Source organism: Petromyzon marinus, chromosome 25 (assembly GCF_048934315.1).
Source record: "Petromyzon marinus isolate PM22_M1 ecotype Great Lakes invasive population chromosome 25, UKy_Petmar_22M1.pri1.0, whole genome shotgun sequence".
Taxonomy (NCBI): domain Eukaryota; kingdom Metazoa; phylum Chordata; class Hyperoartia; order Petromyzontiformes; family Petromyzontidae; genus Petromyzon; species Petromyzon marinus.
The window spans coordinates 19,036,643-19,180,821 of record NC_133691.1 but is presented as its reverse complement, the minus strand read 5'-3'; the positions used below and the strand labels follow the sequence as shown (position 1 = coordinate 19,180,821).

At 45.0% G+C, this 144,179-nt stretch overlaps 1 protein-coding gene across 1 annotated transcript; it reads right to left on the bottom strand.

Moving 5' to 3' along the window:
- Positions 1–32,378: 32,378 nt before the first annotated feature.
- On the bottom strand, positions 32,379–133,983 carry LOC142929096 (uncharacterized). Its single transcript, XM_076069548.1, has 3 exons — positions 133,900–133,983; positions 44,427–44,577; positions 32,379–34,042 (listed from the first exon to the last, which is right to left on the bottom strand). The coding sequence occupies exons 1-3, from the start codon at positions 133,981–133,983 to the stop codon at positions 32,454–32,456; spliced, it is 1,824 nt and encodes a 607-aa protein (XP_075925663.1). The 3' UTR covers positions 32,379–32,453.
- Positions 133,984–144,179: the final 10,196 nt, after the last annotated feature.

Sequence of the window (144,179 nt, the reverse complement as noted above, 5' to 3'; positions counted from 1 at the left end):
AACACTATAGTACTATAGTAAACAGTATACACGTGGTCACAACACTATAGTACTGTAGTAAACAGTATACACGTGGTCCCAACACTATAGTACTATAGTAAACAGTATACACGTGGTCCCAACACTATAGTACTATAGTAAACAGTATACACGTGGTCACAACACTACAGTACTATAGTAAACAGTATACACTTGGTCACAACACTATAGTACTGTAGTAAACAGTATACACGTGGTCACAACACTATAGTACCATAGTAAACAGTATACACATGGTCACAACACTATAGTACTATAGGAAACAGTATACACGTGGTCACAACACTATAGTACTGTAGTAAACAGTATACACGTGGTCCCAACACTATAGTACTATAGTAAACAGTATACACGTGGTCACAACACTATAGTACTATAGTAAACAGTATACACGTGGTCACAACACTATAATACTATAGTAAACAGTATACACGTGGTCACAACAATATAGTACTGTAGTAAACAGTATACACGTGGTCCCAACACTATAGTACTATAGTAAACAGTATACACGTGGTCACAAGACTATAGTACTGTAGTATACAGTATACACGTGGTCACAACACTACAGTACTATAGTAAACAGTATGCACGTGGTCACAACACTATAGTACTGTAGTAAACAGTATAGACGTGGTCACAACACTATAGTACTATAGTAAACAGTATACACATGGTCACAACACTATAGTACTATAGGAAACAGTATACACGTGGTCACAACACTATAGTACTGTAGTAAACAGTATACACGTGGTCCCAACACTATAGTACTATAGTAAACAGTATACACGTGGTCACAACACTATAGTACTGTAGTATACAGTATACACGTGGTCACAACACTACAGTACTATAGTAAACAGTATGCACGTGGTCACAACACTATAGTACTGTAGTAAACAGTATAGACGTGGTCACAACACTATAGTACTATAGTAAACAGTATACACATGGTCACAACACTATAGTACTATAGTAAACAGTATACACGTGGTCACAACACTATAGTACTGTAGTAAACAGTATACACGTGGTCCCAACACTATAGTACTATAGTAAACAGTATACACGTGGTCACAACACTATAGTACTGTAGTATACAGTATACACGTGGTCATAACACTACAGTACTATAGTAAACAGTATGCACGTGGTCACAACACTATAGTACTGTAGTAAACAGTATAGACGTGGTCACAACACTATAGTACTATAGTAAACAGTATACACATGGTCACAACACTATAGTACTATAGTAAACAGTATACACGTGGTCACAACACTATAGTACTGTAGTAAACAATATACACGTGGTCACAACACTATAGTACTATAGTAAACAGTATACACGTGGTCACAACACTATAGTACTGTAGTAAACAGTATAGACGTGGTCACAACACTATAGTACTGTAGTAAACAGTATACACGTGGTCACAACACTATAGTACTGTAGTAAACAGTATACACGTGGTCACAACACTATAGTACTGTAGTAAACAGTATAGACGTGGTCACAACACTATAGTACTGTAGTAAACAGTATACACGTGGTCACAACACTATAGTACTGTAGTAAACAGTATACACGTGGTCACACTATAGTACTATAGTAAACAGTATACACGTGGTCACAACACTATAGTACTGTAGTAAACAGTATACACGTGGTCACAACACTATAGTACTGTAGTAAACATTACACACGTGATCACAACACTATAGTACTGTGGTAAACATTACACACGTGGTCACAACACTATAGTACTGTAGCAAACAGTGTACACGTGGTCACAACACTATAGTACTATAGTAAACAGTACACACGTGGTCACACCACTATAGAACTGTAGTAAACAGTATACACGTGGTCACAACATTATAGTACTATAGTAAACAGTATACACGTGGTCACAACACTATAGTACTATAGTAAACAGTATAGACGTGGTCAACAAAACTATAGTACTATAGTAAACAGTATACACGTGGTCACAACACTATAGTACTGTAGTAAACAGTATACACGTGGTCCCAACACTATAGTACTATAGTAAACAGTATACACGTGGTCACAACACTATAGTACTGTAGTAAACAGTATACACGTGGTCCCAACACTATAGTACTATAGTAAACAGTATACACGTGGTCACAACTCTACAGTACTATAGTAAACAGTATACACTTGGTCTCAACACTATAGTACTGTAGTAAACAGTATGCACGTGGTCACAACACTATAGTACTGTAGTAAACAGTATACACGTGGTCCCAACACTATAGTACTATAGTAAACAGTATACACGTGGTCACAACACTATAGTACTGTAGTATACAGTATACACGTGGTCACAACACTACAGTACTATAGTAAACAGTATGCACGTGGTCACAACACTATAGTACTGTAGTAAACAGTATAGACGTGGTCACAACACTATAGTACTATAGTAAACAGTATACACATGGTCACAACACTATAGTACTATAGGAAACAGTATACACGTGGTCACAACACTATAGTACTGTAGTAAACAGTATAGACGTGGTCACAACACTATAGTACTATAGTAAACAGTATACACGTGGTCACAACACTATAGTACTGTAGTATACAGTATACACGTGGTCACAACACTACAGTACTATAGTAAATAGTATGCACGTGGTCACAACACTATAGTACAGTAGTAAACAGTATACACGTGGTCACAACACTATAGTACTATAGTAAACAGTATACACATGGTCACAACACTATAGTACTATAGTAAACAGTATACACGTGGTCACAACACTATAATACTGTAGTAAACAGTATACACGTGGTCCCAACACTATAGTACTATAGTAAACAGTATACACGTGGTCACAACACTATAGTACTGTAGTATACAGTATACACGTGGTCACACCACTACAGTACTATAGTAAACAGTATGCACGTGGTCACAACACTATAGTACTGTAGTAAACAGTATAGACGTGGTCACAACACTATAGTACTGTAGTAAACAGTTTACACGTGGTCCCAACACTATAGTACTATAGTAAACAGTATACACGTGGTCACAACACTATAGTACTGTAGTAAACAGTATACACGTGGTCCCAACACTATAGTACTATAGTAAACAGTATACACGTGGTCAAAACACTATAGTACTATAGTAAACAGTATACACGTGGTCACAACACTATAGTACTATATTAAACAGTATACACGTGGTCACAACACCATAGTACTGTAGTAAACAGTATACACGTGGTCACAACACAAGCAATCGTCTTCAGGTGAAATAATACAGCAGGCGGACTGCTGAGACAGGAAGAAATGTAGCGAGAGAGCTACTGCAACCAAAGGTTACACTATATACGTTTGTGGTGGGATTTGCAAGTAAATGTAAGATCGCAGAGCAAGCATACCCCGGCTAATCCCTCGGCTACTCCGAGGGGGAGTGGGAGCGGAGGGGCTGCCGTAACGGGCGAGATAGTGGGGGTGAAATTTACAGAGGGTACAAGCTGATAGAAAGAGGATCAAACTCAGCAAACTTAGAAATGTAATGCAACTCATTGAGTCGGCCAACACAACAAATAATACTTTGCCTGGTTGATCACCGTCCTTCTCTGCTTGTGTGTCTCCCTGTGTGTGGGGAGCGGTGGTGCAGCTGTTAGCGCTACGCTGCGCTATGAACCTGGCGACCCGGGTTCGATTCCCGCTCACGGCCAACACCAGTGACGATTATCTGAACCGGTCCCGGGCCTCCCCTAGGTCGACTCAGCCTCAAATGAGTACCTGGTGCGGTGTGTAAACATCGCCACTAGGGAGACAAAGGCGGTCGGGCGTGGTGCTGGCCACCCACCCCCTCGTGTACTGTTCCGGCCTTCACAGGTGCTCGCTAACAGCACTTGCCCCTACAGTCTGTTCAGGCTATACGGGGGATCTTTGTGTCTCCCTGTCTGTGTTTGGTCTCTCTCTCTCGAAATTTAGTTTCACCTGATGACGACTGCTTGAGTTGCAATCGAAACGTCGTATTCTATTATTTTGTTTATTTTTTCTACGTGACTTTACCGAAAGACCATTGAGTAACAACAGTGTTTTTACGAATCACAGCTAAGAGACAAACAACATTATATTTTCTATTAAACATAACATTTTAATAACATGTTAAAAAATACTTTACATCTCATCACTGCTCCTCATACTCAATCCGTGATCAGTGCCGGATTATCCTCGGAACAAAATAATCATTAGCTGTGGGCCCCGCACTTTCAAGCGCCCCGCGCTAAATGATCTCACCCTATAAATCCCCGTTCAGTGATTCTGTACTTGCTCTATTACTATAGTAAAATTACAATTACTTTACTATGCAAGTTAAAAACTTCGTGCTTTATAATTGTGTTTTTTATTTATTCTGGGCACCTTTATAATATAAGCTACAGGACCCGCACGAGCTTAATCCGGCACTGTCCGGGATACTGTTCCAGTGCCCAACCAGGCTGTTGAAGACACCGTGAGTGGAGTTGAGGGGGATCGGTGGAGGTGTGAAGGGGGCGAGTGATGCCGACGGGCTGCGAGGGGGTCATCCGAGAGGGTGCCCAGTGGGGAGATGAAGCAATGAAATCGCTCCACGTGCAGGTGCTGGGTGGATTACTGCACAGCGGCATCGTGGGAGGTGGCGACGGGTCGTGGACGTCTCTACCCACTAGTGGATTGACCATGGCTGATGGTGGTGATGATGATGGATGTTGCTCACTCACTTGGCGACGTATGAAACGCCAGAGATGCACGGCGATGTGCAGGGTGTTCAGCAGCACGGTGGAGCTGATGGCCTCCTTGCAGCCGCTGTACAGCTGACCTACAGCGTGGAGCAGAGCAGGGAGCGCGCTGTCCACTATGGCCTGGCAGCTGCTGCTCAGCTCACCCATAGCCTGCAGGAGGGCAGGGAGCACGCTTTCCACAATGTCCTCACTGTGGCTACTGAACATCGGTCCCCAGGTGGCGACCCCTGCTGATGCAGAGACGTTCTTCACGAGTCCCGAGTAGTTGATCGTGGTGGTGGTGGTGTTGGAGGCGTTAATGTCCGAACCCCCACGCCGAGATCCTCCGAGGAGCTCCACCATCGGCTGCGTGAGCAGCAGAACCACAGTGAGGACAGCCGTGAAGATCGCCATGGTGGTGGTGGTGGTGGCGAAGGTCTCTGAAGAACTCGAAGTGGAGGAGCAGCGTGGGGTGAGGTGGTTTCCTCTCCAGGAGCCGACTCCACTCTGACCTCTGCCGTGACGTCACCGGGCCATGACGTCACCGTGACGTCAGAGGTTTCCACGGCTCTTACGTCATTATAGCATTTGGAACGTGGCTGTGCAATGGAACATCAACACGTGATGCACTACAACACTGTATTGTTTATAGAATTGTAATACAATACTAATTATTCACATCTGAGACAGAACATCGGCAGAGGAGGGAGCCTCACTCCTCACTTCTCCCAACCAGCTTAAAAGTCGCTACGAATCTTAACAGCGTTCATTGAAGCTTTGTGGATGTGTAGGCCTTACTTTAACATATATTTCTGTGACCAGTCACAAGCTAATCCCTTAGCTATTTCAATGCTAAATTCGCCTAGTTATTTCAATGCTAAATTCTCCTGTTTTGATTTGTACTAAGTGCCTCGGTGAATGTGTATGCTCTGACTTCAACGTAACTATTTCTGTAGCAGTTACAAGCGAGTCACTCAGCCATTTCAATGCTAAATTCTATGCTAATCCCATTGTCAAGGGGTGCCTCTGCGGATGTGTATGCCTTAACTTAGCTATTTCAATGCTAAATTCTATGCTAATTCCTTTTAACAATTGGGGCCTCTGCGGATGTGTATGCTTTAACTTTTAACATAGCTATTTCTGTGACCAGTCACAAGCTAATCATTCAGCCATTTCAATGCTAAATTTTATGCTAATTCCTTCGTCAAGGCTCTTTGTTCCTCTCACACAGCTTAAAAGCCGTGATCTGAACGTGGCTCTTTCACTCCAGCGCTGTCCTACCAGACAGTCTCGCCCCCTTCACCTGATGAAGGCCGCTTGTGTTGTGGCCGAAACGTCGTGAGAATATTATTGTGTTATTTTATTTTATAAATTTATTATTTTATTCTCATTCTACGTGACTTTACCGAAAGAACCAAAGAAGATGTAGGTTTTTACTTTAACATAGCCATTTCCGTGACCAGTCACAAGCTAATCCCTCAGCTATTTGCACAAGCTAATCCCTTAGCTATTTCAATGCTAAATTACTAGTTGCCTCTGTGGATGTGTAGGTTTTGACTTTAACATAGCCATTCCTGTGACCAGTCACAAGCTAATCCCTTAGCTATTTCAATGCTAAATTACTAGTTGCCTCTGTGGATGTGTCGGTTTTGACTTTAACATAGCCAATTCCGTGACCAGTCACAAGCTAATCCCTCAGCTATTGATATGTAAACCCCTTTGTCAAGGTGCCTTACTTCTCCCAACCAGCTTAAAAGTCGCTACGAATCTTAACATCGTTAATTGAAGCTCTGTCGTCCCGACAGTACTGTACCTTTCACCTAAAGACGGCCGCTTGCGTTGTGGCCAAAACGTCGTGAGAATTTTATTGTGTTTTTTATTATTTTATTCTCATTCTACGTGACTTTACCGAAAGAACCAAAGAAAATAAAATAATAAAGATATAAAACAATAAAATTCCCCAAATCAAAATTCATATACTGTTGATTTATTCACTCCATCTCCGCAGTGGACACTGCCGGTTGTGTTCCTTCCTTAGCTCCCATTCCCACGTTAGTCTCGACCACCGGCCGTCATCACTTCAAGTTGTGTGTCCTGCCTCACCCACCTTTCTAAACTCAAATTACGTCCTTAATTATATGAAGTCATATGAAGTCCAATTGACGTGTCCGTCTTCCAGTATCAGTGTAATTCTTAGGATGTGCATCATCTCTACGCTTCCTTGTGCATTTCTAAACATTGGTTCTATTTTCCGTTTGTGATGCATCTGTTTGAAAAAAACGTTCTGCTTAAGGCATATGGCTCAGTTACGTTTCATTATTAAGTTAAGATAACAATAAGCACTTTGTTCTGCCCTGATACACCTCTCTTAATCATTTTCATCCGTCTTCCCCTTCAACAACCGCCCTACGTGTAGATGCACTTCTGTGTTTTCAAGGCTGTGTCCCTGTTCTTTTTGCGTTCAGTTTGTTATTCCCCCGCACCTCCAGTAAAGCATGGTTGGCTGCGTACGGTGCGAAAGAAGTTCACCATGCAAACATACGCTGCGTTGAAAAATGATTCTACTGACTGCAGACCAATCCTGGACAGATTTCTCAATACGAGTGCAATATCGAGGGTACAGATCAATACCAACTGAACACAGATGCTAATTCATGGACGTGTGGCAACTCTAGCCATGCCCATGCAAACATACACAACATCTTGACCATGAATCGCCTATGCGGCAGATTAAATGTCAAGCATTATACATTGAATTTCGATCTACTTTTGTTCGTTTTGATTTATTTTGGCGCAGTTTCAAGTAAGTATTTTTAATAGAATTATTATATTGCCATTTACTGTATAATTGTGATAATAGACCAAGCACTGAGACATTGCCCAGGGTTGGTCTACAATCGAAAAGGTGGCAACCCCATAGCACACCCTCATGTGTTCCAGTGTTAACACATCGTATGTTTGTATCTTGAAATTCTTTCGCACCGTACGTAGCCCACCGCTCCCCCCACCACACACGTGCACAGCAGCTCCAGAGAGCGACTTTTGGGTCAGAGGTAGCCGCATTGTACTGGGGCCGTTCATAAATGAGGGGGGGGGGGGGTGAGAAATGTGACGTCATATCAAAATGCGCAACTTTAAATAAATATAGACAACTCGTTCTACGTAATTAAATAGACTTTTTAATAAATATTTTCTCCTACAACATCAGAGTGCAGCGCCACATTAAATAAGCACCACGATGACAATAGTTTAAAGCGATATGAAGCATGTTTTATTTTGGGGGGGGGGGCACAGCTTTGTACCGTCATATTTGAGGGGGGGCTCTGACTCTTTGTGACGCCGCGTGACGATGGGAGGGGGGGTCAAAAATCGTCTAAAATCGCGTGACGTCATTTATGGACGGCCCCCACAGCGTGAAATAGCGCAACAAACCGAACCCGCGTACAGCGAGGGAAGCCCTGGCTGGTTTATCATTCATTAATCTCCAGTTCAGTCACAAACGAATCTCTTAGAGCCGAAGGCGCGATTCAGTATCACGTTGGCATGCCGTGTCAACCCGTACCGGGTTACCCCGTATTGGTGTACAGGGAGATTGAGTTCTCAGGTCCATACGGCTTACTAGAGCCGTTTCAAAACGGGCAAAACAATGTTTTGTGTTTCTCCCCTTGTGATGGGATTTTGTAGGATGAACGTTGAGATTTGTAAGGGGCACGGGGTGACCAATAAGGTCTGAATTGGTCTGTAATAAGAGAGGCAATGGTTAGGGGTTGACAGGTGTGCGTTGGCACTGCGTGCCACGTCGCATTGTCATACAGCTGACACTCCGATGAGCAATGATTCGGCGACGCACGGTGCCAAAGGGGCCGTCCATAAATGACGTCACGCAACTTCTGACGATTTTTGACCCCACCCCCCCATTGTCACACGGCGTCACAAAAAGTCAGACCCCCCCCTCAAATATGACGTCACAAAGCTCTGGCCCCCCTCCCACCAAATAAAACATGCTTCAAATCGCTTTAAACTATTGTCATTGTTGTGCGTATTTAATGTGGCGCTGCACTCTGATGTTGTAGGAGAAAATATTTATTAAAAAGTATATTTAATTAAGTAGAACGTGTCGTCTATATTTACTTAAAGTTGCGCATTTTGATGTGACGTCACATTTCTCACCCCCCCCCCTCGTCACACATCGTCACAAATGTCTGATCGCCCCCCCCCCCAGGTGCGTGACGTCATTTATGGACGGCCCCAAAGACGTTCAACATTCGTGCGTATCCGCCGTGATGTGGGGCGAAGTAATATTCTAATCTTATTATCCGCGATGCCTGCAGGATTAGCTTTTTTCTTCTTCGTCTTCCAAAGCAGATTATTAATGAGAATATTGATGGAATTTCCCCCAGTGCATGTTGGCTGGGGAAGGGCTGTTTAAGACCCGCGGTGAACCCGCTCATCTCCACGTATCGGCATGAAATGATAAAATCGCAGATTTTCGGAAGCGCGTTCGTTTCAAGTGGATGCTTGTTGTCAACACCGCCATATTGACAGCACTCGCAATCATCCCATACTCAATTGAAACTCTTCTTAAGTAATTGCTTATTGTGTTTAGTTCCTTGTCCTTATCTCATACCTCCGATTAGCACGGTGGGCTACGTACGGTGCGAAAGAATTTCAAGATACAAACATACGATGTGTTAACACTGGAACACATGAGGGTGTGCTATGGGGTTGCCACCTTTTCGATTGTAGACCAACCCTGGGCAATGTCTCAGTGCTTGGTCTATTATCATAATTATACAGTAAATGACAATACAATAATTGTATAAAAAATACTTACTTGAAACTGCTCCAAAATCAATCAAAACGAACAAAAGTAGATCGGAATTCAATGTAAAATGCTTGACATTTAATCTGCCGCATAGGCGATTCATGGTCAAGATGTTGTGTATGTTTGTATGGGCATGGCTAGAGTTGCCAACCGTCCGAGAAATAGCATCTGTGTTCAGGTCGTATTGATCTGTACCCTCGATATTGCACTCGTATTGAGAAATCTGTCCAGGTTTGGTCTGCTATCAATAGAATCATTTTTCAACGCAGCGTATGTTTGCATGGTGAACTTCTTTCGCACCGTACGCTGCCAACCATGCTTTAATGGAGGTGCGGGGGAATGACAAACTGAACGCAAAAAGAACAGGGACACAGCCTTGAAAACACAGAAGTGCATTTGCACGTAGGGCGGTTGTTGAAGGGGAAGAGGGATGAAAATGATTAAGAGAGGCGTATCAGGGCAGAGCAAAGTGCTTATTATTATCTTAACTTAATAATGAAACGTAACTGAGCCATATGCCTTAAGCAGAACGTTTTTTTCAAACAGATGCATCACAAACAGAAAATATAACCAATGTTTAGAAATGCACAAGGAAGCGTAGAGATGATGCGCATCCTAAGAACACCACTGATACTGGAAGACGGACACGTCAATTGGACTTCATATGCAAATTAAGGACGTAATTTTAGTTTAGAAAGGTGGGGTGAGGCAGGACACACAACTTGAAGTGATGACGGCCGGTGGTCGAGACTAACGTGGGAATGGGAGCTAAGGAAGGAACACAACCGGCAGTGTCCACTGCGGATATGGAGTGAATAAATCAACAGTATATGAATTTTGATTTGGATAATTTTATTGTTTTATATCTTTATTATTTTATTTTCTTTGGTTCTTTCGGTAAAGTCACGTAGAATGAGAATAAAATAATAAAATGACACGATAAAATTCTCACGACGTTTTGGCCACAACGCAAGCGGCCGTCTTTAGGTGAAAGGTAACTGTCGGGACGACAGAGCTTCAATTAACGATGTTAAGATTCGTAGAGACTTTTAAGCTGGTTGGGATAAGTGAAGCACCTTGACAAAGGGGTTTACATATCAATAGCTGAGGGATTAGCTTGTGACTGGTCACGGAATTGGCTATGTTAAAGTCAAAACCTACACATCCACAGAGGCAACTAGTAATTTAGCATTGAAATAGCTAAGGGATTAGCTTGTGACTGGTCACAGGAATGGCTATGTTAAAGTCAAAACCTACACATCCACAGAGGCAACTAGTAATTTAGCATTGAAATAGCTAAGGGATTGGTTTGTGCAAATAGCTGAGGGATTATCTTTATTATTTTATTGTTTCCCTTCTACGTGACTTTACCGAAAGAACCAAGAATATAGTATATGAATTAGATCATTTATTTATTTTGCTAACTTTACAATTAATCGTACATTTTAATTGTACTAGTTTAATGTCTTCAGGTTTAGTTTCTAATTCTCTAGGATAAAACAAGTTATTTTGTCAAAAAGAATGACGTTAATTGGCGCATACATTGAAAGTGCAATTTTAAATGAACCGTGTCAGTCTTCAAATACTGTTCTGGTTATTCCCACCTTGTTGGTGTCCCTATTGTCTCCTGCACCCACTAACAACGGAGCTATTGTTGGGATGGAGAGAAGCACAGCCAGCAGCCAGCCAGGAAACTCGAGACATAGAATATATTAATAGCAGCATGACTTACACTGCTACAGCAGCGAGGTGGTCATGTAACTATTTACATTCTCTGTGTCGCAAACATTAAATGGCAACTAATCTTTCCGTGGTACGCTTGTCCCCACGATTTGAGGACCAATTCCTTAGCGAAGGATTTACTACCAATTGAAGGATGATACAAGTGAAATGTGAAGTGGTAAGATTGATCTTAGATCATTGCAAGCCAATCCCAGATTCTGAGTGCGGAGTGACTCGGCAGGGCCGACGGCGTGAGCCTGGCACCTTGGGAGTTGTCATGGTCAGGGAGCAATGAGGCCGCGTTACCGGTTTTCTTAGTTTTGGGGAATTCTGTCTCCAGAACTCTGATCCACAGTAACGATGAAACAAACACAATGTAGAAAAAAGAACAGTTGCAAATGTTGCAGGAAATTGAAAGGCATTTTATTACAAAAATCATTACCATTCACACAAACAGTATAGTATTATAGTAGTTCGAAAATTAGACTGTAGAAAATAGTCATGTGTAATGATGAAAAATACTTGAATATAACATTTATCATTATCTTATTAGAATATATGAACGTGTAATGGCAAAATAAAACGATGCGATACGATTTGACAATCCTTTACAGCGATACACTTAATCCAGTGAAGTTGAATGTGAACGCTGAAACACGTAAATATTACTGAACATATCGTGAATAGAAAAAACTGATTTAACAAAATATCCATGCAATTAAAACATCAATGAAGCAGGTTGCTGGAATGGATGCTCCAGGCGCCACTCTACGCGTGAGTGGTGCCAGTGGACTGAGAGGCCGTGCCAGGAGTCGCTGTTGCTGGCTGCTCAATGACCACCACCCTCTCGGCCGCTGCAGGGAGGGCGCGGCGCTGAGCCTTGAACTTCAGCTTCCCGTCTTCAGTCAAGCAGCAGCTCACGCTCTGCGGGTCCACGTCCCTGGGCAGCTGCGTCTCCCTGTGGAACTCCTGGCAGCTGTGACTGTAGTTGCCGATGCTGACTTCTCCGCTCTTCACCTCGCGCCGTCCGGCCACCGCCAGCTTGTCTCCAGACACCTTCACGGCCAGGTCCTGTGGGGAGAAGTCCTGCACGTCCAGGGACACGACAAACCCGCCTCCCTGCTCCTGTGGATCTTAATCTGGAACCCACTGCTCACGGCCGGCTGCTGCAGCAGTGCATCTCCGAGGCTGCCCGGAGCCCGCGTGTGGCTGCTGAGCTGATCGACTCCACGGAAGATTCTCTCCATCCTCTCGATCTCGCTCCTCATGTCTCGCTGCAGCTGCTGGAAAATACTTTGACCGCGGGGGTTCCAGACCGGCCAGCCTGGCCAGACGCTCCTCTCCATCACGTGCATCGCAGGGAAGTAAACACTGAGGGCCATGCTTGTTGATGTGCTTCACAGTGAGGCTCGCTTCAGTTGTGAGCGCTGCTCCCTCCTCCGCCGATGTTCTGCCAGTGCAGCTACAGGAGCTGCTTTTATAGCCCTGGCAGTAGCTATGAGCAGATTCCAGGGGGAGCCAGAAGCGTCCAGAATGACGCAGCTGCTCCCAGGGCTTCCCTCATCCACAGCAAATAGCAGTGACTCATACCTGGGGTTCAGCTGTGTGACGCCTCTAAACTAAAAATGATATTTCCATTGGAAACAAGCAGGCAAGACACAACTTTAATACACTATAGTACACCAGGACAGTGATATTTTGAAATGTACATATTGTCAATGAGAAAACGTGGTGTGCATTTGTGTCATTCCTTCACGTAAAGTCCTGGTCACAAAAGCAAAGTTTATGGGGAATAATAATACCCATTTTATATAGTTTTGAGGCATAAGCAATTAGAAAATAACACTTACTACCCAGGAACAAAAATCGTGTTACATAGTGAATTATCAGTGCAGAGCGAATTCCATGGCAGTAAACTGCTCACAGACTGCAGCCCGAGACACGAGTCACGCTCTTGGGAGCAGCTGCGTCATTCTGGATTCTTCTGGCTGCCCCTGGCATCTGCTCGTAGCTACTGCCAGGGCTATAAAAGCAGCTCCTGTAGCTGCACTGGCAGAACATCAGAAGAGCAGGGAGCAGCGCTAACAGCTGAAGCGAGCCTCACTGTGAAGCACATCAACATGGAAGCATGAGATGTCCTTAATTAACGCTAAGACACATTAATCAAAAACGCTAAAACACCTATTAGCAACATCAGTAAGGATGAGCGCTTTGAGCTTCCTCAATTAAAAAAAAGAGAGGACATCGTCATCCTCTCAGCCGACAAGGGCAATGTCACTGTCATCATGGAAAAAAAAACACATACAATAACAAAATTCAGGACCTACTGAATGATTGTAGCTATACCAAAGTCAATAGAGATCCCACCAACCGCCTTGTTACAAAAACCAACAATATCATCACTGATTCAACATCTTTAATCGAACCAACCAAGCGGCTTTCCTTAAAACCCTCTGCTGCTAGACCACACAGATTTTATGGCTTACCAAAAATCCATAAAGAAGATACACCACTTCGTTCTATCATCTTCATCATTAACTCACCCACCCACAAACTGGCCCGATTTCTGTCTGAGACCTTACAACCATTCACTGGTAAGACCACCTCAGCTGTACTTAAATCAGCTCACTTGGTATCGTTAATTAAGGACATCTCACTATCTCCAGGTGATTTGCTTGTCACTTTCGATCTAGTATCGTTGTTTACCAAAGTTCCTGTGCCTGACACCATTACAATCATTGAAGATGTGGTCCAACAAGGATTGAATGCTGATGTACCGGCCCTGGTTAGACACTGCCTCACCAACACTTACTTCACCTGGAATGGAACATTGTACAAACAAGTTGAAGCTACCCCGATGGATTCGCCCTTATCTCCAGTTGTAGCCACTGTTTTCATGGAAAAATGTTTTGAGACGGATGCCATCCAGGCATCCACCCTACGGCTTTGTCTAAGAGGTACATAGATGACACGTTCGTCATCTGGCCACATGGCCTACCAGCTCTGGGCCAATTCTTCAACCACATCAATTCCATACACCCAGCCATCAGATTTACCATGGAGGTGGAAAAAGATGGAAAGCTACCCTTTTTGGATATCTTAATTAAAAGGAGACCTGGCGGTTCAATGAGCCACTCTGTCTACAGGAAAGCTACCCATACAGATGCTTACTTGAAACCGGATTCCCACCACCATCCATCCCAGAAGAACTCCCTCATCAAGACTCTATACCATGGAGCCCAATGCATTCCGACCAGGAACACATTACCAGTGAACTCAAACACGTACACCAGGCTCTCAGGGCTAATGGTTACTCCGACTACACAATCCGCAAAGCCATCACTCCAGTTATGAAGAAGGATCCTCTTGTGGAGCCACTCAAAACCATCACCTTACCCTACATTGCAGGGGTCACTAAAACGATCTACAAAATCCTGAATAAACACAAGATCCAGGTCCGATTCAACACAGTACATAAAATCCGTGATCTGGTTCCATCTGTAAAAGATGCTGTTCCAGACATACAGTACCCGGGTGTTTACAAACTAAAGTGCCTCTGTGGTAGTAGCTACATTGGAGAAACCAAACGACATATCTCGGACCGCATCCGCGAACATAAAGCAGACTTGAAACACATTAGAACGAACTCCTCCGCCGTGGCAGATCACTGTTATAATTCAGTGGGCTCACATGACATTGACTTCTCAAAGACGGAGGTTCTGTGCAAGCCAACCGGCTACCATGAGAGATTCGTTCATGAGGCTATCCACATATACAAGCACAGAGACAATTTCAACCGAGAAGATGGATTCTGGCTTAGTAACCATTGGAAAGATGTTTTAAACCATTGCGGTTCTTAATTAATAATTTTATGGTGATCTTCAGACGGCAGCTCTTTCACTGGCATTGACTCTTAATACTTCTCACACCACGGTTAATGGTATGGTTTATAACATGATTATAACAGCGCCTCGCAGCTGTTTCTCTCCTCCCTCTGTTCCGACCATGGATGGACACATCAGTCTGAACGGGGCTGGTAGCTGTCCGTGGTGCTGATGTGGAGGGTAAGAATCCACCCATTTTTTCGCCATATAGCATCGTGATATATAACGACTTATTGTTGGTAGCTCAGCTGATTGGAGAATATATAGAGTTTATTGTTAACATTGAGGTAGTTTATATTTTAGTTTTTTTCATCTGTTTACTATATGGTATTCATTATATAGTGTAGTGCATACCCAGTTGCTGTTATGAGCTCTGCTTATTGAAGAATATATTGAGTACATTTATTATATTGATGTAATTTGGACTCAGGTTTTTTCACATCGGTTTACTGTATGATATTTGAGTTGTTGCATCCCCCTTTTTGCATCCTTGTACGAGGTGCCTCGGTGGATGTGTAGGCTTTGACTTTAACATAGCTATTTCGTTGACCAGTCACAAGCTAATCCCTCAGCTATTCAATGCTAAAATCTCTTGTTTGATTTGTACTAGGTGCCTCTGTTGATGTGTAGGCTTTGAATTTAACATATCTATTTTTGTGACCAGTCACAAGCTAAATCCGTCAGCTATTTCAATGATAAATTCTCCTGTTTGATATGTTAACCCCTTTGTCAAGGTGCCTCTCTTCTCTCAACCAACTTAAAAGACGCTACGAATCTTAGCAGCGTTCATTGGAGCTCTGTCGTCCCGACAGTCACAAGCTAATCCCTCAGCTATTCAATGCTAAATTCTCCCGTTTGATTTGTACTAGGTGCCTCTGTGGATGTGTAGGCTTTGACTTTAACATAGCTATTTCTGTGACCAGTCACAAGCTAAATCCATCAGCTATTTCAATGATAAATTCTCCTGTTTGATATGTTCACCCCTTTGTCAAGGTGCCTCTCTTCTCTCAACCAGCTTAAAAGACGCTACGAATCTTAGCAGCGTTCATTGGAGCTCTGTCGTCCCGACAGTTTTTTGTTCCTTCACCTGAAGAAGGCCAATTGTGTAGTGGCCAAAACGTCGTGAGAATTTAATTGTTATATTTTATTATTTTATTCTCATTCTACGTGATTTTACTGAAAGAACCAAATAAGATGAATCCTTGCAGTCACGAAAGCTTCAAATCGAAAAATGTCCTTAATTAACGCTAAGACACATATTAATCAAAAACGCTAAGACACCTATTAGCAACATCAGTAAGTATGTGCGCTTTGAGCTTTCTCAATTAAAAAAGAGAGAGGGCATCGTCATCTTCTTAGCCGACAAGGGCAATGTCACTGTCATCATGGAAAAAAACCATACAATAACAAAATTCAGGATCTACTGAATGATGGTAGCTGTACCAAAATCAATAGAGATCCAACCAACTGCCTTGTTACAAAAACCAACAATATCATCACTGATTCAACATCTTTAATCGAACCAACCAAGCAGCTTTCCTTAAAACCCTCTGCTGTTAGACCACCCAGATTTTATGGCTTACCAAAAATCCATAAAGAAGATACACCTCTTCATCCTATCGTCTTCATCATTAACTCACCCACCTGCAAACTGGCCCCATTTCTGTATCAGACCTTACAACCATTCACTGGTAAGACCACCTCAGCTGTACTTAAATCAGCTCACTTGGTATCGTTATTTAAGGACATCTCACCATTTCCAGGTGATTTGCTTGTCAGTTTCGATCTAGTATCGTTGTTTACCAAAGTTCCTGTGCCTGACACCATTGCAATCATTGAAGATTTGCTCCAAACTGGAATTGAATGCTGATGTACCGGCCCTGGTTAGACACTGCCTCACCAACACTTACTTCACCTGGAATGGAACATTCTATAAACAAGGTGAAGTTACCCCAATTGGTTCTCCCTTATCTCCAGTTATAGCCAATGTTTTCATGGAAAAATGTTTTGAGACAGATGCCATCCAGGCATCCACCCTACGGCTTTGTCTAAGAGGTACATAGATGACACGTTCGTCATCTGGCCACATGGCCTACCAGATCTGGGCCAATTTTTCAACCACATCAATTCCATACACCCAGCGATCAGATTCACGATGGAGATGGAAAAGGATGGCAAATTAACATTCTTGGATGTTTTAATCGTACAGAGACCAGATGGCTCAATGGTACACTATGTCTACAGGAAAGCCACCCATATGAATGCCTAACAAAACCTGACTCCCACCACCATCCATCCCAGAAGAATTCTCTCAACATAACTCTACACCATAGAGCTCGATGTATTTCCGACCATCACCGCCTAGCCAGTGAACTGGAACACGTACACCAAGGCCTCAAGATGAATGGATATTTAGACTACACAATCCGAAAAGCTATCACCCCAACCATTGGGAAGGAACCATCTGAGGACCCAATAAAAACCATCACCTTGCCATACATAGCAGGGGTCACCAAAAATATTTCCAAAATCATGAGCAAACACAAGATCCAGGTTCGATTCAACACAGTACATAACATTTGTGATCTGATCCCATCTGTGAAGGATGTGATCCCTGACATGCAATACCCCGACGTCTAAAAACTAAGCTGCGTCTGCGGCAGTAGTTACATTGGGGAAACTAAGTGACATGTCTCGGACCGTGTTCGTGAACATAAGGCAGATCTGAAACACGGTAGGACCAATACCTCAGCCATGGCTGATCATTGTTTTAATGCTGTGGGCATACACGAAATTGATTTTTCCAAGACGAAGTTACTCTGCAAACCCACTGCTTATCAGCAAAGATTCGTTAATGAAGCCGTCCAGATGGGTTAACACAGACACAATTTCAACAGACTTGGGTACAAACTGAGCAATCATTGGAAGGACGTTATTAACCAGTTTAAGTCATGACGGGCCATGATGTTCCCAGCCTACCACCTTCTGATATTAGTTGTTTTTTTCGGCTCTCTGATTTTTTACATTAACAGATGTCATTTCTCACTAACACAGCTACCTCGTGTGCCATCCTCGAGGCTGCTGCTTCAGGATCTCCCATTAACATGCTAATCTCTCACATTAACATAGCCACCTTGGCGCACTCGCCGTGAAGGAGTCTCGGCGATCTTGCATTGACATGCTAATTTCTGCCTGGCAGCCCTGTGATTGGTGGAAAGCCCACCACCGCCGCGGTCGCTACCCACCACTTGCATTGGCATTGGCTGCTGACATTTGGGCCACGCCCTTTTCAAACCTTTATACCTTTATAAGCAGTTGTTTTTAGCAGCTAACCCCACTTTTCCTGATGACGACCGCTCGTGTTGCGATTGAAACGTCGTGATATTTTTATTATGTTTTCTTATTTTTTCTCTCTACGTGACTTTACCTAAAGACCCAAACAATATGAATTCCTGCAGTCATGAAAGCTTTGAATCAAGGTTGATTAAATGTCAAGTATTGGAGATTTAATTCTGATACAATTATGTTAGTTTTTTATTGATTTTGGCGCAGTTTCAAATAATTATTTTTATATCAGTATTTACGTAACTACACTCGTTTACATTCGGCTGTACTCAGCTCACCATTCCTTTGAACTAATAAAAAACTTCTGCTTAACAATTATTAAACATCCTCAGTTGTGTGTCATTAGGTTCAGTATACAAACTGGACTAACAACATTTGGTTTTATGCAACAAAAACTTTATTTCAAAATGTATTTTTTAAAAAGTGTACTGACGAAAGCAACAAATTAAACGTTCTAAATTATATTGTACGTGTACTGCATACAATGTTAACAGTAAGAGCTCAAAGCAGGAACGTACATGTACACCAGATAACTATATTCGTGTGTAAACAATAAATTGCTTACAATATTGTACTTAATGTTGCCCGGTGAAATGAAACATTCTAAATCTAATGAGTCGCATTGAAAATAACATCCTACAGGCTGTTAATATTACTGTTTAGATACGACACATTACATGTCTTTAACATTCTCATGAAGACAAATTACAAAATGCATGACATTGTATCACACTGAATTCCAGCACGAATACTGTTAAATAGTTAGACTACTGGAATGGATGCTCCAGGCACCACTCTACGCGTGAGTGGTGCCAGTGGACTGAGAGGCCGTGCCAGGAGTCGCTGTCGCTGGCTGCTCAATGACCACCACCCTCTCGGCCGCTGCAGGGAGGGCGCGGCGCTGAGCCTTGAACTTCAGCTTCCCGTCTTCAGTCAAGCAGCAGCTCACGCTCTGCGGGTCCACGTCCCTGGGCAGCTGCGTCTCCCTGTGGAACTCCTGGCAGCTGTGGCTGTAGCTGCCGCTGCTGACTTCTCCGCTCTTCACCTCGCGCCGTCCGGCCACCACCAGCTTGTCTCCAGACACCTTCACGGCCAGGTCCTGTGGGGAGAAGTCCTGCACGTCCAGGGACGCGACAAACCCGCCTCCCTGCTCCTGTGGATCTTCAATCTGGAACCCACTGCTCACGGCCGGCTGCTGCAGCAGTGCGTCTCCGTGGCTGCCCGGGGCCCGCGTGTGGCTGCTGAGCTGATCGACTCCACGGAAGATTCTCTCCATCCTCTCGATCTCGCTCCTCATGTCTCGCTGCAGCTGCTGGAAGAGACTTTCACCGCGGGGGTTCCAGACCGGCCAGCCTGGACGTGCAGGACTTCTCCCCACAGGACCTGGCCGTGAAGGTGTCTGGAGACAAGCTGGTGGTGGCCGGACGGCGCGAGGTGATGAGCGGAGAAGTCAGCAGCGGCAGCTACAGCCACAGCTGCCAGGAGTTCCACAGGGAGACGCAGCTGCCCAGGGACGTGGACCCGCAGAGCGTGAGCTGCTGCTTGACTGAAGACGGGAAGCTGAAGTTCAAGGCTCAGCGCCGCGCCCTCCCTGCAGCGGCCGAGAGGGTGGTGGTCATTGAGCAGCCAGCGACAGCGACTCCTGGCACGGCCTCTCAGTCCACTGGCACCACTCACGCGTAGAGTGGTGCCTGGAGCATCCATTCCAGTAGTCTAACTATTTAACAGTATTCGTGCTGGAATTCAGTGTGATACAATGTCATGCATTTTGTAATTTGTCTTCATGAGAATGTTAAAGACATGTAATGTGTCGTATCTAAACAGTAATATTAACAGCCTGTAGGATGTTATTTTCAATGCGACTCATTAGATTTAGAATTCATTTCACCGGGCAACATTAAGTACAATATTGTAAGCAATTTATTGTTTACACACGAATATAGTTATTTGGTGAACATGTACGTTCCTGCTTTGAGCTCTTACTGTTAACATTGTATGCAGTACACGTACAATATAATTTAGAACGTCAAATTTGTTGCTTTCGTCAGTACACTTTTTTTTAAATACATTTTGAAATAAAGTTTTTGTTGCATAAAACCAAATGTTGTTAGTCCAGTTTGTATACTGAACCTAATGACACACAACTGAGGATGTTTAATAATTGTTAAGCAGAAGTTTTTTATTAGTTCAAAGGAATGGTGAGCTGAGTACAGCCGAATGGAAATGAGTGTAGTTACGTAAATACTGATATAAAAATAATTATTATAAACTGCACCAAAATCAATAAAAACGAACATAATTGTATCAGAATTAAATCTCCAATACTTGCCATTTAATCAACCTTGACTTAAAGCGTTCATGTCTGCAGGAATTCATATTGTTTGGGTCTTTCGGTAAAGTCACGTAGAGAGAAAAAATAACCAAAAAAATAATAAAAATTTCACGACGTTTCAATCGCAACATGAGCGGTCGTCATCAGGAAAAGTGGGGTTAGCTGCTAAAGACAACTGCTTATAAAGCTTTGAAAAGGGCATAGCCCAAATGTCAGCAGCCAATGCCATTGCAAGTGGTGGGTAGCGACCGCGGCGGTGGTGGGCTTTCCACCAATCACAGGGCTGCCAGGCAGAAATTAGCATGTCAATGCAAGATCGCCGAGACTCCTTCACGGCGAGTGCGCCAAGGTGGCTATGTTAATGTGAGAGATTAGTATGTTAATGGGAGATCCTGAAGCAGCAGCCTCGAGGATGGCACACGAGGTAGCTGTGTTAGTGAGAAATGACATCTGTTAATGTAAAAAACTCAGAGAGCCGAAAAAAACAACTAATATTGGAAGGTGGTAGGCTGGGAACATAATGGCCCGTTATGACTTAAACTGGTTAACAATGTCCTTCCAATGATTGCTCAGTTTGTACCCATCTTCTCGGTTGAAATTGTGTCTGTGTTTACACATCTGCATTGCTTCATGAACGAATCTTTGCTGATAGGCAGTGGGTTTGCAGAGTACCTTCGTCTTGGAAAAATCAATTTCGTGTATGCCCACAGCATTAAAACAATGATCAGCCACGGCTGAGGTATTGGTCCTACCGTGTTTCAGATCTGGCTTATGTTCACGAACATAGTCCGAAACATGTCACTTAATTTCCCCAATGTAACTACTGCCGCAGACACAGCTTAGTTTTTAGACGCCGGGGTATTGCATGTCAGGGATCACATCCTTCACAGATGGGATCAGATCACAAATTGTATGTACTGTGTTGAATCGAACCTGGATCTTGTGTTTCCTCATGAGTTTAGAAATATTTTGGTGACCCCTGCTATATATGGCAAGGTGATGGTTTTGATTGGTTACTGAGATGGTTCTTTCCCAACAGTTGGGGTGATAGCTTTTCGGATTGTGTATTCTGAATATCCATTCATTTTGAGGGCTTGGTGTACGTGTTCCAGTTCACTGGCTAGGTGGTGATGGTCGGAAATACATCGAGCTCTATGGTGTAGAGTTTTGATGAGAGAATTCTTCTGGGATGGATGGTGGTGGGAGTCAGGTTTTGTTAGGCATTCGTATGGGTGGCTTTCCTGTAGACAGATTGTCCCATTGAGCCATCTGGTCTCTGTACGATGAAAACATCCAAGAATGGTAATTTGCCATCCTTTTCCACCTCCATGGTGAATTTGATCGCTGGGTGTATGGAATTGATGTGGTTGAAGAATTGGCCCAAAGCTGGTAGGCCATGTGGCCAGATGAGGAACGTGTCATCTATGTACCTCTTAGACAAGGACGTAGGGTGGATGCCTGGATGGCATCTGTCTCAAAATATGTTTCCATTAAAAATTGGCTTCAACTGGAGATAAGGGCGAACCCATTGGGGTAGCTTCAACTTCTTTGTATAGTGTTCCATTCCAGGTGAAGTAAGTGTTGGTGAGGCAGTGTCCAACCAGGGCCGGTACATCAGCATTCAATCCTTGTTGGACCAAATCGTCAATGATTGCAACGGTGTAAGGCACAGGAACTTTAGTAAACAACGATACTAGATCGAAACTGACAAGCAAATCACCTGGAAATAGTGAGATGTCATTAATTAACGATACCAAGTGAGCTGATTTAAGTACAGCTGAGGTGGTCTTACCAGTGAATGGTTGTAAGGTCTGAGACAGAAATGGGGCCCGTTTGTAGGTGAGTGAGTCAATAATGAAGACGATAGGATGAAGGGGTGTATTTTCTTTATGATTTTTGGTAAGCCATAAAGTCTGGGTGGTCTAGCAGCAGAGGGTTTTAAGGAAAGCCGCTTGGTTGGTTCGATTAAAGATGTTGAATCAGTGATGATATTGTTGGTTTTTGTAACAAGGCGGTTGGTGGGATCTCTATTGATTTTGGTAAATCTACCATCATTCAGTAGGTCCTGAATTTTGTTATTGTATTTTTTTTTTCCATGAGGACAGTGAAATTGCCCTTGTCGGCTGAGATGATGACGATGTCCTCTCTCTTTTTTAATTGAGAAAGCAAAAAACGCTCATCCTTACTTATGTTGCTAATAGGTGTCTTAGCGTTTTTGATTAATATGTGTCTTAGCGTTAATTAAGGACATCTTATGCTTGCTTGTTGATGTGCTTCACAGTGACGCTCGCTTCACCTGTTAGCGCTATGAGCGCTGCTACTTCCTCTGCCGATGTTCTGCCAGTGCAGCTACAGGAGCTGCTTTTATCGCCCTGGCAGTAGCTACGAGCAGATTCCAGGGGAGCCAGAAGCGTCCAGAATGACGCAGCTGCTCCCAGGGCTTCCCTCATCCACAGCAAATAGCAGTGACTCAAACCTGGGGTTCAGCTGTGTGACGTCTTCTCTAAACTAGCACATCAACAAGCATGGCCCTGAGTGTTTACTTTCCTGCGATGCACGTGAAGGAGAGGAACGTCTGGCCAGGCTGGCCGGTCTGGAACCCCCGCGGTGAAAGTCTCTTCCAGCAGCTGCAGCGAGACATGAGGAGCGAGATTGAGAGGATGGACAGAATCTTCCGTGGAGTCGATCAGCTCAGCAGCCACACGCGGGCTCCGGGCAGCCTCGGAGATGCACTGCTGCAGCAGCCGGCCGTGAGCAGTGGGTTCCAGATTGAAGATCCACAGGAGCAGGGAGGCGGGTTTGTCGCGTCCCTGGACGTGCAGGACTTCTCCCCACAGGACCTGGCCGTGAAGGTGTCTGGAGACAAGCTGGTGGTGGCCGGACGGCGCGAGGTGAAGAGCGGAGAAGTCAGCAGCGGCAGCTACAGCCACAGCTGCCAGGAGTTCCACAGGGAGACGCAGCTGCCCAGGGACGTGGACCCGCAGAGCGTGAGCTGCTGCTTGACTGAAGACGGGAAGCTGAAGTTCAAGGCTCAGCGCCGCGCCCTCCCTGCAGCGGCCGAGAGGGTGGTGGTCATTGAGCAGCCAGCGACAGCGACTCCTGGCACGGCCTCTCAGTCCACTGGCACCACTCACGCGTAGAGTGGCGCCTGGAGCATCCATTCCAGCAACCTGCTTCATTGATGTTTTAATTGTATGGATATTTTGTTTAATCAGTTTCTTCTATCCACGATATGTTCACTAATATGTACGTGTTTCAGCGTTTGCAATTAACTTAATTTGATTACGTGTATCGCTGTACAGGATTGCTAAATTGTTTCGCGTCGTTTTAATTTGCCATTACACTTTAATATATTGCAATAAGATAATGCTAAATGTGTTATTCAAGTATTTTTCATCAACGCTGCTATAGCAATGTAAGTCATACTACTATTACAATAATCTATGCCTCGAGTTTCCTTACTGGCTGGGTTTCTCTCCACCACAACATTAACTCTGTTAGTGGGTTCCAGCTGTTTCCACCGAAACTAGCTGGGTTACTGGCTACACGGATTTTTCCGTTTACAGTAACAAATAAACATTACACATACATGCAGGCATCGACTTACGAACACTCGACTTACGAATTTCCGCACTTAGGAACCAGCTACCATGAAACATGTTTTAACATTGAGAATTACAACGCGAACTCGCACTTGCAAACTGAACCGAGGATCTATTCTTTTTTCAGCGGAGCGATCCTCCACGAGTTGTGTCATCCTCGCGCTTCCAGTGTTTGTGCTCGTGTGTGCGTGCGCGCACGTGTGTACATTATTGTGTTCCCACTTACAAACCGTTTGACTCACGAACGGGTCCCAGGAACTAATTGAGTTCATAAGTCGAGGACTGTCGGGATCGTTGTGTGAAACATAAAATACATACAAATTTATAAAAACATTTTATGTTCAAATACCTTGCATCCTGATGCTGGCTTGTCGTAAGGGGCGAAATGAGTCACCACAATTGCACACACACACACGGACAACAAACGCCACTAAGTGGCGGTGACGTTGCCACGGCACTTGTGCCAGGCTAAGTGCACTTTATGGCCACGTGATCACGGGTCAGATCCAGCTGCCATGGTTTGACTGAGATGAGTGGCAGATGTGTAAGCTGTGCCTCCCCTACTGTGCCAACTTGATGTGTTTTATCCGCCTGAGGCTCTGCTCGTTGTTGTGAGCGTCTCTCTGCTGCCCTCTGTTGTTGCTGGAGGGCGACTACCTCCAACTGCCCAGTATCGTCCATCATGAGTCTCCTCCACATAGGCCGCTCTTTACACTGCTGGTACCAGTCATTCGCAAGTCAATTCAGTTCCACATCCTCTTGTACCACATCATTTAATCTCTTCTCTAGCCCGTGCCGCGCCTGTTTAGACCCCTTTAATGCAGTGGTTAGGGAGGCGTGGTACATGACCCAGCCAATGTAGCATTACCTGCTGGAGGCGCTTACCGATGGGACTTTGTCCAGATCTGTAAAGGATTGTGAGCTCACACAATCCAGCCTGGTTAAACCCAGGATGGATCGTAGGAAGGCCATCCTGAATGTTTATTACCGGCGAAGATGTTCCATTAGGGGGGTCCACGTTTGGCAAGCATCGAGAAGGAAGGGCATGACCGTGGCCGAGAAGATCCGAAGACTGCTGTGGAGCGACAGATATCAGGTAGCTTCCACACAGCGTCATGCAACCGATGAAAAGATAATGCCGCTCGACTGATTCGGAGTGAGACCTCTTCTGTCAAACCGGAGTTGGTCATAAGCACACTATCCAGATGTGGAAAACCATCCAATTTACAACTGCCCCATTACCAATGGGGAGTTAAGGGGTGGAGGATTTAATGCAGACATGGGCTGGGCTTTTTAATCCGGCCCCCCGAACTTGTCCAAATATTATTAAATTAAATTTTACCTTTCACCTGTAATGCCCTCATTTCCCCATTAGATGGAGCACTTTGTCCGGGAATGTGGTAATTGGTTTGGGCGCAGGCCTCAGATGTTTTCATGATGTTTGATCAGTCACGTTACGACATGTTTTTGTATTGTTCATGTTCGTGCAATTTGTTAAATTGCCTTGCAAATAAATGCTTTGCTACCTGTTAAAGGCCAAATCCTTTCATGTAATGATTTTTACATGTCATTTATATTAGTTCACACAAACACTCCATCCATCTGTTCCTTGCCCGGCCCCTCTGTCAAATTTTAGAACCCATTGTGGCCCGCGAGTAAAAAAAATTGCCCACCCCTTGTTTAATGGCACAACATAGCGAGGCAGGTGCTTAGTTTTGGTGGGGCTGATGGTTAAGACCCCACCTCTTAGTGCAGGGGTGGGGAACCTTTTTTGTGCCAAGGGCCATTTGGATATTTATAACATCATTCGCGGGCCATACAAAATCATCAACTTAAAAATGAGCCTATTATATTTGGTCAAACATTTAGTTAACTCACCCCTAATGCGATGGCTGGAACTGCTTCTCTTTGGTGAGGCGTGTGGAGATATTAGCTGGCATTGATGATGTTAGCTGGTATTGATGATGTTGCTACTCGCAACTGCTTTTCCAGGTTTGCTCCAAGATTGATTGAATTTCGAGTCCCGCCTGCGGTTGCCTTGGCAGGGCCAGACCAAATGATTTCGCAGGCCTCATGGCCGGCCGGCCGGACGTTCCCCACCCCTGTCTAGTGGCACACTCCAGGTCTAGATCATTCGCATACGTAACATGGATGACAAATCGGGAGCAAGCTCTCAAGCGCACCCGGGCATCAATCCGCCTCCCATTGTATCTATATCAGATATAGATTGCTCCGGTACGGACATGGAAGGTTTCTCGAACGACGTGGACCAAAAATATTTTAAACAGTGTACGGAGCCAGAGGACATTACTGTCGAACCCCAAGGTTAACGGGGAATAGCTTTGTCTTCCGGCCAAGTAGCTTTACTCGGCCCTGCTCAATATCATGGAAGTCCTTAATTATTGTGAGCAGAGAGTCAGAGACTCCGAAAGCATGAAGAACAACCCAGAGTCCAGACCTATTGATGGTATCATAGGCATTGACCAGGTCAATAAAGCAGAGATGTAAGTCCTGTCGGAATTCAACACTCCTCTGCTGTAGCAAACGGAAGGAAGATGTGGCATCTGTGGCTGCCCTGGCCTGAAACCACAATGGGGCTCCCCAATCCTCTTCTCAGCATGCCTGGCAAGGTGATGTTGAATAATCCTTGCCAGGACTTTTTCTGGCACTCTAACACAGGCACAGACTCTAACCAAAACTATCGAATAATTACACGGTTTATTTAAAATTGCACTTTCAATTAATGTGCCTATTAATGTCATTATTTCGGCAAAAAATGTTTTTATCTTAAACTAGTGCAATGAAAAAACATACTCTTTATTGTAAAATTTGCAAAATAAAGACGATATAATTCCTGTACTGTTTTAGTTTATCTTTCTGAATACACATTTAATGAAAATGTGTTTTAGTGAATGGTTGTTTTTGAAGGTGATATCGTGTAAATGTTTTCCAAAGCTGCTTATGCAGCCGTCACCATCTCCAGCCGTGATTTCTCCACTTCTGTCCGAAGCCATCACCATCTCTTGCGGATTTGCAATGCAAAAATCTGTCTGGCTACTGCCCACCGGTTGATTTATTCGATCCATCTTCGCAGTGGACGCTCTATTGGTTGTGTTCCCTCCTTTAGCTCCCATTCCCACGTTAGTCACGACCACCGGCCGTCATCTCTTCAAGTTGTGTGTCCTGCCTCACCCCACCTTTCTAAACTAAAATTATATGATGTCCAATTGACGTGTCCGTCTTCCATTCTCAGTTTAATTCCTAGCATGTGCATCTCTATGCTTCCTTGTGCACTTCTCAACATTGGTTCCATTGTCTTCGTCAATGGCCATGTTTGTGATGCATCTGTTGTTGCAGGTCATATCCACTGATTAAAAAACGTTCTGCTTTAGGAAAATGGCTTTGTTACGTTTCATGATTTAAGTTCAGATTCCAATCAGCACTGTGCTCTGCCCTGATACGCCTCTCTTAATAATTTTCATCCCTCTCCCCCTTCAACAACCGCCCCACGTATAAATGCACTTCTATGTTTTCAAGTTGTGTCCCTGTTCTTTTTGTTCAATTTGTTATTCCCCCGCACCTCCAATAAGCATGGTTGCCTGCGTACGGTGCGAAAGAAGTTCAGCATGCAAACATACGCTGCGTTGAAAACTTACTCTACAGCATATTCACACTGGAGACGCAGGAGGGTGCTGCTATGAGATTGCCACATTTTTGACTGTAGACCAAGCCTGGACAGATTTCTCAGTCAGCACTCAGTCTAGAATTATCAGAACTACACAGTAAACGACACAATGCGGGTGCTATATCTCGTAAGAATGAATACCCACCACCTAAACACAAATGGTAATTCCTGGACAGGTGACAACTCTAGCCATGCCCATGAAAAAATATATAGTGACTAACTTGGAGACGTAACTTCTTCGAGGCAATTCTTTAATTACACACCGAGCATACTGTTACACACTCTCTGCTGTAATACAACGCTCTGTCCCTCGCTTAAACGCAACTCTCACTCGTGGCTAGCCTACAACACAACGCTCGCCATCTGACACTGACGGCGCTGAACTAAGACAGGCAACTACTGCTAGCAGCACAATTATCAAGTGGATGACGACAGCGGCGAAGGCGACGATCTTCAACAGCAACGACGACGACGACGACGGCGATCCCACTCCAAACGATGGCCCTCATCCCCTGCTCGGGGTCCCCTTTAATCCTCTTAGCGCGGCCTCGCTCCCCTCCGGCCACGCTCCCCTTCTAGAATCTACTAGCAGGATCTCGACGTGTCCTACCCGAGATCCTTCTCAGGTCTATCACGTGGTCTGCTGTCAATCAGGGCTGCTTCACTCTGCAGATCCCCTTCCCTGCCAGCAGCCAGCGCTATGCTATGTAGTGACCAATTCTATGTGACTACACATACACAACATCCTGACCATCACTCGCCTATGCGGATGATAAAATATCAAGCATTGTAGATTTAATTCTGATCTACTGTTGTTCGTTTTGATTGATTTTGGCACAGTTTAAAATATATATTTTAATATCAGTACCAGCGGGAAGTACCCAGCGTTTCCCGGGGCAAAAATATATTTACAAACTTGTCTTCTCTTAAAAACATAACATATACATACACAAACACTAAGCTATTGTGCCCTTTGTCCATTTGTCCGTCAACAAAATTATAGGAGGAGCGACACTAGAAAAACGGCGTATTCTATTATTTAATTTTTTTTCTGTCAACGTGACTTAACCGAAAAAACCAAAGAGTAATTCCTGCAGTCACGAAAACTTTGAATCTAGTTTTAGCGTGTTAATGTTAAATAAACGTGTTGTCTCCTATAGAAGCCTGAGTCTCCATTTGAGCCCACTACAACTGGTGTTGGAAGTGGCCAAACGTTAGTTAATTAACTATAGATTATGGAGACTAGGCGAACAATACGTACCAGGTCTCCAGATGAAGAGGACGACGACCCACCGGCCCCGGGGATGTCGGCGCAATCCCCCAGCCCCCACTGGGGGCCTGGGGTGTCCACCTCCGGTTCCAAACCGCCCTCCAAATTGCCTTACCTACGAGTCCTACTTGGTACAGGCCGGACCCGCTATTGCCGCCTGTTGGGCCCTGACTGCAGCTACATATTTTCCAGTAGTGGTGGCGGCGTATTACGCCTGACAATTACCCACCACATTAAGAAGCACGATGGTAGCTTGCAGTTGTGTGTCGACTTTAGGAAGCTTCATAAGATATCGGTGGCTGACGCGTATCCTCTCCCTCGGATGGACGATTCCCTGGACGCTCTGGCGGGAGCACAGAACTTCTCCACCCTTGATCTCCTGTCCGGATTTTGGCATTTGCCACTAAATGAGGCCTCTAAACCCAAACGGCTTTTCGAACACCTCAAGGCCTGTTTGAATTAAATCAGCTTCCCATGGGACTCCACGCAGCACCGGCTACGTTCCAATGACTGATGGAGCTGGTGCTGGCTGGACTTCAATGGGACTCATGCTTACAATACCTCGACGATGTCATCGTCTTCAGCCGTACGTTCAAAGAACATCTTGATTGGTTACGCGCTGTCTTTCTTAAAATGTGAGCGGCCCATCTCAAATTCAAGCCGCAGAAGTGTTACCCCCTTCAGAAATCCGTGCGGTATCTCGGTCATATTGTCAGTAAATCGGGCATTGCGATAGATCCCGACAAAACCACGTGTGTTCGGACGTGGCCGACCCCCACGTTGATGATGCAGGTGCAGAGTTTTATTGGTTTTGCGTCTTATTATCGCCGGTTTGTCACTGGGTTCGCTACCTTCGCAAAACCTCTCCACGCCTTGACGGTTATGGGTCAGAGGTTTCATTGGGGGGAGGAGGAAGCCGCATTTGTTGCGCTTCGCAATTCCCCTCCGCTACTCTGACTTTGCCATGCCGTGCGTCCTTGATACTGACGCAACCAACACCAGCATTGGCGCGGTTCTGTCCCAGGTTGTCAACGGGGTGGAGTGTGTTGTTGCATACGGCAGCAGAGTGCTGTCGCCAGCCGAACAGCGTTACTGTGTCACGCGCCGGGAACTATTCAGGTCTCCCGCATTAACGAGTTGATTGCTCTGGACATCCCTGGTTCGGTTCCCGTCACCCCTCGTGGGAATAAATATTTGTTGGTTGGCGTCGAATATTTATCGCGCTGGCCGATGGCCTGGCAGCTATGGATGGGAGCCATCCGGTAGTGCCACCTAGGCACATGCCATGGTACAATGGTGAGCACACAGGACTTGTAATCAATACAGAGGTACTATGTACAGGGGCGGCAAGCAGCTAAAAAATGGTGCACGTTTATTATAAATACGACATTCTCAAATGGTTTCGAAATTAAGTGTCTTATCAGCAGAATCGTGCAGAGTTTCTGCCGAACATACACAGCATTAGTTCCTAACACACTTTGGCAGAGTTGGTGTCACTGCCCGGGAAAGGAACATTAATGGTGATTTTGTGGAAAGTCAGGTGAAATGGGTGGTTGGTCAGACTGACCAGCACCCTGTGCTGTGTGGATCGCTCGTGGTTCTGGCCACCAATCGCCAAGCAAATTGGTTGCAGAGACTTCCACGTGTAGAGTGACTTCAGTTGTGTGCAACCGAGTTGCGCAACTGCTTGCACCGGCTGTGGCCGTGTGCGGAAAGCTAACTCGGGTCAAACCTGGGTTTCGAAGCGCGGTGTAGCGTTAACCATGACACTACCGCTCCACACAATCACACACACGCGAAGATCGACACCAAATACGTGCTCTGTTGCACCGCACAGCAACTCACACGCACACTGCAGTGTCCAATAACAACACAAATGTATTAATCATGACAACCACCTGCTCTGCCACTCAAAGCAATGTCCATCACATGGCCATCAACGCGACACATATAGTTCATCACGGTCACCCGACCAGCAGGAGTCACGTGTGTGAGCAGTCCGTGAATGTCGCCGGGCTATGGTGATGCAGTGGTGTGGGTTGGACAAGGGGCGGATGATGATGTCTGTCGTGGAAATCTGTGGAGCGGCATGGAACAAAAGTGGGACGGGTGGCCCAGTGTGGAGCAGGAGCCGCTCGGCTGGGACGAAGGTGGGGAGGAATCCACTGATCCGGTGGAGGCGTGGGGAGGAGGGCGGGACGCCGCGTGAAGCGCGACTCGTGGGAGTGGTGCCAGGCAGAAGGGGCACCTGGGACTCCGTACGCGGGACCCCGGCCGTTGCACCTGGGCTGGGGGGGGATCCGCTGCCCTGCAGGTGGAGCGAGGCCGGGGGGAAGGTGCTCTCGGTCCGGGTGGATGGGACGAATCAATGCGGATGGAGTTGAGGATTCGAGAGGAGGTTTGCGGAGGCGGGGAGGAAGGCGGCTGTTGCGGGACTTGCGGTAACGCTGCCGTGAAGAATAGGGAGCAAAAGACTCGTGTGCCGGGCCCGGTCTGGTATCAAGGTGGCGTGGAGGAACCCAGGGCTCTGGTGGAGGTGGAGGCAGGTGGAAAGCAGGGAGCTCCCAATCCTGGGGGTTAGCTTGATTACTCATGGGTGGAGGTGATGGTGCGAGTGGCGGTGGTGGCGATAGTGGCAGTGGAAGCGATGGCAGAAGTGGAGGTTGAGGCAATGGCAGGAGTGAAGGTGGAGTCGATGTCAGCAGTGGGGGTAGAGTTGATATCAGTGGTGGAGACAATGGCCTGAGTAGAGATGGAGGCGATGGCAGCAGTGGAGTTGAGGATTCGAGAGGAGGTTTGCGGAGGCGGGGAGGAAGGCGGCTGTTGCGGGACTTGCGGTAACGCTGCCGTGAAGAACAGGGAGCAAAAGACTCGTGTGCCGGGCCCGGTCTGGTATCACGGTGGGGTGGAGGAGCCCAGGGCTCTGGTGGAGGTGGAGGCAGGTGGAAAGCAGGGAGCTCCCAATCCTGGGGGTTAGCTTGATTACTCATGGGTGGAGGTGATGGTGCGAGTGGCGGTGGTGGCGATAGTGGCAGTGGAGGCGATGGCAGAAGTGAAGGTTGAGGCAATGGCAGGAGTGAAGGTGGAGTCGATGTCAGCAGTGGGGGTAGAGTTGATATCAGTGGTGGAGGCAATGGCCTGAGTAGAGATGGAGGCGATGGCAGCAGTGGAGCCGATGGCCCGATTGGAGGTGTAGGCGATGGCAGCAGTGGGGGCGATGTCCTGAGTAGAGATGGAGGCGATGGCCTGAGTAGAGGTAGAGGCGATGGCCTGAGTAGAGGTGGAGGCGATGGCCTGAGTTGAGGTGGAGACGATGGCCTGAGTAGAGGTGGAGGCGATGGCCCGAGTAGAGGTGGAGGCGATGGCCCGAGTGGAGGTGGAGGCGATTGCCTGAGTGGAGATGGAGGCGATGGCCTGAGTAGAGGTGGAGGCGATGGCCTGAGTAGAGGTAGAGGCGATGGCCTGAGTTGAGGTGGAGACGATGGCATGAGTAGAGGTGGAGGCGATGGCCTGAGTAGAGATGGAGGCGATGGCCTGAGTAGAGGTGGAGGCGATGGCCTGAGTAGAGGTGGAGGCGATGGCCCGAGTGGAGGTAGAGGCGATTGCCTGAGTGGAGGTGGAGGCGATGGCCTGAGTAGAGGTGGAGGCGATGGCCTGAGTGGAGGTGGAGGCGATGGCCTGAGTAGAGGTGGAGGCGATGGCCTGAGTGGAGGTGGAGAAGATGGCCCGAGTGGAGGTGGAGGCGATGGCCTGAGTGGAGGTGGAGGCGATGGAAGCAGTGGAGGTGGAGTTGATATCAGTGGGGGAGGCGATGGCCTGAGTAGAGATGGAGACGATGGCCTGCGTGGAGGTGGAGGCGATGGCCTGAGTAGAGGTGGAGGCGATGGCCTGAGTAGAGGTGGAGGCGATGGCCCGAGTGGAGGTGGAGGCGATGGCCCGAGTGGAGGTGGAGGCGATGGCCCGAGTGGAGGTGGAGGCGATGGCCCGAGTGGAGGTGGAGGCGATGGAAGCATTGGAGGTGGAGTTGATATCAGTGGGGGAGGCGATGGCCTGAGTAGAGATGGAGGCGATGGCCTGAGTAGAGGTGGAGGCGATGGCCCGAGTGGAGGTGGAGGCGATGGCCCGAGTGGAGGTGGAGGCGATGGCCCGAGTGGAGGTGGAGGCGATGGAAGCATTGGAGGTGGAGTTGATATCAGTGGGGGAGGCGATGGCCTGAGTAGAGATGGAGGCGATGGCCTGAGTGGAGGTGGAGGCGATGGCAGCGGGGGAGGCGATGGCAGCGGTGGAGGCGATGGCCCGAGTAGAGATGGAGGCAATGGCCCGAGTGGAGGTGGAGGCGATGGCCCCAGTGGGAGCGATGGCCTGAGTGGAGCTGGATTCTTCAGGTGAGGAGCACAGCTCTGCTTGGTGCCGGGGCTGTTTCCCCTCCCCTGCGCCCGCCGCTTTCGTCTCCGCGCCGCGGCCATACGAGCCCAGGGACTCGGTGCTCGGCCGAGACCTCCACTTTTCTTTCTCTGCAGCGCCCGGGAAATCTTCCTCCTTCCGGTCCTCATCCTCATTCTCATCGCTCTCTGCAAAAGTTACGAAAAACATCAACGGCGTCATTAGCTGAATCTCCCTGCTCCGTGTCTGTGAGTGCGTTGTGACCCTGGGGACAGACTTGCGAGTTTGTTTTTTACGTTTTTGAGCCAGGAGGCCAGGATTGGGAAAAACTTGGGCCACTTTTCATCCAGGCAACTGAAGAGCAGCACAGACTAAGTCTTACTTACCAAACATTTAAACTAACAACAGCATACTCTTTGGTTTCTTTCGGTAAAATCACGTAGATAGAAAAATAACTAATAAAGTGAAACCTTGGATTGCGAGCATAATTCCTTCTGGAAACGTGCTCTTAATCCAAAGCACTCGTATATCAAAGCGAATTTCCCCCATAAGAAATAATGGAAACTCAGATGATTCGTTCCACAAACCAAAAATACCGTATTCATATAAAAAATATTAATACAAAATACCTTTTTATATTTTTATTATTTAATATAAAGTAATCAAATTTATTCATTACATTTAATCGTGGCTGGTGTGAGGGAGAGGAGATAGAGGATGGTTATTGTGTAGGACGACTTTCACTTGCAGTACAGTTACTAAAGAACAGTCACTACACATGGACACAAAATAAAAAAATGCTTTACGCACACACACGTATTCACAACACTACAGTACTGTAGTAAACAGTATACACGTAGTCACAACACTATAGTACTGTAGTAAACAGTATACACGTGGTCACAACACTATAGTACTATAGTAAACAAGATAGGTTCGCACGGATGTTGACTATACGAGTGAGGCACACCGACTGAGACCGAGCATGGGAGAAGATTACCCACAATCCCGCAGTATACACGTGGTCACAACACTATAGTACTATAGTAAACAGTATACACGTGGTCACAACACTATAGTACTGTAGTAAACAGTACACACGTGGTCACAACACTATAGTACTGTAGTAAACAGTATACACGTGGTCACAACCCTATAGTACTATAGCAAATACAGTATACACGTGGTCACAACACTACAGTACTATAGTAAACAGTATACACGTGGTCACAACACTATAGTACTGTAGTAAACAGTACACACTTGGTCACAACACTATAGTACTGTAGTAAAGAGTATACACGTGGTCACAACACTATAGTACTGTAGTAAACAGTATACACGTGGTCACACTATAGTACTATAGTAAACAGTACACACGTGGTCACAACACTATAGTACTGTAGTAAACAGTATACACGTGGTCACAACACTATAGTACTGTAGTAAACATTACACACGTGATCACAACACTATAGTACTGTAGTAAACATTACACACGTGGTCACAACACTATAGTACTGTAGCAAACAGTGTACACGTGGTCACAACACTATAGTACTATAGTAAACAGTACACACGTGGTAACACCACTATAGTACTGTAGTAAACAGTATACACGTGGTCACAACACTATAGTACTATAGTAAACAGTATAGACGTGGTAACACCACTATAGTACTATAGTAAACAGTATACACGTGGTCACAACACTATAGTACTGTAGTAAACAGTATACACGTGGTCCCAACACTATAGTACTATAGTAAACAGTATACACGTGGTCCCAACACTATAGTACTATAGTAAACAGTATACACGTGGTCACAACACTACAGTACTATAGTAAACAGTATACACTTGGTCACAACACTATAGTACTGTAGTAAACAGTATACACGTGGTCACAACACTATAGTACCATAGTAAACAGTATACACATGGTCACAACACTATAGTACTATAGGAAACAGTATACACGTGGTCACAACACTATAGTACTGTAGTAAACAGTATACACGTGGTCCCAACACTATAGTACTATAGTAAACAGTATACACGTGGTCACAACACTATAGTACTGTAGTAAACAGTATACACGTGGTCCCAACACTATAGTACTATAGTAAACAGTATACACGTGGTCACAAGACTATAGTACTGTAGTATACAGTATACACGTGGTCACAACACTACAGTACTATAGTAAACAGTATGCACGTGGTCACAACACTATAGTACTGTAGTAAACAGTATAGACGTGGTCACAACACTATAGTACTATAGTAAACAGTATACACATGGTCACAACACTATAGTACTATAGGAAACAGTATAGAACGTGGTCACAACACTATAGTACTGTAGTAAACAGTATACACGTGGTCCCAACACTATAGTACTATAGGAAACAGTATACACGTGGTCACAACACTATAGTACTGTAGTAAACAGTATACACGTGGTCCCAACACTATAGTACTATAGTAAACAGTATACACGTGGCCACAACACTATAGTACTGTAGTAAACAGTATACACGTGGTCCCAACACTATAGTACTATAGTAAACAGTATACACGTGGTCACAAGACTATAGTACTGTAGTATACAGTATACACGTGGTCACAACACTACAGTACTATAGTAAACAGTATGCACGTGGTCACAACACTATAGTACTGTAGTAAACAGTATAGACGTGGTCACAACACTATAGTACTATAGTAAACAGTATACACATGGTCACAACACTATAGTACTATAGGAAACAGTATAGAACGTGGTCACAACACTATAGTACTGTAGTAAACAGTATACACGTGGTCCCAACACTATAGTACTATAGTAAACAGTATACACGTGGTCACAACACTATAGTACTATAGTAAACAGTATACACGTGGTCACAACACTATAGTACTATAGTAAACAGTATACACGTGGCCACAACACTATAGTACTGTAGTAAACAGTATACACGTGGTCCCAACACTATAGTACTATAGTAAACAGTATACACGTGGTCACAAGACTATAGTACTGTAGTATACAGTATACACGTGGTCACAACACTACAGTACTATAGTAAACAGTATGCACGTGGTCACAACACTATAGTACTGTAGTAAACAGTATAGACGTGGTCACAACACTATAGTACTATAGTAAACAGTATACACATGGTCACAACACTATAGAACTATAGGAAACAGTATAGAACGTGGTCACAACACTATAGTACTGTAGTAAACAGTATACACGTGGTCCCAACACTATAGTACTATAGTAAACAGTATACACGTGGTCACAACACTATAGTACTGTAGTATACAGTATACACGTGGTCACAACACTACAGTACTATAGTAAACAGTATGCACGTGGTCACAACACTATAGTACTGTAGTAAACAGTATAGACGTGGTCACAACACTATAGTACTATAGTAAACAGTATACACATGGTCACAACACTATAGTACTATAGTAAACAGTATACACGTGGTCACAACACTATAGTACTGTAGTAAACAGTATACACGTGGTCCCAACACTATAGTACTATAGTAAACAGAATACACGTGGTCACAACACTATAGTACTGTAGTATACAGTATACACGTGGTCACAACACTACAGTACTATAGTAAACAGTATGCACGTGGTCACAATACTATAGTACTGTAGTAAACAGTATAGAAGTGGTCCCAACACTATAGTACTATAGTAAACAGTATACACATGGTCACAACACTATAGTACTATAGTAAACAGTATACACGTGGTCACAACACTATAGTACTGTAGTAAACAGTATACACGTGGTCACAACACTATAGTAAACAGTATACACATGGTCACAACACTATAGTACTATAGGAAACAGTAAACACGTGGTCACAACACTATAGTACTGTAGTAACCAGTATACACGTGGTCCCAACACTATAGTAATGTAGTAAACATTACACACGTGGTCACAACACTATAGTACTGTAGTAAACAGTGTACACGTGGTCACAACACTATAGTACTATAGTAAACAGTAAACACGTGGTCACAACACTATAGTACTGTAGTAAACAGTGTACACGTGGTCACAACACTATAGTACTGTAGTAAACAGTACACACGTGGTCACAACACTATAGTACTGTAGTAAACAGTATACACGTGGTCACAACACTATAGTACTATAGCAAATACAGTATACACGTGGTCACAACACTACAGTACTATAGTAAACAGTATACACGTGGTCACAACACTATAGTACTGTAGTAAACAGTACACACTTGGTCACAACACTATAGTACTGTAGTAAAGAGTATACACGTGGTCACAACACTATAGTACTGTAGTAAACAGTATACACGTGGTCACACTATAGTACTATAGTAAACAGTACACACGTGGTCACAACACTATAGTACTGTAGTAAACAGTATACACGTGGTCACAACACTATAGTACTGTAGTAAACATTACACACGTGACCACAACACTATAGTACTGTAGTAAACATTACACACGTGGTCACAACACTATAGTACTGTAGCAAACAGTGTACACGTGGTCACAACACAATAGTACTATAGTAAACAGTACACACGTGGTAACACCACTATAGTACTGTAGTAAACAGTATACACGTGGTCACAACATTATAGTACTATAGTAAACAGTATACACGTGGTCACAACACTATAGTACTATAGTAAACAGTATAGACGTGGTCACAACACTATAGTACTATAGTAAACAGTATACACGTGGTCACAACACTATAGTACTGTAGTAAACAGTATACACGTGGTCCCAACACTATAGTACTATAGTAAACAGTATAAACGTGGTCCCAACACTATAGTACTATAGTAAACAGTATACACGTGGTCACAACACTACAGTACTATAGTAAACAGTATACACTTGGTCACAACACTATAGTACTGTAGTAAACAGTATACACGTGGTCACAACACTATAGTACCATAGTAAACAGTATACACATGGTCACAACACTATAGTACTATAGGAAACAGTATACACGTGGTCACAACACTATAGTACTGTAGTAAACAGTATACACGTGGTCCCAACACTATAGTACTATAGTAAACAGTACACGTGGTCACAACACTATAGTACTATAGTAAACAGTATACACGTGGTCACAACACTATAGTACTATAGTAAACAGTATACACGTGGTCACAACACTATAGTACTGTAGTAAACAGTATACACGTGGTCCCAACACTATAGTACTATAGTAAACAGTATACACGTGGTCACAAGACTATAGTACTGTAGTATACAGTATACACGTGGTCACAACACTACAGTACTATAGTAAACAGTATGCACGTGGTCACAACACTATAGTACTGTAGTAAACAGTATAGACGTGGTCACAACACTATAGTACTATAGTAAACAGTATACACATGGTCACAACACTATAGTACTATAGGAAACAGTATACACGTGGTCACAACACTATAGTACGGTAGTAAACAGTATACACGTGGTCCCAACACTATAGTACTATAGTAAACAGTATACACGTGGTCACAACACTATAGTACTGTAGTATACAGTATACACGTGGTCACAACACTACAGTACTATAGTAAACAGTATGCACGTGGTCACAACACTATAGTACTGTAGTAAACAGTATAGACGTGGTCACAACACTATAGTACTATAGTAAACAGTATACACATGGTCACAACACTATAGTACTATAGTAAACAGTATACACGTGGTCACAACACTATAGTACTGTAGTAAACAGTATACACGTGGTCACAACACTATAGTAATGTAGTATACAGTATACACGTGGTCACAACACTACAGTACTATAGTAAACAGTATGCACGTGGTCACAACACTATAGTACTATAGTAAACAGTATACACATGGTCACAACACTATAGTACTATAGTAAACAGTATACACGTGGTCACAACACTATAGTACTATAGTAAACAGTATACACATGGTCACAACACTATAGTACTATAGGAAACAGTATACACGTGGTCACAACACTATAGTACTGTAGTAAACAGTATACACGTGGTCCCAACACTATAGTAATGTAGTAAACATTACACACGTGGTCACAACACTATAGTACTGTAGTAAACAGTGTACACGTGGTCACAACACTATAGTACTATAGTAAACAGTAAACACGTGGTCACAACACTATAGTACTATAGTAAACAGTATACACGTGGTCACAACACTATAGTACTGTAGTAAACAATATACACGTGGTCACAACACTATAGTACTATAGTAAACAGTAAACACGTGGTCACAACACTATAGTACTATAGTAAACAGTATACACGTGGTCACAACACTATAGTACTGTAGTAAACAGTATACACGTGGTCACAACACTATAGTACTGTAGTAAACAGTATACACGTGGTCACAACACTATAGTACTGTAGTAAACAGTATACACGTGGTCACACTATAGTACTATAGTAAACAGTATACACGTGGTCACAACACTATAGTACTGTAGTAAACAGTATACACGTGGTCACAACACTATAGTAATGTAGTATACAGTATACACGTGGTCACAACACTACAGTACTATAGTAAACAGTATGCACGTGGTCACAACACTATAGTACTGTAGTAAACAGTATAGACGTGGTCACAACACTATAGTACTATAGTAAACAGTATACACATGGTCACAACACTATAGTACTATAGTAAACAGTATACACGTGGTCACAACACTATAGTACTATAGTAAACAGTATACACATGGTCACAACACTATAGTACTATAGGAAACAGTATACACGTGGTCACAACACTATAGTACTGTAGTAAACAGTATACACGTGGTCCCAACACTATAGTAATGTAGTAAACATTACACACGTGGTCACAACACTATAGTACTGTAGTAAACAGTGTACACGTGGTCACAACACTATAGTACTATAGTAAACAGTAAACACGTGGTCACAACACTATAGTACTATAGTAAACAGTATACACGTGGTCACAACACTATAGTACTGTAGTAAACAGTATACACGTGGTCACAACACTATAGTACTGTAGTAAACAGTATACACGTGGTCACAACACTATAGTACTGTAGTAAACAGTATACACGTGGTCACACTATAGTACTATAGTAAACAGTATACACGTGGTCACAACACTATAGTACTGTAGTAAACAATATACACGTGGTCACAACACTATAGTACTATAGTAAACAGTAAACACGTGGTCACAACACTATAGTACTATAGTAAACAGTATACACGTGGTCACAACACTATAGTACTGTAGTAAACAGTATACACGTGGTCACAACACTATAGTACTGTAGTAAACAGTATACACGTGGTCACAACACTATAGTACTGTAGTAAACAGTATACACGTGGTCACACTATAGTACTATAGTAAACAGTATACACGTGGTCACAACACTATAGTACTGTAGTAAACAGTATACACGTGGTCACAACACTATAGTACTGTAGTAAACATTACACACGTGATCACAACACTATAGGACTGTAGTAAACATTACACACGTGGTCACAACACTATAGTACTGTAGCAAACAGTGTACACGTGGTCACAACACTATAGTACTATAGTAAACAGTACACACGTGGTCACACCACTATAGAACTGTAGTAAACAGTATACACGTGGTCACAACATTATAGTACTATAGTAAACAGTATACACGTGGTCACAACACTATAGTACTATAGTAAACAGTATAGACGTGGTCACAAAACTATAGTACTATAGTAAACAGTATACACGTGGTCACAACACGATAGTACTGTAGTAAACAGTATACACGTGGTCCCAACACTATAGTACTATAGTAAACAGTATACACGTGGTCACAACACTATAGTACTGTAGTAAACAGTATACACGTGGTCCCAACACTATAGTACTATAGTAAACAGTATACACGTGGTCACAACTCTACAGTACTATAGTAAACAGTATACACTTGGTCTCAACACTATAGTACTGTAGTAAACAGTATACACGTGGTCACAACACTATAGTACCACAGTAAACAGTATACACATGGTCACAACACTATAGTACTATAGGAAACAGTATACACGTGGTCACAACACTATAGTACTGTAGTAAACAGTATACACGTGGTCCCAACACTATAGTACTATAGTAAACAGTATACACGTGGTCACAACACTATAGTACTATAGTAAACAGTATACACGTGGTCACAACACTATAGTACTGTAGTAAACAGTATACACGTGGTCACAACACTATAGTACCATAGTAAACAGTATACACATGGTCACAACACTATAGTACTATAGGAAACAGTATACACGTGGTCACAACACTATAGTACTGTAGTAAACAGTATACACGTGGTCACAACACTACAGTACTATAGTAAACAGTATGCACGTGGTCACAACACTATAGTACTGTAGTAAACAGTATACACGTGGTCACAACACTATAGTACTGTAGTAAACAGTATACACGTGGTCCCAACACTATAGTACTATAGTAAACAGTATACACGTGGTCACAACACTATAGTACTGTAGTATACAGTATACACGTGGTCACAACACTACAGTACTATAGTAAACAGTATGCACGTGGTCACAACACTATAGTACTGTAGTAAACAGTATAGACGTGGTCACAACACTATAGTACTATAGTAAACAGTATACACATGGTCACAACACTATAGTACTATAGGAAACAGTATACACGTGGTCACAACACTATAGTACTGTAGTAAACAGTATACACGTGGTCCCAACACTATAGTAAACAGTATACACGTGGTCACAACACTATAGTACTGTAGTATACAGTATACACGTGGTCCCAACACTATAGTACTATAGTAAACAGTATACACGTGGTCAAAACACTATAGTACTATAGTAAACAGTATACACGTGGTCACAACACTATAGTACTATATTAAACAGTATACACGTGGTCACAACACCATAGTACTGTAGTAAACAGTATACACGTGGTCACAACACAAGCAATCGTCTTCAGGTGAAATAATACAGCAGGCGGACTGCTGAGACAGGAAGAAATGTAGCGAGAGAGCTACTGCAACCAAAGGTTACACTATATACGTTTGTGGTGGGATTTGCAAGTAAATGTAAGATCGCAGAGCAAGCATACCCCGGCTAATCCCTCGGCTACTCCGAGGGGGAGTGGGAGCGGAGGGGCTGCCGTAACGGGCGAGATAGTGGGGGTGAAATTTACAGAGGGTACAAGCTGATAGAAAGAGGATCAAACTCAGCAAACTTAGAAATGTAATGCAACTCATTGAGTCGGCCAACACAACAAATAATACTTTGCCTGGTTGATCACCGTCCTTCTCTGCTTGTGTGTCTCCCTGTGTGTGGGGAGCGGTGGTGCAGCTGTTAGCGCTACGCTGCGCTATGAACCTGGCGACCCGGGTTCGATTCCCGCTCACGGCCAACACCAGTGACGATTATCTGAACCGGTCCCGGGCCTCCCCTAGGTCGACTCAGCCTCAAATGAGTACCTGGTGCGGTGTGTAAACATCGCCACTAGGGAGACAAAGGCGGTCGGGCGTGGTGCTGGCCACCCACCCCCTCGTGTACTGTTCCGGCCTTCACAGGTGCTCGCTAACAGCACTTGCCCCTACAGTCTGTTCAGGCTATACGGGGGATCTTTGTGTCTCCCTGTCTGTGTTTGGTCTCTCTCTCTCAAATTTAGTTTCACCTGATGACGACTGCTTGAGTTGCAATCGAAACGTCGTATTCTATTATTTTGTTTATTTTTTCTACGTGACTTTACCGAAAGACCATTGAGTAACAACAGTGTTTTTACGAATCACAGCTAAGAGACAAACAACATTATATTTTCTATTAAACATAACATTTTAATAACATGTTAAAAAATACTTTAAATCTCATCACTGCTCCTCATACTCAATCCGTGATCAGTGCCGGATTATCCTCGGAACAAAATAATCATTAGCTGTGGGCCCCGCACTTTCAAGCGCCCCGCGCTAAATGATCTCACCCTATAAATCCCCGTTCAGTGATTCTGTACTTGCTCTATTACTATAGTAAAATTACAATTACTTTACTATGCAAGTTAAAAACTTCGTGCTTTATAATTGTGTTTTTTTCATTTATTCTGGGCACCTTTATAATATAAGCTACAGGACCCGCACGAGCTTAATCCGGCACTGTCCGGGATACTGTTCCAGTGCCCAACCAGGCTGTTGAAGACACCGTGAGTGGAGTTGAGGGGGATCGGTGGAGGTGTGAAGGGGGCGAGTGATGCCGACGGGCTGCGAGGGGGTCATCCGAGAGGGTGCCCAGTGGGGAGATGAAGCAATGAAATCGCTCCACGTGCAGGTGCTGGGTGGATTACTGCACAGCGGCATCGTGGGAGGTGGCGACGGCTCGTGGAGGTCTCTACCCACTAGTGGATTGACCATGGCTGATGGTGGTGATGATGATGGATGTTGCTCACTCACTTGGCGACGTATGAAACGCCAGAGATGCACGGCGATGTGCAGGGTGTTCAGCAGCATGGTGGAGCTGATGGCCTCCTTGCAGCCGCTGTACAGCTGACCTACAGCGTGGAGCAGAGCAGGGAGCGCGCTGTCCACTATGGCCTGGCAGCTGCTGCTCAGCTCACCCATAGCCTGCAGGAGGGCAGGGAGCACGCTGTCCACAATGTCCTCACTGTGGCTACTGAACATCGGTCCCCAGGTGGCGACCCCTGCTGATGCAGAGACGTTCTTCACGAGTCCCGAGTAGTTGATCGTGGTGGTGTTGGAGCCGTTAATGTCCGAACCCCCACGCCGAGATCCTCCGAGGAGCTCCACCATCGGCTGCGTGAGCAGCAGAACCACAGTGAGGACAGCCGTGAAGATCGCCATGGTGGTGGTGGTGGTGGCGAAGGTCTCTGAAGAACTCGAAGTGGAGGAGCAGCGTGGGGCGAGGTGGTTTCCTCTCCAGGAGCCGACTCCACTCTGACCTCTGCCGTGACGTCACCGGGCCATGACGTCACCGTGACGTCAGAGGTTTCCACGGCTCTTACGTCATTATAGCATTTGGAACGTGGCTGTGCAATGGAACATCAACACGTGATGCACTACAACACTGTATTGTTTATAGAATTGTAATACAATACTAATTATTCACATCTGAGACAGAACATCGGCAGAGGAGGGAGCCTCACTCCTCACTTCTCCCAACCAGCTTAAAAGTCGCTACGAATCTTAACAGCGTTCATTGAAGCTCTGTGGATGTGTAGGCCTTACTTTAACATATATTTCTGTGACCAGTCACAAGCTAATCCCTTAGCTATTTCAATGCTAAATTACTAGTTGCCTCCGTGGATGTGTAGGTTTTTACTTTAACATAGCCATTTCCGTGACCAGTCACAAGCTAATCCCTCAGCTATTTGCACAAGCTAATCCCTTAGCTATTTCAATGCTAAATTACTAGTTGCCTCTGTGGATGTGTAGGTTTTGACTTTAACATAGCCATTCCTGTGACCAGTCACAAGCTAATCCCTTAGCTATTTCAATGCTAAATTACTAGTTGCCTCTGTGGATGTGTCGGTTTTGACTTTAACATAGCCAATTCCGTGACCAGTCACAAGCTAATCCCTCAGCTATTGATATGTAAACCCCTTTGTCAAGGTGCCTTACTTCTCCCAACCAGCTTAAAAGTCGCTACGAATCTTAACATCGTTAATTGAAGCTCTGTCGTCCCGACAGTACTGTACCTTTCACCTAAAGACGGCCGCTTGCGTTGTGGCCAAAACGTCGTGAGAATTTTATTGTGTTTTTTTATTATTTTATTCTCATTCTACGTGACTTTACCGAAAGAACCAAAGAAAATAAAATAATAAAGATATAAAACAATAAAATTCCCCAAATCAAAATTCATATACTGTTGATTTATTCACTCCATCTCCGCAGTGGACACTGCCGATTGTGTTCCTTCCTTAGCTCCCATTCCCACGTTAGTCTCGACCACCGGCCGTCATCACTTCAAGTTGTGTGTCCTGCCTCACCCCACCTTTCTAAACTAAAATTACGTCCTTAATTATATGAAGTCATATGAAGTTCAATTGACTTGTCCGTCTTCCAGTATCAGTGTAATTCTTAGGATGTGCATCATCTCTACGCTTCCTTGTGCATTTCTAAACATTGGTTCTATTTTCCGTTTGTGATGCATCTGTTTGAAAAAAAACGTTCTGCTTAAGGCATATGGCTCAGTTACGTTTCATTATTAAGTTAAGATAACAATAAGCACTTTGTTCTGCCCTGATACACCTCTCTTAATCATTTTCATCCGTCTTCCCCTTCAACAACCGCCCTACGTGTAGATGCACTTCTGTGTTTTCAAGGCTGTGTCCCTGTTCTTTTTGCGTTCAGTTTGTTATTCCCCCGCACCTCCAGTAAAGCATGGTTGGCTGCGTACGGTGCGAAAGAAGTTCACCATGCAAACATACGCTGCGTTGAAAAATGATTCTACTGACTGCAGACCAATCCTGGACAGAGTTCTCAATACGAGTGCAATATCGAGGGTACAGATCAATACCAACTGAACACAGATGCTAATTCATGGACGGGTGGCAACTCTAGCCATGCCCATGCAAACATACACAACATCTTGACCATGAATCGCCTATGCGGCAGATTAAATGTCAAGCATTATACATTGAATTTCGATCTACTTTTGTTCGTTTTGATTTATTTTGGCGCAGTTTCAAGTAAGTATTTTTAATAGAATTATTGTATTGCCATTTACTGTATAATTGTGATAATAGACCAAGCACTGAGACATTGCCCAGGGTTGGTCTACAATCGAAAAGGTGGCAACCCCATAGCACACCCTCATGTGTTCCAGTGTTAACACATCGTATGTTTGTATCTTGAAATTCTTTCGCACCGTACGTAGCCCACCGCTCCCCCCACCACACACGTGCACAGCAGCTCCAGAGAGCGACTTTTGGGTCAGAGGTAGCCGCATTGTACTGGGGCCGTCCATAAATGAGGGGGGGGGGGGGTTGAGAAATGTGACGTCACATCAAAATGCGCAACTTTAAATAACTATAGACAACACGTTCTACGTAATTAAATAGACTTTTTAATAAATATTTTCTCCTACAACATCAGAGTGCAGCGCCACATTAAATAAGCACCACGATGACAATAGTTTAAAGCGATATGAAGCATGCTTTATTTTGGGGGGGGGGGCACAGCTTTGTACCGTCATATTTGAGGGGGGGCTCTGACTCTTTGTGACGCCGCGTGACGATGGGAGGGGGGGTCAAAAATCGTCTAAAATCGCGTGACGTCATTTATGGACGGCCCCCACAGCGTGAAATAGCGCAACAAACCAAACCCGCGTACAGCGAGGGAAGCCCTGGCTGGTTTATCATTCATTAATCTCCAGTTCAGTCACAAACGAATCTCTTAGAGCCGAAGGCGCGATTCAGTATCACGTTGGCATGCCGTGTCAACCCGTACGGGGTTACCCCGTATTGGTGTACAGGGAGATTGAGTTCTCAGGTCCATACGGCTTACTAGAGCCGTTTCAAAACGGGCAAAACAATGTTTTGTGTTTCTCCCCTTGTGATGGGATTTTGTAGGATGAACGTTGAGATTTGTAAGGGGCACGGGGTGACCAATAAGGTCTGAATTGGTCTGTAATAAGAGAGGCAATGGTTAGGGGTTGACAGGTGTGCGTTGGCACTGCGTGCCACGTCGCGTTGTCATACAGCTGACACTCCGATGAGCAATGATTCGGCGACGCACGGTGCCAAAGGGGCCGTCCATAAATGACGTCACGCAACTTCTGACGATTTTTGACCCCACCCCCCCATTGTCACACGGCGTCACAAAAAGTCAGACCCCCCCCTCAAATATGACGTCACAAAGCTCTGGCCCCCCTCCCACCAAATAAAACATGCTTCAAATCGCTTTAAACTATTGTCATTGTTGTGCGTATTTAATGTGGCGCTGCACTCTGATGTTGTAGGAGAAAACATTTATTAAAAAGTATATTTAATTAAGTAGAACGTGTCGTCTATATTTACTTAAAGTTGCGCATTTTGATGTGACGTCACATTTCTCACCCCCCCCCCCTCGTCACACATCGTCACAAATGTCTGATCGCCCCCCCCCCCCAGGTGCGTGACGTCATTTATGGACGGCCCCAAAGACGTTCAACATTCGTGCGTATCCGCCGTGATGTGGGGCGAAGTAATATTCTAATCTTATTATCCGCGATGCCTGCAGGATTAGCTTTTTTCTTCTTCGTCTTCCAAAGCAGATTATTAATGAGAATATTGATGGAATTTCCCCCAGTGCATGTTGGCTGGGGAAGGGCTGTTTAAGACCCGCGGTGAACCCGCTCATCTCCACGTATCGGCATGAAATGATAAAATCGCAGATTTTCGGAAGCGCGTTCGTTTCAAGTGGATGCTTGTTGTCAACACCGCCATATTGACAGCACTCGCAATCATCCCATACTCAATTGAAACTCTTCTTAAGTAATTGCTTATTGTGTTTAGTTCCTTGTCCTTATCTCATACCTCCGATTAGCACGGTGGGCTACGTACGGTGCGAAAGAATTTCAAGATACAAACATACGATGTGTTAACACTGGAACACATGAGGGTGTGCTATGGGGTTGCCACCTTTTCGATTGTAGACCAACCCTGGGCAATGTCTCAGTGCTTGGTCTATTATCATAATTATACAGTAAATGACAATACAATAATTGTATAAAAAATACTTACTTGAAACTGCTCCAAAATCAATCAAAACGAACAAAAGTAGATCGGAATTCAATGTAAAATGCTTGACATTTAATCTGCCGCATAGGCGATTCATGGTCAAGATGTTGTGTATGTTTGTATGGGCATGGCTAGAGTTGCCAACCGTCCGAGAAATAGCATCTGTGTTCAGGTCGTATTGATCTGTACCCTCGATATTGCACTCGTATTGAGAAATCTGTCCAGGTTTGGTCTGCTATCAGTAGAATCATTTTTCAACGCAGCGTATGTTTGCATGGTGAACTTCTTTCGCACCGTACGCTGCCAACCATGCTTTAATGGAGGTGCGGGGGAATGACAAACTGAACGCAAAAAGAACAGGGACACAGCCTTGAAAACACAGAAGTGCATTTGCACGTAGGGCGGTTGTTGAAGGGGAAGAGGGATGAAAATTATTAAGAGAGGCGTATCAGGGCAGAGCAAAGTGCTTATTTTTATCTTAACTTAATAATGAAACGTAACTGAGCCATATGCCTTAAGCAGAACGTTTTTTTCAAACAGATGCATCACAAACAGAAAATATAACCAATGTTTAGAAATGCACAAGGAAGCGTAGAGATGATGCGCATCCTAAGAACAACACTGATACTGGAAGACGGACACGTCAATTGGACTTCATATGCAAATTAAGGACGTAATTTTAGTTTAGAAAGGTGGGGTGAGGCAGGACACACAACTTGAAGTGATGACGGCCGGTGGTCGAGACTAACGTGGGAATGGGAGCTAAGGAAGGAACACAACCGGCAGTGTCCACTGCGGATATGGAGTGAATAAATCAACAGTATATGAATTTTGATTTGGATAATTTTATTGTTTTATATCTTTATTATTTTATTTTCTTTGGTTCTTTCGGTAAAGTCACGTAGAATGAGAATAAAATAATAAAATGACACGATAAAATTCTCACGACGTTTTGGCCACAACGCAAGCGGCCGTCTTTAGGTGAAAGGTAACTGTCGGGACGACAGAGCTTCAATTAACGATGTTAAGATTCGTAGAGACTTTTAAGCTGGTTGGGATAAGTGAAGCACCTTGACAAAGGGGTTTACATATCAATAGCTGAGGGATTAGCTTGTGACTGGTCACGGAATTGGCTATGTTAAAGTCAAAACCTACACATCCACAGAGGCAACTAGTAATTTAGCATTGAAATAGCTAAGGGATTAGCTTGTGACTGGTCACAGGAATGGCTATGTTAAAGTCAAAACCTACACATCCACAGAGGCAACTAGTAATTTAGCATTGAAATAGCTAAGGGATTGGTTTGTGCAAATAGCTGAGGGATTATCTTTATTATTTTATTGTTTCCCTTCTACGTGACTTTACCGAAAGAACCAAGAATATAGTATATGAATTAGATCATTTATTTATTTTGCTAACTTTACAATTAATCGTACATTTTTATTGTACTAGTTTAATGTCTTCAGGTTTAGTTTCTAATTCTCTAGGATAAAACAAGTTATTTTGTCAAAAAGAATGACGTTAATTGGCGCATACATTGAAAGTGCAATTTTAAATGAACCGTGTCAGTCTTCAAATACTGTTCTGGTTATTCCCACCTTGTTGGTGTCCCTATTGTCTCCTGCACCCACTAACAACGGAGTTATTGTTGGGATGGAGAGAAGCACAGCCAGCAGCCAGCCAGGAAACTCGAGACATAGAATATATTAATAGCAGCATGACTTACACTGCTACAGCAGCGAGGTGGTCATGTAACTATTTACATTCTCTGTGTCGCAAACATTAAATGGCAACTAATCTTTCCGTGGTACGCTTGTCCCCACGATTTGAGGACCAATTCCTTAGCGAAGGATTTACTACCAATTGAAGGATGATACAAGTGAAATGTGAAGTGGTAAGATTGATCTTAGATCATTGCAAGCCAATCCCAGATTCTGAGTGCGGAGTGACTCGGCAGGGCCGACGGCGTGAGCCTGGCACCTTGGGAGTTGTCATGGTCAGGGAGCAATGAGGCCGCGTTACCGGTTGTCTTAGTTTTGGGGAATTCTGTGTCCAGAACTCTGATCCACAGTAACGATGAAACAAACACAATGTAGAAAAAAGAACAGTTGCAAATGTTGCAGGAAATTGAAAGGCATTTTATTACAAAAATCATTACCATTCACACAAACAGTATAGTATTATAGTAGTTCGAAAATTAGACTGTAGAAAATAGTCATGTGTAATGATGAAAAATACTTGAATATAACATTTATCATTATCTTATTAGAATATATGAACGTGTAATGGCAAATTAAAACGATGCGATACGATTTGACAATCCTTTACAGCGATACACTTAATCCAGTGAAGTTGAATGTGAACGCTGAAACACGTAAATATTACTGAACATATCGTGAATAGAATAAACTGATTTAACAAAATATCCATACAATTAAAACATCAATGAAGCAGGTTGCTGGAATGGATGCTCCAGGCGCCACTCTACGCGTGAGTGGTGCCAGTGGACTGAGAGGCCGTGCCAGGAGTCGCTGTCGCTGGCTGCTCAATGACCACCACCCTCTCGGCCGCTGCAGGGAGGGCGCTGCGCTGAGCCTTGAACTTCAGCTTCCCGTCTTCAGTCATGCAGCAGCTCACGCTCTGCGGGTCCACGTCCCTGGGCAGCTGCGTCTCCCTGTGGAACTCCTGGCAGCTGTGGCTGTAGCTGCCGCTGCTGACTTCTCCGCTCTTCACCTCGCGCCGTCCGGCCACCACCAGCTTGTCTCCAGACACCTTCACGGCCAGGTCCTGTGGGGAGAAGTCCTGCACGTCCAGGGACGCGACAAACCCGCCTCCCTGCTCCTGTGGATCTTCAATCTGGAACCCACTGCTCACGGCCGGCTGCTGCAGCAGTGCGTCTCCGAGGCTGCCCGGAGCCCGCGTGTGGCTGCTGAGCTGATCGACTCCACGGAAGATTCTCTCCATCCTCTCGATCTCGCTCCTCATGTCTCGCTGCAGCTGCTGGAAAATACTTTCACCGCGGGGGTTCCAGACCGGCCAGCCTGGCCAGACGCTCCTCTCCATCACGTGCATCGCAGGGAAGTAAACACTGAGGGCCATGCTTGTTGATGTGCTTCACAGTGAGGCTCGCTTCAGCTGTGAGCGCTGCTCCCTCCTCCGCCGATGTTCTGCCAGTGCAGCTATAGGAGCTGCTTTTATAGCCCTGGCAGTAGCTATGAGCAGATGCCAGGGGGAGCCAGAAGCGTCCAGAATGACGCAGCTGCTCCCAGGGCTTCCCTCATCCACAGCAAATAGCAGTGACTCAAACCTGGGGTTCAGCTGTGTGACGTCTTCTCTAAACTAAAAATGATATTTCCATTGGAAACAAGCAGGCAAGACACAACTTTAATACACTATAGTACACCAGGACAGTGATATTTTGAAATGTACATATTGTCAATGAGAAAACGTGGTGTGCATTTGTGTAATTCCTTCACGTAAAGTCCTGGTCACAAAAGCAAAGTTTATGGGGAATAATAATACCCATTTTATATAGTTTTGAGGCATAAGCAATTAGAAAATAACACTTACTACCCAGGAACAAAAATCGTGTTACATAGTGAATTATCAGTGCAGAGCGAATTCCATGGCAGTAAACTGCTCACAGACTGCAGCCCGAGACACGAGTCACGCTCTTGATTCTGTGCGGATGGAGGAAGCCCCTGGGAGCAGCTGCGTCATTCTGGACGCTTCTGGCTGCCCCTGGCATCTGCTCGTAGCTACTGCCAGGGCTATAAAAGCAGCTCCTGTAGCTGCACTGGCAGAACATCGGAAGAGCAGGGAGCAGCGCTAACAGCTGAAGCGAGCCTCACTGTGAAGCACATCAACATGGAAGCATGAGATGTCCTTAATTAACGCTAAGACACATTAATCAAAAACGCTAAAACACCTATTAGCAACATCAGTAAGGATGAGCGCTTTGAGCTTCCTCAATTAAAAAAGAGAGAGGACATCGTCATCCTCTCAGCCGACAAGGGCGATGTCACTGTCATCATGGAAAAAAAAACACATACAATAACAAAATTCAGGACCTACTGAATGATTGTAGCTATACCAAAGTCAATAGAGATCCCACCAACCGCCTTGTTACAAAAAACAACAATATCATCACTGATTCAACATCTTTAATCGAACCAACCAAGCGGCTTTCCTTAAAACCCTCTGCTGCTAGACCACACAGATTTTATGGCTTACCAAAAATCCATAAAGAAGATACACCACTTCGTTCTATCATCTTCATCATTAACTCACCCACCCACAAACTGGCCCGATTTCTGTCTGAGACCTTACAACCATTCACTGGTAAGACCACCTCAGCTGTACTTAAATCAGCTCACTTGGTATCGTTAATTAAGGACATCTCACTATCTCCAGGTGATTTGCTTGTCACTTTCGATCTAGTATCGTTGTTTACCAAAGTTCCTGTGCCTGACACCATTACAATCATTGAAGATGTGGTCCAACAAGGATTGAATGCTGATGTACCGGCCCTGGTTAGACACTGCCTCACCAACACTTACTTCACCTGGAATGGAACATTGTACAAACAAGTTGAAGCTACCCCAATGGATTCGCCCTTATCTCCAGTTGTAGCCAATGTTTTCATGGAAAAATGTTTTGAGACGGATGCCATCCAGGCATCCACCCTACGTCCTTGTCTAAGAGGTACATAGATGACACGTTCGTCATCTGGCCACATGGCCTACCAGCTCTGGGCCAATTCTTCAACCACATCAATTCCATACACCCAGCCATCAGATTTACCATGGAGGTGGAAAAAGATGGAAAGCTACCCTTTTTGGATATCTTAATTAAAAGGAGACCTGACGGTTCAATGAGCCACTCTGTCTACAGGAAAGCTACCCATACAGATGCTTACTTGAAACCGGATTCCCACACCATCCATCCCAGAAGAACTCCCTCATCAAGACTCTATACCATGGAGCCCAATGCATTCCGACCAGGAACACATTACCAGTGAACTCAAACACGTACACCAGGCTCTCAGGGCTAATGGTTACTCCGACTACACAATCCGCAAAGCCATCACTCCAGTCATGAAGAAGGATCCTCTTGTGGAGCCACTCAAAACCATCACCTTACCCTACATTGCAGGGGTCACTAAAACGATCTCCAAAATCCTGAATAAACACAAGATCCAGGTCCGATTCAACACAGTACATAAAATCCGTGATCTGGTTCCATCTGTAAAAGATGCTGTTCCAGACATACAGTACCCGGGTGTTTACAAACTAAAGTGCCTCTGTGGTAGTAGCTACATTGGAGAAACCAAACGACATATCTCGGACCGCATCCGCGAACATAATGCAGACTTGAAACACATTAGAACGAACTCCTCCGCCGTGGCAGATCACTGTTATAATTCAGTGGGCTCACATGACATTGACTTCTCAAAGACGGAGGTTCTGTGCAAGCCAACCGGCTACCATGAGAGATTCGTTCATGAGGCTATCCACATATACAAGCACAGAGACAATTTCAACCGAGAAGATGGATTCTGGCTTAGTAACCATTGGAAAGATGTTTTAAACCATTGCGGTTCTTAATTAATAATTTTATGGTGATCTTCAGACGGCAGCTCTTTCACTGGCATTGACTCTTAATACTTCTCACACCACGGTTAATGGTATGGTTTATAACATGATTATAACAGCGCCTCGCAGCTGTTTCTCTCCTCCCTCTGTACCGACCATGGATGGACTCATCCGTCTGAACGGGGCTGGTAGCTGTCCGTGGTGCTGATGTGGAGGGTAAGAATCCACCCATTTTTTCGCCATATAGCATCGTGATATATAACGACTTATTGTTGGTAGCTCAGCTGATTGGAGAATATATAGAGTTTATTGTTAACATTGAGGTAGATTATATTTTAGTTTTTTTTTTATCTGTTTACTATATGGTATTCATTATATAGTGTAGTGCATACCCAGTTGCTGTTATGAGCTCTGCTTATTGAAGAATATATTGAGTACATTTATTATATTGATGTAATTTGGACTCAGGTTTTTTCACATCGGTTTACTGTATGATATTTGAGTTGTTGCATCCCCCTTTTTGCATCCTTGTACGAGGTGCCTCGGTGGATGTGTAGGCTTTGACTTTAACATAGCTATTTCGTTGACCAGTCACAATCTAATCCCTCAGCTATTCAATGCTAAAATCTCTTGTTTGATTTGTACTAGGTGCCTCTGTTGATGTGTAGGCTTTGAATTTAACATATCTATTTTTGTGACCAGTCACAAGCTAAATCCGTCAGCTATTTCAATGATAAATTATCCTGTTTGATATGTTAACCCCTTTGTCAAGGTGCCTCTCTTCTCTCAACCAACTTAAAAGACGCTACGAATCTTAGCAGCGTTCATTGGAGCTCTGTCGTCCCGACAGTCACAAGCTAATCCCTCAGCTATTCAATGCTAAATTCTCCCGTTTGATTTGTACTAGGTGCCTCTGTGGATGTGTAGGCTTTGACTTTAACATAGCTATTTCTGTGACCAGTCACAAGCTAAATACATCAGCTATTTCAATGATAAATTCTCCTGTTTGATATGTTAACCCCTTTGTCAAGGTGCCTCTCTTCTCTCAACCAGCTTAAAAGACGCTACGAATCTTAGCAGCGTTCATTGGAGCTCTGTCGTCCCGACAGTTTTTTGTTCCTTCACCTGAAGAAGGCCAATTGTGTTGTGGCCGAAACGTCGTGAGAATTTAATTGTTATATTTTATTATTTTATTCTCATTCTACGTGATTTTACTGAAAGAACCAAATAAGATGAATCCTTGCAGTCACGAAAGCTTCAAATCGAAAAATTTCCTTAATTAACGCTAAGACACATATTAATCAAAAACGCTAAGACACCTATTAGCAACATCAGTAAGTATGTGCGCTTTGAGCTTTCTCAATTAAAAAAGAGAGAGGGCATCGTCATCCTCTCAGCCGACAAGGGCAATGTCACTGTCATCATGGAAAAAACCCATAAAATAACAAAATTCAGGATCTACTGAATGATGGTAGCTGTACCAAAATCAATAGAGATCCCACCAACCGCCTTGTTACAAAAACCAACAATATCATCACTGATTCAACATCTTTAATCGAACCAACCAAGCAGCTTTCCTTAAAACCCTCTGCTGTTAGACCACCCAGATTTTATGGCTTACCAAAAATCCATATAGAAGATACACCCCTTCATCCTATCGTCTTCATCATTAACTCACCCACCTGCAAACTGGCCCCATTTCTGTATCAGACCTTACAACCATTCACTGGTAAGACCACCTCAGCTGTACTTAAATCAGCTCACTTGGTATCGTTATTTAAGGACATCTCACCATTTCCAGGTGATTTGCTTGTCAGTTTCGATCTAGTATCGTTGTTTACCAAAGTTCCTGTGCCTGACACCATTGCAATCATTGAAGATTTGCTCCAAACTGGAATTGAATGCTGATGTACCGGCCCTGGTTAGACACTGCCTCACCAACACTTACTTCACCTGGAATGGAACATTCTATAAACAAGGTGAAGTTACCCCAATTGGTTCTCCCTTATCTCCAGTTATAGCCAATGTTTTCATGGAAACATGTTTTGAGACAGATGCCATCCAGGCATCCACCCTACGTCTTTGTCTAAGAGGTACATAGATGACACGTTCGTCATCTGGCCACATGGCCTACCAGATCTGGGCCAATTTTTCAACCACATCAATTCCATACACCCAGCGATCAGATACACGATGGAGATGGAAAAGGATGGCAAATTAACATTCTTGGATGTTTTAATCGTACAGAGACCAGATGGCTCAATGGTACACTCTGTCTACAGGAAAGCCACCCATATGAATGCCTAACAAAACCTGACTCCCACCACCATCCATCCCAGAAGAATTCTCTCATCATAACTCTACACCATAGAGCTCGATGTATTTCCGACCATCACCGCCTAGCCAGTGAACTGGAACACGTACACCAAGGCCTCAAGATGAATGGATATTTAGACTACACAATCCGAAAAGCTATCACCCCAACCATTGGGAAGGAACCATCTGAGGACCCAATCAAAACCATCACCTTGCCATACATAGCAGGGGTCACCAAAAATATTTCCAAAATCATGAGCAAACACAAGATCCAGGTTCGATTCAACACAGTACATAACATTTGTGATCTGATCCCATCTGTGAAGGATGTGATCCCTGACATGCAATACCCCGACGTCTAAAAACTAAGCTGCGTCTGCGGCAGTAGTTACATTGGGGAAACTAAGTGACATGCCTCGGACCGTGTTCGTGAACATAAGGCAGATCTGAAACACGGTAGGACCAATACCTCAGCCATGGCTGATCATTGTTTTAATGCTGTGGGCATACACGAAATTGATTTTTCCAAGACGAAGTTACTCTGCAAACCCACTGCTTATCAGCAAAGATTCGTTAATGAAGCCTTCCAGATGGGTTAACACAGACACAATTTCAACCGACTTGGGTACAAACTGACAAATCATTGGAAGGACGTTATTAACCAGTTTAAGTCATGACGGGCCATGATGTTCCCAGCCTACCACCTTCTGATATTAGTTGTTTTTTTCGGCTCTCTGATTTTTTACATTAACAGATGTCATTTCTCACTAACACAGCTACCTCGTGTGCCATCCTCGAGGCTGCTGCTTCAGGATCTCCCATTAACATGCTAATCTCTCACATTAACATAGCCACCTTGGCGCACTCACCGTGAAGGAGTCTCGGCGATCTTGCATTGACATGCTAATTTCTGCCTGGCAGCCCTGTGATTGGTGGAAAGCCCACCACCGCCGCGGTCGCTACCCACCACTTGCATTGGCATTGGCTGCTGACATTTGGGCCACGCCCTTTTCAAACCTTTATACCTTTATAAGCAGTTGTTTTTAGCAGCTAACCCCACTTTTCCTGATGACGACCGCTCGTGTTGCGATTGAAACGTCGTGATATTTTTATCATGTTTTCTTATTTTTTCTCTCTACGTGACTTTACCTAAAGACCCAAACAATATGAATTCCTGCAGTCATGAAAGCTTTGAATCAAGGTTGATTAAATGTCAAGTATTGGAGATTTAATTCTGATACAATTATGTTAGTTTTTATTGATTTTGGCGCAGTTTCAAATAATTATTTTTATATCAGTATTTACGTAACTACACTCGTTTACATTCGGCTGTACTCAGCTCACCATTCCTTTGAACTAATAAAAAACTTCTGCTTAACAATTATTAAACATCCTCAGTTGTGTGTCATTAGGTTCAGTATACAAACTGGACTAACAACATTTGGTTTTATGCAACAAAAAACTTTATTTCAAAATGTATTTTTTAAAAAGTGTACTGACGAAAGCAACAAATTAAACGTTCTAAATTATATTGTACGTGTACTGCATACAATGTTAACAGTAAGAGCTCAAAGCAGGAACGTACATGTACGCCAGATAACTATATTCGTGTGTAAACAATAAATTGCTTACAATATTGTACTTAATGTTGCCCGGTGAAATGAAACATTCTAAATCTAATGAGTCGCATTGTAAATAACATCCTACAGGCTGTTAATATTACTGTTTAGATACGACACATTACATGTCTTTAACATTCTCATGAAGACAAATTACAAAATGCATGACATTGTATCACACTGAATTCCAGCACGAATACTGTTAAATAGTTAGACTACTGGAATGGATGCTCCAGGCACCACTCTACGCGTGAGTGGTGCCAGTGGACTGAGAGGCCGTGCCAGGAGTCGCTGTCGCTGGCTGCTCAATGACCACCACCCTCTCGGCCGCTGCAGGGAGGGCGCGGCGCTGAGCCTTGAACTTCAGCTTCCCGTCTTCAGTCAAGCAGCAGCTCACGCTCTGCGGGTCCACGTCCCTGGGCAGCTGCGTCTCCCTGTGGAACTCCTGGCAGCTGTGGCTGTAGCTGCCGCTGCTGACTTCTCCGCTCTTCACCTCGCGCCGTCCGGCCACCACCAGCTTGTCTCCAGACACCTTCACGGCCAGGTCCTGTGGGGAGAAGTCCTGCACGTCCAGGGACGCGACAAACCCGCCTCCCTGCTCCTGTGGATCTTCAATCTGGAACCCACTGCTCACGGCCGGCTGCTGCAGCAGTGCGTCTCCGTGGCTGCCCGGGGCCCGCGTGTGGCTGCTGAGCTGATCGACTCCACGGAAGATTCTCTCCATCCTCTCGATCTCGCTCCTCATGTCTCGCTGCAGCTGCTGGAAGAGACTTTCACCGCGGGGGTTCCAGACCGGCCAGCCTGGCCAGACGCTCCTCTCCATCACGTGCATCGCAGGGAAGTAAACACTCAGGGCCATGCTTGTTGATGTGCTTCACAGTGAGGCTCGCTTCAGCTGTGAGCGCTGCTCCCTCCTCCGCCGATGTTCTGCCAGTGCAGCTACAGGAGCTGCTTTTATAGCCCTGGCAGTAGCTACGAGCAGATGCCAGGGGGAGCCAGAAGCGTCCAGAATGACGCAGCTGCTCCCAGGGGCTTCCTCCATCCGCACAGAATCTAGAGCGTGACTCGTGTCTCAGGGTGCAGTTTGTGAGCAGTTTACTGCCATGGAATTCACTCAGCACTCATAATGAATGTAAAACAGAGTGATGTGCTCTTCTATATTTAACTGAAATTACTACACTTTGAAGGGTGATACAAACCGAAACTTAAATTCTCGCTTACACAGCACAATGACATCATCAGCCTTATCAGGAAAGACTGAGTCACACAAAAACAACGAATGTCCCTTACATTTAACTTAATTAATAAAAAACTATCAATTCTGTACAATGGTTATTTTTAAAATATACGTAATGTTATGGTTTGATACTTACACATTGGCAGGGTGAACTAAATGCTATTGTAGTGAACTTGTCACAAACTGCAGCCTGAGACACGAGTCACGCTCTTGATTCTGGGCGGATGATGTAAGCCCCTGGGAGCAGCTGCGTCAATCTGGACGCTTCTGGCTGCCCCTGGCATCTGCTCGTAGCTACTGCCAGGGAATATGCTATTCTGTAATTGTATTTTATTATTTCTTATTTCTACGTGACTTTACCGAAAAAACCAAAGAGCAGTTTCTTTTATCCACGCTATGTTCAGTAATATTTACGTGTTTCAGCGTTCACATTCAACTTCATTGGATTAAGTGTATCGCTGTAAAGGAGTGTCAAATTGTATCGCATCGTTTTAATTTGCCATTACACGTTCATATATTGCAATAAGATAATGATAAATGTTATCTTTAATTATTTTTCATCATTACATATGACTTTTCCACAGTCTAATTTTCGAACTACTATAATACTATACTGTTTGTGTGAATGGTAAATGATGTTTGTTTTTTGTAATAAAATACCTTTCATTTTCCTGCAAGAGTTGCAACTGTTCTTTTTTTCTACATTGTGTTTGTTTCATCGTTACTGTGGACCAGAGTTCTGGACACAGAATTCCCCAAAACTAAGACAACCGGTAACGCGGCCTCATTGCTCCCTGTCCATGACAACTCCCAAGGTGCCAGGCTCACGCCGTCGGCCCTGCCGAGTCACTCCGCACTCAGAATCTGGGATTGGCTTGCAATGATCTAAGATCAATCTTACAACTTCACATTTCACTTGTATCATCCTTCAATTGGTAGTAAATCCTTCGCTAAGGAATTGGTCCTCAAATCGTGGGGACAAGCGTACAACGGAAAGATTAGTTGCCATTTAATGTTTGCGACACAGAGAATGTAAATAGTTACATGACCACCTCGCTGCTGTAGCAGTGTAAGTCATGCTGCTATTAATATATTCTATGTCTCGAGTTTCCTGGCTGGCTGCTGGCTGTGCTTCTCTCCATCCCAACAATAACTCCGTTGTTAGTGGGTGCAGGAGACAATAGGGACACCAACAAGGTGGGCATAACCAGAACAGTATTTGAAGACTGACACGGTTCATTTAAAATTGCACTTTCAATGTATGCGCCAATTAACGTCATTCTTTTTGACAAAATAACTTGTTTTATCCTAGAGAATTAGAAACTAAACCTGAAGACATTAAACTAGTACAATTAAAATGTACGATTAATTGTAAAGTTAGCAAAATAAATAAATGATCTAATTCATATACTATATTCTTGGTTCTTTCGGTAAAGTCACGTAGAAGGGAAACAATAAAATAATAAAGATAATCCCTCAGCTATTTGCACAAACCAATCCCTTAGCTATTTCAATGCTAAATTACTAGTTGCCTCTGTGGATGTGTAGGTTTTGACTTTAACATAGCCATTCCTGTGACCAGTCACAAGCTAATCCCTTAGCTATTTCAATGCTAAATTACTAGTTGCCTCTGTGGATGTGTAGGTTTTGACTTTAACATAGCCAATTCCGTGACCAGTCACAAGCTAATCCCTCAGCTATTGATATGTAAACCCCTTTGTCAAGGTGCTTCACTTATCCCAACCAGCTTAAAAGTCTCTACGAATCTGAACATCGTTAATTGAAGCTCTGTCGTCCCGACAGTTACCTTTCACCTAAAGACGGCCGCTTGCGTTGTGGCCAAAACGTCGTGAGAATTTTATCGTGTCATTTTATTATTTTATTCTCATTCTACGTGACTTTACCGAAAGAACCAAAGAAAATAAAATAATAAAGATATAAAACAATAAAATTATCCAAATCAAAATTCATATACTGTTGATTTATTCACTCCATATCCGCAGTGGACACTGCCGGTTGTGTTCCTTCCTTAGCTCCCATTCCCACGTTAGTCTCGACCACCGGCCGTCATCACTTCAAGTTGTGTGTCCTGCCTCACCCCACCTTTCTAAACTAAAATTACGTCCTTAATTTGCATATGAAGTCCAATTGACGTGTCCGTCTTCCAGTATCAGTGTTGTTCTTAGGATGTGCATCATCTCTACGCTTCCTTGTGCATTTCTAAACATTGGTTATATTTTCTGTTTGTGATGCATCTGTTTGAAAAAAACGTTCTGCTTAAGGCATATGGCTCAGTTACGTTTCATTATTAAGTTAAGATAATAATAAGCACTTTGCTCTGCCCTGATACGCCTCTCTTAATCATTTTCATCCCTCTTCCCCTTCAACAACCGCCCTACGTGCAAATGCACTTCTGTGTTTTCAAGGCTGTGTCCCTGTTCTTTTTGCGTTCAGTTTGTCATTCCCCCGCACCTCCATTAAAGCATGGTTGGCAGCGTACGGTGCGAAAGAAGTTCACCATGCAAACATACGCTGCGTTGAAAAATGATTCTACTGATAGCAGACCAAACCTGGACAGATTTCTCAATACGAGTGCAATATCGAGGGTACAGATCAATACGACCTGAACACAGATGCTATTTCTCGGACGGTTGGCAACTCTAGCCATGCCCATACAAACATACACAACATCTTGACCATGAATCGCCTATGCGGCAGATTAAATGTCAAGCATTTTACATTGAATTCCGATCTACTTTTGTTCGTTTTGATTGATTTTGGAGCAGTTTCAAGTAAGTATTTTTTATACAATTATTGTATTGTCATTTACTGTATAATTATGATAATAGACCAAGCACTGAGACATTGCCCATGGTTGGTCTACAATCGAAAAGGTGGCAACCCCATAGCACACCCTCATGTGTTCCAGTGTTAACACATCGTATGTTTGTATCTTGAAATTCTTTCGCACCGTACGTAGCCCACCGTGCTAATCGGAGGTATGAGATAAGGACAAGGAACTAAACACAATAAGCAATTACTTAAGAAGAGTTTCAATTGAGTATGGGATGATTGCGAGTGCTGTCAATATGGCGGTGTTGACAACAAGCATCCACTTGAAACGAACGCGCTTCCGAAAATCTGCGATTTTATCATTTCATGCCGATACGTGGAGATGAGCGGGTTCACCGCGGGTCTTAAACAGCCCTTCCCCAGCCAACATGCACTGGGGGAAATTCCATCAATATTCTCATTAATAATCTGCTTTGGAAGACGAAGAAGAAAAAAGCTAATCCTGCAGGCATCGCGGATAATAAGATTAGAATATTACTTCGCCCCACATCACGGCGGATACGCACGAATGTTGAACGTCTTTGGGGCCGTCCATAAATGACGTCACGCACCTGGGGGGGGGGCGATCAGACATTTGTGACGATGTGTGACGAGGGGGGGGGTGAGAAATGTGACGTCACATCAAAATGCGCAACTTTAAGTAAATATAGACGACACGTTCTACTTAATTAAATATACTTTTTAATAAATGTTTTCTCCTACAACATCAGAGTGCAGCGCCACATTAAATACGCACAACAATGACAATAGTTTAAAGCGATTTGAAGCATGTTTTATTTGGTGGGAGGGGGGCCAGAGCTTTGTGACGTCATATTTGAGGGGGGGGTCTGACTTTTTGTGACGCCGTGTGACAATGGGGGGGTGGGGTCAAAAATCGTCAGAAGTCGCGTGACGTCATTTATGGACGGCCCCTTTGGCACCGTGCGTCGCCGAATCATTGCTCATCGGAGTGTCAGCTGTATGACAACGCGACGTGGCACGCAGTGCCAACGCACACCTGTCAACCCCTAACCATTGCCTCTCTTATTACAGACCAATTCAGACCTTATTGGTCACCCCGTGCCCCTTACAAATCTCAACGTTCATCCTACAAAATCCCATCACAAGGGGAGAAACACAAAACATTGTTTTGCCCGTTTTGAAACGGCTCTAGTAAGCCGTATGGACCTGAGAACTCAATCTCCCTGTACACCAATACGGGGTAACCCCGTACGGGTTGACACGGCATGCCAACGTGATACTGGATCGCGCCTTCGGCTCTAAGAGATTCGTTTGTGACTGAACTGGAGATTAATGAATGATAAACCAGCCAGGGCTTCCCTCGCTGTACGCGGGTTCGGTTTGTTGCGCTATTTCACGCTGTGGGGGCCGTCCATAAATGACGTCACGCGATTTTAGACGATTTTTGACCCCCCCTCCCATCGTCACGCGGCGTCACAAAGAGTCAGAGCCCCCCCTCAAATATGACGGTACAAAGCTGTGCCCCCCCCCCCCCAAAATAAAGCATGCTTCATATCGCTTTAAACTATTGTCATCGTGGTGCTTATTTAATGTGGCGCTGCACTCTGATGTTGTAGGAGAAAATATTTATTAAAAAGTCTATTTAATTACGTAGAACGTGTTGTCTATATTTATTTAAAGTTGCGCATTTTGATGTGACGTCACATTTCTCACCCCCCCCCCCCTCATTTATGGACGGCCCCAGTACAATGCGGCTACCTCTGACCCAAAAGTCGCTCTCTGGAGCTGCTGTGCACGTGTGTGGTGGGGGGAGCGGTGGGCTACGTACGGTGCGAAAGAATTTCAAGATACAAACATACGATGTGTTAACACTGGAACACATGAGGGTGTGCTATGGGGTTGCCACCTTTTCGATTGTAGACCAACCCTGGGCAATGTCTCAGTGCTTGGTCTATTATCACAATTATACAGTAAATGGCAATATAATAATTCTATTAAAAATACTTACTTGAAACTGCGCCAAAATAAATCAAAACGAACAAAAGTAGATCGAAATTCAATGTATAATGCTTGACATTTAATCTGCCGCATAGGCGATTCATGGTCAAGATGTTGTGTATGTTTGCATGGGCATGGCTAGAGTTGCCACACGTCCATGAATTAGCATCTGTGTTCAGTTGGTATTGATCTGTACCCTCGATATTGCACTCGTATTGAGAAATCTGTCCAGGATTGGTCTGCAGTCAGTAGAATCATTTTTCAACGCAGCGTATGTTTGCATAGTGAACTTCTTTCGCACCGTACGCAGCCAACCATGCTTTACTGGAGGTGCGGGGGAATAACAAACTGAACGCAAAAAGAACAGGGACACAGCCTTGAAAACACAGAAGTGCATCTACACGTAGGGCGGTTGTTGAAGGGGAAGACGGATGAAAATGATTAAGAGAGGTGTATCAGGGCAGAACAAAGTGCTTATTGTTATCTTAACTTAATAATGAAACGTAACTGAGCCATATGCCTTAAGCAGAACGTTTTTTTCAAACAGATGCATCACAAACGGAAAATAGAACCAATGTTTAGAAATGCACAAGGAAGCGTAGAGATGATGCACATCCTAAGAATTACACTGATACTGGAAGACGGACACGTCAATTGGACTTCATATGACTTCATATAATTAAGGACGTAATTTTAGTTTAGAAAGGTGGGGTGAGGCAGGACACACAACTTGAAGTGATGACGGCCGGTGGTCGAGACTAACGTGGGAATGGGAGCTAAGGAAGGAACACAACCGGCAGTGTCCACTGCGGAGATGGAGTGAATAAATCAACAGTATATGAATTTTGATTTGGGGAATTTTATTGTTTTATATCTTTATTATTTTATTTTCTTTGGTTCTTTCGGTAAAGTCACGTAGAATGAGAATAAAATAATAAAAAACACAATAAAATTCTCACGACGTTTTGGCCACAACGCAAGCGGCCGTCTTTAGGTGAAAGGTACAGTACTGTCGGGACGACAGAGCTTCAATTAACGATGTTAAGATTCGTAGCGACTTTTAAGCTGGTTGGGAGAAGTAAGGCACCTTGACAAAGGGGTTTACATATCAATAGCTGAGGGATTAGCTTGTGACTGGTCACGGAATTGGCTATGTTAAAGTCAAAACCGACACATCCACAGAGGCAACTAGTAATTTAGCATTGAAATAGCTAAGGGATTAGCTTGTGACTGGTCACAGGAATGGCTATGTTAAAGTCAAAACCTACACATCCACAGAGGCAACTAGTAATTTAGCATTGAAATAGCTAAGGGATTAGCTTGTGCAAATAGCTGAGGGATTAGCTTGTGACTGGTCACGGAAATGGCTATGTTAAAGTAAAAACCTACATCTTCTTTGGTTCTTTCGGTAAAGTCACGTAGAATGAGAATAAAATAATAAATTTATAAAATAAAATAACACAATAATATTCTCACGACGTTTCGGCCACAACACAAGCGGCCTTCATCAGGTGAAGGGGGCGAGACTGTCTGGTAGGACAGCGCTGGAGTGAAAGAGCCACGTTCAGATCACGGCTTTTAAGCTGTGTGAGAGGAACAAAGAGCCTTGACGAAGGAATTAGCATAAAATTTAGCATTGAAATGGCTGAATGATTAGCTTGTGACTGGTCACAGAAATAGCTATGTTAAAAGTTAAAGCATACACATCCGCAGAGGCCCCCATTGTTAAAAGGAATTAGCATAGAATTTAGCATTGAAATAGCTAAGTTAAGGCATACACATCCGCAGAGGCACCCCTTGACAATGGGATTAGCATAGAATTTAGCATTGAAATGGCTGAGTGACTCGCTTGTAACTGCTACAGAAATAGTTACGTTGAAGTCAGAGCATACACATTCACCGAGGCACTTAGTACAAATCAAAACAGGAGAATTTAGCATTGAAATAACTAGGCGAATTTAGCATTGAAATAGCTAAGGGATTAGCTTGTGACTGGTCACAGAAATATATGTTAAAGTAAGGCCTACACATCCACAGAGCTTCAATGAACGCTGTTAAGATTCGTAGCGACTTTTAAGCTGGTTGGGAGAAGTGAGGAGTGAGGCTCCCTCCTCTGCCGATGTTCTGTCTCAGATGTGAATAATTAGTATTGTATTACAATTCTATAAACAATACAGTGTTGTAGTGCATCACGTGTTGATGTTCCATTGCACAGCCACGTTCCAAATGCTATAATGACGTAAGAGCCGTGGAAACCTCTGACGTCACGGTGACGTCATGACCCGGTGACGTCACGGCAGAGGTCAGAGTGGAGTCGGCTCCTGGAGAGGAAACCGCCTCGCCCCACGCTGCTCCTCCACTTCGAGTTCTTCAGAGACCTTCGCCACCACCACCACCATGGCGATCTTCACGGCTGTCCTCACTGTGGTTCTGCTGCTCACGCAGCCGATGGTGGAGCTCCTCGGAGGATCTCGGCGTGGGGGTTCGGACATTAACGCCTCCAACACCACCACCACCACGATCAACTACTCGGGACTCGTGAAGAACGTCTCTGCATCAGCAGGGGTCGCCACCTGGGGACCGATGTTCAGTAGCCACAGTGAGGACATTGTGGACAGCGTGCTCCCTGCCCTCCTGCAGGCTATGGGTGAGCTGAGCAGCAGCTGCCAGGCCATAGTGGACAGCGCGCTCCCTGCTCTGCTCCACGCTGTAGGTCAGCTGTACAGCGGCTGCAAGGAGGCCATCAGCTCCACCGTGCTGCTGAACACCCTGCACATCGCCGTGCATCTCTGGCGTTTCATACGTCGCCAAGTGAGTGAGCAACATCCATCATCATCACCACCATCAGCCATGGTCAATCCACTAGTGGGTAGAGACGTCCACGACCCGTCGCCACCTCCCACGATGCCGCTGTGCAGTAATCCACCCAGCACCTGCACGTGGAGCGATTTCATTGCTTCATCTCCCCACTGGGCACCCTCTCGGATGACCCCCTCGCAGCCCGTCGGCATCACTCGCCCCCTTCACACCTCCACCGATCCCCCTCAACTCCACTCACGGTGTCTTCAACAGCCTGGTTGGGCACTGGAACAGTATCCCGGACAGTGCCGGATTAAGCTCGTGCGGGTCCTGTAGCTTATATTATAAAGGTGCCCAGAATAAATGAAAAAAACACAATTATAAAGCACGAAGTTTTTAACTTGCATAGTAAAGTAATTGTAATTTTACTATAGTAATAGAGCAAGTACAGAATCACTGAACGGGGATTTATAGGGTGAGATCATTTAGCGCGGGGCGCTTGAAAGTGCGGGGCCCACAGCTAATGATTATTTTGTTCCGAGGATAATCCGGCACTGATCACGGATTGAGTATGAGGAGCAGTGATGAGATGTAAAGTATTTTTTAACATGTTATTAAAATGTTATGTTTAATAGAAAATATAATGTTGTTTGTCTCTTAGCTGTGATTCGTAAAAACACTGTTGTTACTCAATGGTCTTTCGGTAAAGTCACGTAGAAAAAATAAACAAAATAATAGAATACGACGTTTCGATTGCAACTCAAGCAGTCGTCATCAGGTGAAACTAAATTTCGAGAGAGAGAGACCAAACACAGACAGGGAGACACAAAGATCCCCCGTATAGCCTGAACAGACTGTAGGGGCAAGTGCTGTTAGCGAGCACCTGTGAAGGCCGGAACAGTACACGAGGGGGTGGGTGGCCAGCACCACGCCCGACCGCCTTTGTCTCCCTAGTGGCGATGTTTACACACCGCACCAGGTACTCATTTGAGGCTGAGTCGACCTAGGGGAGGCCCGGGACCGGTTCAGATAATCGTCACTGGTGTTGGCCGTGAGCGGGAATCGAACCCGGGTCGCCAGGTTCATAGCGCAGCGTAGCGCTAACAGCTGCACCACCGCTCCCCACACACAGGGAGACACACAAGCAGAGAAGGACGGTGATCAACCAGGCAAAGTATTATTTGTTGTGTTGGCCGACTCAATGAGTTGCATTACATTTCTAAGTTTGCTGAGTTTGATCCTCTTTCTATCAGCTTGTACCCTCTGTAAATTTCACCCCCACTATCTCGCCCGTTACGGCAGCCCCTCCGCTCCCACTCCCCCTCGGAGTAGCCGAGGGATTAGCCGGGGTATGCTTGCTCTGCGATCTTACATTTACTTGCAAATCCCACCACAAACGTATATAGTGTAACCTTTGGTTGCAGTAGCTCTCTCGCTACATTTCTTCCTGTCTCAGCAGTCCGCCTGCTGTATTATTTCACCTGAAGACGATTGCTTGTGTTGTGACCACGTGTATACTGTTTACTACAGTACTATGGTGTTGTGACCACGTGTATACTGTTTAATATAGTACTATAGTGTTGTGACCACGTGTATACTGTTTACTATAGTACTATAGTGTTTTGACCACGTGTATACTGTTTACTATAGTACTATAGTGTTGGGACCACGTGTATACTGTTTACTACAGTACTATAGTGTTGTGACCACGTGTATACGGTTTACTATAGTACTATAGTGTTGGGACCACGTGTATACTGTTTACTACAGTACTATAGTGTTGTGACCACGTGTATACTGTTTACTATAGTACTATAGTGTTGGGACCACGTATATACTGTTTACTACAGTACTATAGTGTTGTGACCACGTGTATACTGTTTACTATAGTACTATAGTGTTGTGACCATGTGTATACTGTTTACTATAGTACTATAGTGTTTTGACCACGTGTATACTGTTTACTATAGTACTATAGTGTTGGGACCACGTGTATACTGTTTACTATAGTACTGTAGTGTTGTGACCACGTGTATACTGTATACTACAGTACTATAGTGTTGTGACCACGTGTATACTGTTTACTATAGTACTATAGTGTTGGGACCACGTGTATACTGTTTACTACAGTACTATAGTGTTGTGACCACGTGTATACTGTTTCCTATAGTACTATAGTGTTGTGACCATGTGTATACTGTTTACTATAGTACTATAGTGTTGTGACCACGTCTATACTGTTTACTACAGTACTATAGTGTTGTGACCACGTGCATACTGTTTACTATAGTACTGTAGTGTTGTGACCACGTGTATACTGTATACTACAGTACTATAGTGTTGTGACCACGTGTATACTGTTTACTATAGTACTATAGTGTTGGGACCACGTGTATACTGTTTACTACAGTACTATAGTGTTGTGACCACGTGTATACTGTTTACTATAGTACTATAGTGTTGTGACCACGTGTATACTGTTTACTATAGTACTATAGTGTTGTGACCACGTGTATACTGTTTACTATAGTACTATAGTGTTGGGACCACGTGTATACTGTTTACTACAGTACTATAGTGTTGTGACCACGTGTATACTGTTTCCTATAGTACTATAGTGTTGTGACCATGTGTATACTGTTTACTATGGTACTATAGTGTTGTGACCACGTGTATACTGTTTACTACAGTACTATAGTGTTGAGACCAAGTGTATACTGTTTACTATAGTACTGTAGAGTTGTGACCACGTGTATACTGTTTACTATAGTACTATAGTGTTGTGACCACGTGTATACTGTTTACTATAGTACTATAATGTTGTGACCACGTGTATATTGTTTACTACAGTTCTATAGTGGTGTGACCACGTGTGTACTGTTTACTATAGTACTATAGTGTTGTGACCACGTGTATACTGTTTACTATAGTACTATAGTTTTGTGACCACGTGTGTAATGTTTACTACAGTACTATAGTGTTGTGATCACGTGTGTAATGTTTACTACAGTACTATAGTGTTGTGACCACGTGTATACTGTTTACTACAGTTCTATAGTGGTGTGACCACGTGTGTACTGTTTACTATAGTACTATAGTGTTGTGACCACGTGTACACTGTTTGCTACAGTACTATAGTGTTGTGACCACGTGTGTAATGTTTACTACAGTACTATAGTGTTGTGATCACGTGTGTAATGTTTACTACAGTACTATAGTGTTGTGACCACGTGTATACTGTTTACTACAGTACTATAGTGTTGTGACCACGTGTATACTGTTTACTATAGTACTATAGTGTGACCACGTGTATACTGTTTACTACAGTACTATAGTGTTGTGACCACGTCTATACTGTTTACTATAGTACTATAGTGTTGTGACCACGTGTATACTGTTTACTATAGTACTATAATGTTGTGACCACGTGTATACTGTTTACTACAGTTCTATAGTGGTGTGACCACGTGTGTACTGTTTACTATAGTACTATAGTGTTGTGACCACGTGTACACTGTTTGCTACAGTACTATAGTGTTGTGACCACGTGTGTAATGTTTACTACAGTACTATAGTGTTGTGATCACGTGTGTAATGTTTACTACAGTACTATAGTGTTGTGACCACGTGTATACTGTTTACTACAGTACTATAGTGTTGTGACCACGTGTATACTGTTTACTATAGTACTATAGTGTTTTGACCACGTGTATACTGTTTACTATAGTACTATAGTGTTGGGACCACGTGTATACTGTTTACTATAGTACTGTAGTGTTGTGACCACGTGTATACTGTATACTACAGTACTATAGTGTTGTGACCACGTGTATACTGTTTACTATAGTACTATAGTGTTGGGACCACGTGTATACTGTTTACTACAGTACTATAGTGTTGTGACCACGTGTATACTGTTTCCTATAGTACTATAGTGTTGTGACCATGTGTATACTGTTTACTATAGTACTATAGTGTTGTGACCACGTCTATACTGTTTACTACAGTACTATAGTGTTGTGACCACGTGCATACTGTTTACTATAGTACTGTAGTGTTGTGACCACGTGTATACTGTATACTACAGTACTATAGTGTTGTGACCACGTGTATACTGTTTACTATAGTACTATAGTGTTGGGACCACGTGTATACTGTTTACTACAGTACTATAGTGTTGTGACCACGTGTATACTGTTTACTATAGTACTATAGTGTTGTGACCACGTGTATACTGTTTACTATAGTACTATAGTGTTGTGACCACGTGTATACTGTTTACTATAGTACTATAGTGTTGGGACCACGTGTATACTGTTTACTACAGTACTATAGTGTTGTGACCACGTGTATACTGTTTCCTATAGTACTATAGTGTTGTGACCATGTGTATACTGTTTACTATGGTACTATAGTGTTGTGACCACGTGTATACTGTTTACTACATTACTATAGTGTTGAGACCAAGTGTATACTGTTCACTATAGTACTGTAGAGTTGTGACCACGTGTATACTGTTTACTATAGTACTATAGTGTTGGGACCACGTGTATACTGTTTACTACAGTACTATAGTGTTGTGACCACGTGTATACTGTTTACTATAGTACTATAGTGTTGGGACCACGTGTATACTGTTTACTACAGTACTATAGTGTTGTGACCACGTGTATACTGTTTACTATAGTACTATAGTTTTGTGACCACGTCTATACTGTTTACTATAGTACTATAGTGTTGTGACCACGTGTATACTGTTTACTATAGTACTATAATGTTGTGACCACGTGTATACTGTTTACTACAGTTCTATAGTGGTGTGACCACGTGTGTACTGTTTACTATAGTACTATAGTGTTGTGACCACGTGTACACTGTTTGCTACAGTACTATAGTGTTGTGACCACGTGTGTAATGTTTACTACAGTACTATAGTGTTGTGATCACGTGTGTAATGTTTACTACAGTACTATAGTGTTGTGACCACGTGTATACTGTTTACTACAGTACTATAGTGTTGTGACCACGTGTATACTGTTTACTATAGTACTATAGTGTTTTGACCACGTGTATACTGTTTACTACAGTACTATAGTGTTGTGACCACGTCTATACTGTTTACTATAGTACTATAGTGTTGTGACCACGTGTATACTGTTTACTATAGTACTATAATGTTGTGACCACGTGTATACTGTTTACTACAGTTCTATAGTGGTGTGACCACGTGTGTACTGTTTACTATAGTACTATAGTGTTGTGACCACGTGTACACTGTTTGCTACAGTACTATAGTGTTGTGACCACGTGTGTAATGTTTACTACAGTACTATAGTGTTGTGATCACGTGTGTAATGTTTACTACAGTACTATAGTGTTGTGACCACGTGTATACTGTTTACTACAGTACTATAGTGTTGTGACCACGTGTATACTGTTTACTATAGTACTATAGTGTGACCACGTGTATACTGTTTACTACAGTACTATAGTGTTGTGACCACGTGTATACTGTTTACTACAGTACTATAGTGTTGTGACCACGTGTATACTGTTTACTACAGTACTATGGTGTTGTGACCACGTGTATACTGTTTACTACAGTACTATAGTGTTGTGACCACGTGTATACTGTTTACTACAGTACTATAGTGTTGTGACCACGTCTATACTGTTTACTACAGTACTATAGTGTTGTGACCACGTGTATACTGTTTACTATAGTACTATAGTGTTGTGACCACGTGTATATTGTTTACTACAGTACTATAGTGTTGTGACCACGTGTATACTGTTTACTATAGTACTATAGTGTTGTGACCACGTGTTTACTGTTTACTATAGTACTATAGTGTTGTGACCACGTGTACACTGTTTACTACAGTACTATAGTGTTGTGACCACGTCTATACTGTTTACTACAGTACTATAGTGTTGTGACCACGTGTATACTGTTTACTATAGTACTATAGTGTTGTGACCACGTGTATACTGTTTACTATAGTACTATAGTGTTGTGACCACGTGTATACTGTTTACTATAGTACTATAGTGTTGGGACCACGTGTATACTGTTTACTACAGTACTATAGTGTTGTGACCACGTGTATACTGTTTCCTATAGTACTATAGTGTTGTGACCATGTGTATACTGTTTACTATGGTACTATAGTGTTGTGACCACGTGTATACTGTTTACTACATTACTATAGTGTTGAGACCAAGTGTATACTGTTCACTATAGTACTGTAGAGTTGTGACCACGTGTATACTGTTTACTATAGTACTATAGTGTTGGGACCACGTGTATACTGTTTACTACAGTACTATAGTGTTGTGACCACGTGTATACTGTTTACTATAGTACTATAGTGTTGGGACCACGTGTATACTGTTTACTACAGTACTATAGTGTTGTGACCACGTGTATACTGTTTACTATAGTACTATAGTTTTGTGACCACGTCTATACTGTTTACTATAGTACTATAGTGTTGTGACCACGTGTATACTGTTTACTATAGTACTATAATGTTGTGACCACGTGTATACTGTTTACTACAGTTCTATACTGGTGTGACCACGTGTGTACTGTTTACTATAGTACTATAGTGTTGTGACCACGTGTACACTGTTTGCTACAGTACTATAGTGTTGTGACCACGTGTGTAATGTTTACTACAGTACTATAGTGTTGTGATCACGTGTGTAATGTTTACTACAGTACTATAGTGTTGTGACCACGTGTATACTGTTTACAACAGTACTATAGTGTTGTGACCACGTGTATACTGTTTACTATAGTACTATAGTGTGACCACGTGTATACTGTTTACTACAGTACTATAGTGTTGTGACCACGTCTATACTGTTTACTATAGTACTATAGTGTTGTGACCACGTGTATACTGTTTACTATAGTACTATAATGTTGTGACCACGTGTATACTGTTTACTACAGTTCTATAGTGGTGTGACCACGTGTGTACTGTTTACTATAGTACTATAGTGTTGTGACCACGTGTACACTGTTTGCTACAGTACTATAGTGTTGTGACCACGTGTGTAATGTTTACTACAGTACTATAGTGTTGTGATCACGTGTGTAATGTTTACTACAGTACTATAGTGTTGTGACCACGTGTATACTGTTTACTACAGTACTATAGTGTTGTGACCACGTGTATACTGTTTACTATAGTACTATAGTGTGACCACGTGTATACTGTTTACTACAGTACTATAGTGTTGTGACCACGTGTATACTGTTTACTACAGTACTATAGTGTTGTGACCACGTGTATACTGTTTACTACAGTACTATGGTGTTGTGACCACGTGTATACTGTTTACTACAGTACTATAGTGTTGTGACCACGTGTATACTGTTTACTACAGTACTATAGTGTTGTGACCACGTCTATACTGTTTACTACAGTACTATAGTGTTGTGACCACGTGTATACTGTTTACTATAGTACTATAGTGTTGTGACCACGTGTATATTGTTTACTACAGTACTATAGTGTTGTGACCACGTGTATACTGTTTACTATAGTACTATAGTGTTGTGACCACCTGTTTACTGTTTACTATAGTACTATAGTGTTGTGACCACGTGTACACTGTTTACTACAGTACTATAGTGTTGTGACCACGTGTGTAATGTTTACTACATTACTATAGTGTTGGGACCACGTGTATACTGTTTACTACAGTACTATAGTGTTGTGACCACGTGTATACTGTTTCCTATAGTACTATAGTGTTGTGACCATGTGTATACTGTTTACTATAGTACTATAGTGTTGTGACCACGTGTATACTGTTTACTACAGTACTATAGTGTTGTGACCACGTGTATACTGTTTACTATAGTACTATAGTGTTGTGACCATGTGTATACTGTTTACTATAGTACTATAGTGTTGTGACCACGTCTATACTGTTTACTACAGTACTATAGTGTTGTGACCACGTGCATACTGTTTACTATAGTACTGTAGTGTTGTGACCACGTGTATACTGTATACTACAGTAATATAGTGTTGTGACCACGTGTATACTGTTTACTATAGTACTATAGTGTTGGGACCACGTGTATACTGTTTACTACAGTACTATAGTGTTGTGACCACGTGTATACTGTTTACTATAGTACTATAGTGTTGTGACCATGTGTATACTGTTTACTATAGTACTATAGTGTTGTGACCACGTCTATACTGTTTACTACAGTACTATAGTGTTGTGACCACGTGCATACTGTTTACTATAGTACTGTAGTGTTGTGACCACGTGTATACGGTATACTACAGTACTATAGTCTTGTGACCACGTGTATACTGTTTACTATAGTACTATAGTGTTGGGACCACGTGTATACTGTTTACTACAGTACTATAGTGTTGTGACCACGTGTATACTGTTTCCTATAGTACTATAGTGTTGTGACCATGTGTATACTGTTTACTATAGTACTATAGTGTTGTGACCACGTCTATACTGTTTACTACAGTACTATAGTGTTGTGACCACGTGCATACTGTTTACTATAGTACTGTAGTGTTGTGACCACGTGTATACTGTATACTACAGTACTATAGTCTTGTGACCACGTGTATACTGTTTACTATAGTACTATAGTGTTGGGACCACGTGTATACTGTTTACTACAGTACTATAGTGTTGTGACCACGTGTATACTGTTTACTATAGTACTATAGTGTTGTGACCACGTGTATACTGTTTACTATAGTACTATAGTGTTGTGACCACGTGTATACTGTTTACTATAGTACTATAGTGTTGTGACCACGTGTATACTGTTTACTACAGTACTATAGTGTTGTGACCAAGTGTATACTGTTTACTATAGTACTGTAGTGTTGTGACCACGTGTATACTGTTTACTATAGTACTATAGTGTTGGGACCACGTGTATACTGTTTACTATAGTACTATAGTGTTGGGACCACGTGTATACTGTTTACTACAGTACTATAGTGTTGTGACCACGTGTATACTGTTTACTATAGTACTATAGTGTTGTGACCACGTCTATACTGTTTACTATAGTACTATAGTGTTGTGACCACGTGTATACTGTTTACTATAGTACTATAATGTTGTGACCACGTGTATACTGTTTACTACAGTACTATAGTGGTGTGACCACGTGTGTACTGTTTACTATAGTACTATAGTGTTGTGACCACGTGTACACTGTTTGCTACAGTACTATAGTGTTGTGACCACGTGTGTAATGTTTACTACAGTACTATAGTGTTGTGATCACGTGTGTAATGTTTACTACAGTACTATAGTGTTGTGACCACGTGTATACTGTTTACTACAGTACTATAGTGTTGTGACCACGTGTGTACTGTTTACTATAGTACTATAGTGTGACCACGTGTATACTGTTTACTACAGTACTATAGTGTTGTGACCACGTGTGTACTGTTTACTACAGTACTATAGTGTTGTGACCACGTGTATACTGTTTACTATAGTACTATAGTGTTGTGACCACGTGTATACTGCGGGATTGTGGGTAATCGTCTCCCATGCTCGGTCTCAGTCGGTGTGCCTCACTCGTATAGTCAACATCCGTGCGAACCTATCTTGTTTACTATAGTACTATAGTGTTGTGACCACTTGTATACTGTTTACTACAGTACTATAGTGTTGTGACTACGTGTATACTGTTTACTACAGTACTGTAGTGTTGTGAATACGTGTGTGTGCGTAAAGCATTTTTTTATTTTGTGTCCATGTGTAGTGACTGTTCTTTAGTAACTGTACTGCAAGTGAAAGTCGTCCTACACAATAACCATCCTCTATCTCGTCTCCCTCACACCAGCCACGATTAAATGTAATTAATAAATTTGATTACTTTATATTAAATAATAAAAATATAAAAAGGTATTTTGTATTAATATTTTTTATATGAATACGGTATTTTTGGTTTGTGGAACGAATCATCTGAGTTTCCATTATTTCTTATGGGGGAAATTCGCTTTGATATACGAGTGCTTTGGATTAAGAGCACGTTTCCAGAAGGAATTATGCTCGCAATCCAAGGTTTCACTTTATTAGTTATTTTTCTATCTACGTGATTTTACCGAAAGATACCAAAGAGTATGCTGTTGTTAGTTTAAATGTTTGGTAAGTAAGACTTAGTCTGTGCTGCTCTCCAGTTGCCTGGATGAAAAGTGGCCCAAGTTTTTCCCAATCCTGGCCTCCTGGCTCAAAAACGTAAAAAACAAACTCGCAAGTCTGTCCCCAGGGTCACAACGCACTCACAGACACGGAGCAGGGAGATTCAGCTAATGACGCCGTTGATGTTTTTCGTAACTTTTGCAGAGAGCGATGAGAATGAGGATGAGGACCGGAAGGAGGAAGATTTCCCGGGCGCTGCAGAGAAAGAAAGGTGGAGGTCTCGGCCGAGCACCGAGTCCCTGGGCTCGTATGGCCGTGGCGCGGAGACGAAAGCGGCGGGCGCAGGGGAGGGGAAACAGCCCCGGCACCAAGCAGAGCTGTGCTCCTCACCTGAAGAATCCAGCTCCACTCAGGCCATCGCTCCCACTGGGGCCATCGCCTCCACCTCCACTCGGGCCATTGCCTCCATCTCTACTCGGGCCATCGCCTCCACCGCTGCCATCGCCTCCCCCGCTGCCATCGCCTCCACCTCCACTCAGGCCATCGCCTCCATCTCTACTCAGGCCATCGCCTCCCCCACTGATATCAACTCCACCTCCAATGCTTCCATCGCCTCCACCTCCACTCGGGCCATCGCCTCCACCTCCACTCGGGCCATCGCCTCCACCTCCACTCGGGCCATCGCCTCCACCTCTACTCAGGCCATCGCCTCCACCTCTACTCAGGCCATCGCCTCCACCTCCACTCAGGACATCGTCTCCATCTCTACTCAGGCCATCGCCTCCCCCACTGATATCAACTGCACCTCCACTGCTTCCATCGCCTCCACCTCCACTCAGGCCATCGCCTCCACCTCCACTCGGGCCATCTTCTCCACCTCCACTCGGGCCATCGCCTCCACCTCTACTCAGGCCATCGCCTCCACCTCCACTCAGGCCATCGCCTCCACCTCTACTCAGGCCATCGCCTCCACCTCCACTCAGGCAATCGCCTCTACCTCCACTCGGGCCATCGCCTCCACCTCTACTCAGGCCATCGCCTCCACCTCTACTCAGGCCATCGCCTCCATCTCTACTCAGGCCATCGCCTCCACCTCTACTCATGCCATCGTCTCCACCTCAACTCAGGCCATCGCCTCCACCTCTACTCAGGCCATCGCCTCCACCTCCACTCAGGACATCGTCTCCATCTCTACTCAGGCCATCGCCTCCCCCACTGATATCAACTCCACCTCCACTGCTTCCATCGCCTCCACCTCCACTCAGGCCATCGCCTCCACCTCCACTCGGGCCATCTTCTCCACCTCGACTCGGGCCATCGCCTCCACCTCTACTCAGGCCATCGCCTCCACCTCCACTCAGGCCATCGCCTCCACCTCTACTCAGGCCATCGCCTCCACCTCCACTCAGGCAATCGCCTCTACCTCCACTCATGCCATCGTCTCCACCTCAACTCAGGCCATCGCCTCCACCTCCACTCAGGCCATCGCCTCCACCTCTACTCAGGCCATCGCCTCCATCTCTACTCAGGCCATTGCCTCCACCTCTACTCATGCCATCGTCTCCACCTCAACTCAGGCCATCGCCTCTACCTCTACTCAGGCCATCGCCTCCACCTCTACTCAGGCCATCGTCTCCACCTCTACTCAGGCAATCGCCTCCATCTCTACTCAGGCCATTGCCTCCACCACTGATATCAACTCTACCCCCACTGCTGACATCGACTCCACCTTCACTCCTGCCATTGCCTCAACCTTCACTTCTGCCATCGCCTCCACTGCCACTATCGCCACCACCGCCACTCGCACCATCACCTCCACCCATGAGTAATCAAGCTAACCCCCAGGATTGGGAGCTCCCTGCTTTCCACCTGCCTCCACCTCCACCAGAGCCCTGGGCTCCTCCACCCCACCGTGATACCAGACCGGGCCCGGCACACGAGTCTTTTGCTCCCTGTTCTTCACGGCAGCGTTACCGCAAGTCCCGCAACAGCCGCCTTCCTCCCCGCCTCCGCAAACCTCCTCTCGAATCCTCAACTCCACTGCTGCCATCGCCTCCATCTCTACTCAGGCCATTGCCTCCACCACTGATATCAACTCTACCCCCACTGCTGACATCGACTCCACCTTCACTCCTGCCATTGCCTCAACCTCCACTTCTGCCATCGCTTCCACTGCCACTATCGCCACCACCGCCACTCGCACCATCACCTCCACCCATGAGTAATCAAGCTAAACCCCAGGATTGGGAGCTCCCTGCTTTCCACCTGCCTCCACCTCCACCAGAGCCCTGGGTTCTTCCACGCCACCGTGATACCAGACCGGGCCCGGCACACGAGTCTTTTGCTCCCTATTCTTCACGGCAGTGTTACCGCAAGTCCCGCAACAGCCGCCTTCCTCCCCGCCTCCGCAAACCTCCTCTCGAATCCTCAACTCCATCCGCATTGATTCGTCCCATCCACCCGGACCGAGAGCACCTTCCCCCCGGCCTCGCTCCACCTGCAGGGCAGCGGATCCCCCCCCAGCCCAGGTGCAACGGCCGGGGTCCCGCGTACGGAGTCCCAGGTGCCCCTTCTGCCTGGCACCACTCCCACGAGTCGCGCTTCACGCGGCGTCCCGCCCTCCTCCCCACGCCTCCACCGGATCAGTGGATTCCTCCCCACCTTCGTCCCAGCCGAGCGGCTCCTGCTCCACACTGGGCCACCCGTCCCACTTTTGTTCCGTGCCGCTCCACAGATTTCCATGACAGACATCATCATCCGCCCCTTGTCCAACCCACACCACTGCATCACCATAGCCCGGCGACATTCACGGACTGCTCACACACGTGACTCCTGCTGGTCGGGTGACCGTGATGAACTATATGTGTCGCGTTGATGGCCATGTGATGGACATTGCTTTGAGTGGCAGAGCAGGTGGTTGTCATGATTAATACATTTGTGTTGTTATTGGACACTGCAGTGTGCGTGTGAGTTGCTGTGCGGTGCAACAGAGCACGTATTTGGTGTCGATCTTCACGTGTGTGTGATTGTGTGGAGCGGTAGTGTCATGGTTAACGCTACACCGCGCTTCGAAACCCAGGTTTGACCCGAGTTAGCTTTCCGCACACGGCCACAGCCGGTGCAAGCAGTTGCGCAACTCGGTTGCACACAACTGAAGTCACTCTACACGTGGAAGTCTCTGCAACCAATTTGCTTGGCGATTGGTGGCCAGAACCACGAGCGATCCACACAGCACTGGGTGCTGGTCAGTCTGACCAACCACCCATTTCACCTGACTTTCCACAAAATCACCATTAATGTTCCTTTCCCAGGCAGTGACACCAACTCTGCCAAAGTGTGTTAGGAACTAATGCTGTGTATGTTCGGCAGAAACTCTGCACGATTCTGCTGATAAGACACTTAATTTCGAAACCATTTGAGAATGTCGTATTTATAATAAACGTGCACCATTTTTTAGCTGCTTGCCGCCCCTGTACATAGTACCTCTGTATTGATTACAAGTCCTGTGTGCTCACCATTGTACCATGGCATGTGCCTAGGTGGCACTACCGGATGGCTCCCATCCATAGCTGCCAGGCCATCGGCCAGCGCGATAAATATTCGACGCCAACCAACAAATATTTATTCCCACGAGGGGTGACGGGAACCGAACCAGGGATGTCCAGAGCAATCAACTCGTTAATGCGGGAGACCTGAATAGTTCCCGGCGCGTGACACAGTAACGCTGTTCGGCTGGCGACAGCACTCTGCTGCCGTATGCAACAACACACTCCACCCCGTTGACAACCTGGGACAGAACCGCGCCAATGCTGGTGTTGGTTGCGTCAGTATCAAGGACGCACGGCATGGCAAAGTCAGAGTAGCGGAGGGGAATTGCGAAGCGCAACAAATGCGGCTTCCTCCTCCCCCCAATGAAACCTCTGACCCATAACCGTCAAGGCGTGGAGAGGTTTTGCGAAGGTAGCGAACCCAGTGACAAACCGGCGATAATAAGACGCAAAACCAATAAAACTCTGCACCTGCATCATCAACGTGGGGGTCGGCCACGTCCGAACACACGTGGTTTTGTCGGGATCTATCGCAATGCCCGATTTACTGACAATATGACCGAGATACCGCACGGATTTCTGAAGGGGGTAACACTTCTGCGGCTTGAATTTGAGATGGGCCGCTCGCATTTTAAGAAAGACAGCGCGTAACCAATCAAGATGTTCTTTGAACGTACGGCTGAAGACGATGACATCGTCGAGGTATTGTAAGCATGAGTCCCATTGAAGTCCAGCCAGCACCAGCTCCATCAGTCATTGGAACGTAGCCGGTGCTGCGTGGAGTCCCATGGGAAGCTGATTTAATTCAAACAGGCCTTGAGGTGTTCGAAAAGCCGTTTGGGTTTAGAGGCCTCATTTAGTGGCAAATGCCAAAATCCGGACAGGAGATCAAGGGTGGAGAAGTTCTGTGCTCCCGCCAGAGCGTCCAGGGAATCGTCCATCCGAGGGAGAGGATACGCGTCAGCCACCGATATCTTATGAAGCTTCCTAAAGTCGACACACAACTGCAAGCTACCATCGTGCTTCTTAATGTGGTGGGTAATTGTCAGGCGTAATACGCCGCCACCACTACTGGAAAATATGTAGCTGCAGTCAGGGCCCAACAGGCGGCAATAGCGGGTCCGGCCTGTACCAAGTAGGACTCGTAGGTAAGGCAATTTGGAGGGCGGTTTGGAACCGGAGGTGGACACCCCAGGCCCCCAGTGGGGGCTGGGGGATTGCGCCGACATCCCCGGGGCCGGTGGGTCGTCGTCCTCTTCATCTGGAGACCTGGTACGTATTGTTCGCCTAGTCTCCATAATCTATAGTTAATTAACTAACGTTTGGCCACTTCCAACACCAGTTGTAGTGGGCTCAAATGGAGACTCAGGCTTCTATAGGAGACAACACGTTTATTTAACATTAACACGCTAAAACTAGATTCAAAGTTTTCGTGACTGCAGGAATTACTCTTTGGTTTTTTCGGTTAAGTCACGTTGACAGAAAAAAAATTAAATAATAGAATACGCCGTTTTTCTAGTGTCGCTCCTCCTATAATTTTGTTGACGGACAAATGGACAAAGGGCACAATAGCTTAGTGTTTGTGTATGTATATGTTATGTTTTTAAGAGAAGACAAGTTTGTAAATATATTTTTGCCCCGGGAAACGCTGGGTACTTCCCGCTGGTACTGATATTAAAATATATATTTTAAACTGTGCCAAAATCAATCAAAACGAACAACAGTAGATCAGAATTAAATCTACAATGCTTGATATTTTATCATCCGCATAGGCGAGTGATGGTCAGGATGTTGTGTATGTGTAGTCACATAGAATTGGTCACTACGTAGCATAGCGCTGGCTGCTGGCAGGGAAGGGGATCTGCAGAGTGAAGCAGCCCTGATTGACAGCAGACCACGTGATAGACCTGAGAAGGATCTCGGGTAGGACACGTCGAGATCCTGCTAGTAGATTCTAGAAGGGGAGCGTGGCCGGAGGGGAGCGAGGCCGTGCTAAGAGGATTAAAGGGGACCCCGAGCAGGGGATGAGGGCCATCGTTTGGAGTGGGATCGCCGTCGTCGTCGTCGTCGTTGCTGTTGAAGATCGTCGCCTTCGCCGCTGTCGTCATCCACTTGATAATTGTGCTGCTAGCAGTAGTTGCCTGTCTTAGTTCAGCGCCGTCAGTGTCAGATGGCGAGCGTTGTGTTGTAGGCTAGCCACGAGTGAGAGTTGCGTTTAAGCGAGGGACAGAGCGTTGTATTACAGCAGAGAGTGTGTAACAGTATGCTCGGTGTGTAATTAAAGAATTGCCTCGAAGAAGTTACGTCTCCAAGTTAGTCACTATATATTTTTTCATGGGCATGGCTAGAGTTGTCACCTGTCCAGGAATTACCATTTGTGTTTAGGTGGTGGGTATTCATTCTTACGAGATATAGCACCCGCATTGTGTCGTTTACTGTGTAGTTCTGATAATTCTAGACTGAGTGCTGACTGAGAAATCTGTCCAGGCTTGGTCTACAGTCAAAAATGTGGCAATCTCATAGCAGCACCCTCCTGCGTCTCCAGTGTGAATATGCTGTAGAGTAAGTTTTCAACGCAGCGTATGTTTGCATGCTGAACTTCTTTCGCACCGTACGCAGGCAACCATGCTTATTGGCGGTGCGGGGGAATAACAAATTGAACAAAAAGAACAGGGACACAACTTGAAAACATAGAAGTGCATTTATACGTGGGGCGGTTGTTGAAGGGGGAGAGGGATGAAAATTATTAAGAGAGGCGTATCAGGGCAGAGCACAGTGCTGATTGGAATCTGAACTTAAATCATGAAACGTAACAAAGCCATTTTCCTAAAGCAGAACGTTTTTTAATCAGTGGATATGACCTGCAACAACAGATGCATCACAAACATGGCCATTGACGAAGACAATGGAACCAATGTTGAGAAGTGCACAAGGAAGCATAGAGATGCACATGCTAGGAATTAAACTGAGAATGGAAGACGGACACGTCAATTGGACATCATATGCAAATTAAAGGAATAATTTTAGTTTAGAAAGGTGGGGTGAGGCAGGACACACAACTTGAAGAGATGACGGCCGGTGGTCGTGACTAACGTGGGAATGGGAGCTAAAGGAGGGAACACAACCAATAGAGCGTCCACTGCGACGATGGATCGAATAAATCAACCGGTGGGCAGTAGCCAGACAGATTTTTGCATTGCAAATCCGCAAGAGATGGTGATGGCTTCGGACAGAAGTGGAGAAATCACGGCTGGAGATGGTGACGGCTGCATAAGCAGCTTTGGAAAACATTTACACGATATCACCTTCAAAAACAACCATTCACTAAAACACATTTTCATTAAATGTGTATTCAGAAAGATAAACTAAAACAGTACAGGAATTATATCGTCTTTATTTTGCAAATTTTACAATAAAGGGTATTTTTTTCATTGCACTAGTTTAAGATAAAAACATTTTTTGCCGAAATAATGACATTAATAGGCACATTAATTGAAAGTGCAATTTTAAATAAACCGTGTAATTATTCGATAGTTTTGGTTAGAGTCTGTGCCTGTGTTAGAGTGCCAGAAAAAGTCCTGGCAAGGATTATTCAACATCACCTTGCCAGGCATGCTGAGAAGAGGATTGGGGAGCCCCATTGTGGTTTCAGGCCAGGGCAGCCACAGATGCCACATCTTCCTTCCGTTTGCTACAGCAGAGGAGTGTTGAATTCCGACAGGACTTACAGCTCTGCTTTATTGACCTGGTCAATGCCTATGATACCATCAATAGGTCTGGACTCTGGGTTGTTCTTCATGCTTTCGGAGTCTCTGACTCTCTGCTCACAATAATTAAGGACTTCCATGATATTGAGCAGGGCCGAGTAAAGCTACTTGGCCGGAAGACAAAGCTATTCCCCGTTAACCTTGGGATTCGACAGTAATGTCCTCCGGCTCCGTACACTGTTTAAAATATTTTTGGTCCACGTCGTTCGAGAAACCTTCCATGTCCGTACCGGAGCAATCTATATCTGATATAGATACAATGGGAGGCGGATTGATGCCCGGGTGCGCTTGAGAGCTTGCTCCCGATTTGTCATCCATGTTACGTATGCGAATGATCTAGACCTGGAGCGTGCCACTAGACAGGGGTGGGGAACGTCCGGCCGGCCGGCCATGAGGCCTGCGAAATCATTTGGTCTGGCCCTGTCAAGGCAACCGCAGGCGGGACTCGAAATTCAATCAATCTTGGAGCAAACCTGGAAAAGCAGTTGCGAGTAGCAACATCATCAATACCAGCTAACATCATCAATGCCAGCTAACATCATCAATACCAGCTAACATCATCAATGCCAGCTAATATCTCCACACGCCTCACCAAAGAGAAGCAGTTCCAGCCATCGCATTAGAGGTGAGTTAACTAAATGTTTGACCAAATATAATAGGCTCATTTTTAAGTTGATGATTTTGTATGGCCCGCGAATGATGTTATAAATATCCAAATGGCCCTTGGCACAAAAAAGGTTCCCCACCCCTGCACTAAGAGGTGGGGCCTTAACCATCAGCCCCACCAAAACTAAGCACCTGCCTCGCTATGTTGTGCCATTAAACAAGGGGTGGGCAATTTTTTTTACTCGCGGGCCACAATGGGTTCTAAAATTTGACAGAGGGGCCGGGCAAGGAACAGATGGATGGAGTGTTTGTGTGAACTAATATAAATGACATGTAAAAATCATTACATGAAAGGATTTGGCCTTTAACAGGTAGCAAAGCATTTATTTGCAAGGCAATTTAACAAATTGCACGAACATGAACAATACAAAAACATGTCGTAACGTGACTGATCAAACATCATGAAAACATCTGAGGCCTGCGCCCAACCCAATTACCACATTCCCGGACAAAGTGCTCCATCTAATGGGGAAATGAGGGCATTACAGGTGAAAGGTAAAATTTAATTTAATAATATTTGGACAAGTTCGGGGGGCCGGATTAAAAAGCCCAGCCCATGTCTGCATTAAACCCTCCACCCCTTAACTCCCCATTGGTAATGGGGCAGTTGTAAATTGGATGGTTTTCCACATCTGGATAGTGTGCTTATGACCAACTCCGGTTTGACAGAAGAGGTCTCACTCCGAATCAGTCGAGCGGCATTATCTTTTCATCGGTTGCATGACGCTGTGTGGAAGCTACCTGATATCTGTCGCTCCACAGCAGTCTTCGGATCTTCTCGGCCACGGTCATGCCCTTCCTTCTCGATGCTTGCCAAACGTGGACCCCCCTAATGGAACATCTTCGCCGGTAATAAACATTCAGGATGGCCTTCCTACGATCCATCCTGGGTTTAACCAGGCTGGATTGTGTGAGCTCACAATCCTTTACAGATCTGGACAAAGTCCCATCGGTAAGCGCCTCCAGCAGGTAATGCTACATTGGCTGGGTCATGTACCACGCCTCCCTAACCACTGCATTAAAGGGGTCTAAACAGGCGCGGCACGGGCTAGAGAAGAGATTAAATGATGTGGTACAAGAGGATGTGGAACTGAATTGACTTGCGAATGACTGGTACCAGCAGTGTAAAGAGCGGCCTATGTGGAGGAGACTCATGATGGACGATACTGGGCAGTTGGAGGTAGTCGCCCTCCAGCAACAACAGAGGGCAGCAGAGAGACGCTCACAACAACGAGCAGAGCCTCAGGCGGATAAAACACATCAAGTTGGCACAGTAGGGGAGGCACAGCTTACACATCTGCCACTCATCTCAGTCAAACCATGGCAGCTGGATCTGACCCGTGATCACGTGGCCATAAAGTGCACTTAGCCTGGCACAAGTGCCGTGGCAACGTCACCGCCACTTAGTGGCGTTTGTTGTCCGTGTGTGTGTGTGCAATTGTGGTGACTCATTTCGCCCCTTACGACAAGCCAGCATCAGGATGCAAGGTATTTGAACATAAAATGTTTTTATAAATTTGTATGTATTTTATGTTTCACACAACGATCCCGACAGTCCTCGACTTATGAACTCAATTAGTTCCTGGGACCCGTTCGTGAGTCAAACGGTTTGTAAGTGGGAACACAATAATGTACACACGTGCGCGCACGCACACACGAGCACAAACACTGGAAGCGCGAGGATGACACAACTCGTGGAGGATCGCTCCGCTGAAAAAAGAATAGATCCTCGGTTCAGTTTGCAAGTGCGAGTTCGCGTTGTAATTCTCAATGTTAAACCATGTTTCATGGTAGCTGGTTCCTAAGTGCGGAAATTCGTAAGTCGAGTGTTCGTAAGTCGATGCCTGCATGTATGTGTAATGTTTATTTGTTACTGTAAACGGAAAAATCCGTCCAGGCTGGCCGGTCTGGAACCCCCGCGGTGAAAGTCTCTTCCAGCAGCTGCAGCGAGACATGAGGAGCGAGATCGAGAGGATGGAGAGAATCTTCCGTGGAGTCGATCAGCTCAGCAGCCACACGCGGGCCCCGGGCAGCCACGGAGACGCACTGCTGCAGCAGCCGGCCGTGAGCAGTGGGTTCCAGATTGAAGATCCACAGGAGCAGGGAGGCGGGTTTGTCGCGTCCCTGGACGTGCAGGACTTCTCCCCACAGGACCTGGCCGTGAAGGTGTCTGGAGACAAGCTGGTGGTGGCCGGACGGCGCGAGGTGAAGAGCGGAGAAGTCAGCAGCGGCAGCTACAGCCACAGCTGCCAGGAGTTCCACAGGGAGACGCAGCTGCCCAGGGACGTGGACCCGCAGAGCGTGAGCTGCTGCTTGACTGAAGACGGGAAGCTGAAGTTCAAGGCTCAGCGCCGCGCCCTCCCTGCAGCGGCCGAGAGGGTGGTGGTCATTGAGCAGCCAGCGACAGCGACTCCTGGCACGGCCTCTCAGTCCACTGGCACCACTCACGCGTAGAGTGGTGCCTGGAGCATCCATTCCAGTAGTCTAACTATTTAACAGTATTCGTGCTGGAATTCAGTGTGATACAATGTCATGCATTTTGTAATTTGTCTTCATGAGAATGTTAAAGACATGTAATGTGTCGTATCTAAACAGTAATATTAACAGCCTGTAGGATGTTATTTACAATGCGACTCATTAGATTTAGAATGTTTCATTTCACCGGGCAACATTAAGTACAATATTGTAAGCAATTTATTGTTTACACACGAATATAGTTATTTGGTGAACATGTACGTTCCTGCTTTGAGCTCTTACTGTTAACATTGTATGCAGTACACGTACAATATAATTTAGAACGTTTAATTTGTTGCTTTCGTCAGTACACTTTTTAAAAAATACATTTTGAAATAAAGTTTTTGTTGCATAAAACCAAATGTTGTTAGTCCAGTTTGTATACTGAACCTAATGACACACAACTGAGGATGTTTAATAATTGTTAAGCAGAAGTTTTTTATTAGTTCAAAGGAATGGTGAGCTGAGTACAGCCGAATGGAAATGAGTGTAGTTACGTAAATACTGATATAAAAATAATTATTATAAACTGCACCAAAATCAATAAAAACGAACATAATTGTATCAGAATTAAATCTCCAATACTTGCCATTTAATCAACCTTGACTTAAAGCGTTCATGTCTGCAGGAATTCATATTGTTTGGGTCTTTCGGTAAAGTCACGTAGAGAGAAAAAATAACCAAAAAAATAATAAAAATTTCACGACGTTTCAATCGCAACATGAGCGGTCGTCATCAGGAAAAGTGGGGTTAGCTGCTAAAGACAACTGCTTATAAAGCTTTGAAAAGGGCATAGCCCAAATGTCAGCAGCCAATGCCATTGCAAGTGGTGGGTAGCGACCGCGGCGGTGGTGGGCTTTCCACCAATCACAGGGCTGCCAGGCAGAAATTAGCATGTCAATGCAAGATCGCCGAGACTCCTTCACGGCGAGTGCGCCAAGGTGGCTATGTTAATGTGAGAGATTAGTATGTTAATGGGAGATCCTGAAGCAGCAGCCTCGAGGATGGCACACGAGGTAGCTGTGTTAGTGAGAAATGACATCTGTTAATGTAAAAAACTCAGAGAGCCGAAAAAAACAACTAATATTGGAAGGTGGTAGGCTGGGAACATAATGGCCCGTTATGACTTAAACTGGTTAACAATGTCCTTCCAATGATTGCTCAGTTTGTACCCATCTTCTCGGTTGAAATTGTGTCTGTGTTTACACATCTGCATTGCTTCATGAACGAATCTTTTGCTGATAGGCAGTGGGTTTGCAGAGTACCTTCGTCTTGGAAAAATCAATTTCGTGTATGCCCACAGCATTAAAACAATGATCAGCCACGGCTGAGGTATTGGTCCTACCGTGTTTCAGATCTGGCTTATGTTCACGAACATAGTCCGAAACATGTCACTTAATTTCCCCAATGTAACTACTGCCGCAGACACAGCTTAGTTTTTAGACGCCGGGGTATTGCATGTCAGGGATCATATCCTTCACAGATGGGATCAGATCACAAATTGTATGTACTGTGTTGAATCGAACCTGGATCTTGTGTTTGCTCATGATTTTGGAAATATTTTTGGTGACCCCTGCTATATATGGCAAGGTGATGGTTTTGATTGGTTCCTGAGATGGTTCTTTCCCAACAGTTGGGGTGATAGCTTTTCGGATTGTGTATTCTGAATATCCATTCATTTTGAGGGCTTGGTGTACGTGTTCCAGTTCACTGGCTAGGTGGTGATGGTCGGAAATACATCGAGCTCTATGGTGTAGAGTTTTGATGAGAGAATTCTTCTGGGATGGATGGTGGTGGGAGTCAGGTTTTGTTAGGCATTCATATGGGTGGCTTTCCTGTAGACAGAGTGTACCATTGAGCCATCTGGTCTCTGTACGATTAAAACATCCAAGAATGTTAATTTGCCATCCTTTTCCATCTCCATCGTGTATCTGATCGCTGGGTGTATGGAATTGATGTGGTTGAAAAATTGGCCCAGATCTGGTAGGCCATGTGGCCAGATGACGAACGTGTCATCTATGTACCTCTTAGACAAAGACGTAGGGTGGATGCCTGGATGGCATCTGTCTCAAAACATTTTTCCATGAAAACAGTGGCTATAACTGGAGATAAGGGAGAACCAATTGGGGTAACTTCACCTTGTTTATAGAATGTTCCATTCCAGGTGAAGTAAGTGTTGGTGAGGCAGTGTCTAACCAGGGCCGGTACATCAGCATTCAATTCCAGTTTGGAGCAAATCTTCAATGATTGCAATGGTGTCAGGCACAGGAACTTTGGTAAACAACGATACTAGATCGAAACTGACAAGCAAATCACCTGGAAATGGTGAGATGTCCTTAAATAACGATACCAAGTGAGCTGATTTAAGTACAGCTGAGGTGGTCTTACCAGTGAATGGTTGTAAGGTCTGATACAGAAATGGGGCCAGTTTGCAGGTGGGTGAGTTAATGATGAAGACGATAGGATGAAGGGGTGTATCTTCTATATGGATTTTTGGTAAGCCATAAAATCTGGGTGGTCTAACAGCAGAGGGTTTTAAGGAAAGCTGCTTGGTTGGTTCGATTAAAGATGTTGAATCAGTGATGATATTGTTGTTTTTTGTAACAAGGCGGTTGGTGGGATCTCTATTGATTTTGGTACAGCTACCATCATTCAGTAGATCCTGAATTTTGTTATTTTATGGGGTTTTTTCCATGATGACAGTGACATTGCCCTTGTCGGCTGAGAGGATGACGATGCCCTCTCTCTTTTTTAATTGAGAAAGCTCAAAGCGCACATACTTACTGATGTTGCTAATAGGTGTCTTAGCGTTTTTGATTAATATGTGTCTTAGCGTTAATTAAGGACATTTTTCGATTTGAAGCTTTCGTGACTGCAAGGATTCATCTTATTTGGTTCTTTCAGTAAAATCACGTAGAATGAGAATAAAATAATAAAATATAACAATTAAATTCTCACGACGTTTCGGCCACAACACAATTGGCCTTCTTCAGGTGAAGGAACAAAAAACTGTCGGGACGACAGAGCTCCAATGAACGCTGCTAAGATTCGTAGCGTCTTTTAAGCTGGTTGAGAGAAGAGAGGCACCTTGACAAAGGGGTTAACATATCAAACAGGAGAATTTATCATTGAAATAGCTGATGTATTTAGCTTGTGACTGGTCACAGAAATAGCTATGTTAAAGTCAAAGCCTACACATCCACAGAGGCACCTAGTACAAATCAAACGGGAGAATTTAGCATTGAATAGCTGAGGGATTAGCTTGTGACTGTCGGGACGACAGAGCTCCAATGAACGCTGCTAAGATTCGTAGCGTCTTTTAATTTGGTTGAGAGAAGAGAGGCACCTTGACAAAGGGGTTAACATATCAAACAGGAGAATTTATCATTGAAATAGCTGACGGATTTAGCTTGTGACTGGTCACAAAAATAGATATGTTAAATTCAAAGCCTACACATCAACAGAGGCACCTAGTACAAATCAAACAAGAGATTTTAGCATTGAATAGCTGAGGGATTAGCTTGTGACTGGTCAACGAAATAGCTATGTTAAAGTCAAAGCCTACACATCCACCGAGGCACCTCGTACAAGGATGCAAAAAGGGGGATGCAACAACTCAAATATCATACAGTAAACCGATGTGAAAAAACCTGAGTCCAAATTACATCAATATAATAAATGTACTCAATATATTCTTCAATAAGCAGAGCTCATAACAGCAACTGGGTATGCACTACACTATATAATGAATACCATATAGTAAACAGATAAAAAAAAACTAAAATATAATCTACCTCAATGTTAACAATAAACTCTATATATTCTCCAATCAGCTGAGCTACCAACAATAAGTCGTTATATATCACGATGCTATATGGCGAAAAAATGGGTGGATTCTTACCCTCCACATCAGCACCACGGACAGCTACCAGCCCCGTTCAGACTGATGTGTCCATCCATGGTCGGAACAGAGGGAGGAGAGAAACAGCTGCGAGGCGCTGTTATAATCATGTTATAAACCATACCATTAACCGTGGTGTGAGAAGTATTAAGAGTCAATGCCAGTGAAAGAGCTGCCGTCTGAAGATCACCATAAAATTATTAATTAAGAACCGCAATGGTTTAAAACATCTTTCCAATGGTTACTAAGCCAGAATCCATCTTCTCGGTTGAAATTGTCTCTGTGCTTGTATATGTGGATAGCCTCATGAACGAATCTCTCATGGTAGCCGGTTGGCTTGCACAGAACCTCCGTCTTTGAGAAGTCAATGTCATGTGAGCCCACTGAATTATAACAGTGATCTGCCACGGCGGAGGAGTTCGTTCTAATGTGTTTCAAGTCTGCATTATGTTCGCGGATGCGGTCCGAGATATGTCGTTTGGTTTCTCCAATGTAGCTACTACCACAGAGGCACTTTAGTTTGTAAACACCCGGGTACTGTATGTCTGGAACAGCATCTTTTACAGATGGAACCAGATCACGGATTTTATGTACTGTGTTGAATCGGACCTGGATCTTGTGTTTATTCAGGATTTTGGAGATCGTTTTAGTGACCCCTGCAATGTAGGGTAAGGTGATGGTTTTGAGTGGCTCCACAAGAGGATCCTTCTTCATAACTGGAGTGATGGCTTTGCGGATTGTGTAGTCGGAGTAACCATTAGCCCTGAGAGCCTGGTGTACGTGTTTGAGTTCACTGGTAATGTGTTCCTGGTCGGAATGCATTGGGCTCCATGGTATAGAGTCTTGATGAGGGAGTTCTTCTGGGATGGATGGTGGTGGGAATCCGGTTTCAAGTAAGCATCTGTATGGGTAGCTTTCCTGTAGACAGAGTGGCTCATTGAACCGCCAGGTCTCCTTTTAATTAAGATATCCAAAAAGGGTAGCTTTCCATCTTTTTCCACCTCCATGGTAAATCTGATGGCTGGGTGTATGGAATTGATGTGGTTGAAGAATTGGCCCAGAGCTGGTAGGCCATGTGGCCAGATGACGAACGTGTCATCTATGTACCTCTTAGACAAAGCCGTAGGGTGGATGCCTGGATGGCATCCGTCTCAAAACATTTTTCCATGAAAACAGTGGCTACAACTGGAGATAAGGGCGAATCCATCGGGGTAGCTTCAACTTGTTTGTACAATGTTCCATTCCAGGTGAAGTAAGTGTTGGTGAGGCAGTGTCTAACCAGGGCCGGTACATCAGCATTCAATCCTTGTTGGACCACATCTTCAATGATTGTAATGGTGTCAGGCACAGGAACTTTGGTAAACAACGATACTAGATCGAAAGTGACAAGCAAATCACCTGGAGATAGTGAGATGTCCTTAATTAACGATACCAAGTGAGCTGATTTAAGTACAGCTGAGGTGGTCTTACCAGTGAATGGTTGTAAGGTCTCAGACAGAAATCGGGCCAGTTTGTGGGTGGGTGAGTTAATGATGAAGATGATAGAACGAAGTGGTGTATCTTCTTTATGGATTTTTGGTAAGCCATAAAATCTGTGTGGTCTAGCAGCAGAGGGTTTTAAGGAAAGCCGCTTGGTTGGTTCGATTAAAGATGTTGAATCAGTGATGATATTGTTGTTTTTTGTAACAAGGCGGTTGGTGGGATCTCTATTGACTTTGGTATAGCTACAATCATTCAGTAGGTCCTGAATTTTGTTATTGTATGTGTTTTTTTTTCCATGATGACAGTGACATTGCCCTTGTCGGCTGAGAGGATGACGATGTCCTCTCTTTTTTTAATTGAGGAAGCTCAAAGCGCTCATCCTTACTGATGTTGCTAATAGGTGTTTTAGCGTTTTTGATTAATGTGTCTTAGCGTTAATTAAGGACATCTCATGCTTCCATGTTGATGTGCTTCACAGTGAGGCTCGCTTCAGCTGTTAGCGCTGCTCCCTGCTCTTCCGATGTTCTGCCAGTGCAGCTACAGGAGCTGCTTTTATAGCCCTGGCAGTAGCTACGAGCAGATGCCAGGGGCAGCCAGAAGAATCCAGAATGACGCAGCTGCTCCCAAGAGCGTGACTCGTGTCTCGGGCTGCAGTCTGTGAGCAGTTTACTGCCATGGAATTCGCTCTGCACTGATAATTCACTATGTAACACGATTTTTGTTCCTGGGTAGTAAGTGTTATTTTCTAATTGCTTATGCCTCAAAACTATATAAAATGGGTATTATTATTCCCCATAAACTTTGCTTTTGTGACCAGGACTTTACGTGAAGGAATGACACAAATGCACACCACGTTTTCTCATTGACAATATGTACATTTCAAAATATCACTGTCCTGGTGTACTATAGTGTATTAAAGTTGTGTCTTGCCTGCTTGTTTCCAATGGAAATATCATTTTTAGTTTAGAGAAGGCGTCACACAGCTGAACCCCAGGTATGAGTCACTGCTATTTGCTGTGGATGAGGGAAGCCCTGGGAGCAGCTGCGTCATTCTGGACGCTTCTGGCTCCCCCTGGCATCTGCTCATAGCTACTGCCAGGGCTATAAAAGCAGCTCCTGTAGCTGCACTGGCAGAACATCGGCGGAGGAGGGAGCAGCGCTCACAACTGAAGCGAGCCTCACTGTGAAGCACATCAACAAGCATGGCCCTCAGTGTTTACTTCCCTGCGATGCACGTGATGGAGAGGAGCGTCTGGCCAGGCTGGCCGGTCTGGAACCCCCGCGGTCAAAGTATTTTCCAGCAGCTGCAGCGAGACATGAGGAGCGAGATCGAGAGGATGGAGAGAATCTTCCGTGGAGTCGATCAGCTCAGCAGCCACACGCGGGCTCCGGGCAGCCTCGGAGATGCACTGCTGCAGCAGCCGGCCGTGAGCAGTGGGTTCCAGATTAAGATCCACAGGAGCAGGGAGGCGGGTTTGTCGCGTCCCTGGACGTGCAGGACTTCTCCCCACAGGACCTGGCCGTGAAGGTGTCTGGAGACAAGCTGGCGGTGGCCGGACGGCGCAAGGTGAAGAGCGGAGAAGTCAGCATCGGCAGCTACAGTCACAGCTGCCAGGAGTTCCACAGGGAGACGCAGCTGCCCAGGGACGTGGACCCGCAGAGCGTGAGCTGCTGCTTGACTGAAGACGGGAAGCTGAAGTTCAAGGCTCAGCGCCGCGCCCTCCCTGCAGCGGCCGAGAGGGTGGTGGTCATTGAGCAGCCAGCAACAGCGACTCCTGGCACGGCCTCTCAGTCCACTGGCACCACTCACGCGTAGAGTGGCGCCTGGAGCATCCATTCCAGCAACCTGCTTCATTGATGTTTTAATTGCATGGATATTTTGTTAAATCAGTTTTTTTCTATTCACGATATGTTCAGTAATATTTACGTGTTTCAGCGTTCACATTCAACTTCACTGGATTAAGTGTATCGCTGTAAAGGATTGTCAAATCGTATCGCATCGTTTTAATTTGCCATTACACGTTCATATATTCTAATAAGATAATGATAAATGTTATATTCAAGTATTTTTCATCATTACACATGACTATTTTCTACAGTCTAATTTTCGAACTACTATAATACTATACTGTTTGTGTGAATGGTAATGATTTTTGTAATAAAATGCCTTTCAATTTCCTGCAACATTTGCAACTGTTCTTTTTTCTACATTGTGTTTGTTTCATCGTTACTGTGGATCAGAGTTCTGGACACAGAATTCCCCAAAACTAAGACAACCGGTAACGCGGCCTCATTGCTCCCTGACCATGACAACTCCCAAGGTGCCAGGCTCACGCCGTCGGCCCTGCCGAGTCACTCCGCACTCAGAATCTGGGATTGGCTTGCAATGATCTAAGATCAATCTTACCACTTCACATTTCACTTGTATCATCCTTCAATTGGTAGTAAATCCTTCGCTAAGGAATTGGTCCTCAAATCGTGGGGACAAGCGTACCACGGAAAGATTAGTTGCCATTTAATGTTTGCGACACAGAGAATGTAAATAGTTACATGACCACCTCGCTGCTGTAGCAGTGTAAGTCATGCTGCTATTAATATATTCTATGTCTCGAGTTTCCTGGCTGGCTGCTGGCTGTGCTTCTCTCCATCCCAACAATAACTCCGTTGTTAGTGGGTGCAGGAGACAATAGGGACACCAACAAGGTGAGAATAACCAGAACAGTATTTGAAGACTGACACGGTTCATTTAAAATTGCACTTTCAATGTATGCGCCAATTAACGTCATTCTTTTTGACAAAATAACTTGTTTTATCCTAGAGAATTAGAAACTAAACCTGAAGACATTAAACTAGTACAATTAAAATGTACGATTAATTGTAAAGTTAGCAAAATAAATAAATGATCTAATTCATATACTATATTCTTGGTTCTTTCGGTAAAGTCACGTAGAAGGGAAACAATAAAATAATAAAGATAATCCCTCAGCTATTTGCACAAACCAATCCCTTAGCTATTTCAATGCTAAATTACTAGTTGCCTCTGTGGATGTGTAGGTTTTGACTTTAACATAGCCATTCCTGTGACCAGTCACAAGCTAATCCCTTAGCTATTTCAATGCTAAATTACTAGTTGCCTCTGTGGATGTGTAGGTTTTGACTTTAACATAGCCAATTCCGTGACCAGTCACAAGCTAATCCCTCAGCTATTGATATGTAAACCCCTTTGTCAAGGTGCTTCACTTATTCCAACCAGCTTAAAAGTCTCTACGAATCTTAACATCGTTAATTGAAGCTCTGTCGTCCCGACAGTTACCTTTCACCTAAAGATGGCCGCTTGCGTTGTGGCCAAAACGTCGTGAGAATTTTATCGTGTCATTTTATTATTTTATTCTCATTCTACGTGACTTTACCGAAAGAACCAAAGAAAATAAAATAATAAAGATATAAAACAATAAAATTATCCAAATCAAAATTCATATACTGTTGATTTATTCACTCCATATCCGCAGTGGACACTGCCGGTTGTGTTCCTTCCTTAGCTCCCATTCCCACGTTAGTCTCGACCACCGGCCGTCATCACTTCAAGTTGTGTGTCCTGCCTCACCCCACCTTTCTAAACTAAAATTACGTCCTTAATTTGCATATGAAGTCCAATTGACGTGTCCGTCTTCCAGTATCAGTGGTGTTCTTAGGATGCGCATCATCTCTACGCTTCCTTGTGCATTTCTAAACATTGGTTATATTTTCTGTTTGTGATGCATCTGTTTGAAAAAAACGTTCTGCTTAAGGCATATGGCTCAGTTACGTTTCATTATTAAGTTAAGATAATAATAAGCACTTTGCTCTGCCCTGATACGCCTCTCTTAATCATTTTCATCCCTCTTCCCCTTCAACAACCGCCCTACGTGCAAATGCACTTCTGTGTTTTCAAGGCTGTGTCCCTGTTCTTTTTGCGTTCAGTTTGTCATTCCCCCGCACCTCCATTAAAGCATGGTTGGCAGCGTACGGTGCGAAAGAAGTTCACCATGCAAACATACGCTGCGTTGAAAAATGATTCTACTGATAGCAGACCAAACCTGGACAGATTTCTCAATACGAGTGCAATATCGAGGGTACAGATCAATACGACCTGAACACAGATGCTATTTCTCGGACGGTTGGCAACTCTAGCCATGCCCATACAAACATACACAACATCTTGACCATGAATCGCCTATGCGGCAGATTAAATGTCAAGCATTTTACATTGAATTCCGATCTACTTTTGTTCGTTTTGATTTATTTTGGCGCAGTTTCAAGTAAGTATTTTTAATAGAATTATTATATTGCCATTTACTGTATAATTGTGATAATAGACCAAGCACTGAGACATTGCCCAGGGTTGGTCTACAATCGAAAAGGTGGCAACCCCATAGCACACCCTCATGTGTTCCAGTGTTAACACATCGTATGTTTGTATCTTGAAATTCTTTCGCACCGTACGTAGCCCACCGTGCTAATCGGAGGTATGAGATAAGGACAAGGAACTAAACACAATAAGCAAATACTTAAGAAGAGTTTCAATTGAGTATGGGATGATTGCGAGTGCTGTCAATATGGCGGTGTTGACAACAAGCATCCACTTGAAACGAACGCGCTTCCGAAAATCTGCGATTTTATCATTTCATGCCGATACGTGGAGATGAGCGGGTTCACCGCGGGTCTTAAACAGCCCTTCCCCAGCCAACATGCACTGGGGGAAATTCCATCAATATTCTCATTAATAATCTGCTTTGGAAGACGAAGAAGAAAAAAGCTAATCCTGCAGGCATCGCGGATAATAAGATTAGAATATTACTTCGCCCCACATCACGGCGGATACGCACGAATGTTGAACGTCTTTGGGGCCGTCCATAAATGACGTCACGCACCTGGGGGGGGGGCGATCAGACATTTGTGACGATGTGTGACGAGGGGGGGGGGGTGAGAAATGTGACGTCACATCAAAATGCGCAACTTTAAGTAAATATAGACGACACGTTCTACTTAATTAAATATACTTTTTAATAAATGTTTTCTCCTACAACATCAGAGTGCAGCGCCACATTAAATACGCACAACAATGACAATAGTTTAAAGCGATTTGAAGCATGTTTTATTTGGTGGGAGGGGGGCCAGAGCTTTGTGACGTCATATTTGAGGGGGGGGTCTGACTTTTTGTGACGCCGTGTGACAATGGGGGGTGGGGTCAAAAATCGTCAGAAGTTGCGTGACGTCATTTATGGACGGCCCCTTTGGCACCGTGCGTCGCCGAATCATTGCTCATCGGAGTGCCAGCTGTATGACAACGCGACGTGGCACGCAGTGCCAACGCACACCTGTCACCCCCTAACCATTGCCTCTCTTATTACAGACCAATTCAGACCTTATTGGTCACCCCGTGCCCCTTACAAATCTCAACGTTCATCCTACAAAATCCCATCACAAGGGGAGAAACACAAAACATTGTTTTGCCCGTTTTGAAACGGCTCTAGTAAGCCGTATGGACCTGAGAACTCAATCTCCCTGTACACCAATACGGGGTAACCCCGTACGGGTTGACACGGCATGCCAACGTGATACTGAATCGCGCCTTCGGCTCTAAGAGATTCGTTTGTGACTGAACTGGAGATTAATGAATGATAAACCAGCCAGGGCTTCCCTCGCTGTACACGGGTTCGGTTTGTTGCGCTATTTCACGCTGTGGGGGCCGTCCTTAAATGACGTCACGCGATTTTAGACGATTTTTGACCCCCCCTCCCATCGTTACGCGGCGTCACAAAGAGTCAGAGCCCCCCCTCAAATATGACGGTACAAAGCTGTGCCCCCCCCCCAAAATAAAACATGCTTCATATCGCTTTAAACTATTGTCATCGTGGTGCTTATTTAATGTGGCGCTGCACTCTGATGTTGTAGGAGAAAATATTTATTAAAAAGTCTATTTAATTACGTAGAACGTGTTGTCTATATTTATTTAAAGTTGCGCATTTTGATGTAACGTCACATTTCTCACCCCCCCCCCCCTCATTTATGGACGGCCCCAGTACAATGCGGCTACCTCTGACCCAAAAGTCGCTCTCTGGAGCTGCTGTGCACGTGTGTGGTGGGGGGAGCGGTGGGCTACGTACGGTGCGAAAGAATTTCAAGATACAAACATACGATGTGTTAACACTGGAACACATGAGGGTGTGCTATGGGGTTGCCACCTTTTCGATTGTAGACCAACCCTGGGCAATGTCTCAGTGCTTGGTCTATTATCACAATTATACAGTAAATGGCAATATAATAATTCTATTAAAAATACTTACTTGAAACTGCGCCAAAATAAATCAAAACGAACAAAAGTAGATCGAAATTCAATGTATAATGCTTGACATTTAATCTGCCGCATAGGCGATTCATGGTCAAGATGTTGTGTATGTTTGCATGGGCATGGCTAGAGTTGCCACACGTCCATGAATTAGCATCTGTGTTCAGTTGGTATTGATCTGTACCCTCGATATTGCACTCGTATTGAGAAATCTGTCCAGGATTGGTCTGCAGTCAGTAGAATCATTTTTCAACGCAGCGTATGTTTGCATAGTGAACTTCTTTCGCACCGTACGCAGCCAACCATGCTTTACTGGAGGTGCGGGGGAATAACAAACTGAACGCAAAAAGAACAGGGACACAGCCTTGAAAACACAGAAGTGCATCTACACGTAGGGCGGTTGTTGAAGGGGAAGACGGATGAAAATGATTAAGAGAGGTGTATCAGGGCAGAACAAAGTGCTTATTGTTATCTTAACTTAATAATGAAACGTAACTGAGCCATATGCCTTAAGCAGAACGTTTTTTTCAAACAGATGCATCACAAACGGAAAATAGAACCAATGTTTAGAAATGCACAAGGAAGCGTAGAGATGATGCACATCCTAAGAATTACACTGATACTGGAAGACGGACACGTCAATTGGACTTCATATGCAAATTAAGGACGTAATTTTAGTTTAGAAAGGTGGGGTGAGGCAGGACACACAACTTGAAGTGATGACGGCCGGTGGTCGAGACTAACGTGGGAATGGGAGCTAAGGAAGGAACACAATCGGCAGTGTCCACTGCGGAGATGGAGTGAATAAATCAACAGTATATGAATTTTGATTTGGGGAATTTTATTGTTTTATATCTTTATTATTTTATTTTCTTTGGTTCTTTCGGTAAAGTCACGTAGAATGAGAATAAAATAATAAAAAAACACAATAAAATTCTCACGACGTTTTGGCCACAACGCAAGCGGCCGTCTTTAGGTGAAAGGTACAGTACTGTCGGGACGACAGAGCTTCAATTAACGATGTTAAGATTCGTAGCGACTTTTAAGCTGGTTGGGAGAAGTAAGGCACCTTGACAAAGGGGTTTACATATCAATAGCTGAGGGATTAGCTTGTGACTGGTCACGGAATTGGCTATGTTAAAGTCAAAACCGACACATCCACAGAGGCAACTAGTAATTTAGCCAGTTTAACACGTAGGCTTTCGCGACCAATATTATTCATAATAAAGGTTTTTGGGTTAGATCGCGTTTATTTATAAATGTGTCGTAACCCTCCACCACCCGACACGGCCAATCAGCAAAGAAAAGTGTCACGTTGACAAAAGACAAATAATTCACTACTTCAGCCCACCGGTGTGTTGAAGAGTTAATCCACATTTACAGTTTGAGTACGACGTTTCGCTGGTAAATACTTCCAGCATCATCGGGCAATTCGCCAGAATGGTAAAGCCCTCGCTTGCTCCCGGTTTTATATAGAGCAGAAGAGTGACGTCATCACTTAACTCATCAGGTGCAGTGATTAGAGGCGGAGGGGGGGGTAATGTAATTATATAATCGATTAGTAATCAGTCATTGGTTATGATTAGTAATGAGTTGTAGATTAGTAATTCTTTAAATCAAAATGTAATGTGTATTATTTAATAATACGCTTCCAGGCCGCACTGAGCCGGTAGCTGTCAGAGCGATTAAAGTTATTCTTGTTCCTCTCAATTTCAATGGATTCTCTAATTAGTCTTTGCCAGTAATAATTAGTTTTACACACCACTGCAACATTGTCAAAATCAATTGAGTGTCCTTGTTGACAAGCATGTTCTGCCACTGCCGACAGTTGTGTTTGAGATAATTTAATATTTCTCTGATGTTCTTTTAGTCTTACGCTGATGTTACGTCCCGTCTGCCCAATGTAGCAGCTGCCACATGAATATCGGATTAATTGTTCATGTGGCAGCTGCTACATTGGGCAGACGGGACGTAACATCAGCGTAAGACTAAAAGAACATCAGAGAAATATTAAATTATCTCAAACACAACTGTCGGCAGTGGCAGAACATGCTTGTCAACAAGGACACTCAATTGATTTTGACAATGTTGCAGTGGTGTGTAAAACTAATTATTACTGGCAAAGACTAATTAGAGAATCCATTGAAATTGAGAGGAACAAGAATAACTTTAATCGCTCTGACAGCTACCGGCTCAGTGCGGCCTGGAAGCGTATTATTAAATAATACACATTACATTTTGATTTAAAGAATTACTAATCTACAACTCATTACTAATCATAACCAATGACTGATTACTAATCGATTATATAATTACATTACCCCCCCCTCCGCCTCTAATCACTGCACCTGATGAGTTAAGTGATGACGTCACTCTTCTGCTCTATATAAAACCGGGAGCAAGCGAGGGCTTTACCATTCTGGCGAATTGCCCGATGATGCTGGAAGTATTTACCAGCGAAACGTCGTACTCAAACTGTAAATGTGGATTAACTCTTCAACACACCGGTGGGCTGAAGTAGTGAATTATTTGTCTTTTGTCAACGTGACACTTTTCTTTGCTGATTGGCCGTGTCGGGTGGTGGAGGGTTACGACACATTTATAAATAAACGCGATCTAACCCAAAAACCTTTATTATGAATAGTAATTTAGCATTGAAATAGCTAAGGGATTAGCTTGTGACTGGTCACAGGAATGGCTATGTTAAAGTCAAAACCTACACATCCACAGAGGCAACTAGTAATTTAGCATTGAAATAGCTAAGGGATTAGCTTGTGCAAATAGCTGAGGGATTAGCTTGTGACTGGTCACGGAAATGGCTATGTTAAAGTAAAAACCTACACATCCACGGAGGCAACTAGTAATTTAGCATTGAAATAGCTAAGGGATTAGCTTGTGACTGGTCACAGAAATATATGTTAAAGTAAGGCCTACACATCCACAGAGCTTCAATGAACGCTGTTAAGATTCGTAGCGACTTTTAAGCTGGTTGGGAGAAGTGAGGAGTGAGGCTCCCTCCTCTGCCGATGTTCTGTCTCAGATGTGAATAATTGGTATTGTATTACAATTCTATAAACAATACAGTGTTGTAGTGCATCACGTGTTGATGTTCCATTGCACAGCCACGTTCCAAATGCTATAATGACGTAAGAGCCGTGGAAACATCTGACGTCACGGTGACGTCATGGCCCGGTGACGTCACGGCAGAGGTCAGAGTGGAGTCGGCTCCTGGAGAGGAAACCACCTCGCCCCACGCTGCTCCTCCACTTCGAGTTCTTCAGAGACCTTCGCCACCACCACCACCATGGCGATCTTCACGGCTGTCCTCACTGTGGTTCTGCTGCTCACGCAGCCGATGGTGGAGCTCCTCGGAGGATCTCGGCGTGGGGGTTCGGACATTAACGGCTCCAACACCACCACGATCAACTACTCGGGACTCGTGAAGAACGTCTCTGCATCAGCAGGGGTCGCCACCTGGGGACCGATGTTCAGTAGCCACAGTGAGGACATTGTGGACAGCGTGCTCCCTGCCCTCCTGCAGGCTATGGGTGAGCTGAGCAGCAGCTGCCAGGCCATAGTGGACAGCGCGCTCCCTGCTCTGCTCCACGCTGTAGGTCAGCTGTACAGCGGCTGCAAGGAGGCCATCAGCTCCACCGTGCTGCTGAACACCCTGCACATCGCCGTGCATCTCTGGCGTTTCATACGTCGCCAAGTGAGTGAGCAACATCCATCATCATCACCACCATCAGCCATGGTCAATCCACTAGTGGGTAGAGACCTCCACGAGCCGTCGCCACCTCCCACGATGCCGCTGTGCAGTAATCCACCCAGCACCTGCACGTGGAGCGATTTCATTGCTTCATCTCCCCACTGGGCACCCTCTCGGATGACCCCCTCGCAGCCCGTCGGCATCACTCGCCCCCTTCACACCTCCACCGATCCCCCTCAACTCCACTCACGGTGTCTTCAACAGCCTGGTTGGGCACTGGAACAGTATCCCGGACAGTGCCGGATTAAGCTCGTGCGGGTCCTGTAGCTTATATTATAAAGGTGCCCAGAATAAATGAAAAAAACACAATTATAAAGCACGAAGTTTTTAACTTGCATAGTAAAGTAATTGTAATTTTACTATAGTAATAGAGCAAGTACAGAATCACTGAACGGGGATTTATAGGGTGAGATCATTTAGCGCGGGGCGCTTGAAAGTGCGGGGCCCACAGCTAATGATTATTTTGTTCCGAGGATAATCCGGCACTGATCACGGATTGAGTATGAGGAGCAGTGATGAGATGTAAAGTATTTTTTTTACATGTTATTAAAATGTTATGTTTAATAGAAACTATAATGTTGTTGTGTGTCTCTTAGCTGTGATTATTAAAAACACTGTTGTTACTCAATGGTCTTTCGGTAAAGTCACGTAGAAAGAAAATAAAATAAATAATAGAATACGACGTTTCGATTGCAACCCAAGCAGTCGTCATCAGGTGAAACTAAATTTGAGAGAGAGACCAAACACAGACAGGGAGACACAAAGATCCCCCGTATAGCCTGCACAGACTGTAGGGGCAAGTGCTGTTAGCGAGCACCTATGAAGGCCGGAACAGTACACGAGGGGGTGGGTGGCCAGCACCACGCCCGACCGCCTTTGTCTCCCCAGTGGCGATGTGTACACACCGCACCAGGTACTCATTTGAGGCTGAGTCGACCTAGGGGAGGCCCGGGACCGGTTCAGATAATCGTCACTGGTGTTGGCCGTGAGCGGGAATCGAACCCGGGTCGCCAGGTTCATACGCAGCGTAGCGCTACCAGCTGCACCACCGCTCCCCACACACAGGGAGACACACAAGCAGAGAAGGACGGTGATCAACCAGGCAAAGTATTATTTGTTGTGTTGGCCGACTCAATGAGTTGCATTACATTTCTAAGTTTGCTGAGTTTGATCTTCTTTCTATCAGCTTGTACCCTCTGTAAATTTCACCCCCACTATCTCGCCCGTTACGGCAGCCCCTCCGCTCCCACTCCCCCTCGGAGTAGCCGAGGGATTAGCCGGGGTATGCTTGCTCTGCGATCTTACATTTACTTGCAAATCCCACCACAAACGTATATAGTGTAACCTTTGGTTGCAGTAGCTCTCTCGCTACATTTCTTCCTGTCTCAGCAGTCCGCCTGCTGTATTATTTCACCTGAAGACGATTGCTTGTGTTACGATCGAAACGTCGTGATCTACAGTGAAACCTTGGATTGCGAGTAACTTGGTCTGCGAGTGTTTTGCAAGACGAGTATAGTACTATAGTGTTGTGACCACTTGTATACTGTTTACTATAGTACTATGGTGTTGTGACCACGTGTATACTGTTTACTATAGTACTATAGTGTTGTGACCACGTGTATACTGTTTACTACAGTACTATGGTGTTGTGACCACGTGTATACTGTTTACTATAGTACTATAGTGTTTTGACCACGTGTATACTGTTTACTATAGTACTATAGTGTTGGGACCACGTGTATACTGTTTACTACAGTACGATAGTGTTGTGACCACGTGTATACTGTTTACTATAGTACTATAGTGTTGGGACCACGTGTATACTGTTTACTACAGTACTATAGTGTTGTGACCACGTGTATACTGTTTACTATAGTACTATAGTGTTGTGACCATGTGTATACTGTTTACTATAGTACTATATTGTTGTGACCACGTCTATACTGTTTACTACAGTACTATAGTGTTGTGACCATGTGTATACTGTTTACTATAGTACTATAGTGTTGTGACCACGTCTATACTGTTTACTACAGTACTATAGTGTTGTGACTACGTGCATACTGTTTACTATAGTACTGTAGTGTTGTGACCACGTGTATACTGTTTACTATAGTACTATAGTGTTGGGACCACGTGTATACTGTTTACTACAGTACTATAGTGTTGTGACCACGTGTATACTGTTTACTATAGTACTATAGTGCTGTGACCACGTGTATACTGTTTACAATAGTACTATAGTGTTGTGACCACGTGTATACTGTTTACTACAGTACTATAGTGGTGTGACCACGTGTGTACTGTTTACTATAGTACTATAGTGTTGTGACCACGTGTACACTGTTTACTACAGTACTATAGTGTTGTGACCACGTGTGTAATGTTTACTACAGTACTATAGTGTTGTGACCACGTGTGTAATGTTTACTACAGTACTATAGTGTTGTGACCACGTGTATACTGTTTACTACAGTACTATAGTGTTGTGACCACGTGCATACTGTTTACTATAGTACTGTAGTGCTGTGACCACGTGTATACTGTTTACTATAGTACTATAGTGTTGGGACCACGTGTATACTGTTTACTACAGTACTATAGTGTTGTGACCACGTGTATACTGTTTACTATAGTACTATAGTGCTGTGACCACGTGTATACTGTTTACAATAGTACTATAGTGTTGTGACCACGTGTATACTGTTTACTACAGTACTATAGTGGTGTGACCACGTGTGTACTGTTTACTATAGTACTGTAGTGTTGTGACCACGTGTATACTGTGTTTGCTATAGTACTATAGTGTTGTGACCACGTGTATACTGTTTACTACAGTACTATAGTGTTGTGACCACGTGTGTACTGTTTACTACAGTACTATAGTGTTGTAACCACGTGTATACTGTTTACTATAGTACTATAGTGTTGTGACCACGTGTATACTGTTTACTACAGTACTATAGTGTTGTCACCACGTGTATACTGTTTACTATATTACTATAGTGTTGTGACCACGTGTATACTGTTTACTACAGTGCTATAGTGTTGTGACCACGTGTATACTGTTTACTACAGTACTATAGTGTTGTGACCACGTGTATACTCTTTACTACAGTGCTATAGTGGTGTGACCAAGTATGTACTGTTTACTACAGTACTATAGTGTTGTGACCACGTGTATACTGTTTACTATAGTACTATAGTGTTGTGACCACGTGTATACTGTTTACTATAATACTATAGTGTGACCACGTGTATACTGTTTACTACAGTACTATAGTGTTGTGACCACGTTTATACTGTTTACTATAGTACTATGGTGTTGTGACCACGTCTATACTGTTTACTACAGTACTATAGTGTTGTGACCATGTGTATACTGTTTACTATAGTACTATAGTGTTGTGACCACGTCTATACTGTTTACTACAGTACTATAGTGTTGTGACCACGTGCATACTGTTTACTATAGTACTGTAGTGTTGTGACCACGTGTATACTGTTTACTATAGTACTATAGTGTTGGGACCACGTGTATACTGTTTACTACAGTACTATAGTGTTGTGACCACGTGTATTCTGTTTACTATAGTACTGTAGTGTTGTGACCACGTGTATACTGTTTACAATAGTACTATAGTGTTGTGACCACGTGTATACTGTTTACTCTAGTACTATAGTGTTGTGACCACGTGTATACTGTTTACTACAGTACTATAGTGGTGTGACCACGTGTGTACTGTTTACTATAGTACTATAGTGTTGTGACCACGTGTACACTGTTTACTACAGTACTATAGTGTTGTGACCACGTGTGTAATGTTTACTACAGTACTATAGTGTTGTGACCACGTGTGTAATGTTTACTACAGTACTATAGTGTTGTGACCACGTGTATACTGTTTACTACAGTAATATAGTGTTGTGACCACGTGTATACTGTTTACTATAGTACTATAGTGTTGTGACCACGTGTATACTGTTTACTACAGTACTATAGTGTTGTGACCACGTGTATACTGTTTACTATAGTACTATAGTGTTGTGACCACGTGTATATTGTTTACTACAGTACTATAGTGTTGTGACCACGTGTATACTGTTTACTATAGTACTATGGTGTTGTGACCACGTGTATACTGTTACTATAGCACTATAGTGTTGTGACCACGTGTATACTGTTTACTACAGTACTATAGTGGTGTGACCACGTGTATACTGTTTACTATAGTACTATAGTGTTGTGACCACGTGTATACTGTTTACTATAGTACTATAGTATTGTGACCACGTGTATACTGTTTACTATAGTACTATAGTGTTGTGACCACGTGTATACTGTTTACTATAGTACTATAGTGTTGTGACCACGTGTATACTGTTTACTACAGTACTATAGTGGTGTGACCACGTGTGTACTGTTTACTATAGTACTATAGTGTTGTGACCACGTGTACACTGTTTACTACAGTACTATAGTGTTGTGACCACGTGTGTAATGTTTACTACAGTACTATAGTGTTGTGACCACGTGTGTAATGTTTACTACAGTACTATAGTGTTGTGACCACGTGTATACTGTTTACTACAGTACTATAGTGTTGTGACCACGTGTATACTGTTTACTATAGTACTATAGTGTGACCACGTGTATACTGTTTACTACAGTACTATAGTGTTGTGACCACGTGTATACTGTTTACTACAGTACTATAGTGTTGTGACCACGTCTATACTGTTTACTACAGTACTATAGTGTTGTGACCACGTGTATACTGTTTACTATAGTACTATAGTGTTGTGACCACGTGTATACTGTTTACTACAGTACTATAGTGTTGTGACCACGTGTATACTGTTTTCTATAGTACTATAGTGTTGTGACCACGTGTATATTGTTTACTACAGTACTGTAGTGTTGTGACCACGTGTATACTGTTTACTATAGTACTATGGTGTTGTGACCACGTGTATACTGTTTACTATAGCACTATAGTGTTGTGACCACGTGTATACTGTTTACTACAGTACTATAGTGGTGTGACCACGTGTATACTGTTTACTACAGTACTATAGTGTTGTGACCACGTGTATACTGTTTACTACAGTACTATAGTGTTGTGACCACGTGTGTACTGTTTACCACAGTACTATAGTGTTGTGACCACGTGTATACTGTTTACTATAGTACTATACTATTGGGACCACGTGTATACTGTTTACTACAGTACTATAGTGTTGTGACCACGTTTATACTGTTTACTATAGTACTATAGTGTTGTGACCACGTGTATACGGTTTACTATAGTACTATAGTGTTGTGACCACGTGTATACTGTTTACTACAGTACTATAGTGGTGTGACCTAGTGTGTACTGTTTACTATAGTACTATAGTGTTGTGACCACGTGTATACTGTTTACTACAGTACTATAGTGTTGTGACCACGTGTGTACTGTTTAATATAGTACTATAGTGTTGTGACCACGTGTATACTGTTTACTACAGTACTATAGTGTTGTGACCACGTGTGTAATGTTTACTACAGTACTATAGTGTTGTGACCACGTGTATACTGTTTACTACAGTACTATAGTGTTGTGACCACGTGTATACTGTTTACTATAGTACTATAGTGTTGTGACCACGTGTACACTGTTTACTACAGTACTATAGTGTTGTGACCACGTGTGTAATGTTTACTACGGTACTATAGTGTTGTGACCACGTTTGTAATGTTTGCTACAGTACTATAGTGTTATGACCACGTGTATACTGTTTACTACAGTACTATAGTGTTGTGACCACGTGTATACTGTTTACTATATTACTATAGTGTGACCACGTGTATACTGTTTACTACAGTACTATAGTGTTGTGACCACGTGTATACTGTTTACTACAGTACTATAATGTTGTGACCACGTGTATACTGTTTACTACAGTACTATAGTGTTGTGACCACGTCTATACTGTTTACTACAGTACTATAGTGTTGTGACCACGTGTATACTGTTTACTACATACTATAGTGGTGTGACCACGTGTATACTGTTTACTACAGTACTATAGTGTTGTGACCACGTGTATACTGTTTACTACAGTACTATAGTGTTGTTACCACGTGTGTACTGTTTACCACAGTACTATAGTGTTGTGACCACGTGTATACTGTTTACTACAGTATAGTGTTGTGACCACGTGTGTACTATTTACTATAGTACTATAGTGTTGTGACCACGTGTATACTGTTCACTACAGTACTATAGTGTTGTGACCACGTGTATACTGTTTACTATATTACTATAGTGTTGTGACCACGTGTATACTGTTTACTACAGTGCTATAGTGTTGTGACCACGTGTATACTGTTTACTATAGTACTATAGTGTTGTAACCACGTGTATACTCTTTACTACAGTGCTATAGTGGTGTGACCAAGTGTGTACTGTTTACTACAGTACTATAGTGTTGTGACCACGTGTATACTGTTTACTATAGTACTATAGTGTTGTGATCACGTGTATACTGTTTACTATAGTACTATAGTGTGACCACATGTATACTGTTTACTACAGTACTATAGTGTTGTGACCACGTGTATACTGTTTACTACAGTACTATAGTGTTGTGACCACGTGTATACTGTTTACTACAGTACTATAGTGTTGTGACCACGTCTATACTGTTTACTACAGTACTATAGTGTTGTGACCACGTGTATACTGTTTACTATAGTACTATAGTGTTGTGACCACGTGTATACTGTTTACTACAGTACTATTGTGGTGTGACCACGTGTATACTGTTTACTACAGTACTATAGTGTTGTGACCACGTGTATACTGTTTACTACAGTACTATAGTATTGTGACCACGTGTGTACTGTTTACCACTGTACTATAGTGTTGTGACCACGTGTATACTGTTTACTACAGTATAGTGTTGTGACCACGTGTGTACTATTTACTATAGTACTATAGTGTTGTGACCACGTGTATACTGTTTACTACAGTGCTATAGTGTTGTGACCACGTGTATACTGTTTACTACAGTACTATAGTGTTGTGACCACGTGTATACTCTTTCCTACAGTACTATAGTGTTGTGACCAAGTGTGTACTGTTTACTACAGTACTATAGTGTTGTGACCACGTGTATACTGTTTACTACAGTACTATAGTGTTGTGACCACGTGTATACTGTTTACTACAGTACTATAGTGTTGTGACCACGTGTATACTGTTTACTACAGTACTATAGTGTTGTGACCACGTGTATACTCTTTCCTACAGTACTATAGTGTTGTGACCAAGTGTGTACTGTTTACTACAGTACTATAGTGTTGTGACCACGTGTATACTGTTTACTATAGTACTGTAGTGTTGTGACCACGTGTATACTGTGTTTGCTATAGTACTATAGTGTTGTGACCACGTGTATACTGTTTACTACAGTACTATAGTGTTGTGACCACGTGTGTACTGTTTACTACAGTACTATAGTGTTGTAACCACGTGTATACTGTTTACTATAGTACTATAGTGTTGTGACCACGTGTATACTGTTTACTACAGCACTATAGTGTTGTCACCACGTGTATACTGTTTACTATATTACTATAGTGTTGTGACCACGTGTATACTGTTTACTACAGTGCTATAGTGTTGTGACCACGTGTATACTGTTTACTACAGTACTATAGTGTTGTGACCACGTGTATACTCTTTACTACAGTGCTATAGTGGTGTGACCAAGTATGTACTGTTTACTACAGTACTATAGTGTTGTGACCACGTGTATACTGTTTACTATAGTACTATAGTGTTGTGACCACGTGTATACTGTTTACTATAGTACTATAGTGTGACCACGTGTATAATGTTTACTACAGTACTATAGTGTTGTGACCACGTGTATACTGTTTACTACAGTACTATAGTGTTGTGACCACGTGTATACCGTTTACTACAGTACTATAGTGTTGTGACCACGTGTATACTGTTTACTACAGTACTATAGTGTTGTGACCACGTGTATACTGTTTACTATAGTACTATAGTGTTGTGACCACGTGAATACTGTTTACTACAGTACTATAGTGGTGAGACCACGTGTATACTGTTTACTACAGTACTATAGTGTTGTGACCACGTGTATACTGTTTACTACAGTACTATAGTGTTGTGACCACGTGTGTACTGTTTACCACAGTTCTATAGTGTTGTGACCACGTGTATACTGTTTACTACAGTATAGTGTTGTGACCAGTGTGTACTATTTACTATAGTACTATAGTGTTGTGACCACGTGTATACTGTTTACTACAGTGCTATAGTGTTGTGACCACGTGTATACTGTTTACTACAGTACTATAGTGTTGTGACCACGTGTATACTCTTTCCTACAGTACTATAGTGTTGTGACCAAGTGTGTACTGTTTACTACAGTACTATAGTGTTGTGACCACGTGTATACTGTTTACTATAGTACTGTAGTGTTGTGACCACGTGTATACTGTGTTTGCTATAGTACTATAGTGTTGTGACCACGTGTATACTGTGTACTACAGTACTATAGTGTTGTGACCACGTGTGTACTGTTTACTACAGTACTATAGTGTTGTGACCACGTGTATTCTGTTTACTACAGTACTATAGTGTTGTGACCACGTGTATACTGTTTACTACAGTACTATAGTGTTGTGACCACGTGTGTACTGTTTACTACAGTACTGTAGTGTTGTGAATACGTGTGTGTGCATAAAGCATTTTTTTATTTTGTGTCCATGTGTAGTGACTGTTCTTTAGTAACTGTACTGCAAGTGAAAGTCGTCCTACACAATAACCATCTATCTCGTCTCCCTCACACCAGACACGATTAAATGTAATTAATAAATTTGATTACTTTATATTAAATAATAAAAATATAAAAAGGTATTTTGTATTAATATTTTTACATGAATACAGTATTTTTGGTTTGTGGAACGAATCATCTGAGTTTCCATTATTTCTTATGGGGGAAATTCGCTTTGATATACGAGTTCTTTGGATTAAGAGCACGTTTCCAGAAGGAATTATGCTCGCAATCCAAGGTTTCACTTTATTAGTTATTTTTCTATCTACGTGACTTTACCGAAAGAAACCAAATAGTATGCTGTTGTTAGTTTAAATGTTTGGTAAGTAAGACTTAGTCTGTGCTGCTCTCCAGTTGCCTGGATGAAAAGTGGCCCAAGTTTTTCCCAATCCTGGCCTCCTGGCTCAAAAACGTAAAAAACAAACTCGCAAGTCTGTCCCCAGGGTCACAACGCACTCACAGACACGGAGCAGGGAGATTCAGCTAATGACGCCGTTGATGTTTTTCGTAACTTTTGCAGAGAGCGATGAGGATGAGGACCGGAAGGAGGAAGATTTCCCGGGCGCTGCAGAGAAAGAAAGGTGGAGGTCTCGGCCGAGCACCGAGTCCCTGGGCTCGTATGGCCGCGGCGCGGAGACGAAAGCGGCGGGCGCAGGGGAGGGGAAACAGCCCCGGCACCAAGCAGAGCTGTGCTCCTCACCTGAAGAATCCAGCTCCACTCAGGCCATCGCTCCCACTGGGGCCATCGCCTCCACCTCCACTCGGGCCATTGCCTCCATCTCTACTCGGGCCATCGCCTCCACCGCTGCCATCGCCTCCACCGCTGCCATCGCCTCCACCTCCACTCAGGCCATCGCCTCCATCTCTACTCAGGCCATCGCCTCCCCCACTGATATCAACTCCACCTCCAATGCTTCCATCGCCTCCACCTCCACTGGGGCCATCGCCTCCACCTCCACTCGGGCCATTGCCTCCATCTCTACTCGGGCCATCACCTCCACCGCTGCCATCGCCTCCACCGCTGCCATCGCCTCCACCTCCACTCAGGCCATCGCCTCCATCTCTACTCAGGCCATCGCCTCCCCCACTGATATCAACTCCACCTCCAATGCTTCCATCGCCTCCACCTCCACTCGGGCCATCGCCTCCACCTCCACTCGGGCCATCGCCTCCACCTCTACTCAGGCCATCGCCTCCACCTCTACTCAGGCCATCGCCTCCACCTCCACTCAGGCCATCGTCTCCATCTCTACTCAGGCCATCGCCTCCCCCACTGATATCAACTCCACCTCCAATGCTTCCATCGCCTCCACCTCCACTGGGGCCATCGCCTCCACCTCCACTCGGGCCATTGCCTCCATCTCTACTCGGGCCATCACCTCCACCGCTGCCATCGCCTCCACCGCTGCCATCGCCTCCACCTCCACTCAGGCCATCGCCTCCATCTCTACTCAGGCCATCGCCTCCCCCACTGATATCAACTCCACCTCCAATGCTTCCATCGCCTCCACCTCCACTCGGGCCATCGCCTCCACCTCCACTCGGGCCATCGCCTCCACCTCTACTCAGGCCATCGCCTCCACCTCTACTCAGGCCATCGCCTCCACCTCCACTCAGGCCATCGTCTCCATCTCTACTCAGGCCATCGCCTCCCCCACTGATATCAACTCCACCTCCACTGCTTCCATCGCCTCCACCTCTACTCGGGCCATCGCCTCCACCTCCACTCGGGCCATCTTCTCCACCTCCACTCGGGCCATCGCCTCCACCTCTACTCAGGCCATCGCCTCCACCTCCACTCAGGCCATCGCCTCCACCTCTACTCAGGCCATCGCCTCCACCTCCACTCAGGCAATCGCCTCTACCTCCACTCAGGCCATCGCCTCCACCTTTATTCAGGCCATCGCCTCCATCTCTACTCAGGCCATCGCCTCCACCTCTACTCATGCCATCATCTCCACCTCAACTCAGGCCATCGCCTCCACCTATACTCAGGCCATCGCCTCTACCTCTACTCAGGCCATCGCCTCCACCTCTACTCAGGCCATCGCCTCCATCTGCACTCAGGCAATCGCCTCCACCTCTACTCAGGCCATCGCCTCCATCTCTACTCAGGCCATCGCCTCCACCTCTACTCAGGCCATCGCCTCCACCTCTACTCATGCCATCGTCTCCACCTCTACTCATGCCATCGTCTCCACCTCTACTCAGGCCATCGCCTCTACCTCTACTCAGGCCATCGCCTCCATCTCTACTCAGGCCATTGCCTCCACCACTGATATCAACTCTACCCCCACTGCTGACATTGACTCCACCTTCACTCCTGCCATTGCCTCAACCTTCACTTCTGCCATCGCCTCCACTGCCACTATCGCCACCACCGCCACTCGCACCATCACCTCCACCCATGAGTAATCAAGCTAACCCCCAGGATTGGGAGCTCCCTGCTTTCCACCTGCCTCCACCTCCACCTCCACCAGAGCCCTGGGCTCCTCCACCCCACCGTGATACCAGACCGGGCCCGGCACACGAGTCTTTTGCTCCCTGTTCTTCACGGCAGCGTTACCGCAAGTCCCGCAACAGCCGCCTTCCTCCCCGCCTCCGCAAACCTCCTCTCGAATCCTCAACTCCACTGCTGCCATCGACTCCATCTCTACTCAGGCCATTGCCTCCACCACTGATATCAACTCTACCCCCACTGCTGACATCGACTCCACCTTCACTCCTGCCATTGCCTCAACCTCCACTTCTGCCATCGCTTCCACTGCCACTGTCGCCACCACCGCCACTCGCACCATCACCTCCACCCATGAGTAATCAAGCTAACCCCCAGGATTGGGAGCTCCCTGCTTTCCACCTGCCTCCACCTCCACCAGAGCCCTGGGTTCCTCCACGCCACCGTGATACCAGACCGGGCCCGGCACACGAGTCTTTTGCTCCCTGTTCTTCACAGCAGCGTTACCGCAAGTCCCGCAACAGCCGCCTTCCTCCCCGCCTCCGCAAACCTCCTCTCGAATCCTCAACTCCATCCGCATTGATTCGTCCCAACCACCCAGACCGAGAGCACCTTCCCCCCCGCCTCGCTCCACCTGCAGGGCAGTGGATCCCCCCCCAGCCCAGGTGCAACGGCCGGGGTCCCGCGTACGGAGTCCCAGGTGCCCCTTCTGCCTGGCACCACTCCCACGAGTCGCGCTTCACGCGGCGTCCCGCCCTCCTCCCCACGCCTCCACCGGATCAGTGGATTCCTCCCCACCTTCGTCCCAGCCGAGCGGCTCCTGCTCCACACTGGGCCACCCGTCCCACTTTTGTTCCGTGCCGCTCCACAGATTTCCACGACAGACATCATCATCCGCCCCTTGTCCAACCCACACCACTGCATCACCATAGCCCGGCGACATTCACGGACTGCTCACACACGTGACTCCTGCTGGTCGGGTGACCGTGATGAACTATATGTGTCGCGTTGATGGCCATGTGATGGACATTGCTTTGAGTGGCAGAGCAGGTGGTTGTCATGATTAATACATTTGTGTTGTTATTGGACACTGCAGTGTGCGTGTGAGTTGCTGTGCGGTGCAACAGAGCACGTATTTGGTGTCGATCTTCGCGTGTGTGTGATTGTCGGGAGCGGTAGTGTCATGGTTAACGCTACACCGCGCTTCGAAACCCAGGTTTGACCCGAGTTAGCTTTCCGCACACGGCCACAGCCGGTGCAAGCAGTTGCGCAACTCGGTTGCACACAACTGAAGTCACTCTACACGTGGAAGTCTCTGCAACCAATTTGCTTGGCGATTGGTGGCCAGAACCACGAGCGATCCACACAGCACAGGGTGCTGGTCAGTCTGACCAACCACCCATTTCACCTGACTTTCCACAAAATCACCATTAATGTTCCTTTCCCGGGCATTGACACCAACTCTGCCAAAGTGTTTTAGGAACTAATGCTGTGTATGTTCGGCAGAAACTCTGCACGATTCTGCTGATAAGACACTTAATTTCGAAACCATTTGAGAATGTCGTATTTATAATAAACGTGCACCATTTTTTAGCTGCTTGCCGCCTCTGTGCATAGTACCTCTGTATTGATTACAAGTCCTGTGTGCTCACCATTGTACCATGGCATGTGCCTAGGTGGCACTACCGGATGGCTCCCATCCATAGCTGCCAGGCCATCGGCCAGCGCGATAAATATTCGACGCCAACCAACAAATATTTATTCCCACGAGGGGTGACGGGAACCGAACCAGGGATGTCCAGAGCAATCAACTCGTTAATGCGGGAGACCTGAATAGTTCCCGGCGCGTGACACAGTAACGCTGTTCGGCTGGCGACAGCACTCTGCTGCCGTATGCAACAACACACTCCACCCCGTTGACAACCTGGGACAGAACCGCGCCAATGCTGGTGTTGGTTGCGTCAGTATCAAGGACGCACGGCATGGCAAAGTCAGAGTAGCGGAGGGGAATTGCGAAGCGCAACAAATGCGGCTTCCTCCTCCCCCCAATGAAACCTCTGACCCATAACCGTCAAGGCGTGGAGAGGTTTTGCGAAGGTAGCGAACCCAGTGACAAACCGGCGATAATAAGACGCAAAACCAATAAAACTCTGCACCTGCATCATCAACGTGGGGGTCGGCCACGTCCGAACACACGTGGTTTTGTCGGGATCTATCGCAATGCCCGATTTACTGACAATATGACCGAGATACCGCACGGATTTCTGAAGGGGGTAACACTTCTGCGGCTTGAATTTGAGATGGGCCGCTCGCATTTTAAGAAAGACCGCGCGTAACCAATCAGGATGTTCTTTGAACGTACGGCTGAAGACGATGACATCGTCGAGGTATATTAAGCATGAGTCCCATTGAAGTCCAGCCAGCACCAGCTCCATCAGTCGTTGGAACGTAGCCGGTGCTGCGTGGAGTCCCATGGGAAGCTGATTTAATTCAAACAGGCCTTGAGGTGTTCGAAAAGCCGTTTGGGTTTAGAGGCCTCATTTAGGGGCAAATGCCAAAATCCGGACAGGAGATCAAGGGTGGAGAAGTTCTGTGCTCCCACCAGAGCGTCCAGGGAATCGTCCATCCGAGGGAGAGGATACGCGTCAGCCACCGATATCTTATGAAGCTTCCTAAAGTCGACACACAACTGCAAGCTACCATCGTGCTTCTTAATGTGGTGGGTAATTGTCAGGCGTAATATGCCGCCACCACTACTGGAAAATATGTAGCTGCAGTCAGGGCCCAACAGGGGGCAATAGCGGGTCCGGCCTGTACCAAGTAGGACTCGTAGGTAAGGCAATTTGGAGGGCGGTTTGGAATCGGAGGTGGACACCCCAGGCCCCCAGTGGGGGCTGGGGGATTGCGCCGACATCCCCGGGGCCGGTGGGTCGTCGTCCTCTTCATCTGGAGACCTGGTGCGTATTGTTCGCCTAGTCTCCATAATCTATAGTTAATTAACTAACGTTTGGCCACTTCCAACACCAGTTGTAGTGGGCTCAAATGGAGACTCAGGCTTCTATAGGAGACAACACGTTTATTTAACATTAACACGCTAAAACTAGATTCAGAGTTTTCGTGACTGCAGGAATTACTCTTTGGTTCTTTCGGTAAAGTCACGTTGACAGAAAATAAATTAAATAATAGAATACGCCGTTTTTCCAGTGTCGCTTCTCCTATAATTTTGTTGACGGACAAATGGACAAAGGGCACAATAGCTTAGTGTTTGAGTATGTATATGTTATGTTTTTAAGAGAAGACAAGTTTGTAAATATATTTTTCCCCCGGGAAACGCTGGGTACTGATATGAAAATATATATTTTAAACTGTGCCAAAATCAATCAAAACGAACAACAGTAGATCAGAATTAAATCTCCAATGCTTGATATTTTATCATCCGCATAGGCGAGTGATGGTCAGGATGTTGTGTATGTGTAGTCACATAGAATTGGTCACTACGTAACATAGCGCTGGCTGCTGGCAGGGAAGGGGATCTGCAGAGTGAAGCAGCCCTGATTGACAGCAGACCACGTGATAGACCTGAGAAGGATCTCGGGTAGGACACGTCGAGAGCCTGCTAGTAGATTCTAGAAGGGGAGCGTGGCCAGAGTGGAGCGAGGCCACGCTTACAGGATTAAAGGGGACCCCGAGCAGGGGATGAGGGCCATCGTTTGGAGTGGGATCCCCGTCGTCGTCGTCATTGCTGTTGAAGATCGTCGCCTTCGCCGCTGTCGTCATCCACTTGATAATTGTGCTGCTAGCAGTAGTTGCCTGTCTTAGTTCAGCGCCGTCAGTGTCAGATGGCGAGCGTTGTGTTGTAGGCTAGCCACCAGTGCAGAGTTGCGTTTAAGCGAGGGACAGAGCGTTGTATTACAGCAGAGAGTGTGTAACAGTATGCTCGGTGTGTAATTAAAGAATTGCCTCGAAGAAGTTACGTCTCCAAGTTAGTCACTATATATTTTTTCATGGGCATGGCTAGAGTTGTCACCTGTCCAGGAATTACCATTTGTGTTTAGGTGGTGGGTATTCATTCTTACGAGATATAGCACCCGCATTGTGTCGTTTACTGTGTAGTTCTGATAATTCTAGACTGAGTGCTGACTGAGAAATCTGTCCAGGCTTTGTCTACAGTCAAAAATGTGGCAATCTCATAGCAGCACCCTCCTGCGTCTCCAGTGTGAATATGCTGTAGAGTAAGTTTTCAACGCAGCGTATGTTTGCATGCTGAACTTCTTTCGCACCGTACGCAGGCAACCATGCTTATTGGAGGTGCGGGGGAATAACAAATTGAACAAAAAGAACAGGGACACAGCTTGAAAACATAGAAGTGCATTTATACGTGGGGCGGTTGTTGAAGGGGGAGAGGGATGAAAATTATTAAGAGAAGCGTATCAGGGCAGAGCACAGTGCTGATTGGAATCTGAACTTAAATCATGAAACGTAACAAAGCCATTTTCGTAAAGCAGAACGTTTTTTAATCAGTGGATATGACCTGCAACAACAGATGCATCACAAACATGGCCATTGACGAAGACAATGGAACCAATGTTGAGAAGTGCACAAGGAAGCATAGAGATGCACATGCTAGGAATTAAACTGAGAATGGAAGACAGACACGTCAATTGGACATCATATGCAAATTAAAGGCATAATTTTAGTTTAGAAAGGTGGGGTGAGGCGGGACACACAACTTGAAGAGATGACGGCCGGTGGTCGTGACTAACGTGGGAATGGGAGCTAAAGGAGGGAACACAACCAATAGAGCGTCCACTGCGAAGATGGATCGAATAAATCAACCGGTGGGCAGTAGCCAGACAGATTTTTGCATTGCAAATCCGCAAGAGATGGTGATGGCTTCGGACAGAAGTGGAGAAATCACGGCTGGAGATGGTGACGGCTGCATAAGCAGCTTTGGAAAACATTTACACGATATCACCTTCAAAAACAACCATTCACTAAAACACATTTTCATTAAATGTGTATTCAGAAAGATAAACTAAAACAGTACAGGAATTATATCGTCTTTATTTTGCAAATTTTACAATAAAGGGTATTTTTTTCATTGCACTAGTTTAAGATAAAAACATTTTTTGCCGAAATAATGACATTAATAGGCACATTAATTGAAAGTGCAATTTTAAATAAACCGTGTAATTATTCGATAGTTTTGGTTAGAGTCTGTGCCTGTGTTAGAGTGCCGGAAAAAGTCCTGGCAAGGATTATTCAACATCACCTTGCCAGGCATGCTGAGAAGAGGATTGGGGAGCCCCATTGTGGTTTCAGGCCAGGGCAGCCACAGATGCCACATCTTCCTTTCGTTTGCTACAGCAGAGGAGTGTTGAATTCCGACAGGACTTACATCTCTGCTTTATTGACCTGGTCAATGCCTATGATACCATCAATAGGTCTGGACTCTGGGTTATTCTTCATGCTTTCGGAGTCTCTGACTCTCTGCTCACAATAATTAAGGACTTCCATGATATTGAGCAGGGCCGAGTAAAGCTACTTGGCCGGAAGACGAAGCTATTCCCCGTTAACCTTGGGGTTCGACAGTAATGTCCTCTGGCTCCGTACACTGTTTAAAATATTTTTGGTCCACGTCGTTCGAGAAACCTTCCATGTCCGTACCGGAGCAATCTATATCTGATATAGATACAATGGGAGGCGGATTGATGCCCGGGTGCGCTTGAGAGCTTGCTCCCGATTTGTCATCCATGTTACGTATGCGAATGATCTAGACCTGGAGCGTGCCACTAGACAGGGGTGGGGAACGTCCGGCCGGCCGGCCATGAGGCCTGCGAAATCATTTGGTCTGGCCCTGCCAAGGCAACCGCAGGCGGGACTCGAAATTCAATCAATCTTGGAGCAAACCTGGAAAAGCAGTTGCAAGTAGCAACATCATCAATACCAGCTAACATCATCAATACCAGCTAACATCATCAATGCCAGCTAATATCTCCACACGCTCACCAAAGAGAAGCAGTTCCAGCCATCACATTAGGGGTGAGTTAATTAAATGTTTGACCAAATATAATAGGCTAAGTTTTAAGTTGATGATTTTGTATGGCCCCCGAATGATGTTATAAATATCCAAATGGCCCTTGGCACAAAAAAGGTTCCCCACCCCTGCACTAAGAGGTGGGGCCTTAACCATCAGCCCCACCAAAACTAAGCACCTGCCTCGCTATGTTGTGCCATTAAACAAGGGGTGGGCATTTTTTTTTACTCGCGGGCCACAATGGGTTCTAAAATTTGACAGAGGGGCCGGGCAAGGAACAGATGGATGGAGTGTTTGTGTCAACTAATATAAATGGCATGGAAAAATCATTACATGAAAGGATTTGGCCTTTAACAGGTAGCAAAGCATTTATTTGCAAGGCAATTTAACAAATTGCACGAACATGAACAATACAAAAACATATCGTAACATGACTGATCAAACATCATGAAAACATCTGAGGCCTGCGCCCAAACCAATTACCACACTCCCGGTCAAAGTGCTCCATCTAATGGGGAAATGAGGGCATTACAGGTGAAAGGTAAAATTTAATTTAATAATATTTGGACACGTTCGGGGGGCCGGATTAAAAAGCCCAGCCCATGTCTGCATTAAACCCTCCACCCCTTAACTCCCCATTGGTGATGGGGCTGTTGTAAATTGGATAGTTTTCCACAACTGGATAGTGTGCTTATGACCAACTCCGGTTTGACAGAAGAGGTCTCACTCCGAATCAGTCGAGCGGCATTATCTTTTCATCGGTTGCATAACGCTGTGTGGAAGCTACCTGATATCTGTCGCTCCACAGCAGTCTTCGGATCTTCTCGGCCACGGTCATGCCCTTCCTTCTCGATGCTTGCCAAACGTGGACCCCCCTAATGGAACATCTTCGCCGGTTATAAACATTCAGGATGGCCTTCCTACGATCCATCCTGGGTTTAACCAGGCTGGATTGTGTGAGCTCACAATCCTTGACAGATCTGGACAAAGTCCCATCGGTAAGCGCCTCCAGCAGGTAATGCTACATTGGCTGGGTCATGTACCACGCCTCCCTAACCACTGCATTAAAGGGGGATAAACAGGCGCGGCACGGGCTAGAGAAGAGATTAAATGATGTGGTACAAGAGGATGTGGAACTGAATTGACTTGCGAATGACTGGTACCAGCAGTGTAAAGCGCGGCCTATGTGGAGGAGACTCATGATGGACGATACTGGGCAGTTGGAGATAGTCGCCCTCCAGCAACAACAGAGGGCAGCAGAGAGACGCTCACAACAAGGAGCAGAGCCTTAGGCGGCTAAAACACATCAAGTTGGCACAGTAGGGGAGGCACAGCTGACGCATCTGCCACTCATCTCTGTCAAACCATGGCAGCTGAATCTGACCCGTGATCACGTGGCCATAAAGTGCACTTAGCCTGGCACAAGTGCCGTAGCAACGTCACAGCCACTTAGTGGCGGTTGTTGTCTGTGTGTGTGCAATTGTAGTGACTCATTTCGCCCCTTACGACAAGCAAGCCAGCATCAGGACGCAAGGTATTTGAACATAAAATGTTTTTATAAATTTGTATGTATTTTATGTTTCATACACGATCCCGACAGTCCTCGACTTATGAACTCAATTAGTTCCTGGGACCCGTTCGTGAGTCAAACGGTTTGTAAGTGGGAACACAATAATGTACACACGTGCGTGCACGCACACACGAGCACAAACACTGGAAGCGCGAGGATGACACAACTCGTGGAGGATCGCTCCGCTGAAAAAAAATAGATCCTCGGTTCAGTTTGCAAGTGCGAGTTCGCGTTGTAATTCTCAATGTTAAAACACATTTCATGGAAGCTGGTTCCTAAGTGCGGAAATTCGTAAGTCGAGTGGTTCGTAAGTCGATGCCTGCATGTATGTGTAATGTTTATTTGTGACTGTAAACGGAAAAATCCGTGTAGCCAGTTACCCAGTTAGTTTCGGTGGAAACAGCTGGAACCCACTAACAGAGTTAATTTTGTGGTGGAGAGAAACCCAGCCAGTAAGGAAACTCGAGGCATACATTATTGTAATAGCAGTATGACTTACATTGCTATAGCAGCTTTGATGAAAAATCTTGAAGATAACATTTACCATTATCTTATTGCAATATATGAAAGTGTCATGGCAAATTAAAACGATGTGAAACAATTTAACAATCCTGTACAGCAATACACATAATCAAATTAAGTTAACTGGAAACGCTGAAACACCTACATATTAGTGAACATATCGTGAATAGAAGAAACTGATTTAACAAAGTATCCACACAATTAAAACATCAATGAAGCAGGTTGCTGGAATGGATGCTCCAGGCGCCACTCTACGCGTGAGTGGTGCCAGTGGACTGAGAGGCCGTGCCAGGAGTCGCTGTCGCTGGCTGCTCAATGACCACCACCCTCTCGGCCGCTGCAGGGAGGGCGCGGCGCTGAGCCTTGAACTTCAGCTTCCCGTCTTCAGTCAAGCAGCAGCTCATGCTCTGCGGGTCCACGTCCCTGGGCAGCTGCGTCTCCCTGTGGAACTCCTGGCAGCTGTGGCTGTAGCTGCCGCTGCTGACTTCTCCGCTCTTCACCTCGCGCCGTCCGGCCACCACCAGCTTGTCTCCAGACACCTTCACGGCCAGGTCCTGTGGGGAGAAGTCCTGCACGTCCAGGGACGCGACAAACCCGCCTACCTGCTCCTGTGGATCTTCAATCTGGAACCCACTGCTCACGGCCGGCTGCTGCAGCAGTGCGTCTCCGAGGCTGCCCGGAGCCCGCGTGTGGCTGCTGAGCTGATCGACTCCACGGAAGATTCTCTCCATCCTCTCGATCTCACTCCTCATGTCTCGCTGCAGCTGCTGGAAGAGACTTTCACCGCGGGGGTTCCAGACCGGCCAGCCTGGCCAGACGCTCCTCTCCATCACGTGCATCGCAGGGAAGTAAACACTCAGGGTCATGCTTGTTGATGTGCTTCACAGTGAGGCTCGCTTCAGCTGTGAGCGCTGCTCCCTCGTCCGCCGATGTTCTGCCAGTGCAGCTACAGGAGCTGCTTTTATAGCCCTGGCAGTAGCTACGAGCAGATGCCAGGGGGAGCCAGAAGCGTCCAGAATGACGCAGCTGCTCCCAGGGGCTTCCTCCATCCGCACAGAATCAAGAGCGTGACTCGTGTCTCAGGCTGCAGTTTGTGACAAGTTCACTACAATAGCATTTAGTTCACCCTGCCAATGTGTAAGTATCAAACTATAGCATTACGTATATTTTAAAAATAACCATTGTACAGAATTGATAGTTTTTTATTAAGTGAAATGTAAGGGACATTCGTTGTCTTTGTGTGACTCAGTCTTTCCTGATAAGGCTGATGATGTCATTGTGCTGTGTAAGCGAGAATTTAAGTTTCGGTTTGTATCACCCTTCAAAGTGTAGTAATTTCAATTATATATAGAAGAGCGCATCACTCTGTTTTACATTCATTATCAGCTCAGCAGCCACACGCGGGCTCCGGGCAGCCTCGGAGACGCACTGCTGCAGCAGCCGGCCGTGAGCAGTGGGTTCCAGATTGAAGATCCACAGGAGCAGGGAGGCGGGTTTGTCGCGTCCCTGGACGTGCAGGACTTCTCCCCACAGGACCTGGCCGTGAAGGTGTCTGGAGACAAGCTGGTGGTGGCCGGACGGCGCGAGGTGAAGAGCGGAGAAGTCAGCAGCGGCAGCTACAGCCACAGCTGCCAGGAGTTCCACAGGGAGACGCAGCTGCCCAGGGACGTGGACCCGCAGAGCGTGAGCTGCTGCTTGACTGAAGACGGGAAGCTGAAGTTCAAGGCTCAGCGCCGCGCCCTCCCTGCAGCGGCCGAGAGGGTGGTGGTCATTGAGCAGCCAGCGACAGCGACTCCTGGCACGGCCTCTCAGTCCACTGGCACCACTCACGCGTAGAGTGGCGCCTGGAGCATCCATTCCAGCAGCCTGCTTTATTGATGTTTCAATTGTATGGATATTTAGATAAATCAGTTTCTTCTATCCACGCTATGTTCAGTAATATTTACGTGTTTCAGCGTTCACATTCAACTTCATTGGATTAAGTGTATCGCTGTAAAGGATTGTGAAATCGTATCGCTTCGTTTTAATTTGCCATTACACGTTCATATATTGCAATAAGATAATGATGAATGTTATCTTCAATTATTTTTCATCATTACACATGACTATTTTGCACAGTCTAATTTTCGAACTACTATAATACTATAGTGTTTGTGTGAATGGTAAATGATGTTTTTTTTTTGTAATAAAATGCCTTTCAATTTCCTGCAACAGTTGCAACTGTTCTTTTTTCTACATTGTGTTTGTTTCATCGTTACTGTGGATCAGAGTTCTGGACACAGAATTCCCCAAAACTAAGACAACCGGTAACGCGGCCTCATTGCTCCCTGTCCGTGACAACTCCGAAGGTGCCAGGCTCACGCCGTCGGCCCTGCCGAGTCACTCCGCACTCAGAATTTGGGATTGGCTTGCAATTGTCTATGATCAATCTTACCACTTCACATTTCACTTGTATCATCCTTCAATTGGTAGTAAATCCTTCGCTAAGGAATTGGTCCTCAAATCGTGGGGTCAAGCGTACCACAGAAAAATTAGTTGCCGTTTAATGTTTGCGACACAGAGAATGTAAATAGTTACATGACAACATCGCTGCTGTAGCAGTGTAAGTCACGCTGCTATTAAAATATTCTATGTCTCGAGTTTCCTGGCTGGCTGCTGGCTGTGCTTCTCTCCACCCCAACAATAACTCCGTTGTTAGTGGGTGCAGGAGACAATAGGGACACCAACAAGGTGGGAATTACCAGAACAGAATTTGAAGACTGACACGGCTAATTTAAAATTGCACTTTCAATGTATGCGCCAATTAACGTCATTCTTTTTGAAAAAATAACTTGTTCTATCCTAGAGATTTAGAAACTAAACCTTAGGACATTAAACTAGTACATTTAAAATGTACGATTAATTGTAAAGTTAGCAAAATAAATAAATGATCTAAATCATATACTATATTCTTGGTTCTTTCGATAAAGTCACGTAGAAGGGAAACAATAAAATAATAAAGATATAAAACAATAAAATTCTCACAAGTCAAAATTCATATACTGTTGATTTATTCTCTCCATCTCCGCAGTTGACACTGCCGGTTGTGTTCCCTCCTTAGCTCCCATTCCCACGTTAGTCTCGACCACCGGCCTTCATCACTTCAAGTTGCGTGTCCTGCCTCACCCCACCATTCTAAACTAAAATTACGTCCTTAATTTGCATATGATGTCCAATTGACGTGTCCGTCTTCCAGTATCAGTGTAATTCTTAGGATGTGCATCATCTCTACGCTTCCTTGTGCATTTCTAAACATTGGTTCTATTTTCCGTTTGTGATGCATCTGTTTGAAAAAAAACGTTCTGCCTAAGGCATATGGCTCAGTTACGTTTCATTTCGATTTAAAGCTTTCGTGATTCCAAGGATTAATATTCTTTGGTTCTTTCGGTAAAGTCACGTAGAATGAGAATACAATAATAAATTGATAAAATAAAATAACACAATAAAATTCTCACGACGTTTCGGCCACAACACAAGCGGCCTTCATCAGGTGACGGGACGAGACTGTCTGGAGGACAGCGCTGGAGCGAAAAAGCCACGCTCATATCGCGACCTTTAAGCTGTGTGAGAAGCAACAGAGCGCCTTGACAAAGGAATTAGCATAGAATTTAGCATTGAAACAGCTGAGTGATTAGCGTTTCATTATTAACGTGTCATTATTAAGTCAAGATAACAATAAGCACTTTGCTCTGCCCTGATACGCCTCTCTTAATCATTTTCATCCCTCTTCCCCTTCAACAACCGCCCTACGTGTAAATGCACTTCTATGTTTTCAAGGCTGTGTCCCTGTTCTTTTTGCGTTCAGTTTGTTATTCCCCCGCACCTCCAATTAAAGCATGGTTGGCTGCGTACGGTGCGAAAGAAGTTCACCATGCAAACATACGCTGCGTTGAAAAATGATTCTACTGACTGCAGACCAAACCTGGACAGATTTCTCAATACGAGTGCAATATCGAGGGTACAGATCAATACCACCTGAACACAGATGCTAATTCCCGGACGGGTGGCAACTCTAGCCATGCCCATGAAAACATACACAACATCTTGACCATGAATCGCCTATGCGGCAGATTAAATGTCAAACATTTAACATTGAATTCCGATCTACTATTGTTCGTTTTGATTTATTTTGGCGCAGTTTCAAGTAAGTCTTTTTGATATAATTATTGTATTGTCATTTACTGTATAATTATGATAATAGACCAAGCACTGAGACATTGCCCAGGGTTGGTCTACAATCGAAAAGGTGGCAACCCCATAGTACATCCTAACGTGTTCCAGTGTTAACACATCGTATGTTTGTATCTTGAACTTCTTTCGCACCGTACGTAGCCCACCGTGCTAATCGGAGGTATGAGGTGAGCGGGAATCGAACTCGTGTAGTCGGGGTACGTAGCGCAGCGTGCTAAACGCTAAACGCTGCGCCACCGCTCCCCCCACAACACACGCGCACAGCAGCTCCAGAGAGCAGCTTTTGGGTCAGAGGTAGCCACATTGCACTGGGGCCGTCCATAAATGACGTCACGCACCGAGGGGGGGGGAGGTCAGACATTTGTGACGATGTGTGACGAGGGGGGGGGGGGGTTTGAGAAATGTGACGTCACCTCAAAATGCGCAACTTTAATTAAATATAGACAACACGTTCTACATAATTAAATAGGCTTTTTAACAAATCTTTTCTTCTACAACATCAGAGTGCAGCGCCACATTAAATACGCACTACAATGACGATAGTTTAAAGCGATGTGAAACATGTATTTTTGGGGAGGGGCGGCGCACAGCTTTGTGACGTCATATTTGAGGGGGGGGGGTCTGACTTTTTGTGACGCCGTGTGACGATGGAGGGGGGGTCAAAAATCGTCCAAAATCGCGTGACGTCATTTATGGACGCCTCCACAGCGAGAAATAGCGCAACAAACCGAACCCACGTACAGCGAGGGTAGCCCTGCCTGGTTTATCATTAATTAATCTCCAGTTAAGTCACAAACGACTCTCTTAGAGCCGAAGGCGCGATCCAGTATCACGTTGGCATGCCGTGTCAACCCGTACGGGGTTACCCCGTATTCGTGTACAGGGAGATTGAGTTTTCAGGTTCATACGGCTTACTACAGCCGTTTCAAAACGGGCAAACCAATGTTTTGTTTGATGGGACTTTGTAGGATGAACGTTGAGATTTGTAAGGGGCACGGGGTGACCAATAAGGTCTGAATTGGTCTGTAATAAGAGAGGCAATGGTTAGGGGTTGACAGGTGTGCGTTGGCACTGCGTGCCACGTCGCGTTGTCATACAGCTGACACTCCGATGAGCAATGATGCGGCGACGCACGGTGCCAATGGGGCCGTCCATAAATGACGTCACGAGATTTCTGACGATTTTTCACCCCCCCCCCCCCCCCATCGTCACGCGACGTCACAAAAAGTCAGACCCCCCATCAAATGTGACGTCACAAAGTTTTGCCCACCCCCTAAAAAAAATTAAACATGTTTCAAATCGCTTTAAACTATTGTCATTGTAGTGCGTATTTAACGTGGCGCTGCACTCTGATGTTGTAGGAGAAAACATTTATTAAAAAGTCTATTTAATTAAGTAGAACGTGTTGTCTATATTCATTTAAAACTGCGCATTATGATGTGACGTCACATTTCTCAAACCCCCCCCCCCCCTCGTCACACATCGTCACAAATGTCTGAACTCTCCCCCCCCAGGTGCGTGACGTCATTTATGAACGGCCCCAAAAAGTTCAACATTCGTGCGTATCCGCCGTGATGTGGGGCGAAGTTTAATTCTAATCTTATTATCCGCGATGCCTGCAGGATTAGCTTTTTCATTCTTCGTCTGCCAAAGCAGATGATTAATGAGAATATTGATGAGATTTCCCCCAGCGCATGTTGGCTGTGGAAGGGCTGTTTAAGACCCGCGGTGAACCCGCTCATCTCCACGTATCGGCATGAAATGAAAAATCGCGGATTTTAGGAAGCGCGTTCGTTTCAAGTGGATGCTTGTTGTCAACACCGCCACATTGACAGCACTCGCAACCATCCCATACTCAATTGAAAACTCTTCTTAAGTAATTGCTTATTGTGTTTAGTTTCTTGTCCTTACCTCATACCTCCGATTAGCACGGTGGGCTACGTACGGTGCAAAAGAAGTTCAAGATACAAATATACGATGTGTTAACACTGGAACACGAGGGTGTGCTATGGGGTTGCCACCTTTTCGATTGTAGACCAACCCTGGGCAATGTCTCAGTGCTTGGTCTATTATCATAATTATACAGTAAATGACAATACAATAATTATATCAAAAAGACTTACTTGAAGCTGCGCCAAAATAAATCAAAACGAACAAAAGTAGATCGGAATTCAATGTTAAATGCTTGACATTTAATCTGCCGCATAGGCGATTCATGGTCAAGATGTTGTGTATTTTTGCATGGGCATGGCTAGAGTTGCAACCCGTCCGGGAATTAGCATCTGTGTTCAGGTGGCATTGATCTGTACCCTCGATATTGCACTCGTATTGAGAAATCTGTCCAGGTTTGGTCTGCAGTCAGTAGAATAATTTTTCAACGCAGCGTATGTTTGCATGGTGAACTTCTTTCGCACCGTACGCAGCCAACCATGCTTTACTGGAGGTGCGGGTGAATAACAAACTGAACGCAAAAAGAACAGGGACACAGCCTTGAAAACACAGAAGTGCATCTACACGTAGGGCGGTTGTTGAAGGGAAGAGGAATGAAAATGATTAAGAGAGGCGTATCAGGGCAGAACAAAGTGCTTATTGTTATCTTAACTTAATAATGAAACGTAACTGAGCCATATACCTTAAGCACAACGTTTTTTTCAAACAGATTCATCACAAACGGAAAATAGAACCAATGTTTAGAAATGCACAAGGAAGCGTAGAGATGATGCACATCCTAAGAATTACACTGATACTGGAAGACGGACAAATCAATTGGACATCATATGCAAATTAAGGACGTAATTTTAGTTTAGAAAGGTGGGGTGAGGCAGGACACACAACTTGAAGTGATGACGGCCGGTGGTCGAGACTAACGTGGGAATGGGAGCTAAGGAGGGAACACAACCGGCAGTGTCAAGTGCGGAGATGGAGTGAATAAATCAACAGTATATGAATTTTGATTTGTGAGAATTTTATTGTTTTATATCTTTATTAATGTATTGTTTCCCTTCTTGGTGACTTTACCGAAAGAACCAAGAATATAGTATATGAATTAGATCATTTATTTATTTTGCTAACTTTACAATCAATCGTACATTTTAATTGCGCTAGTTTAATGTCTTCAGCTTTAGTTTCTAATTCTCTAGGATAAAACAAGTTATTTTGTCAAAAATAATGACGTTAATTGTCGCATACATTGAAAGTGAAATTTTAAATTAACCGTGTGAGTCTTCAAATACTGTTCTGGTTATTCCCACCTTGTTGGTGTCCCTATTGTCTCCTGCACCCACTAACAACGGAGTTATTGTTGGGGTGGAGAGAAGCACAGCCAGCAGCCAGCCAGGAAACTCGAGACATAGAATATTTTAATAGCAGCGTGACTTACACTGCTACAGCAGCGATGTTATCATGTAACTAGTTACATTCTCTGTGCCGCAAACATTAAATGGAAACTAATTTTTCTGTGGTACGATTGTCCCCACGATTTGAGGGCCAATTCCTTAGCGACGGATTTACTACCAATTGAAGGATGATACAAGTGAAATGTGAAGTGGTAAGATTGACCTTAGATCATTGCAAGCCAATCCCAGATTCTGAGTTCGGAGTGACTCGGCAGGGCCGACGGCGTGAGCCTGGCACCTTGGGAGTTGTCACGGACAGGGAGCAATGAGGCCGCGTTACCGGTTGTCTTAGTTTTGGGGAATTCTGTGTCCAGAACTCTGATCCACAGTAACGATGAAACAAACACAATGTAGAAAAAAAGAACAGTTGCAACTGTTACAGGAAATTGAAAGGCATTTTAATACAAAAAACAAACATCATTACCATTCACACAAACAGTATATATTATAGTAGTTCGAAAATTAGACTGTGGAAAATAAACACCTAATCCAATGAAGTTGAATGTGAACGCTGAAACACGTAAATATTACTGAACATTGCGTGGATAGAAGAAACTGATTTAACTAAATATCCATACAATTAAAACATCAATGAAGCAGGTTGCTGGAATGGATCCTCCAGGCGCCACTCTACGCGTGAGTGGTGCCAGTGGACTGAGAGGCCGTGCCAGGAGTCGCTGTCGCTGGCTGCTCAATGACCACCACCCTCTCGGCCGCTGCAGGGAGGGCGCGGCGCTGAGCCTTGAACTTCAGCTTCCCGTCTTCAGTCAAGCAGCAGCTCACGCTCTGCGGGTCCACGTTCCTGGGCAGCTGCGTCTCCCTGTGGAACTCCTGGCAGCTGTGGCTGTAGCTGACGCTGCTGACTTCTCCGCTCTTCACCTCGCGCCGTCCGGCCACCACCAGCTTGTCTCCAGACACCTTCACGGCCAGGTCCTGTGGGGAGAAGTCCTGCACGTCCAGGGACGCGACAAACCCGCCTCCTTGCTCCTGTGGATCTTCAATCTGGAACCCACTGCTCACGGCCGGCTGCTGCAGCAGTGCGTCTCCGTGGGTGCCCGGCGCCCGCGTGTGGCTGCAGAGCTGATCGACTCCACGGAAGATTCTCTCCATCCTCTCGATCTCGCTCCTCATGTCTTGCTGCAGCTGCTGGAAGAGACTTTCACCGCGGGGGTTCCAGACCGGCCAGCCTGGCCAGACGCTCCTCTCCATCACGTGCATCGCAGGGAAGTAAACACTCAGGGCCATGCTTGTTGATGTACTTCACAGTGAGGCTCGCTTCAGCTGTGAGCGCTGCTCCCTCCTCCGCCGATGTTCTGCCAGTGCAGCTACAGGAGCTGTGTGGGGGCTACCGTCCCCCGCCATCACTGAATTGTCGGGGCCGCTGCTCACCGACTCCCCCATTCCACTCACACCGCTACCCCCCGGCTGCTCCTTCAGGTCCAGACTAACGACCCCTAACGTCTCGCCCCCCTGTACCTCTGCCTGGGATGTAGACCGCGTTTACATAGTTTAATTATCGGCTCGTACGCTCCGCGCTTGCGATGCGTTACACTGTGCAAAGGCGGGGTGGGGCTGTAAGCGCGCTCGCCAGTAAATCTCCGTCCCGCCCGTAAACAAACAGGCGCGGCGCGTGTTTCCCTCCCACCCGCGCTCCACGTGTGCCGACAATAACAAACACGCCCCTACCCTCTGCCCCTAAACAAACCAATCGCACACGAAGGGGTTGGAGCCGGGGGACGGGCGGGCAGGGTTTCTGCCGTGCGCGCCGCTGATTGGGGACGCTCGCTTGGCTCTGAGTTAAAGGTCCCGCTCAAACAGTCGCGCGAATACGCGCGCGCTCGGCGCTCTAACTCGCTATCTCGCGACCAGACCCGTGTGCGGGTGCGTGACCGCGGCACCGCCACCCAGGTACGCGATCGCTAAGCACTATGGTGGGCAATCGTGCGGGCACGTAAACACCACCCGCTTCGTCTCGAGGTGCACAGCCGCGCATACACGTAGACACCCAGCGCACACTGCCCTCCACTTCACGCTCCCAAAAGACCACGCAACACAGTTGTTTTTCCCCCCACTAGCGAATTTTATTTACCTGTGATGGTATGGTCAGTGGACGCCAACCTATCCCTCGGAGGTCTACGAGTCGATTTCCCCTACCGCTCGCCCCGCTCTCTATCCTGGATGTAAAACGGCTGAACTTACGCCTCTCTCACTCGTACTTACTTCTCCCCGATGTACTGACCGCTGTGAGGGAATGAGGCGACGAGCCTGCCGATGCCAGAGTACGTCTCACGGACGTCTCGGATGGCTGACTCTCCTGCTCCCGGGACCGCGATGATCTTGAACCAGAAGAACCCCCCTGCTACCCCGACCCCCCCCCCTTTTTATCCTACCTACAACAAAGGAATTTTTGCTCTTTCCGACCCTTGGCCTCCCGTCCAATCAGGGGCTCGGATTCTCCCGCCCTTTCGATGTCCGGATCCCAGCTCAGATGACGTCGCCGCAGTGATCTCACCGACGTCCGCTCTCTGTTCTCCCGCTACCAGTCCACTGACCCGTGCATGTGTGAGGCTCCACTCGCGGTGGTTCGATGGCCCTTGCCGCGACCATGCAACTTTAATATCAGGTCGCGGCGCCGCAGTGCATGTCAGCTACAGGGGGGAGGATCGCCCAATTTCCCGGCCGCAGGAAACCATGAGGTTCGATCCCACTAGGGACTTCTGGACAAAAACCTATCAGCCGGGTGACCTCCCCTCCTGGCTCTACGTGGGGCGTGTGTACGTTCGTGTGTGGGGGGGGGGGGGTGGTGAGGGTGCGCAGCGTCGGCGTCGACATCCCCCGGTGGCGGCTTTGCAGCGGTGGCCACGACCTCGGCAGAGTGGCCCTGCTGCAGCGGCCTCACGACTGTGCAGGGGCCAAAACGCGGACGTCTGAGAAGGCACCGGCCCCGGGAGAGTGGCGGGAAATCCGCGGCATAGGTGATGGCGCCGCGGTAGCGGGCGCGGTACCGCTGGAGCGGCTCCGCTGCGGCGGCACCACAGCTGCTTTTATAGCCCTGGCAGTAGCTACGAGCAGATGCCAGGGGCAGCCAGAAGCGTCCAGAATGACGCAGCTGCTCCCAGCGGCTTCCTCCATCCGCACAGAATCTAGAGCGTCACTCGTGTCTCAGATGTGAATAATTAGTATTGTATTACAATTCTATAAACAATACAGTGTTGTAGTGTATCACGTGGTGATGTTCCATTGCACAGCCACGTGCGGAATGCTATAATGACGAAAGAGCCGTGGAAAGCTCTGACATCACGGTGACGTCATGGCCCGGTGACGTCACAGCAGAGGCCAGAGTGGAGTCGGCTTCTGCAGAGGCAACCACCTCGCCCCACGCTGCTCCTCCACTTCGAGGTCTTCAGAGAACTTCGCCACCACCACCATGGCGATCTTCACGGCTGTCCTCACTGTGGTTCTGCTGCTCACGCAGCCGATGGTGGAACTCCTCGGAGGATCTCGGCGTGGGGGTTCGGACATCCACGGCTCCAACACCACCACCACCACGATCAACTACTCGGGACTCATGAAGAACGTCTCTGCACCAGCAGGGGTCGCCACCTGGGGACCGATGTTCACTAGCGGCCACGCAGATGGACAAGAGAGGGACGGCCCAGCCTGGCCCCACGGGATGTCCTGGCTCATGCACAGCGCGCCGACTCCTCTCCTGCACGCTGCGGGTCAGCTGTGCAGTAGCCACAGTGAGGACATTGTGGACAGCGTGCTCCCTGCCCTACTGCAGGCTATGGGTGAGCTGAGCAGCAGCTGCCAGGCCATAGTGGACAGCATGCTCCCTGCTCTGCTCCACGTTGTGGGTCAGCTGTACAGCGGCTGCAAGGAGGCCATCAGCTCCACCGTGCTGCTGAACACCCTGCACATTGCCGTGCATCTCTGGCGTTTCATACGTCGCCAAGTGAGTGAGCAACATCCATCATCATCACCACCATCAGCCATGGTCAATCCACTAGTGGGTAGAGACCTTCACGAGCCGTCGCCACCTCCCACGATGCCGCTGTGCAGTAATCCACCCAGCACCTGCACGTGGATCGATTTCATTGCTTCATCTCCCCACTGGGCACCCTCTCGGATGACCCCCTCGCAGCCCGTCGGCATCACTCGCCCCCTTCACACCTCCACCGATCCCCCTCAACTCCACTCACGGTGTCTTCAACAGCCTGGTTGGGCACTGGAACAGTATCCCGGACAGTGCCGGATTAAGCTCGTGCGGGTCCTGTAGCTTATATTATAAAGGTGCCCAAAATAATGAAAAAACACAATTATTGAAACACAAAGTTTTTAACTTGCATAGTAAAGTAATTGTAATTTTACTATAGTAATAGAGCAAGTACAGAATCACTGAACCGGGATTTATAGCGTGAGATCATTTACCACGGGGCCCTTGAAAGTGCGGGGCCCACAGCTAATGATTATTTTGTTCCGAGGATAATCCGGCACTGATCACGGATTGAGTATGAGGAGCAGTGATGAGATTTAAAGTATTTTTTTACATGTTATTAAAATGTTATGTTTAGTAGAAAATATAATGCTGTTTGTCTCTTAGCTGTGATTCTTAAAAACACTGTTGTTACTCAATGGTCTTTCGGTAAAGTCACGTAGAAAGAAAATAAAATAAATAATAGAATACGACGTTTCGATTGCAACCCAAGCAGTCGTCATCAGGTGAAACTAAATTTGAGAGAGAGACCAAACACAGACAGGGAGACACAAAGATCCCCCGTATAGCCTGAACAGACTGTAGGGGCAAGTGCTGTTAGCGAGCACCTATGAAGGCCGGAACAGTACACGAGGGGGTGGGTGGCCAGCACCACGCCCGACCGTCTTTGTCTCCCTAGTGGCGATGTTTACACACCGCACCAGGTACTCATTTGAGGCTGAGTAGACCTAGGGGAGGCCCGGGACCGGTTCCTGGAAATCAATGTGACTTCTGCTGTTGCCTTTGAGAGATCAGTTCAGATATGCGTGGCTTCACCTTGGCAAGTGCCACTCTCATGTCATTTTCACAGCAAAGTCTGTTCCTTTTCTTCGTTTTTATGTCCAGCATCCTCTAAAAGGATTGCTCACAAAGATATGTTGTAACAAATGGTATAAAAAAATCCAGGGCTTTCTTAGCAATAACTGGATACTTGTTCATTTGTCGACACCAAAACGTTGAGAGCGTTGTTGTTCTGAAGAGTTGCTGTTGAACCTGGCTCTGCTGAATTTCAATTATTTCGTCGAGGAATTCATCATTGACATCTGCTGTTTCAACAGCAAACGTGAACGGCTGTCTCACCCATGCTGGATATGACTCTCTTGTAGGGAAATATCCGTCGAGAGATTTTGCAAGCTCATCTAAGTGCGTGGCAATTGTTTGCTTCAGTTCCGTGGATACAGAAATATCTCCGATTCCAGACACATCTTCGATCTTACTTGCACAGTCGTCCAGAAGCGGGAAGTTTGCGAAGTTATTGTTCTCTGTTCGTCGTTTCCATAACGGTAGCTTTTTTTGAAAAGCCTTCAGGTGTTCTTCCGCTTCCATGATATTGACTCCACCACCCTGCATCTGCTGATTGAGATGATTGAGAGCTGCGAATATATCAGCCATGTACGCTAAAATGAGAATGAACTCAGGATTTTTGAAGTAATCTGCATGGCAGTGTTGGTGCTCTTGCAAAAACAGGGCTAATTCCACACGCATGGCAAAAACACGATTCAGCACCTGTCCCCGGGATAACCACCGAATATTAGAATGGAGCAGAAGTACCTCAAATTCAGAGCCCATTTCTTTACACAGCTCACTGAAGATGCGGTGCCTCAGAGCACTTTTTCGCACATAGTTCACACATTCCACCACAGTTTTTAATACTTCTGCCATTTTTGGAGGTAAGGTTTTTGTTGCCAACGCATGCCTGTGCAGAATACAATGCGTCACAATGATGTGTGGTGCATCGGCCTTTACTAGCGCACCAAAACCAGACTTTCTTCCCAGCATGACTGGAGCTCCGTCCGTACAAACTGCAGAAACCATATCCCATGAAAGATTGTTGTCTCTGAAGAAGTCATCCACAAGCTTCTTCACATCGGCTGCCTTCGTTGTTGTTGTAAGAGGCTTACAAAATAAAAACTCTTCTTTTATCATGTCGTCTTTCACATAGCGTACAAAAACAGCAAGCTGGCTTAGATCAGAAACGTCTGTGGTTTCGTCGAGTTGAAGGCTGAATTTTGCCGGGCTTGAAATCAGATCCGCGACTACTTGAGCCAAGATGTCTTTACTCATGTCTTCTATTCTGTCACTGACGGTGTCATTTGAAAGGGGAATTTGGGATAATTTACCTTCGGCCGCTGTTCCGAGTATCCGATTCGCCATCTTTAATGCAGCTGGTTTCACAAGTGTTTCACCAATGGTGTGTGGCTTGCCCTGCTTTGCGATCAGGTAAGCAACTTCGTACGATGCTGTCAGGATCGGTTTGTTAACAGGTACAAATCCAAGAGCAGGCAGAGTGGCCCTTTCATCGAATCTGGCTCTCTTCACCCTGAATTCAGCAAGTGTTGTGTTCTTGTATTCCCCGTCTCCATGCAGCTTCAAGAAGTGTTCCTTTAGTTTTGCCGGTGCAAGACTAGAGTTGCTCAACTTGGCATTGCAAATCATGCAGATAGGACGCTCACTCCCATCACGTTCCGTGATACATGAGAATCCATGTTGTACATATTCGTCCGACCACTTTCTTCTTTTGCCCGACATAGTTAGTATGGATAAAATATTAAAGAAATCACACGACGTACGACAACAACAGTCACACGTTGAGTACTGAGTACGCACTAAATTCCCCGCAGCGCTGATTGGCCAAGCAGTGTAGCATGATCATCTGCAGCCAGTGATGGCCAAGCGGGCCGTGTGTGTCATCACAAATTTACACAATAATTCAAGTGTGTCCGGACCTCCGTGGCGGGGGCTCTGCCGAACCCCTGAGATCGACTCACCGAACCCCTGGTGTTCGATCGAACCCAGGTTAAGAACCACTGCTCTAGTGACTCTATCGGATTCTAGTGACTCTATCGGATTCAACACCGCATTGGCAAAACTGCCGTTATTCACCAAGCCTGGTGCACCCTTTATCATGTAATCCTTTTCGTGGGTCTTCATATGCCTTTTGAATTTTCCTTGCTGATCAAAGCTTCGTCCGCATATGCCGCACCATTGGTCATGGGTCTCCTTGTGCGTTCTTACGTGGGCTTCTAGGCACCATGCCAGTTGGAATTTTTTCCCACAGACGTCACAAGAGATGAGTTTTTTCGCTCTTGTAACTCTACCGGATTGAGGTGGGGTCGAGACGGGTGCTGGTGAAGTGCCATCGATGGTAAAGGCAATTCTCCCAGCACCACCATGACTCGCAGCGGAGTTGCTCTCGCACATCTGAAACAAAAGACAATGGTCAAGCGCATTACACCTGTGTCATATGTGGACTCACAAAGGCATACATAAGGTGGCAAGATTCATTATAACAGATTCATTATAACAGAACTCCTCAATATAACAGAACTCCTCAATAGTGCAGATCCTATCATCAGAGTCTGCGGAGAGGAGGATGTCGTTGGTAACTCTGAGGAGGGCTGTTTCAGTGCTGTGTTGTGAACGGAAGCCGGATTGAAATGGTTCGAACAGGTCATTTGAGGAGAGGTGGGCTTTGAGTTGTTTGGCGACAGTGCGTTCCAGTATCTTAGACAGAAAGGGGAGATTGGCAATGGGCCGAAAGTTTGACAATGTTGGGGTCAAGTCCATTTTTTCTGAGAATGGGGGTGACAGCAGCCAGTTTGAGTGAACGTGGGATTGAGCCAGAGCTGAGAGAGGAGTTAATTATTTTTGTGATGAGTGTGGAGATAGCTGGTAAACAGTCTTTGATGAGGTGGGATGGGGTCCAGGACACATGTTGATGTTTTCATCCCTGTCAAGATTTTAGACAGCTCCCCCGGCGACACTGGGGAGAACTGAGACAGTGGCTGAGAGGTGTGGTGGGGGGGAACAAATGATGGAATGACAGAGCAGACAGTGGAAGCAGAAGAAGAGGACAGGTTGTTGTAAATGGTGTCAATATTGGTCTGAAAGAATGATAGAACGGTGTTGCATTTATCAATTGTGAATGAGTTGACGATATTGTCATTGGGTTTGAGAAGTGTATTTACTGTGTAGAAAAGAGCCTTTGGGTTGGTAGAACCAGAATGTATGAGGTGTGAGTAGTAGGTGGACCAGGTAGTGTTAAGAGCTTCCTTATACTGCTGAAGGTAATCTGTGTGAGCTTGTAGATGAACAGTTAAACCAGTTTTCTTATGGAGCCTTTCAAGCTGACGCTTACGGGATTTCATTTTGTGCAGAATATGAGTGTACCAGGGAGCAGAGTGAGTGAATGAGACAGTTTTAGTTTTGATGGGAGCCAGATGATCGAGACTGGTGGAAAGTGTTTCATTGTAGTAGTTGGTGAGGTCGGAAGGGTTGTCAGTCATGGGTGGGGGGAAGGAGGATATTTTGCTGGCAAGAGAGGCTGAAAGGGCAGGACTAGAGATGGATTTAAGATTTCTGAAAGAAGTTGTCCTTTTGTCCTTGGTTGTAGAAATGGGGAGATCAATGTTCATGGTGATTGACAGGTGGTCCGAGATGTTGAGGTTGTGGGGCTCGGGGAGCGGTATGGTGAGACCAGTAGAGCAGACCAGATCCAAAATGTGACCACGGCTGTGGGTTGGAAAGTTGAGATGTTGGGTGAAATTGAAGCAGTGTAGCAGTTCCAGGAATTCAATAGCAAATTTACAGTCAATGTCAATGTGGATGTTGAAATCTCCCAGGAGCAGAACTGAAGGTGAGATGGCAGATAACTCAGTTAAAAAGTCAGAGAGAAAGGAAGGATTTGGTTTGGGGGGTCGGTAGATTATGGCAGTGACCAGAGGAGTGGGACCAGAGAGTTTGAAAGTGATGTGTTCAAAGGAGTGAACAGCAGGGATGGAGATGGTGGATGTTTTAATGTCCTTTCTGTACACTGCAGCGACACCACCTCCCCGTCCCTCAGATCGGAGTTTGTCCATGTATGCATATCCTGTAGGTGTAGTCCTGTTGAGTGCGAAATAGTCCGTAGGTTTATGCCAAGTTTCAGTGATACAGAGAAAATCCAGGTTATTGTCAGTAATGAATTCATTTAAAATGAGGCTTTTATTGTTTAGTGAGCAGGTGTTGAGCAAAGCCAGTTTCAGGTGACTTTGCTTCGTGGTGAATTGAGAGGACCGAGGGACGGGGCGGAGATTGGTTAGGTGCACGTGTCGTATGTTGTGATGACGTATTGAGGAAGTTGTGGGGCGCAAACAGGACCAGAGCCTTTGTGAAGCGGACGGCGAATTAGTCCAGTGTCTCGGTGAATGTCAATGCAGTCCAAATGAAGGTGGTTGTTGATTGAGTGGAAGTTGGTGGTGGAGTGGAGTGGTGGAATCCAGGTGTGGAGCTAGCACTAGCTTGTACCCAGATGCCCGGTGTCTTGTAAATGGGAGGGCGTCCACGGCTCCCAGGCGCCGCTCCGGCTTCTCGATGGTGGCGCTGCGACCGCTGCGTGACGGGAGCCGTGGGAGCAGCTCAGGTAGACCCAGAGAGTAGCAGCTCAGGCAGACTGTTGTATACGGCCCTTTTTCCACAATTAATATCCATAAGAATATTTACGGATGCATACACCTAGATTTCTTTTTCCTTTCTTTCGTGACAAACAATATATATATTTTTTTTAATGAATCAAACCAGTAAGCCAGAAACACGAAAAACCAGATGTCGGTCATAAACAGACCATTAAAGAATAAAGAAATAATAAAACTCTCAAGGCGAGGATGTAACAGCTATCGGCGAAAATCTCCAGATGAACAAGAGTTTGATGGGCCCCTTAGGAAAGGTCCCTCCGAGGTCAGAACACCAAGAGAGCAGACACCAGACGCCAACAGGGTAAATCGTATACATATTCTTTTCCTTATTTTCCAGTAAAACAACAAAAAAATTAAAAGGCAACAACAAGAATAAGATAAAATTAGCGATCCTAACGCTCACTCCAATTAAGAACAGGCCACCAGACACAACAGTGAATTATTATCCAATGATTAATTCGCTATCAAATGATTTTCACCTTTAATACTTTTACTGTTAAAACAAAGCTTGGAGCAAGAATACCGAGTCACATCAAAGGTTATCGAGAAGGAATGAGACAACGGGCAAACTTGCGAAAGAGTTTAAACAATCTTCCAAGCAACCCCGACCACATTTGTCTCTCTCACAGCGCGGAGAAGCAGGAATTGCACCTTATCACAAGGGGCCATCTGGAAAAGCCAGCCGGGTTTGATGAGGAGACACACCCACCCCACACACGGCAACCAGGCAAAGAAAGTTTTAAAGAAAATTGCAAAATAATATTAATAATAACAACGTGTTAACCTTACACGACATTCCATTATAGAACCTTACAGAACCAAGGGATATGGATTCCAACAATCAAGAAACGGACCTCTTAAACTCAGGATGATAATTATTTTTCTTTATAATAATTCCATCATAACAATTCGAACCTCGGTAAAACCGAGAGGTGTCGGGAGGACGCAGTTACAAACACGAGTCTTGGCGAACATGGGACCAAATGGTATTTGAGCAATATAAGTCAAAAGTATAAAGAGGTGCTCCCGGCCACCTTTGTCTTTCCCTGCAGAACGTGATAAAATGCATACGCTCGGAAGAGCATCTTCACTTGGAAATAAATCAAATACTATGAATCACAAGCAGGATCATAACTGTGTATGATAAGATACCAACTGTGATGTGAAATGTTAAACTTAAAAAAAATCTTAACCATTTCTTTGTGCGTCGGAACGCGTACGGAAAAGGGGGGGGGGGGGGAACCCGCCCCTCTCTCTCTGGGTGGAGGGATTAGACAACCAGACGCCACCAAGATGAATCGAGGTGTCTGTTGTCTTGATGTTTATGGCTTGAGGAAAGACCCGAACAGGGCCATGTCATAAATGACACACACACAAACATACACACTGACACCCGAACCCCCCCCCACCACCGACACACGAACCCCCCCCACCGACATACGATCAGATCAAAGATAGCTCCACCTCGTGAGGGGGAGCCGAGAAGGGGAGAGATTTTTGGCATAAAAAGGAGCCGTTTCAGCATTCACCAGCTCGTCAGCCCTCGGGGCCAACTCATCAGCCCTCGGGGGCAGCTCAACAGAAGAAGACTCATCTCAACTCAGCTCAACAGAAGAAGACTCATCTCAACTCAGCTCAACAGAAGAAGACTCATCTCAACTCAACTCAGCAGAAGAAAAACTTGACCTGTCGCTCGCGAGCGCAGCGTCAGCTACTACAGCAGCGGAAAGAGCGCGCGCCGGCGTAGCTCATCCAGCAGTGGAGGAAACTGCTGTCAGCGAATCAGCACGGGCGCGTTCGCGCATCTTCAAGGAGAAAGAGCGCGGCCAGCAACGCCAAGCAAGAGCGTGCAGCAGCTCAGCCAGCAGTGGAGAGAAACTGCTATCAGCGAACCAGCACGGGCGCGTTCGCGCGTCTTCAAGGAGAGGAAGCGCGCGCCACCAGCGTGCCATCAGCACCAGCCATCAGCACCAGCGCGCCGCTGCGGGCGTGCTTCTAACGCCGTCTACTAGACGGTCATCTCAGCTACAACAACGCATCTACTCGTTCACCAACGTCCGTCGAGTCCGAACCAACTACTGAAAGAAGAATCAACTGATACGTATGATACACTGCCCCCCACTACACACAAACCAGACGTCTGCTTGACGCAAAGAATCGATTCCGAACATTGGCCTACTCTTTCACCACTCACACCATTCAACACACACACACACGGGTCATTAACAAAGCCTAAAAACCTCAAGCCATTGAACCATCCGTGATTGTGGAAACATCGCAACGACCGAGTGAATAATCTATCGTTTTTAAGAGTGTTCATAATTTTCTCTGTAATGTTGTGCTGGGGCTGTACTTCTAACCGCATAAATTACCAACTGACCCATTAACAAGGATTCATTCTTGGTACCTCACCACGGAGCGCCGCTCGCGGGGTTGAAGAGCGGGTTCAACCGGTTCCCTGTCAGGGGTCTGGCCACAATCAATTAAAAGATTGGCCCGAGATAAGGATCTCAAAAGGAAACATCGCCACCCATTGAGTCGCGTTGAGAAGTTGATTAGGAATACTTGAGTCGTTCGTTAATATTTGTCTTTCTGCATAATCTTGCCGGTATCCACGAATGAAATAACGAATTCAGACGCATATTTGTGCCTCCAAGAATAATACTGGTTGGAGTGCCCTGTCAACGAGTAGCATTGCATAATAATCAGTCATCCTATTGTTAACAACGTGACAATAATTGCATTAAGGGCCGCGCATGATCAGTGACCGAATGCTGTTTTGTGTGACAATTCAAGTAACGAAGCATTGCGGCCATCGAGTGGTGTTGATAAGGCAATTAGAAGTATTCCAGTCGAACGCTTTAAATTCATAATCGTTATGAATCAATGAACGAACATCAACGTGGTACTGTGCTGACGATTTCAAGCATAATAACTTCGCATATCAGAATGTATTAAGGATTGGATACGAATCAAAGACCAAGTGCCGTGTTGTGTAACAATTCAAGCATACGAGTTTGCATATTATAAAGTTAAGGTTTGATAGAATAGTTCGCATGTTTTTAATCTCTCTCTCTCAACAACCGATCGATTGCGTTACGCGTCGGGAATTAACCACAGGTACCGCTATCGAGGTGAAACAACGCAATCGTGATGGTATCGTGTTAACGCTGTGTTGAAATTCCAAAATCCCGAGATTGAGTTTTTCATATTATCCAAAAATTAAAGTTAGCTAGAAATAAAATTGATTAAAGCAGAAGGTTTGTGTGTGATTCTTCCTGAAATTCTGCATAATATTGTTCTGCGTATGAGATCTGAATCCTGGGGACCTATCATAAGCACACTATCACCACATAATCCATAACACACATAATCCGTAATGTTCAATCGAGAGTAATCGTATCCTTATCGATAATACGGAATTAAAGAGCAGAGTCGAATCGTCTCTCTCTCATTCACGCTCACAACGCCTGCGTCACTGCATACGATTAATTGCGTTATTCCAATTCATAACACAATCCTCGTCACCGAGGCTCGACCTGATAATCCATAACGACCTGCATTATCATAACCACGCCCACTCGCATAAATTAATACAATTATCTCTCGAATCAGCATAATTTATGCGCACAATTACACTGATTAACATAATTTCGGATAAATTATGCAAATCTCAAATTTCATTTAATTTTCATTATTTTCATCAATTTTCATAACACCTATATATACAACATATTGGGGGCGTCGTCCGGGATCTCTCGCAGACAGTTTATGCTTGAATTAAGGAACAAATCACTGTTGTATTAACCAAGGTTTTATGATCTAACGTTGCCCTGTGACTGTAACGGGTGTAAAGCAAACAAAAAAACGCACTCTGAAGGGAAATTCCAGAGTAGCAGGGTATAACAAAGACAATTGAAGTAAGATTATTTGCTCGAGTCAAACTGACCATATCCTGTGATACAATTGTTTATACGTACTCTGAAGGGAATACCAGAGTCACAGGAGTCGAACTGATGCATTCTGGATACAACTGTTTTGATATGCACTCTGAAGTGAAATTCCAGAGATGCTCGTATTAAGAGTAATTTTTGAGTGGATTGCGGGATATTGGGAACTTGTACCAAAAAGGTCAGGCCGATCTGCTACAGAGCAAACAAATCAGGGAGACACAT

Coding starts and splice junctions, on each gene's coding strand:
- LOC142929096 (XM_076069548.1), bottom strand. CDS start 133,983: ATGAGCCAGGACATCCCGTGGGGCCAGGCTGGGCCGTCCCTCTCTTGT. Junction 44,578..133,899: donor TAGTGAACATCGGTCCCCAG/GTGGCGACCCCT, acceptor TGAGCTGAGCAG/CAGCTGCCAGGCCATAGTGG. Junction 34,043..44,426: donor GGCGTTTCATACGTCGCCAA/GTGAGTGAGCAA, acceptor TAACTTTTGCAG/AGAGCGATGAGAATGAGGAT.